Source organism: Eretmochelys imbricata, chromosome 21 (assembly GCF_965152235.1).
Source record: "Eretmochelys imbricata isolate rEreImb1 chromosome 21, rEreImb1.hap1, whole genome shotgun sequence".
Lineage (NCBI taxonomy): Eukaryota > Metazoa > Chordata > Testudines > Cheloniidae > Eretmochelys > Eretmochelys imbricata.
In genome coordinates, this window is record NC_135592.1 from 5,398,080 (window position 1) to 5,519,975 (window position 121,896).

General features: G+C 43.8%; 4 protein-coding genes across 17 annotated transcripts; 1 reads left to right on the forward strand and 3 right to left on the reverse strand.

Moving 5' to 3' along the window:
- Nucleotides 1-8,870: 8,870 nt before the first annotated feature.
- LOC144278262 (complement decay-accelerating factor-like) lies at nt 8,871-19,285 on the reverse strand. Its single transcript, XM_077839506.1, has 8 exons — nt 19,116-19,285; nt 18,335-18,523; nt 16,774-16,965; nt 15,933-16,032; nt 10,874-10,956; nt 9,982-10,176; nt 9,702-9,750; nt 8,871-9,017 (listed from the first exon to the last, which is right to left on the reverse strand). Exons 1-8 carry the CDS (start codon nt 19,183-19,185, stop codon nt 8,984-8,986), a joined length of 912 nt encoding a protein of 303 aa, XP_077695632.1. The 5' UTR covers nt 19,186-19,285; the 3' UTR covers nt 8,871-8,983.
- Nucleotides 19,286-23,402: 4,117 nt separating this feature from the next.
- LOC144278296 (complement receptor type 1-like) lies at nt 23,403-64,318 on the reverse strand. The gene is made up of 20 exons (XM_077839566.1): nt 64,180-64,318; nt 62,759-62,947; nt 62,126-62,225; nt 59,803-59,888; nt 58,543-58,755; nt 56,712-56,988; nt 41,297-41,357; nt 40,733-40,964; nt 38,143-38,331; nt 36,947-37,150; nt 36,605-36,793; nt 35,377-35,580; nt 34,056-34,244; nt 33,430-33,612; nt 31,937-32,116; nt 29,977-30,159; nt 28,862-29,047; nt 27,415-27,594; nt 24,870-25,069; nt 23,403-24,130 (listed from the first exon to the last, which is right to left on the reverse strand). Exons 1-20 carry the CDS (start codon nt 64,265-64,267, stop codon nt 23,975-23,977), a joined length of 3,489 nt encoding a protein of 1,162 aa, XP_077695692.1. The 5' UTR covers nt 64,268-64,318; the 3' UTR covers nt 23,403-23,974.
- A 5,585-nt stretch (nt 64,319-69,903) lies between these two features.
- On the reverse strand, nt 69,904-105,777 carry PFKFB2 (6-phosphofructo-2-kinase/fructose-2,6-biphosphatase 2). Of its 12 annotated transcripts, none has more exons than XM_077839276.1 (17): nt 105,582-105,777; nt 104,796-104,934; nt 102,201-102,326; nt 101,150-101,246; nt 99,546-99,612; nt 99,339-99,413; nt 98,702-98,758; nt 97,542-97,666; nt 96,957-97,164; nt 93,477-93,623; nt 92,415-92,519; nt 91,476-91,605; nt 89,758-89,820; nt 89,079-89,152; nt 85,621-85,815; nt 84,406-84,428; nt 79,476-83,370 (listed from the first exon to the last, which is right to left on the reverse strand). In XM_077839276.1, exons 2-17 carry the CDS (start codon nt 104,890-104,892, stop codon nt 83,313-83,315), a joined length of 1,647 nt encoding a protein of 548 aa, XP_077695402.1. In that variant the 5' UTR covers nt 104,893-104,934; nt 105,582-105,777; the 3' UTR covers nt 79,476-83,312. The 12 variants fall into 12 exon arrangements, 10 of the variants coding, with proteins under 10 accessions (XP_077695409.1, XP_077695405.1, XP_077695407.1 ...); XM_077839275.1 differs by having other exon boundaries at nt 104,796-105,027; XR_013348522.1 differs by lacking the exons at nt 79,476-83,370; nt 84,406-84,428; nt 85,621-85,815; nt 105,582-105,777 and adding exons at nt 69,904-71,040; nt 71,765-71,938; nt 73,198-73,331 and having other exon boundaries at nt 104,796-105,181.
- A 578-nt stretch (nt 105,778-106,355) lies between these two features.
- Nucleotides 106,356-112,276, forward strand: YOD1 (YOD1 deubiquitinase). Of its 3 annotated transcripts, none has more exons than XR_013348523.1 (3): nt 106,356-106,607; nt 107,896-108,677; nt 109,613-112,276. XR_013348523.1 is itself a non-coding variant. In XM_077839286.1 (2 exons), exons 1-2 carry the CDS (start codon nt 106,400-106,402, stop codon nt 108,600-108,602), a joined length of 915 nt encoding a protein of 304 aa, XP_077695412.1. In that variant the 5' UTR covers nt 106,356-106,399; the 3' UTR covers nt 108,603-112,276. The 3 variants fall into 3 exon arrangements, 1 of the variants encoding a protein (XP_077695412.1); XR_013348524.1 differs by having other exon boundaries at nt 107,896-108,673; XM_077839286.1 differs by having other exon boundaries at nt 107,896-112,276.
- The last annotated feature ends 9,620 nt before the right edge of the window (nt 112,277-121,896 follow it).

Here is a 121,896-nt window from a genome sequence, read left to right on the forward strand (position 1 = left end):
ATAGGATGACTATATACAGTAGATCATAACCTTTGCAGAAATATGTTACATGGCATATCTAGCATAAAACGTATTCCAGTTAGGTCATATTTACACTCATAAGCATATTTCTATAAAGCATTACGGGGTGCAACGTTACAGTGGTTATTACACATCAAGGACTATGTCCATTTCATACAAATCACACTGGAACACTTGCACATGTTGATCTGTTGGCTAGAGCCACAAACTAAAGACCAAACCACGTTGGTGCTAATTAACATTTGTGTTAAGTATCAGGGGGTAGCCGTGTTAGTGTGTATCCACAAAAACAACACGGAGTCTGGTGGCATCTTAAAGACTAACAGATTTATTTGGGCATAAGCTTTTGTGGGTAAAAACCCCACTTCTTCAGATGCAACTGAAGAAGTGGGTTTTTACCCACAAAAGCTTATGCCCAAATAAATCTGTTAGTCTTTAAGGTGTCATTTGTGTTAAGGACTCTCAAGGAACTCAGAGAACCAGAGGATTACAGCCTCTGTCTTACGCTTTTAGAGATCCAGATTCAGGATCTAGAGCAAAGTGACTATTAGTGGGTTTCATCTCAGTCCCTATTTATGCAATTCATCAAGTCCCTGGAAAATTCAGCTGGCCTGGCCGTTTCCACACACCAGAGTCTCCAGACTGAAGTAGGCGAGAGCATCACCAGCAAGAATCACTTTTTATTTTGCCTGAGCTGGGGAGTGAAAGGAAGGATTAATTGTGAAGTAGAAGGGCGTAATCTAGATAGAATTAAGGGGAACGGACCGCGCTATGGGGGGTAATGCTGCAGCTCAGGAGTGAAGAGGCTGACAAAGCTGGGTGGAGGAAGCGTGCACTGTGTGTAGGTGTAGCTGCCCCTGCTCTGTGCTATTCTTCCCTCACTTTTACAAGCACTCAACTGACTCGAACAAAAAAAAAAAAAAAAAGAAAAAAGAAATCAAAGCTAGATGTTTACTAGAGCAGGAGCGAAATTCTACAAAGTTTCTCCTGCTGCAAGTTGAAACAGTATTTTGTTATTGTGTGTCAGTGTATGTGCATTTTTCAACACATATATACTTAAAGGCAGCCTTAATACCTTCCAGCACAACAGCTGGATCACACATGTAGATTACCTTTGCCACCAGAGCAAGAGCACCTGCTGAGAGTGTGAATCTCACTGTACTAAAAGTGCCATTTCAAGGCTGAATGAGTCAATTACAAAGAAAACTGTCAGGGGGTTTGGTCTTTAATGTTTCCAGGAACCCACAAAAGCAGCTGAAGAACTGAAGTGCCAACAAACAGCACTGCAGATTTTCTTCCTGGGCTGATGCCTCCCGCTAAAGGGTTTAGCACTGGAGCACAAAAGAACTGACACGAAAGGTATTTGGCGGAGATGTGAACTTTACACAACATTTGTTTCTGTACTTGGATATGGGAAATGGGATGACTTAATTTGGAACGGGAGAGGCAAGATAGCTGTCCAGAAAAGCGTACATTGTGTTGCTTTTGGCAAAAGGTGAAAAGGGGAGGGGAGGGGTGTGACTGTCCCTGCGTAATGTGAAGACGCTGGGAGGAGATAGAATCAAAGTACAGTGCAAAGTGTGTGTCTCAAATTCACCGTTGGGGTAAAACTACTCGATGAACTCAGGTTTATGCCCATTTACACCAGCTGAAAATTTGGCCCTGCGTTCACAATATAAGAGGGTAGGCCCTTATAAGCAGAGTACCGTGCTCTCAGAAGAAAATGCCCACTTTGAATAATTCACCCCATGTCAACTCTAAGTGAGCCCTCAGAACCACCAACAGAACTTGCTTCGCATTAGCGCCTCTCAGAAAGGCTCCCTGGCCCTGCCTTGCCTGGCTGTGTTCTCCAGCACCTCTGTCTGTTCGTCTACTCCAGCCCCACTGCCTTAGGGCTTGGCCTTGCTGGAGTTGCACTGTGAACTGGCTGTTTTCGGCTCTTCCATCGCGCATTCAGACCACAGCAGCACTGATTTGCACATTATCTCCCACCGGGGACTTGGTCAGTTCTAATTCTGGCCTCTGCTGACCTCTGGCCCATTCTCCTTCCTCTTACTGCAGCACCAAAGCAGATATGGCACAGCAAGAGGCATCCTGTCCCCTGACCAGGCTCTTTTCTCACCAAGGGCCCTGGTGAAAGCTCTGCACATGCCTGACTCCAGTCATGTTAGTGCTGAACTTTATGTTGGGGCAAGTCCTGCATATAAAACCTGGCCTCTGGACCCTACTTAAAAGTGGAATTAAGCCCTGTCCACAGAATGAGTTGGACATCCCTGCTGCACCGCCTAGCTTGACTAACGTATTATAGCATCATAGGAATTAGGGCTGGAATTTACCTCAGGAGCTCATGTTCTCCCAAGGAAAGCAAGCTTGTCAATAGAAGTCAGGGTCATACCAAGCATAGTTGTGGACTTAATGAGCTATTATTGACCGCCACTTATGGCTGTAGTGGAACACTTATTTGTTCCCCCGTTAAGCTATAAACTGGCCACGTTTGTCTTTTTACACCTATTGAAAGCAAGCCCATAACTGATGCAACTGAGCACCTCACAAAACAATCTAGAGGAACAGTCTACAGGGCCCCCCAAGAATTTTGCAATTTGTCTTTCTGTAATTAGAGAAATTAGAACTTTGCTTGTCCCCTTCTTTTCCTTATTTTAAGCACAAGCTGGAGTTGGAGTGAGATTGTGTGAGTGACATAGGAAAACAAATCAATGGAGCCTTGCATTTTGTCACGAAGGGAGTCAGGCTCATTGTTCTGGTCAGCGGTGGCCTAGGCCAGTGACTGACTGGGATGCGTTTCCAACTTGCATTAGTCTTGCCCTACCCAGTGAAGGTCTCATTTTGCACAAGGATAGCCACTGCCTGGAGAGGTCATGCAGGCATAATCGAAGAATCGCCTTCCTCTGCAGCCTCTGCTTAGAACAGAAGAGTACTCAAACAGTGTTCTTACACTTCAGTTCCCTGTACAATCATCTTTGCTTAGGCTACCTAGCCTCCTATGAGTCCACCCAAAGTTAACTGTAAAACAGAAGACTTGAGGAAATTAAAAAGAACAGTATCTTTAAAAAACCCTCCCATTGTTAGCCAGGATTTTCCAAACCTAAAACTGGGGTAAATTCACCTGTTTTCTCCAGGTGGAGTCAGGAATCAATGGGGAGACAGCACGTCCCTCTGATAAATGACTGGTACAAAGAGGAGTGATTTCCCCTAATGCTCCTTCTTTATTGAATCTCAAGCACACACTTATGCACAAGAGCAATAGGTTTAGAGCATCCCAAACAGTTACCCAAAGTCTGAAATTGTTTCAAGTGATCAACAGCTTTGCTAACGAGTGGAGGGAGGCAGCTCCTTCCATTCAGCTTCTGGGGAGAAGAGGTCAGTCTCTCTCCCGAGAAAAGCTCCTTTGAACTGCTCCAAAATATATTCTTTTAAAGTTTTATTGCTAACTCCTAGTGACTCCTACTAGTCACCATAGTAACCAGGAGTGGGTCACTAATTCCCCTAGCTTCAGCAAATTGCTCCTTATCCATTATCAGCAAAGCATGTCTAGTCATAATTAAACTTATGTCAGGGGCACTCAAAGCCAAGGTCACCTATCCCCCCACTCCCTTCCATTTTCATGCTCCATTAACTGTTCCATCCTCCCATTTGGATTAGCGAAATTGCAATCATGCAGCTATTTGGCCTAGCCTCTCAGAGCCCTAACAATATGTTATTTGCTTTTCAGCTAACAGGGGCTGGACACAAAACGGTTGCAGTAATGTAGAGTTTCATTCTCCCATAACATCCCTTCTGTCTGATTTTAATCCCACTACGGTTACTTGTAGCCTAAATTACTGAGGATGAAATTAGAGAAGACACTCAAGACATACTTAATTTACTTTGTCACTTTTGTAGGTTCTCCCCTATCACAAGAATCGGAGAAACATTTTGATATATGACAAAGACATTCCAGAGATAATTAGATTGTAAAACCAGAGACCTTGGAAGGGGGACTCCAGAACCCATGTAACTGAAACTACTCTACTTTTCTGCACAGCCCTCCCCCATTGGCTAGATTTAGCCAATTCCCCCCCCCCCCGCCAGGATCCTTAATTTGTCTTGCTCTTACTGAATCTTTCCCTGGCATTGTAGGCAAATAACTACTTTAGCCCCACAGAGATTCACGTGTCGTACAGTGGCTTTCTACAATTAAGGCAATATTGCTTTGAGATGGAGAAAGTGAAATATTAAAAAACTGAAAGCTTAAAAATGTTTTTATTTGCTTACCAAGATAACGGGTATTCTCAATATAGAGCAAAGAAATTAAAGTCAGCTGAAATAGAAAACTCATGAATATCAGTTAACAGATCCCAGGAACAATCCATACATAGGGAAGCATCACTTAGTACCTTAGATTATACCAAATATTTTATTTGGAAGTTAGCAGAAAGAGCACAGCATGGACGAGGCAAGGGAGCTGCTCCCAGATTATCTTACATTGAAGGCAGGCAGGTTTCTCAGGGCTCTTTCATATTTCAGACACAAAGACGATGAGAGAAGTCCTTCACAAAAATTTCATGGGATCATCAGAATATCTGCGGGCACAGTTCTTCTGCAATCTTCAGAGATCTGAAGGGTTCTCTCACACGTGTCTGGGCTCCGCTCTACTAAGCTGTCCCGCCCAGTTTACCAGAAGACGGTGTAGCCCGTTTCGACTTCAAAGTAGAGGTGGAGCAGGCACTTCAAAGAAGCGTTAAATAGATAATATTGGAGTACCGTCACTCACAAATCAAAAGCTTGTACATGTGCGAATAATGGGTCAGATCTACCTTTTCAGGGCATGGCCTGTCATTTATACAGTGTTTATACACCCCCTAGCATAAAAGGACCCAACTGGGTTGTTGCCTTCAGGAGCTACTGCAATTTAAAATGTTAAACAATAATTATCCTTGTGCATTAATCCACAGGACATTAGGTGCTATAGTGGAAAGAGGGAAAGGAAAGAAAGGTCCAGGAATGAGAGATTTGCCGTAAGTGATCCATTTAAAGTGCAAAGGTTTAAGTACGTGTCCAAATTCAGTTGAGATCAATCCACTCGATAATCCACAAGAGCTAAGCATATATCTGAACTCAGCCGTTTCCTAACTATGGGTCATGACCTCAAGTGGGGTCATGCCATCAGCAGTTGGGTCACAATCCCATGTGCAGCGGACACCATTTTGCTTTACAAAATAGCATCCCCTATGTTGTCTGCAATCGCTGGAGCAATCAAGTCTGAAAATGGGGTCATGCAGGCAAAACAGTTTGGGGACCACCAAATTAACTCCGTGCTTTTTCCTTTAACTTCGATTTCTATCAGTTACAAAATTTACTTAACACAAATTTCATGGGGCAGTAAACATGCCTTTTAGTATCAAGGGGAAGCATGACCATGTGACAAATCAGGGTTTTATAATTCAGTGCTAAATGTCTTCATGCTAACAAATCTGCATAACAGGGTGACAACTCCACACATAAAAGAATCTGAATGACACTCAAAGAATGCGTTAGAGATGCATGGTTCGCCCACTATACTACACAAGTGGCAGTGGGTTTAGACCCTTAAAGTCTATAAACCCATGAGCTCTATGTGGCTAGGATCTAACATATGATGCTGCTTCTCTAAGCAGGGCTAAAAATATAAGCCCTCTCTGAAAATCTACTCAAGCCACTCCTAACTTGTTTTGTTTACTCTGGGAATTTACTTTCAGATGTATAAAGAAAGAAAAACAAATTGCTCTTGGGGAACAAATAAAGATCACCCATAACTTTTGTGGAAAATACTGGTGTGAACAAAATCAGCTAGAGGGCTCAACATCCTCCTTTGCATGGAGCAAGATTAAAGAACGTTTTACCTTTTCCCCCCCAGGAAGTTGGGGGGGGGTTGGTATTTCCAGATTGGAATAACCGTTGGGTTAGGCTTTGCAAAGGAGAAACATATCAAATGTATGGTGAGGAATTTACATCAGCATAGCTATGTCTCAGAGGCGTGGATTTCTCACACCCAAGACATGCAGCTCTGCTGACCTAACCCCTGCTGTTGATAGTAGTAGGCTGATGGAAGAATTCTGCTGACCTAGCTACTGCCGCTCGGGGAGCTGGATTACCTATGTGGATGGGAGAACCTCTCTCGTCGGCATAAGTAGTGTCTATGCTAAGTGGTGCACCTGCAGCTCTTCAGCCATGTAGCAGCTTATTTAGTGTAGTCATGCCCTGGTCTGAGATGTGTCTTAGAACTTTAAAGTGTGGAAGAACAAAAATGCAGGCACTAGGAGAGGCAGAATTGCTCCCAAGTTATTTATGGTGGATCAGCTGTTCTATAAAGCTTAAGCTTTCAACAACGTCAGTTTTAAAAAGATATTTATTGAGATGTTTAAGCTAGAAAAAACAATTTCCTCAATTTAGGTGCTTGCCTAGTAATTAATACTTTTCCTGGTGCATTACAGTAAACCAAGAAGCAAATACTAAATGCCAGTCACCTTTGCTTTGAGGGTAGGCCAACTCCAAAGTACATTTGTTTTTTCACTGTACAATAAATGGATGCCTCTTCAATGAAGGACAAAAGAATAGTCACATCTATGTTGCTGCAGAGGGATAGGCAAAGCTTTCTACATTCCTGCCATCTATTCCATTAGGGATAGCAGGAGTCTAAAGTAAAGAGGAATTATGACATTTAATATTAAACAAAAAAGTTTCAGTTAAAAGTTAATTACTTAAAAGGCTTTTTGTTATTTGTCCCAAATTCCAAGAGGGAAGGGTATTTGGCAATTTGTTCATGTAATTACCACTGTATTTTAGAAAGATTTGAGGCATTACCTCTGTCAGATATTGGACACAGTTCTCAAGTTTTGCTCCACCCTTTCCCCAGCACTGCTCATTGCCTCAGACTCCAGCCTGACAGCACAAACCTTGAGAGACTGCCTCAAAGCACAAACCACCCTTACATGAATCACAGGGCAATACAGCTGCTTGACCTGCATCCTTTGGGGACAAGCTCCTCAAGTGTTCCAGCAGCATACAGCTAAGCTGGAACTTTTCCAATAGCACAACTGGTACTAGACCAGACAGCAGGCTGTGGATTTTTACAGATCCTCCCTCCTCAAGAAGGGTCCGAAAGTGGTGTAGTTTTTTGTTTTTTTTTTTTTGGAGGTTTTCAGAAAGCTCACTGGGAACAGAGATTTACCATTTTTTCATTCCAAAGGAACTTGAGATTTTAAGCATGTAGTCAGAGTTAGGGGTAGGAGGGACTTTACCCATAAGGGTTACTAGTCTTTCACTCCTTGAAACAAAACAACCTATGCTACTTCTAACCTCAGCTCCATACCAAAGCCAACATCTCTGGGCACAAGCTCGTTTTAAAGCATTATGAGAGTTTTAGATTGGCAAGCTGAAAGAACCTTATTCCACACAACTTTTGCTTCCAGATACATTTGGTAAGAAATGGTCCAATTAACTTGCACCTGAATGAAGAAGAAGATGATCATGGTTTATCTGGTTCCTTGTCCAATAGTCTAGAAATTTGGACTGCATTTCTGGCCATAAAAGTAACTGTCAACCTATCAGTATTAGCATGACCGGGGAACATTACATAGCAAGAAACAACTCGCGCTACAGCAGTAGGCAAAATCCTTCATCATTTTTCCTTTGATCTCAGTGGAGCTATGACTGTTTACATCAACTCATGATTGGCCCCCAGAAGCTTTGGAATCCCTTTTAGTATCTTTCTTGTTTCTTTCTATAAAGAAGATTCCCTATCATCTGTTTCAACTCGAGTCTCTATTTGTTATAAGATCTAGGCAGTACAAATCCTCCCATCAAGCCAAGATTTTAGCAGCCTAGACTTCAGTGGGCACAAAATCCAAAAACTCTGCACTCAAACCTGGAACAGAGCTGGGTTCTCGTTTGAAGCATGAAAGGCCAGGAATCACAGCCCATCTTTGGTCAAGTTCCGTTTCAAAGTTCTGCCCCTGAGCATTTGGTTTTGTAGCACGAACCTTGAATAGGTTTGAGATTACCCTTTGATACTCAGTTTCCAGAGTCAGCCAGCAGCTTTAAGTCATTCACCACAGCCTGATACTCTCTCTTCCTCACGGATGAAATCCACTCTTGCACCAAATTGGAAATCTGTTATAGCAGCAGCTCTGCCATGCTCCTGTTCTTCTGGATAGCAAAGATCTCTCTAGGATAGAAGGAGATTAATATTAGGCCGTTGCCCCACTGTCCATGGAAAAAGAAACAGGTTTTTATGTGTATTGTATAAGGTTCTCTTGCTTTTGGATACAGTATCAAGAGGATCAGTCAGGCTCTCCTATAAGTCCTCTCATAATGGAGGAAGGAGACATCCAATGAATTGAAAGCAAAACATTTAAAACAAAGATATTTCAAGATGTTAAGATCAACGCAGCCAGGACTGAACTCTGACCCAGCTGTAAACAGAAGACTATACTAACTGCACAAGAATGTCTTGTAGATCAATTGAAACAGAAAAGGAAAGAGGCTCACTTGCACAGAACCCTGGGACTTCCGACCATTTTAAGTTTTGAAAGCACTTGGCGCTGGGTAATACTCCAGAGATTCCCATGTAACTTTGGCTGCAAATAGATCTTTCCTTGGTTCTGACAGAACAATAGTTCTGATTAATGTACAGTGGTACAGCAAATCTGAACAGTGGTGGAGTAATCCAACTACCTAATAATAAAGAAAAAATGTGAGAACTGAAAGCTTTAGCTGTAAGCCTAGGCATGAAAATTCACTTCCTCCCTCTAGTCTGCCAGAACCCAGATTTGGTGACCTTCAAGATATGGTACAAGACTCACCTCGTGTCCTCAGGTCACCTCTGGGAAATGAGGAAGAATGGGAGGAAGTGATGGTGAAACGTGTGTTTTGGAATCGTGATACAGAATACGGTCTGCTTTTTATTTTCTTTTTCTTATGTTGGTCAAGTACCACGTTCTTGGATGCAGTATAAGAACCTGAATAGAATAAAATGGACTAAAGTTGGTATTTTAACCTCTGCCCAGTTTTGATAGGAACAATCACAAATACGTCAAAGATTATGTCTAACCAAAGTACATTATAGGATTTCTAAAAAAGCAAAAATTAATTTTCTAGCAGTTGAAGAGCTACCACCAAATCAGACGTTTGTTTATTCTTGTTCAACTACCGGGGAAATGTTACTCTGTATTTACAGATACAGTTCTGCAGCACGTGTACGATAGCAGCTCTACCGGCTTCAGTGAAGCTCCGATAATTTATACTAGCTAAGAATCTGTTCCAAAGCAAATACCTTCTCTTAAAAACTGTTCTAACCTCTGTCAGTGCACTTCCAGACCTTATATTATTCTGAACCCATTTATCAGTATATTACTGACCTCAGACAGCACCTGTTAAACCCCTCCTATATTCTTCACCCAGCATCTTATGTTCACAAAGCCATACGTTTAGTAAACTACCAGAAAGTACAACTGTAAGGAGTGCTTGGGAGTAAGGGGCAGATAGATAACCAAGTTCTCTCCCAAAATTTTACAGCAGTGTTACCACTAACAGTTTCAAAAATTATACAAGTTAGATCATGGAAATAATCCATGAAAATTTAGTGTACAATGTGAAATTGTGGAAACTACATCTTTAAACAAACCCAAGTTCTTCCAACTCACCTGAGAAAGTACCACTTATTTCCTTTTAATAGGACATGTGCAGTTGTGTCTACAGCAAAAGGAGGGATAAAAAAACATTCAAAGTCTCACATCATTCTTTTATGAACAGCCCCTCAGTGATAATTTCCTAAATATCAGTACATATTAAGATGAAACATTGTTAAGGTCTTTTTAAAAGTTGGCCATGCAACTTATAATTAAGTTATTTTGTGCCTAGCAATAATAGTTTTATCTGGTGCAAAAAAGTAGCAGAGGAAGACACTAAACACACATTACTCACCATTGCATTTAGGAGCAGGTCCACTCCAGATTCCACTTGTTTTATCTTTTGTTGTACAATGAATGGAAGCAGCTCCAATAAGCCGGAACCCACGGTCACATCTGTAAGTTACTGTTGAGTTATAAGCAAAATTTTCTACACCCCTGCCATCGTATGTCCCATTGGCAATGTAAGGAGGGAAAGAACAAGTAATCGCTGCAGGAAAATAGAAGGTCATGAATATGAATGTTTGAGTGTTGTTGTAGCTGTGTTAGTCTTAGGATATGAGAGAGACGAGATGGGTGAGGTAATACTGAGAGCCCTGTGTAGCTTGAAAGCTTATCTTTCACCAACAGAAGTTGGCCCTAAAGAGTTGATCTCACCAACCTGGTCTCATTAATATTAATAAAAGTTTCAGTTAAAAGTGCAAACATTTACTTAACAAAAAGTTTATCTAAGATCCTTAAAAGAAGAAAAATATTTAGCCATTTGAAAATGTAGTTAGTACTGTATTTTAACCAAGTTTGAGAGAGAGAGTTTCCTCCCTCCGATTCGGAAGTCTTCCTTCTTTCAAGCTTTACTCCATCCTCTTCTAAATGTTATCATGCAAACTGGCGCTGGTCCCCATGACATAGGGCCCTGGCAAAAACTCTCTCACCAGAGCATACCCATTCCAAAACATTACTCATAGGAAAGAAGGGTTTCATGACCTTGGGGAACAGTGATAAGGTCTTCAAGTATTCCACAGCTGGAATATTAAAACATTTCTCATAGCAACAGCATGGCTGACAGACCCTCCACATAAGTGTCCAAAACAGGAGAGAGGCAAATGAACTATGAGAGGATTTAGATTGAGTTCTACTCCAAAGAAACCTCAGATTTAGGTGTTTAGGGAAGGTTGGATTTGTCTTACCTTGGCAAGTTGGAAGTTTACTCCATTCAACTTCATCTCCCTTAAGCTCACATTGAATGAAAGGCCGACCAATTAATTTGTACCTAAATAAAAAACACACACACAAAAATGAGTATCAAGTTTCTTACCTAGTTCTTTGATTGCCTGTATAACTGTCTGGCAATTTGGAATATGGATTCTTTCAGCTTACAGGTGGTGACTTATGACCTGGGTGAAGCCTTGTTATGGGTTGAGTTAAAACCTCATTGAGTTGGATGGGTGTCAATGTACCCTTCCATTAATATAATTGTGAGAAGTCCATCACAATGCCCCACCTAAAAACAGAGATAATGTGAACCCACTCAGGAGTTTTGCTCTCTTTGGAGGAATGGTTTTTGCTGAGAGGTTGTTTTTTTTTTTTTTTAAAGGGTATTTGTCAGGGGTCGCAAAGCAGAACAGAATCAGGGAGACTGAGACTATCTGAACAAAGCCAAGCAGAAGCTTGTAAGCACGGTGTGACCTTGAAAGAAACTTAGAGGTTGTGGGTCAAGGGTGCTGGATGAAAAGAAACTTGGGCATGTAAGCTAAAAACACTACTCCTTTGCCTTTGGTTTCTCCTGCATTTGGAGAAGCGGGACTTTCTACATTCCTTGCAAATAAGCAAGGCTGCATCAAAGAAAATACCCGATTCCATCATCAATTTCTACTTCCAACTGGAACATCATCAGGGGCCTGAACTTTGACTAGCCACTTGGTCAAAAATGGGCAACAGACATTGAGTAAGATTGTTCCTGCTGTGAATACCAGCATGACCAAGGCACAAGTAGTAAAAGGCAATTTAAGCAAGCAAATAGGTGGATACAACACACTCTCTGCAAACTTAATGGGTTTATACTGAATCAGACACTTGGGAACAGTCATTAATCCTGTGCACAGCAAAACGGTGGATTCTCTGCCCTCTAATTTGCACATTGTAGCGATCCTTACTTCTTCCATTGCTAGAGAAGGCAGAAAGAGTCCCTAAAACAACCCCAGTTACTCAGTGTGATGAATCCCCAAAGAACTAGTAATTTTAGATACTGTCAGACTGTTCAGAGTGTTTTCACACGTGAAAGGGTTTAGACTTTAGACTGGCCATATTTTAAAGAATCCTTATTGAGGTTACAGGGACAAACCATCCCGATGTGTAGAAAGAATAGTAAATATGGCAGGCAACCAGCTTGGCTTAACAGCGAAATCCTTGCTGATCTTGAACACAAAAAAGAAGCTTACAAGAAGTGGAAGACTGGACAAATGACCAGGGAAGAATATAAAAATATTGATCGGGCATGCAGGAGTGAAATCAGGAAGGCCAAATCACACCTGGAGTTGCAGCTAGCAAGAGATGTCAAGAGTAACAAGAAGGGTTTCTTCAGGTATGTTAGCAAGAAAAAGAAAGTCAAGGAAGGTGTGGGCCCCTTACTGAATGAGGGAGGCAACCTAGTGACAGAGGATGTGGAAAAAGCTAATAATGTACTCAATGCTTTTTTTGCCTCTGTCTTCACGAACAAGGTCAGCTCCCAGACTACTGTACTGGGCAGCACAGCATGGGGAGGAGGTGACCAGCTCTCTGTGGAGAAAGAAGTGGTTCAGGACTATTTAGAAAAGCTGGACGTGCACAAGTCCATGGGGCCGGACGAGTTGCATCCAAGAGTGCTAAAGGTGTTGGCGGATGTGATTGCAGAGCCATTGGCCATGATCTTTGAAAACTCATGGTGATCCGGGGAAGTCCCTGACGACTGGAAAAAGGCTAATGTAGTGCCCATCTTTAAAAAAGGGAAGGAGGAGGATCCTGGGAACTACAGGCCAGTCAGCCTCACCTCAGTCCCTAGAAAAATCTTGGAGCAGGTCCTCAAGGAATCAATTCTGAAGCACTTAGAGGAGAGGAAAGTGATCAGGAACAGTCAGCATGATTCACCAAGGGCAAGTCATGCCTGACTAATCTAATTGCCTTCTATGACGAGATAACTGGTTCTGTGGATGAGGGGAAAGTGGTGGACGTGTTGTTCCTTGATTTTAGCAAAGCTTTTGACACGGTCTCCCACAGTATTCTTGCCAGGAAGTTAAAGAAGTATGGGCTGGATGAATGGACTATAAGGTGGATAGAAAGCTGGCTAGATTGTCGGGCTCAACGGGTAGCGATCAATGGCTCCATGTCTAGTTGGCACCTGGTATCAAGTGGAGTGCCCCAAGGGTTGGTCCTTGGGCCGGTTTTGTTCAATGTCTTCATTAATGATCTGGAGGATGGTGTGTCTTGCACCCTCAGCAAGTTTGCAGATGACACTAAACTGGGAGGAGAGGTAGATACGCTGGAGGGTAGGGATAGGATACAGAGGGACCTAGACAAATTAGAGGATTGGGCCAAAAGAAATCTGATGAGGTTCAACAAAGACAAGTGCGGAGTCCTGCACTTAGGACAGAAGAATCCCTCGCACCGCTACAGACTAGAGACCGAATGGCTCGGCAGCAGTTCTGCGGAAAAGGACCTAGGGGTTACAGTGGACGAGAAGCTGGATATGAGACAACAGTGTGCCCTTGTTGCCAAGAAGGCCAATGGCATTTTGGGATGTATACATAGGGACATTGCCAGCAGATCGAGGGACGTGATCGTTTCCCTCTATTCGACATTGGCGAGGCCTCATCTGGAGTAGTGTGTCCAGTTTTGGGCCCGACACTACAAGAAGGATGTGGAAAAATTGGAAAACGTCCAGCAGAGGGCAACAAAAATGATTAGGGGACTGGAACACATGAGTTATGAGGAGAGGCTGAGGGAACTGGGATTGTTTAGTCTGCAGAAGAGAAGAATGAGGGGGGATTTGATAGCTGCTTTCAACTACCTGAAAGGAGGTTCCAAAGAGGATGGATCTAGACTGTTCTCAGTGGTTGCTGATGACAGAACAAGGAGTAATGGTCTCAAGTTGCAGTGGGGGAGGTTGAGGTTGGATATTAGGAAAAACTTTTTCACTAGGAGGGTGGTGAAACACTGGAATGCGTTACCTAGGGAGGTGGTGGAATCTCCTTCCTTAGGAATTTTTAAGGTCAGGCTTGACAAAGCCCTGGCTGGGATGATTTAGTTGGGGATTGGTCCTGCTTTGAGCAGGAGGTTGGACTAGATGACCTCCTGAGGTCCCTTCCAACCCTGATATTCTAGGACTTGCTTGCTGCAAGCCGACAACTATTCTTGTGGTCCCATCCTGTGGAACTGTTCTGAAATGGAACCACCTGGCATTCTACACCTTTGATAACTGCCTAGTTATCTGGCGTAGTCAAGAATGAAAAACACTGTCCACTCTGACCATACACTTCACTCTGAAAGTTAGTGGTTCAGCCTAAGCATCTCTAGGCCACCTCAGGGGAAGGCAAAGAGGCAGTTTGCCCCAGGCCCCCCATTTAAGAGGCCCCCAAACTGAGGGGTGATGCAACCTCAGCACACCAGGCTGCAATGCAATGACAGAGGGGCAACAGGACCAAAGCTGAGCAGTGCTGTAACCTCATGGGCCAGGTCTCAAAGCCCAGAGCTGGTCCCAGCCTGACAGGACAGGAGCCACGCCAGTGGGCTCACTCCCCCCCCCCCCAGTAATTTATTTTTAGAAGGGTGGGAAGCCTCAGTTCCAGATTTTGCCCCAGGCCTTCCAATGTCTGTGCAGCCCCAGCTACCCCTCCTCTGTCAGCAGCATTCCATTTCCAAGGTTGTGTGACCTTTAAAAGATTCCTGCGTAGAAATTAGTGAACGGGGTATGCGGCCACACAGCCTTCCCGACCGTCTTTCCTCGAGCACTAGGGGAAAAGGCCACATCTACACTACAGGGATTGTAGCAACACAGCTCTGCCTGCAAAACCCTACAGCCGTACATGCAGCCTTCAACATTTTTTCTGTTGCTGTAGAAAACACCTCCCAGAGGGACAGTCCTAGGTTGACTGACACATTCTTCTGTGGATCTAGCTGCATTTACACCAGGGGTTATGTCAGCATAGCTATCATGCTCAGAGGTGTGGATTTTTCACACCCTGACTGCCATACCTATGTCAACCTACACGAAGCATAGACCAGGCCTAACCATGTGTGTTTGGCGGTCGGAGGGGTGTTAAGGTTTTAATAGGAAAGAGACAAAGAACAGTTTTTGGTAGAGTTGTTTTTTATTTTGCAACTAAAGATCTTTTCCAGTTCTCTAAACCCTGATTAAAACCATGCACGGAAAATCTGAACCAAGTTACAGATTGATGGCAAGTGCGGTTCATACATGGGCTCCGTAACTGCAAGGGCAACTGACAGACCAATTTTACTGTGGTAGCTTTTTCAAATAGATACTTGAATACCCACATCTTCTGTGTAGTACTTCCTTTGAAATAAATAGATAAATACTTAGTCATTTTATGCTGACCTATTTGTCTAGACACCTACCATAATTTGGACCCACCTTCTATTATGTGTAAAAGCTTAAAAATATTTGTGCTAATTTTAGTTTGTGATAGAAGTTATACTTAGGCCTGAATCACACCCAGGGCCCATGCTACAAAATTTAGGGCATCCCACAAGTATTTCAACCAGAAAGTGTTCTTCCCACAGAAACCACGCCACTGAGAATCTAACTCCACCTGACACCATTTGCATTCCATGTGGAAAGATTTAAATTCAAGCCCAGCTGCATGTGAACTGGGACATACTGGGCCTGATTTTATACTTGTTATAGACTCTGTGGCACTACATAACCCATCTGGACAGGATCTGGTGTTCACTGACCTACACTGGATGCAAAAAGTAAAGGCACCCCAGCAAACCCCTATTCTCCCTCCTCTACACACAGCTGGGACTTCTTCCCATTTCAGCTTCATCACTCAAGTGGGGAGGGTGGAGACAGACTCCATACTAGCAAACGGTTTGAAAGCTCTACTTCCAAATGAGAACCCACCCCAAGGCTGCAGTTGATAGCACTACCCCCAAGTATGTATTTGAAGTTAAACCATGCATTATTTTGCCGTTAGCCAGCAATTGTACACCAAAGTTCTTGGAATTAACTACGAGAGGCACCTTGACACTCACCCATCTTCACAGAGCAAGTCTATTTTTGCACCAAACAGAAATTCTGTCATATGACCAGCTCTGCCATGGAGTAGTTCTCCTGGATGACCACATGATTTCCCTAATAGAGACCAAGGCTAGGATTAACATTAATTTGTGTTGTCATGATGGAAACAGAAGAGCTAAACAACAACAACATACTTAAGAAGGCTATAGCTGCATGCCCACTCACACCACTTCATATAGTGTCACACCACAGAGGGTCTTTTAGTCAAACCCCCATGGTTAATGGCTGACTTACGTCCCGAAGGTAAAAATACCCCTTCTGTCTTTTTATCCTTATTTCTGCATGCTAAATGCAGAAACTTTTTTTTTCAATCTCTCAGATTTCTTTGTTTCAGTATTTAGCAGCAGTAAGTTCCACGAGTTACCAAGCGTTGTAGAAAAAATACTCCATCCATGTCATCAATTTTAATGAAGACAGACAAGAAACCTCCCAATGGCAGAAATTCCTCCTTCCCCCTACAACAAGTAATTTCCCATGGTTATTCTAGTTGAAACATAGTGCATTAGAAATTTACTTTTCATATGAAATTCAAAGCAGACATACTGTATTCATACAGCCAGCGCTATCCTGGTACTTGATCTTCACCAGTCAGTTTTAAGAACAGCTAAATATTCCATAGAAATACAGCTATTGCAATTTATCCTAAGAAAAAACCTGGCTAAACAGCCCTTCAGACTAAATAACCAATTAAACTAGCAAATTGGGAGCCAGCTGCCTAGTGGGTCCTAATTGTGAGATGTTCTCAGATCAAGTGAGACAGAAAAGTAACAAAAAAAAAAAAAAAAAGATACTCACTTCTACAAAACTCAGGGGCTTCTGACCATGTTAAGTTGTCAAGACAAGTACTAACAAGAAGCATTTCAGTGATGTTCTCATACCCTGGGCGACAAGTATATCTCACAGTGATCCCAACAGGATGGTAATTCTTCCTCTCATCTTCCTTACTTAAGGCAGCAAACTTTAACCTTTTTGGGGCACCACAACTACCTAGCAGTAGAGACAGACATTAGTTCTGAAAGGTTTGGCTATGAAGACAGGTACAGAAACAGTCTGTTGTAACAACAGACCAAAACTCAGCGTTTAGGAAACAAATTACTCCCTTAGCAGCACTTTAGGGAGGTTACTAACAATCACGTTTGGATACCCTTTGTTAAATAGGCCCTATGCTGAATGGGCCCCCAATATAAACTGCAGAATGCATATTAAGATATACTTTTGGTGTTTTTGTTTTATTAGATTCCCAGGTAAAAACTAAGTTTAACTGAATGTCAAGAGTACATATCAGTAATTTAGACTAAATTAAATGAGAGAGAGATTTAATTAGCCCCAAAACAAGTACAGTAAAAGCTGTGTTATCCGGCACTTTACTGACCAGAAAGCTCTATTAACTGGCATTTCTGATATCTCCCAATTCAAATCTTCAATCTAGTAACCCGGACTAGTATACTGGCCCAGGGGATTATGCAATTGCACATTCTGAACTCTACTTTTATGGAAAAGAGACAGAAGACAAATAAGCAAGCGGATATCAGTGATTTATTCAAAAATGCAGCTTCCAAGGTGTGTCATAGGGTCATTACAGATTCAGCCCGATCTCCTACACCTTCTACCTCTACAATGATAATTGATGCTGATAATGACGACCATGAGGCATCACAAGATCCTGACGTGCCTTCTGAATCGTCAAAGATTAAATTATGTTCAGTACAGTTTTCGTGTCAAGTGTATTTTTAATGATCGGGGTGTACACCATGTGCTGCCCGTAGTGATAAGATTACAGGTCAAGTTTTCTATACAGCAGGTTTACACCCAAGTGCTTCAAGAAACCAAAACACTCTGCAGCGCAGGACTACTACTAGATGGGCAAGTACCTGTCTACTATTTTAAACTTCATTCATTTTATTGTATTCTAATTCTTTGAAAATTGATATTCCATTGGTAAGTATAACGCTTAATTAACTGGAGTATCTGATTAACTGGCACCCCCCATTCCCCCAACATGCTGGATGACAAAGCTTTTGCTGTATTATAAATCCAGGAAATTCAGAGTTAAGGTTACTCTTACCACCACCCCAAAAGCATGTCTAAGTACGGAAATGCAGAGTTAGGCCACCCAACCAACCCTAGTAGTGATGCCAAGAAATAAGCATACAACTAGGATTCATGCATTTCAGCGTTTGTAGTCCCAGACTAGATGAAAGACATTAAACTTAATGTAAATGTTTCCCCTTCCCTTTGGGTATCATTACAGGGCAGAGCTAATTTTGACTATACCTACTAAATAGGAAAAGTCTTACCTTTTCATAAGTGAAAGGCAGCCCAAGGAACTTTATTCCAGATAAAATAAAATACTTACGACCACAAAACTCGTTGATGTAGGACCATTGTGAGTTTGAAAGGCACACTACAGTGTCCGACTTTCCAGGGATTTTAAGGAAGCCATCACTGCACCTGTATGTAACTTGTGTGTCAACAGGGAAGCCCTCTGTGCGATTCACATCGGAGGGGACGGCATGATTCAGCTTCGGTGGGGGCCCACAGTCACCTGGGGACAAAACAAAAGCCCACGATAACAGAACCTATTTATTCTAGTAGCTTTGCACACCAGAAGGACCCTGAAGCGCATCAGCGGTGAGAAAAGGGAGCTGCGACAGACCACAGGTGAGCCCATCAGGAAGGTTACTCCGCTTGCCCAGCCCCCTACAGCCCCACCCACCTCAGGGGTTTAACCTGGGAGCTGAAGACAATCAGCACCATCAGTAACAGCCACAAGAGACACAAATCCCTGCCAACCCTCCCACGCGGTTTCCCCATGGAGGGAACCCCGGAGAACGAGGGAACCCCGGGGGCAGGCGGCAGTCCCCGGGCTGAGTGCACCGGGGGAAGGGGCTCGGGGGGACCCAGCGCACGGAGCAGGCAGAGAGGCCCCCCTTGCCTGGAAGGGGCACCCCCCGCCCCGTGACAGGAGGAGCCAACCGAAGGGCCAAAGCGCAGCCCCGGGCCCGGCCCGAGGCAGCCCCTAGCTCATGCCCTGGGAGCCCCCCCGACACCGGGACTATCCGCAGCCCCCGGCCCGGGGAGCCCCGCCCGGCACGGCGCACGGAGATGCTTTGCCCTGCCGACCCCCCGCAACTCACTGCGAGTCCCGGGCAGCAGCAGCAGCAGGAGCCCCAGGGCCAGCGCGGGGCAGGGGAGCCCCGGGGACATGGTGGGGGTCGGCCAGGGAGCTCCGACCCGCAGCCTGCGCCGTGCCCAGCACAAGTGAGGAAGGGGGTGGGGATAGAGGGGGCCCGAACAGCGCCATGAACGGCTGGAGGCGGGGTCAGGAGAGAAGGGGCGGGGCCTGAAGAGCGCTATGAATGGTTGGAGGCGGGGTCAGGGGAGAAGGGGCGGGGCCTGAAGAGCGCTGAGACCGATTGGAGGCGGGGTCAGGAGAGAAGGGCGGGGCTGGCTCAGGCTGAATCCAGTTGGTTACAGCAAACACAGAGAGGAGGCTGGTGTTAATGTCACCGCTAACACAAGCAGCAAAGGAACGGAAATACCAAAACACACACCCTTGGGCTTTATTTTCAAAAGAGCTCAGCACAGTGAATATCGTCGGGAAGACTTGAACATCTGTCCTCACGCTGCAGATTTAGTTTTTCCACTGGAGCATGCAAACATTTGGCAGAGATATGAGAAAATGAAGCTTTATACAATGTGTGTGTGTTACGGGCTCAGAAACTGGATTATCTAATTTAGCAGGGGACAGGGCTGGGCAATGAACATTCATGTTTTGACGCTGTGTTTCCTTTGGCAAAAGTGCAAATTGGCAAAAGAAACAGAGCATTGCAGACTTGGGAGGGGCGAGACAGTTCAATACAATATCTTTTTACAACATGGGAAGGAGGTGTAGTTACAGGCCACCTCACATATGGTGATAGACTGGCAAGCTCATGGGCAGTCTTTTTAAGGTGAGGGAAACACAGACTTAGCAGAGGCGTGCACTTGCCCAGAGCACCTAGAGCAGTAGGTTTCAATCTTTTTTTCATTTGTAGACCCCTAAAAAATTTCAAATTATGGTGTGGACCCCTGTGGAAATTTTGAATGGTGGTGCGGACGCCTTTGGAAATCTATTGTCTGTATATATAGTTGAATTCTGATGACTTAGTTTTCAGTCTGTCTTTTTCCTACAGGAACAGTAGCGGGGGAAGTAGAGCTGTCAGATCCCAGGAATATATGGCTGAGAAGTTCAGGGATGGGTGGGGGCTATTGATTCCAGTATCTCCTGTATCCTTCCGCAACCAGGGTTACAGTTCACCATACAGCAACATGCTTGTACAAACAAAACCAATAGCTGGCGATCCCAGCAGTGGCCAAGCACCGAATGGGCTATGGGGATGGAACTCCATCACACCCCTAAAGCTAGTCATAGAATCATAGAATATCAGGGTTGGAAGGGACCTCAGGAGGTCATCTAGTCCAACCCCCTGCTCAAAGCAGGACCAATCCCCAACTAAATCATCCCAGCCAGGGCTTTGTCAAGCCTGACCTTAAAAACTTCTAAGGAAGGAGATTCTACCACCTCCCTAGGTAACGCATTCCAGTGTTTCACCACCCTCCTAGTGAAAAAGTTTTTCCTAATATCCAACCTCAACCTCCCCCACTGCAACTTGAGACCATTACTCCTTGTCCTGTCATCTTCTACCACTGAGAATAGCCTAGAACCATCCTCTTTGGAATCACCTCTCCGGTAGCTGAAAGCAGCTATCAAATCCCCCCTCATTCTTCTCTTCTGCAGACTAAACAATCCCAGTTCCCTCAGCCTCTCCTCATAACTCATGTGTTCCAGTCCCCTAATCATTTTTGTTGCCCTTCGCTGGACTCTCTCCAATTTTTCCACATCCTTCTTGTAGTATGGGGCCCAAAACTGGACACAGAACTCCAGATGAGGCCTCACCAATGTCGAATAGAGGGGAACGATCACGTCCCTCAATCTGCTGGCAATGCCCCTACGTATACATCCCAAAATGCCATTGGCCTTCTTGGCAACAAGGGCACACTGTTGTCTCATATCCAGCTTCTCGTCCACTGTCACCCCTAGGTCCTTTTCTGCAGAACTGCTGCCTAGCCATTCGGTCCCTAGTCTGTAGCGGTGCATTGGATTTTTCCGTCCTAAGTGCAGGACCCTGCACTTATCCTTGTTGAACCTCATCAGATTTCTTTTGGCCCAATCCTCCAATTTGTCTAGGTCCCTCTGTATCCTATCCCTGCCCTTCAGCGTATCTACCACTCCTCCTAGTTTAGTGTCATCCGCAAATTTGCTGAGGGTGCAATCCACCCCATCCTCCAGATCATTAATGAGGATATTGAACAAAACCAGCCCCAGGACCGACCCCTGGGGCACTCCACTTGATACCGGCTGCCATCTAGACATGGAGCCATTGATCACTACCCCTTGAGCCTGACAATCTAGCCAACTTTCTACCCACCTTATAGTGCATTCATCCAGCCCATACTTCTTTAACTTGCTGACAAGAATACTGTGGGAGACCGTGTCCCTACAGGGCAGGTTTGTGACACATTAGCAGAGAACAGCATGGGGGCGGGGGGGGGGGGGCGTGCAGTGCTGCTACCTGTGCTGTATTGGTGCTGAGGATAAATGAAGAACCTCACTCTCCAGAGCTGTCTGTGCGCATTTCAACAGCAAGGAACAGATCACCCACTTTGCTTTCCTCTCCATCTCTTCTGCTCCAGCCTGCTTCCTAACCATGACCCAATGGCTAGACACCACAATGACAGGAGTCCTATAATTATCAGGACAGATGAATAGAAAAGCTCTCTTTTTACTTATTGCTCAATGGAAGATGGTCTCTAAAAAAATCCAGGTGGCTGCCATTCAGCGTCCTGCATTTGGCCAGTGATGTTAATAATACTAATAAATATTCAAAGCTCTTTACATAAGCATGCACATTTTAAATTTCAGAGCACACACAGTATGTTGCATTCATCAGAGATAACTTTTAGCCCTCTCTTTTCTCACTGATCTTTCACGGCGGAGAGTGCAAGTAGCAAAATTTTTAATAGGAATAAACTCTAGTAATCAACCCCAGCTGTGTTATAGGCTAGAGATTGAATCCCACTGTATAACCGCATTTACTTTTTTAACTTAAGCGGTCTAGAAAATTAGTCTATGGAGCTGTGCACAGTGTAATTGTAACACTGACAGATGCTGGTTGTCAGCAGGCAGGGTTGAACCTAGGACTGCAGGAACTTAGTGCATGAGCCTCTACCACATGGGCTAAAGGCCAACTGGCTGTTAGCTAAGGCTGTAGAGCAGACTCATTTTATCTCTCTCTTTAAGTGGTCTTGGTGCCACGAGATGGGCTAGAACACCACACGCAGGAGGCGTGTGGGTTACATAATGTATTACTCAGCTTGAGCAATGGTGATTAGAGGCCCAGGCTGACTTGGTTCATGCCATCTAAATTGATCACTAGTGAATGGCCTCTAGTGGTCCTTGTCTACAGCGAAAAGCTCAGTTGTATTATGATTCAAGGGTAAAGAGTAAGAGAGAGAAATGCCACAGACTAAGGCAAATTAAATTCAGAGTCCCTTCATGGTGACAGAGACTGGTTTGGGGCAGGGCACTTTTCCAGAGTATAGACAGCTAGCGTCACCCCAAAAGTAGGCTAGACAGCCAGAATTGCACTGATTCAACACAGCCAAGCTGCAGCTTCTAAGGTGAACTTCTGTGGAGCCCCTAGTGCAGAGTTCAGCTGTTTTCTGTCCCTTGTCCTCAACTCAGCCTTCCTGGAAATACAATTTGCTCTACTCTGCGAGAGATCATGCCCCCTTAGAGCTCAGTAGCCCTCAAAGCTACACTTTTGAGGTGGAGGGAACTTCTGGGCCTATATGTTACTTCTCTGCTGCTTTCTTTCAATCGGCTGGCTTTATACAGCCACAGATTCTCAGTGGAAGGGGATGTTGCACTTGTTTTTCTGGCCAACACTGTTCATGACCAAGGGATCCTTTCTACTTGTCCTCTGGGTCAAATTCATCTCTGTTATTTTGGGGATCTGACTCAATCTCACTGGCTCCATAAACAGGAATAAAGATACCAGCCTAACAGTGCTGTAGACCGATGGTTCCTGATATTCCACAGAACAGGTTACAGCACTGTCCGCAGAAAGGCAAGCTGCTGTCTCCTATGCTACTTCCCCAGCATGCTTCAACCATGAGCTCCTCTAGATGTGAGAGGAAAAGCCAGATCTTCTTTGCTTTCTCTGTCCTTGCAGTCCCTGCTGAGACTGGTCACTAGATTGAGACAGTTTTTCACTTCTAAGAAAAGGAGCCTTTAAACACAGTGGGGATTTCTCGGTCTTTAGCCAGTGGGATAAAGTCATTAAAAAAAAAAATCACACAAAAATAATCAAAAGTTATAACAATTGCATTTTATTGCAGGAATAATTTTTATTGCTGGAATGCAGGAATAATTACTTGATCACAAAAGGTATAGGTCAATTTATCGGGCAATGGGAAAATCGCTTAGCAAGCTGTTTCTCTACAGTTAAATTTCTACCATCTACTCTTGAGTGTGATTAGATATAAAAATGCCTCAGGTGATAACACTGGTATCAATCAAAACTAGATCTGGTCAGATTGGGAAGAACGTCTGTTGAGCTGAGTTTAAATCAAGAGGACAGGGAAGATTGCTTTGCTAACCCATAGATTTTCAGTGGTATACAGGGAGTTATGAACATCACTGCCCTTAAGGTTAATGTAAATCAGACAGTAGAATAGCCATACACCCACTGTGAATGTATGTGTTATAATGCATAAAAGCTAAATGTAAGCAGCAATTATGGCAAAGCTGAAGGTTGTTGGTGTAAATTTCCAGCTGCATAGGATCTGAAGCTTGTATGAAAATAAACCTTTAGATCATACAGTTCAATCTAGTTCCTCTACTTGCTTTCACTTTCCTAACACAATTAGGATCACAGATTTCAGCTATTCATTACAATTTTTTAATCTCCCGCTTCAGTTTCTGAATCTCCAGATACAGTTTCTTCAGTTCCAGCAGGGTTCTCAGTTCCGTCAGAGGCACATCACAATGGACAAACTCTTTACTCTCACGTACCCCTGAACATTCTTCAGTATTGCTTTGCTTTTTCTGTGAAACAGAGAAAGAGGGAATGTGATTATGCTGCAGAAGAGAAGGATTTACCTTTGAAGTATGCTTGCTCCTTTTTGGGGTTGAACCCTCAGTCAGTGTGTTACATATATCTGTATCATACTGTCTTTCTGACACAGGCCTGATACTGAAAAGGCCTTCACACCCACAATTCTTATTGATGTCTATAGGGGCTGATAGTTCTAAGCAACTTTGAGACCTTTCTGAACAACTTGCAGAATCAGGCACTTGGATTGTCAACTCCTTGAGCTGGAACCAGGCCTCTATTTGCATTTTCACAGTGCTAAGCACACTGGCAACTACTCATTAAATTTTCTTTATACTGTGCCTAGACCAACAGAAGATATACCATGTCTCACACCCTGGACTGCATTGGAAGCCTCTCTAATTTATAATATGGCCAAGTTTTCATCCTGTGTGATTTTTACCTACCACATTTTTTTTTAAACTGGAATCGGTGCTACAAAAGGAGAAAATCTCCTACTTCAAAGCATGAGAAAGGATGGGATGGAGGAAGGACATGAATTTGCTTTCAGATCAATACATTTTCCCCTTCTATTGTATCAATGGCACATCTCCCTGCTTGGTCCCATTGCTTCATTAAAACAATGAGGACTCAGACTTAAGAAAATCAAAACACTGTTTTGTTATTACTTTTGTTTTACACTAGAAATTGGACTGAGTACTTCAAGAAATCCAGCGGGAGTGTCATACTTACACATTTGGGTAATGCTGTCCAGTTGCCGTTGGCTGAACAAGTGATACTAAAACTGTCTGTTGTAGGCAGGTACCAATCGTCTGAAAAATGGTACCCGGGAGAGCATTTGAAAGGAATGCTTTCATTTACGTTGTACCACATTTTCTCATCTAATGCATTGACCATTCTTCCATTCTGCACATCTGGCTTTGGACACTGCACTGAAAGGAAAAAGCAGAGGAGAAGGCAGAGGAGATGCACTGTGAGTGCTGCTTATTGCCTGTAATGGAAAGAGGCAGCTATACTGAAGACCCCATGCTCTTGGTTTACTTCACTACAGCTGTTTTGGTTTAATCAGAAAAATAAACTACTTGTAACATCACACCCACAGTGACTCGCTGGAAAAAAACAAACATCATGAGTTCAACAAGAAAAGGGTGTGAGTGAAATCCCATCCAGCGCTGTGTATCATGGGCATTTCATGGAATCATGGGCAGCAGAGCACAGGTGCTTTGCTGGTTCGTTTAAGGAAGTTTTATTGGCAGCCTTGGGACAAATGTGAATGTGAAGTTCACTCCCTTGCACACTTGTGGCCTTCTTCTAAATAGCCTCTTTGGTGTACTGCAGAATTAGCTTCCCCCGCACCCTTGCAGTGAGGAACAATTGCAAGTCAGTGGAGTTGCCTTGGATTTATACAGGTGGAACCAAGGGCAGAACTTGGTCCTTAACAGTGTCTTATGCTTCTATTGTGACTTTCATCCTGCAGGATGCCAAAGGCTTTGATTAGATACCACAGTGACTGGCTCCATACAAACCCCTTAGATAACAGTAAGGAACCCCTTCCCCACAACCACCTCTGGAGGAAGGGGGCAGTAAGCATGAAGGGCTATTTGAGGACTGTCTACAGAATGCAGACCTGAATGGAGAACTTGATTCTCATGCACACTAAGGCCTCTGGCAAGAGAGAGGGGCTTAGTGTAAATGAGACTCCGTCCTTAAAGTTTTGTCTGGAAATCAGCCCCCACCACTCCTTCATCTCACATCCAACCTCCACAGAGCAAACTCTACAGAACTGAATGTGTCTACCTCAGAAGGAAGAAAGGCTGAGTCTGCCTTGGTGAGCTTCAAGTCTGTGAATCTGTGGAGCCAGACTTGTAAAACCTGAGGGTTAGCACACTCAGCCATTCCAGCCAAGGAAGTGCTAGTCAATATCAAATTGATTAAGGGGCAGTCAGAAGGTTTGGGGTTTTTTGCAGGCTCAGAAGTCTGTTGTTCATTGGCATTGACTCAGTTGAGTAGTACAGGGTACCACTTTTTCAGATTTTGGTACAAGCAGCCTGGGGTCCTTGATAAGCACCTTTTCTAAACGGGAAAAATCCATCATTAAAGCTGGTCCACTCCTGAAGAAAGCTACTTGGACCTAAACTCTGGGGATGCTTGGTCCTTATCCTATTAAATATATATTCTGCTGATAAATATTTACTTCTTTGGCCTCCCTTCCACAGTATAGCCAGGAAAGTTTTAGCAATGAGTGATTAGTCATAATTAGCATCTTTCTTTGACGTACTTTCCTAATTAATCCTCAAAACACCTCTTCAAGGTAGCTTGGATCCACAATCTCCATTTTTACAGACAGGAAATGGAGGCAGAGAGGAGAAATATCTTGCTCAAGTTGTATGGGGAGACTTTGGCAAACCAGGAAAGTGCCTAAAACCACTATGGCTTATTGCTAAAAGCAGCCAAGTCAGTAGGCTGTAAATTGGCCATTCAGCAGTCTCAGTTTAACCAAGGGGGGTGGGGGTGGGGGTGGGGTTGGGTGCCACAGAGAGGGCAGCTTGACCCCACGTCCTTCCTGATAAGAACTGTGTTCAAGTTGCTGATACATGCATCTTAGAAGAGCAGGATGTGCCCCAGGAATGTCTATTGGGGCCTCAAGGCTGCCAACAGCTGGTTAATCAATAATCAGAAGGAACCTCTTGCTTGACCATTGAAACTGCTTACTTAACAAGTTTGCTTTAAGGGACATGTCATTCTATTACTAATGTATAAATAGGGGGAAAAAGTTTGAGGTAGTGGGACTCTTCAGGACTGGACTCTCTCTCTGGATGCATCTTGTGTTTCCCACTGGCAGACGGACTGCTGCTGTGCCACTCGAGAGCCACACTCAGCTTTGGTAATGATCAAGGGTTGGGGGTGTTTTACTAACCTGTTGCAGACGAGTGTATAGGTGCTTGAGACTAAGTAAAGTTTAGCTGTAAGTGAAAGCACTCTTGTGTTGTCCTGTTTGTGCCAACCATTGATCAGTCGGATGGCCGTGTCTCCCTTGATTTATTTCCTGACACCACCTCGCACAGAGTAAAAGTTACCAAGAGCTTTGGGTTGAAAGAACCCCGGGTAACAAAGTCACACAGGGAGACTCACCTGGGGCAGGAAGAGGGTAAGAACTCAAGGTCCTTGGTTTCCAGTGCTGTGCTCAGACCACCTCTTCCCCTATGGTGCTGTTACTAGGGCTCAGCGTACATGTGCCAGACCAATCACCATACCTCAGTTCATCATTTACACTTACCTGGCTGACAACTTGGCACAGGAGGATTCCAGGTGTTGTCATCCTGACACTGACTCTCTCTACTGCCATGGAGCAGATAGCCTTCCTTGCAGGAGACCCGAACAGTGACACCGTATGTAAACGGTTGCCTTGTCGGAGTCATTCTTCCATTTTCAACCTCTGGCCTCGGACAGCGAACCACTGAGGGAAAACAACAAAATGGTTCATGCTACGTCAGAGACAGGGAACAAATCAAAGCCAATACACTTAAATAGCAGCTGATCTGTTTCCAGGCACACTAAACATGGCGGGTAAAAAAACAAAAAAAACCCAGCTACATAAGAATATCAGATTCTTAACCGTTTAGCAGACCTCTGTGTGGAAAAATGTCTTTATCTCCATGGGCCGGTGCAGCAAGTAGTTACTCACGGCACTGGATTCACAGTGACATTGAGACTATTGTGAGGTGGGAAACTTTATATGGCAGGTTTGGTATGTGGGTGAATGCTTTCAATGCTGTTCTCTTTTCTGCAGGTTCCTATTGCCAAGTCAAGGCACCAGGGTTATTCCATTTTTTTGGAATCAGGCTGTTCCCTCAAACGCTCTCTGATGTTGCATCCAGAGGGACTCATACCTAAAGGGATGATTCCAGGACAGCTGGGTTGGGAACCAGATCCAAGAGATGGGTCAGTGGGGTGGGGGAAATAAGTCACCGGGAGTGAGACTCACGCCTCAGCTGGGACACAGGTCTAATGGCTGGTGGCACTGGCCAGTGAGAAAATCAGTAGGGGGTAATTTTTATATGTTTGAAAACAGGGGTCTGTGGTGGAGGAGGTTCAGTGGTGGTTCCAGGCACCGTAACCCTCCTTAGCTGCTCTCTAGCTCTGCCTGGGGTTAGTATCTCAGAGCCCATTCTCAAATCCCCTGATGCACCTGCCAAGCTGTACATGTTAAGCATCTCCCACATGCAGGGGAATCCTGCTGCTCCCACAGCACTCACTATTCCATGTGGGCTGCAAGAACAGCTGCTCCTGCTGGGATCCTTCACGTGGAAGTTAGAAGATCTACCTGGTTATTTTAACAGCTATAGGATCTATTCAGCTTCGGCAGTTTGCAGCTAATACTGCCGCGGAGCCATCTGCACTCCGGGGTGGGGTTTGCCGCCAGACCGGGAAGGATAATGCACCACCACAAACGAAAAGCCTTAGTTTCCACCCAGGGATCCATACGGATGGGGATACCTTGGGCCAGTGCAGCCTGAGTGCCATAGCCACACCCTCTCTTGGCCTTTCACCACCCACGTCAGCGGTAATCCTGGATTTCAAAGATGATTGTGGGATGGATGAGGAGCGGCAGGCAGCTCTGCTCAGTTTCAGCCCCACTTACAAAAAGTGTTGGGACACTCTGCGTGGGTCTCCGGAAAGTACCCTCTACCTTTTGTAATTTAGAGTCATGTAGAATGACTTACCTTTGCACTGTGGGGCAGGCCCACTCCACATCATATTTACCCCATCAGATGTGCAATAAATGGAGGACTCTCCAATCAGTGACAAACCATCTCCACAGCTATATGTCACTTGTGATTCATAGGGGAAATATTCCTTCATCCCACCATTGTGCAGCCCATTCATGATAGGTGGAGGTCGGCCACAGGCTACAAATGGATAGAAACAATGTAAGGCCTGATGCTCCTCTCATTGACTCAGGCAACAACTAGGGCAGCCCATGAAGTTATAGGGGCATCCAGCACTTGGTATTTAGACCATAGGTAAATTCTCTTTAATGGGGGCTGTTGATGCTCAGCTGCTTGAAAGACCAGTCTGTTGGTCAGACCACCCCCCTATAGTGCTTAATCCTTCCAGAATCTCCTAGGCAAACATCCCAACCCTCCCTGGGTCCCCCAACAAGTGTCTCAGTCCCACTACCCACTGTGGAACCTTCCCACAACATCTCCCGCAGTGTAATAACTATCCCACTGCTGCTGCCCATCCATACCGAATGAAGAGGAGGAATGACTGTAGAAGATGTTATCAGGGGCCTGAGCCAGGACTAATGGGAGGAAATTAAGAAAAGGAAATTTTAGGCTGAACATTAGGCAGTGCTTAATTTGTAATTAAAGAGGTGCTGGGGCTCAAACAATTGTGTTTTTTTTACCTTTCAGAACTGATCCAGCATGCCCAGAGGTGCCGGGGCTCTGAACTGCCAAGCCCTGGCACAAATTAAGCAACGACAGTATGAAAAAAAACTTACTGCAAGTGAGATCTAAGACTCTTCAATAATCTAAGAAAAGGGGTGGGAGTCCCTTCGGCTGACACATTTAACTTTCAGCCAGAAGCAGGCCTGGAGATTAGACTGTAGGGAATACTTACATGTTGATCCCCCTCCCCCAGAATTGGACGAGGTCATCGGATAGAAGACAGATGAAAAAGCCCTTTGGCTATTTATTAATGATCTGTGGGGATCCTTCCAATATATCCTCCTAGAAATTGAGATGTAGGGAGGCAGCCTTCCTGCTGTTGTTACTAAGATCATATGGTGGCATATTTCTTCTTAATGGTAGGTTCTCTTCTCATTTATACTTACTTTTATCACAAAATGGTACTGGAGGGTGCCACATCCCGTCACTTCGGCACACAATCCCCTCACTGCCTCTGAGGATGTAGCCAGGATCACATTGAAACACAATACGGTTGGCATATGTATATTCAGTTTTAACTGGATAGATCTGTTTTCCATTTTCAACCACTGGCTTTGAACAACTTATCTCTGAGGAACACCAACAGAGTTTTAGATGTTTTTGTTCAGAATAAGATAGAAGAAAAAAGTCACGGTAGAGACATTTTCTACAATAGAGACTTTACCAGCAGGGTCTGAACCGTTTGCAAGCATCTGAACACTGACACGAACATCAATTTCCTTAATTTTTGTTTTTAAAGACCCTACTTCCTAAAAGAAGTTTTGTTTCATGGGTGTCACAGTAAAAGGAAGATGGCTAAGAGTGTCTTCTCCAAAAGCTCTGTATAATATCCGAGAAGGACACTGCAGGATGGCGTAGTGTGACAAGGTTTTACTGTTCTGAGTTTGGGACAGTTGAGAGAGACTCATAAGCGGCCCAGCCACACATTGCTCACACATGCCATATTCAGTGCCTAATAGAGCCTTTATACCGCAGCACACTGGCTTGAATTTGGGATATGCCATGTGTTACAGCTAATCATTTACCTGGTGCTCTTTTTATTTTATTTATCTTCCACCTGCAAAACCAGGATCTTAGACCTTGTCTACACTGTGAGAAAAGACCCTTGGTATGGCTATGTCTGGCCTGGGTCAGCTGGGAGGGATAGTTCAGTGGTTTGAGCATTGGCCTGCTAAACCCAGGGTTGTAAGTTCAATCCTTGAGGGGGCCATTTAGGGATTTGGGGCAAAAATTGGGGATTGGTCCTGCTTTGAGCAGGGGGTTGGACTAGATGACCTCCTGAGGTCCCTTCCAACCCTGATATTCTATGACTCAGGCTCATCACTGTGCTTGGGCTGTAAAATTGCATGGCCTGTGGGGCTGTAAAATTGCAGTGCAGACGTTTGGGTCTGGACTGAAGCCTGGCCTTTGAGGCCCTGTGAGGAGGGAGAGACTCAGGGCTTGGGCTCCATCCTGAGCCTCAAAGTCTATCCTGCAATTTTTAGTCCCATAGCCTGGGCCTGAGTCAGCTGACCCAGGCTGAGACTTGGTGCTGTGGGGTTATGTGGGTTTTTTTTTTTTTTAATCACAATGTAGACGTACACTTTTGCAGAACATCTGATCCATGATATTACGGGTAAGTAACCTCAAAATTACCTAAAATAGCTAATGTAACTACATAGATAAGTATGATATCTCAGGACCTGGTAGGTCCTAACAGCAAGTGTTTGTCCCACTAGAAAGGGGGATTCTTGGATTTTTAACGATATATAGCACTCACCGATTTCTAGCCCTGGTAGCTTACCAGACATTCTACTTCAATCCTTTCAGTGGTGCAGAACTGAATTTTTATTATTGCCCATTCTGAGCCTCAAGCCAGCGTAATCCTGAGGGGCTGGAGGGACTTGGAAATGCCATATTTGACGGGGAAGGACATTTGTCACAGTATTGTAAGTTATGTATGTAATACGTGTGTGTGTGTGTGTGTGTGTGAGTGTGTGAGAGAGAGATGTTTGGGGCTGCTTATTGGGATGTTCAAAGTTCTTGGATTAGGGTGAGCAGGCAGCGTACAGCTGAACAGGTCAAAAGTTGTACAATAAATGCAGTTCCTCACATCACACTGGTATCACCATGTCTACGGTACAGACACATTCACACAGCCAATTGCTCAATGTGTGCTGGACCAGATTTTCAGAGATGCTGAGCACCCCACCACTCCAGCTACAGTCAAAGATCTGCAGATGCTCAGCACCTGGGGGCCAACCAGGCCCTAAAGTGTCCCCCTCCCTGCCATAAGCTATTAAATTGCTCTTAAATTTGTATATCAACTAAAGCAAAGAAAATTCAGCCAAAAATTGAGTTACTTACTCTGACATAATTCTGAGACTTTAGGCCATGTAAAATTTGTAAGACAGGTCAAATGAGGAGATACTCCAGGGATGGGTGTGTAACCTGGTCTGCAGGAGTAGGTCACTACGGTACCAACTAGAAACTCTCTGTGATTGCTTCTGTCAGCGTAGGCAAGTGCTGGTGGGTAGGAACATCTCCCTAACAATCCAAAACAAGACAGGGATCTGTAAAAGTCATTTAACCCTGAAACCTATGGAGAATGAAGCATCCTCATAAGAATGTGGCATGTGAGACCCAGCTGTGGAAATCAGTGGCCTACATTCTGCTCACCACTGCACTGAGCACAGTAACTGCAATGATATAAAACAACTAGGGCTGAATTATGGGCTTGGGTACGCGACAATGCACCGTTATGAGGGGACACAAACTGCAATGACTACCTGCTTCACAGGTGACAGTAATAGTAAGCAATGAGAAACATGAATAGCAGTAATCTATGGTGAAGTGGTGTGATGCTAGCCCCTGCATGGAATTAAAAGGAGAACTGCTACATTGTTAAATACATCACCTTGCTTGAAAACATAAGTTTTCCATTATGAAGAAATGGAATAAAGAGTTAGTATCTTTTAGCAAATTTCTATTTGCATAGCACCTTTTCTGAGGAGCTTTATAAACATCGGTGAGTGAATTCTCACCATACCCTTCTAGAGGTAGACACATGAAAATAAGGAATCTCCATCTTCTATACTCTCACAGGGATACTTCAGGTGGCGTGTCTAGCTTTTGTAAAATGAAAGTCACAGGCGCTTTCTTGCTCTCTTGCATGAAAGGTGTTTTCTTTGTCCTCCCCTGAGCTGGGAAATGACTGGCACCAAAACATCCCATGAACAAAAACCCAGAAGTCAAAATACAGCTTTTCCTCTCTGCAGTCCTCCCAGTTTAGTGCCTGCAGATGAAGATTCACTGCCCCAGCATTTGAATTACCTCCCAAACCCAGAGCTGTTTTTATCTGGTGTTAGGGTGACCAGATGTCCCGATTTTATAGGGACAGTCCTGATTTTTGGGTCTTTTTCTTATATAGACTCCTATTACCCCCGACCCCCTGTCCCGATTTTTCACATTTGCTGTCTGGTCACCCTATCTGGTGTTGACTGGCCTCAGACTCTGCTCTCCGCAACGAGCCTCACCTGGTCTTTCAGTATGAAACCCGGGTAATTAGCCCCTGTCTTTTCCCACCAATTGCTTTCCCCTGGGGTCTGAACACTCTGGTGCTCATTTGATTCCCAAAAGAAAGTGAGAAAGGAACTTCAACAGAAAAAGGCTGCAGCCTAGATAGACATAAAGTGGAAGAAAGGAAGCCGGGGAGAAAAAGACAGACCATCTATTACACACCATTCATATCACATTCACTCAGTGATACGACATGCAACATCATGAGGGTTATAGACGACAGAAAGTTGCCCCAATATAGACACCCCACAAAGCATCACAATACTCTGGCACACACTTACCTAGGTCACAAATGGGTTGCTGCGGATACCACTTGCCATCAGCTTGGCATTGAATCCTGTCCGCGCCCCTGAGGAGGTAACCAGGATCACACTGAAACATTACACTGGTTCTGTATGTATAGTTATGTGGGAGTGGAGATTTCTGGCTTCCATGTTGAATATGTGGGACTGGACACTGAGTCTCTGCAAAACACCAAGGTACCGATTAATCCTCCCCACACCTCTGCAAGGCAAATAAGGAAGGAAACTACTTTACAAACAGAGAAACTGAGGCAGAGCAGAAAGAGACGTGCCCAAAAGCCTGAGAGGAAGACAATGGCAGAACCAGGATTAGAACTCAGAGTTCTCCATTGCCCAGCCATGTGGTGGTATTGCACCACCTCTCCATATATTGTAATTATTCAGAATTTGAGCATGTGTGCCAGAGAAGTGGTCATAGCACAGTCTGTCATCTATATACATCCCACTCACAAGATGATACAGGAAAATGTCATCTAATGTCACCTACGCACTGGCTTTCTTTGCTGCAGTTGACAAGGTAGCTTTTGTTACAAGAAAACTCAAGACTGACACTATATGTAAACACAAATATTTTTGTAAAAAAATGATTCAAAAATCTTTTTTACCTTCGCACTGAGGGGTAGGCTCGCTCCAGGTTGGAGTGACCTCATCACCAGCTATACACTGAATGGAGGTTTTTCCAACAAGTGAGAAGCCTCTGTCACATCTGTAAGTTACCAATGATCCAACAACAAAAACTTTCTTGCGCCAGTCACTGTGCTGGCCATGGGAGATGTTCGGAGGTTGGGCACAAACTAGAATTAAAGAGAGAAAAATACATTGTTTACACAGTAGATAAAAATCTCTAAGAAGAAAAGGAGGTGACAGATTCCCAGCATTTCCTGATGCCATTACAGCAAAAAAACAAAAACAAACAGTCTTTCCATAATACATGGAAGAACACCCAAGGTATGTCCAACAACCTGCTATCTCGGTGGTCATCTCTTGCTGTGCATGGCATCAGGACAGCACACACAAAAATGATGAAAAGTTGGTTAAGTATTTATGTGGCCATTTGGCTGCTGTGACAGTCATTCACATGCTCCATGAACAGCACTGAAACACGGATGATGATGATCCAGAGAGATGCTGAATGCCTGCAGCTTCCATTGACTAGAAGGTCAGGCCTTGACGCAGTAAATTGGCCCTGTTACACTTCCACGCCTCCAAATCCAGATCTGAACCTCTTCCAACTGCTCAAAGGTCTCCCAGCTTCCCAATCTTCCTCCAAGCTACCAAACCCTCTGAGTCCCCCAACAAACACCTCAGCCCCACACCCACAACAGAACCTTCCCTGTAGATACACAGAGCCATCCTTATCCCCAGCTGCCCATCTCTTCCAAACTGGCGAAGGGGGAGATTAGTTAGGAGTTACTGAGTTACTGAGGAGTAATATAGTTTTTCTTAAGGGTTGGTTTTAGTCGTTGGAGGTCACCCATGGAATTAATACACATTTTCATTGCATGATGGTAAACTAGTCCCAGGGCTGCTCATGTACATAAACCACAGCTTGGAAAATGCCTTTGAGTGAAGAAAATCATCACAAGGCCTTTGGAAAATAACTGGATGTCTCAAAACTCTTTTCAGGTGCTAAGCATTTTGAGACCTGATCCCCCCCAACAGACACAGAGCTGCAGTTTGCATTTGCATTGTATCCTCCCTTAAGAGGAGAATAGGGGGACAGCATCTTTAATCTGTACCAAGAGCTCCATACAACCCCCAGTAACAAAGGCTGCTATGAGATGCACTGAATCTCAGGGTCCCAGCCTGTAAGCGACTGGGTCATACTCAGGCTGGCCTAGCAGTCACAGCTGGGACTACCCACCAGGGACAGGAGCCACCAGGCCAGAGTTGGAAGAATCTCAGTTCTCCATCATTTATACTGACCTGGTTCGCAAACTGGTATGGCAGGATCCCATTTGCCATCATGATTGCAGCGAATCTGAGCATTTCCATTGATACTGCCTTTGATACCATGCCCAAAATCACATTCAATTGTAACGCTGTCCCCAAATGCATAGGTCTCCTCTCCAGGTCTAGGCATAGGTACCTGTGTTCCATTGTTAACATCTGGAGCTGGACAACGAATTTCTGAGAAACACCAACAACAGCAACAGCGTTAAATCACAGCAAAGACAATTGTGTGGCTGCAGATTCATTTGACCCAGTGGAGCTGAATTCTTTGCAAGCTATAGAAAACTGGCATTTCCTTGACATTGAGCATGTGAAAAGTTGTACAATAAATGCAGTTTATTTATTTTGTTACAAGAAAACTCAAGACTGACACTATATGTAAACACAAATATTTTTGTAGTCATCCTTCCATTTTCAACCACTGAGGGAAAACAGCCAAGATGGTGGTGCTAAGTCTAAGACAGGGAACAACGAAAGCCAAGACATGCAGAGGACAGCTGGATCTATCTTCCAAGCAATCTGAACATTGTGAAAAAACACACAGCCACAAAAGATCACCACATTTTCTTAATCTTGCCGTTGACCTTTGTGTTTAAGGAAAGTTCTTATTTCCACAGGCAGTCGCAACAGATCATTTCTTATTGCACTGGATTCGTGATGAAATTTGACTATTGGCAGGTCTCCTGGGGGAATTATGGGACTGCTGGAGATGGGGCAACGCAGCATTCAATACATGAACACCTTCCATGCTGCCAGCTCCTCGCTGCAGCTTCCTGCTGCGGAGTCAAGACACCGGGGTCATTTCAACTTTTTGGATTCAGACTGTTCCTGCAAACGCACTGCTATCGCAGGACTGCAGGCTTAAGGGGATGCTGCCGGGACAGTTATACTGGGAACCAGTAGCCAGAATAAGGGTCAGGCACAGGTGGTGGAGAAATCAGTGTGAAAGGAGGACAAGCATTAGCTTGGATGTGGGTCAGACAGCAGATCACATATATGGGTGCTGGGTGAGAGAGGAAACTGGCAGTGCGCGTCTCAGGGAGTAGGTTGTTGGGAACATTTAAGGCACTGGAAAGGAGTGGTCAGCAATGGGATGGCAGAGAGTGAATGGGTTATGGGGACACATTGCGCCAAATCATTCAAAAATCTTTTCTGCCCTTTCCCAATACGAGTCATTTTAGTGCAATGCAGAATGAATTACCTTCGCACTGAGGGGTAGGCTCGCTCCAGGTTGTAGTGACCTCATCACCAGCTATACACTGAATGGAGGTTTTTCCAACAAGTGAGAAGCCTCTGTCACATTTGTAAGTTACCGATGATCCAACAACAAAAACTTTCTTGCGCCAGTCACTGTGCTGGCCATGGGAGATGTTCGGAGGTTGGGCACAAACTAGAATTAAAGAGAGAAAAATACATTATTTAAGAGACTGGGTCATATTCAGGCTAGCCTAGCAGTTACAGCTGGGCTGAAGACTGCCCACCAGGGACAGGAGCCACCAGGCCAGAGTTGGAAGAATCACAGTTCTCCACCATTTATACTGACCTGGTTCGCAAACTGGTATGGCAGGATCCCATTTGCCATCATGACTGCAGCGAATCTGAGCATTTCCATTGATACTGCCTTTGATACCATGCCCAAAATCACATTCAATTGTAACGCTGTCCCCAAATGCATAGGTCTCCTCTCCAGGTCTAGGCATAGGTACCTGTGTTCCATTGTTAACATCTGGAGCTGGACAACGAATTTCTGAGAAACACCAACAGCAGCAACAGCGTTAAATCACAGCAAAGACAATTGTGTGGCTGCAGATTCATTTGACCCGGTGGAGCTGAATGCTTTGCAAGCTATAGAAAATTGGCATTTCCTTGACATTGCTGAAGAGGCTTCGGTTTAGAGAAAGTTTTGTCTTCTGGGCAGAAACAGCATGTGGGTTAAGGGATTTCATTTTCACTGTTCTTATGGGCAGCTGTTCTGATTGCAACTGGCAGGGTATTTTTGGCCTTCATCACAGATAGAGTCAGTGAGTAGCACCGGCTGTGTTATGACCATACTGTGTATAAAAAGGCAGGTGATACGGCGTGATCTATCTTGATTGCTATCTACTTTAGGTTCAGATGGAGATGGTCGATGGGGGCAACAGATCTGTCCGTAAGCATAGAAATGTACAGGTGGCAGATTTTAAGAGGCACAACATGGAATTTATAGCCCAGGGGTATATGCAAACTTTAAGCTACCTTTGTACCTTCCCAGTACCGGACTGCTCCACACAGACAGCCCTGGGGACCTGTGCCCAGCTGCCAATGGGTTTGGCTTCAGCTTTACCCAGAATCTCTGCAGTTCTATGTGCTGTGACCTGCCCCAACACACCCCTCCCACTGGCACACTACTTACCCCAACCTTGCTCGAGGCTCCTGGGAAGACAGCCCTATTGTAGTCTTCTGCAGTTCCTGCATGGGTGGAGTCCTCTTCTGGATGGATCCAGGGCATCTAAAGACCTGTTCTGTCACTCTGGACATTTTACTTGGAGTAAAGGGGCCAGACTGGGAGTGAGGATCGCACCTCAAATTGTTAACCATAAACCCCCGGGTTAGCAGGAAGAGAAGACCCTGACTATCCCTCCTTCTCTCTCACCCCCATCGCTACACTTTGAACCACACACAAGCCGACTATAAGCATAATCTCCCTATTGGTGTTAAATTTGCTCAATTAAAACAAAGATAATTTAGCCAAATACTTACTCTGACAAAAGTTCAGAGCTGAAGACCATGTCGAATTTTGAAGACAAGTAACATGCCCTTGCCGTATTCCAGCAATCAGCTCATAACCTGGGCGGCAGCCATATTTAACCACCATCCCGACTGGAATCAATGTGCCAACACTAGTCTTCCGAACAGCATTGGGAATGTCAGGTGGATCAACACAATGACCTACGGGTAAAACATGAAGAATGTAAGGACATCCTTAGCCAGGAAAACCTATTGAGGTGAAATCTCCTCAACAAGAATGTGATGTGAGAGACATAGCTGGGGAAAATCAGAGGTCCATATTCTACTCTCTCTCGCTCAGATCCATGCAATCCCATTACTCAGAATTTAACTCAGTCATTTGCAAGGAAACCGCATAGAAAATACAACAAAAACAAATGGGAATATGGGTGGCAGTCACTATATGATTCTAGCTTGCGTTTGGAATTAGAAAGGGAAATGCAAGGCCCTACACTAAACCTGATAGTGTTTCTGTTTGTCTGTAACATGCAGTGTTGTTGTAGTGGTCATGGTCCCAGGAGATTAGAAAGAGACAAGGTGGGCGAGGGACTAGCTTTTATTGGTGAGAGACACAAGCTTAGAGCTTGCACAGAGCTCTTCTTGGTGTTGGTAACATGATAACTCCTGAACACCACATCCAATCAACTCCACAATTCCCAGGCATCAGTAGGCAGAAGCCTGTTGGTTTTGGTGGAATGTGGACAATCGGAAGAGGGATGGGGAACAAACAGAGCTTCTTGCATCTGATAATTGTCAATAGATCAGAGAACTGGTTGATCTCAGCCATTAACACCGTCTAGCAGAATACCTGCCATTTCAACACCGCCTGTTCTCCCAGTACCATTTAAAATGATGACACCTTGAAGGACTTCTGTCCCAGACAGGAAGAAAAGAAGCAAAAACAGGGTTTGGGGAAAAGATGGTACACACTGAACCCTGGTCCGGAGGGGAGACGGAGCCACACAGAGCCATGGCATGAGGGAGGAGATATCAAGGAGTCTTGGGAAAGGAGCGGAGTGGGAAGGTGGCTCACAGGATCTTGTGGGGGAGAATGGAGGAACGAAAGAAGCCCAGTGGTGCGTGCAATGAGCTCAGCCTACAGACGTAACCAAGTGTCCAAACCTCTAGTTAATTTCAAACTATAGAATGGTTTAAACCGGAATCCCTGTTTTCAGCAGACAAGTCATCATGGGGCTGTCTCAGCCCAGTGAGATTCCGGCTTATACTGCCGTGACAATTTCCTCTTTTTTTAAAAAACAAACCATCAAACTGGTTGCACAACTGCAATCTGTGTTCAGTTCCGTGCACATCCCCACAGGCAAGCCAGAAGCACTGTTCCTGAGCCATCTTGTGTATCTAGCATCAGTCAGGCTGGGCAGACTGCGCACTGCAGATCTCGCATGGAGATTTTCTCAACAAGTCAGTTATGTTAAGTAGCAATTACATTAGCAGTGGTCCTATTCCGGTCACAATCACACTGATCAGGCACCAGGGAAATGCTGGTCACTATTAGAAGTTAGACCCTCTATTCAAACACCACCTGGCACTGACCTGTCATCCACATAGTTCAAATTTGTGAGTGGCTGGCCTGTTAAACCTGGTAACGATCCTTCATTTCGATAACACTGTTATGAAGGAGGTTGGGTGACCCTCGTTGAAGCGATGGGCATGGTAACAGCTGCCCCCCATCCAGGATAAATATCAGACACAGTTAAGCTCCTTTATAGAGTAAGTTGGATAAAACCATAGGAGCCACTGCCCAGACACAGGCTGCAAGCAAGGCTGGTAAGTTTTGTCTGAAGGCTGTGCGCATGTAAGTCCGTGAACAGAAGCACCCAGGAAACAGGCAGAGAGAACTAGCCCAGGCAGCCAGAAGCAGACAAAGAAGGAGCAGGAAAGCCAAGGAGATGGCAAGAAATGCACTGGTAACGGGGCTCAAGAGGAAATGGAGAAAGAGCGAGCTTTTCTATAGTGTGCTGACAGGAACGAGGCTTGGAACTGTGAGCAAAAAACCTGTCTCTGGTGTGATTCCTACTGTTTCGGGGAATCAGGACTCTGGTCTACCTTCTCTGTGAATAAACAGGATTGCACCAGAGAAATACCGAGCTCGATCATCAATTTCTCCTCTTAACAGAAACAGCTTGCAAGACGCTGCGTATTGGCTAACCGCTCAGGGGTAACAGTACTTTCAACCTGTGGCGTCCAAGCATTTACAGTGTGAGCTCAACTTGAAACATGGGAGTTGTCCCATGGACGTCAACACTACCTGTGTGCTTAAAGTTAAGCACGTGCTCAAGAGCTTTGTGGAATGGGGCCTTAAGGAAAGAAAAGCACCACCTCCATTTGGAACTGCAGGAGAACCGTAGCAGGCAGAGCTGGACTTTGGCCAGGAAACAAGAATAGGTGCGGTAAGAATGGCATGGGATCTTCAGTGACCACAAGCGCCCAGGAGCTTGCCAGAGGGAAGCAAAGGGAGAGTCAAGGGGTGAGGGTGAAGGGGAAAGCCAGGAGAGGGGAGAGGGTGGGGATGGGATTGAAGGGAGAGGCTCATCCTCCTACTCACTGAGAGCTCCCCCAGGCAGCAGCATGAGTACCAGGGTCCCCAGGAGCCGCAGGGTCCAGCCAGAGGGAAGTGACATCATAGTGCCAGGTGAGTTCCCAGAGAATAGGGGTGACAGCGCAGTCCGGGCAGGGCTGCAGCCGCTCCTCACCCTGCACACTGTGCAACACAGACCCCAGCCAGGGCCACCCAGAGGCACATGAGGCAAGGGGAAGTGGGAGTCAGTGCTCTGCAGCTTCAGGGGCCCAGGAAGGGGATGGGCAGAGTGCACATACTGCCCAGCCCCCTCTGTAGTGTTGTGCTCATGGCAGACAGTGCACAGGGTAGAGCGGATATAGCTGCAGTTAGTACCATAACAAAAGCAGGCTGTGGTCACCCCCTCAGCATAGGAAACACCTGGGGGGGGACAGCATTTCCTCCCTCTGCCTCCTTCCAAGGGCTGGGCGGCGTCAGAAGAATGAGACATTGAGGGGTATTAATGTTTAGCATCCCCTGCAGGCTGCACACGCTTGTTTTTTCTTTAGAGGATGCTGCTGGAAGGTGTAAAGTTTGCAGAGAGGCACCTACCAGTGCAGCGCTGTACAGCTCAGGTTTCTCAGTGGAAGAGAAATGCAGGATTGTTATTTTTCTGGTCTGGGGACAAACACAAAGTTATTCTGACACAGCAGCACTACGGCACCCTGTCCTGATCAGCACCCCCAAACTGTGCTGATTTCTGAAACACAAGAGGCAGTCCAGTTACCAAAGGATCCTTGCTATTTATCCTGTGGGTCAAATTCATCCCTGCTGTTACTCCATCCGCCTCCGCTAATGTCATTACCCAGGGATGTATCTGACTCAAAGCTGCTCCTGGCTTACAGATGCAAACCGAGCCATGCTTCACTCCTCAGCAGGAAAAGGAGCCTTTAAACCTGCTGGGCACTTTCCTGTCTTACAGCCAAAGGGAGAAAATTATAAAAACAAAGACAATCGGCAGTTTTTACAGTTGCACTTTATTGTAGCCCTGCAGGACAGAAATAATTGCTTGATCACAATGGCGTAGGTTAGAGGACGCCCCTATCATTCATTGGGCAATGGGGAGATGGTTAGTTGGTTGCTGCTCTACAGTTAAATTTTCACCATCGATTCATGGGAGTGTGTGTGAGGATATAGAAATGCTGCAGATGATACCAGCACTGAAGTCAACCAAAAATAGATTTGTTCAGTTTAGGAAGGAAAACTGCTGACTTTTTAAATAAGAGAATAGGGCAGAAAATTGGCTTTTTTATGCTTTACATTTTCACAGTGGGGCAGAGGGATTTGCGAACAGAGTTGCCCTTAAGGTTCATGGCTATCAGGCAGTTAAACAGCCATTCACTACTTTAAACATGTTTGGGTTATAATGCACTTAGGTTAAATATATGCAACAGTTGGGTGATTTCTGAAAGCTCAACGTTGTTGGTGTATTCTGCAGAGGGTCTGAAGCTTGCATCAACTGAAGGTTTACTTTCATACATTTTAATCTAGTTTCTCTCAACTTGCTTTCCCTTTCTGAACTGAAAGGCATCTGAATTCAACCCTTTTACTTATAGCCCTCACAAATATATAAGAGGATGAAATCCCTAGTTTATCAAGTAGGGACTTACATTTGTGAGATTGAAAGGAAAGAGCAAAAAAAACCCAAACCGTAACCACTGGCACACAGCATGAAAAAAATCTGATTCCTGATGCACAGGCTAATCTCTTCCTGGATCACTAGACGTACTAGCAAGTTCTTTGCAAATAGTAACAATCATCATATGTACAAAGAGAAAAGGAGTACTTGTGGCACCTTAGAGGCTAACCAATTTATTTGAGCATGAGCTTTCGTGAGCTACAGCTCACTTCATCGGATGCATACCGTGGAAAGGCAGTTTCCACGGTATGCATCCGATGAAGTGAGCTGTAGCTCACGAAAGCTCATGCTCAAATAAATTGGTTAGTCTCTAAGGTGCCACAAGTACTCCTTTTCTCTTTGCAAAGACAGACTAACACGGCTGTTGCTCTGAAACCTGTCATATGTACAAAGTAATTATACAAACCGCAGCCAAAGGAGACAGTTTGTCACAGAAATGCGTCAGAGATTTCAGCTATTCTTTATATTTTTGTAGGTCCCGCTTAAGTTTCTGAATCTCCAGATACAGTTTCTGCACTTCCAGCAGGAGTTTCAGTTCTGTCAGAGACACATTGCAGTGGAGAAACTTTTTACACTCGCGAACCATGTTGCACTGAGGGGAATCGAGTTGCTTCTTCTGTAAAACAGAAACAGAGGGAATGTGATTACGCTGAAGATAATAAGGACCTATCCTCACAAGCATGCTTGCTCCTTTTTGATCTGAGCCATTATCCAGTGTGTTACATGTGTCTGTCTCAGACATATTATAGGATTCTTAAAGGTGTTGCACATTCTCAGTTAGAGCTGGCCAGAAAATGAAAATTTCATATGAAATATATTGTGCTTTTGAAAACAGTTTCATCCTGAACCGGAACAAAAACAAAAACGACCCTGAAATTTTTCATGGGAAGGGATTTCAAGAAAAATTCTACTTCAAGAGACCCCCAAACAGAAATTTTTTGGCTTCCTGGCTGATCACACCAGCCAGCAGGCAGAGACCCTGGCCGCGCAGACTCCATCCAAGCTCCAGCAGCTAGACAGCCTGGGCACTCAGACTCCTCCTGACTCCAGGGGCCAGGGCAACAGAGCAACTGGGCTCTCTGCCTCTGTGGCCCTGGAGATAGCAGGCGTGGGTGGCAATAGCTGAGAAGCAGAGAGACAGGGCGCTCAGCTTTGGCAGCTGCCTTGGGAAGACTTTGGTCATTTACAATTTCTGCACATACGCACAGTTTATTACATGTGTCCGTCTCATATCTTCTGTGCCTGACTTAGGGTCTGATCCCGATAAATGCCAGCTGAGTGCCCTCAATTCTGATACTGCTAAGCAACGCTGAGGAAGTTCTGAGCAACTTGCAGAATCAGGCATTGGACTGTCAACTCCTGGGACAGGAACCAGACCTCCATTTACACTTGTACAATGTTGAACACACTGGCAGTTGCTCAGTAAAGCAGTCAGTCATGATATTTGCTTTATACTGTGCCCCAGACCAACAGAAGATACATAACGTATCACACCATTGACTGCTTTGAAAACCTCTCTCTCTCTATATATTTCATAATGGGGCATAACATTTTCTTCCTGTTGTGATTTTTAACCACCAGATTTTACCTATTTTATATTATTTTGCGCATGGAGCAGCCACTGCAAAGGAAGAAAACCTTCTCCCTTAAAATACAAGAAAGGGATGGGGTGGGGGAGTGATGGGATGTGTTTGCTTTCAGGTCCACTTATTTTTTCCACTTATGTTGTATCAATGGCAGATCTATCTCCCTCGCCACACAGGTCTCATTATTTTAAAGAAGCAAAGACACATTCAGACAGTGTTTTGTTTTACACTAGAAATTGGACAGGGTGCATCAAGAAATCCAAATGGACTGTGATGCTTACACACACGGGTAACACGGTCCAGGTGCCATTAGCTAAACATGTAACATTCCAAAGGTCTGAAAATCGGTACCCAGGAGAGCATTTGAAAGTAATGCTTTCATTCACGTTGTACCACATTTTTTCATCTAACGCATTGACCATTTCTTCATTTTGCACATCTGGCTTTGGACACTGAACTGAAAGGAAAAGGAAGAAGAGAAGACAGTTCAGTGAGAGGGGGAGATGCACGGTGCATGGTGCTTATTGTCTGTAAATCATGCTCTTAGTTCACTTCATTGCAGCTGTTTTGGTTTTGCAGGGAAATAATCTGCAAGTAACACTAAACCCACAGTGCATCTCTCTCTTCGGAGAAACAAACATCATGAGAACAACAAGAAAACGGTGCGAGTGAAATCCCATCCAGTGCTGTGTATCATGGGCACTTCCTGCAGGCATCGGCAGCTGAAAGCCCCCACATGGAGCAGCAGAGCACAGGTGCTCTGTTGGTTCCTTTAAGGACGTCTTACTGGCAGTCTTGGGACAACTGTGAACGTGCAGTTCACTCCCAGGCACACTTGTGGACTTTTTTAAAACAGCCTCTTTGGTCTATTGCAGAATTACCCTCCTCTGCAGTGAGGGAGAAGTACATGGAAGTCAGTGGAGTTGCCTTGGATTGATACTAGTGGAACCAAGAGCTGAACTTGGTCCTTAACAGCGTCTTACGCTTCTATAGTGACTTTCATCCTGTAGGATGCCAAAGATACCACAGCGACTGGCACACTACGAACACCTTAGACAGAGAAACGTAAGGCCTGATTGCCTTTTGACTTACTCCACTGAGAAGCAGGAGTGGCTTCAGGGAAGTTGGAGAAGTTACAGAAGAGTCCAGCACTTGGACTCAGATTGTCCCCACAAACATACCGAGACCACACACACAGAAGGGAGTCCATATTAAAAGTGCCACCATCAGGACAGCTGGATTGGGAACCACAAACCAAGAGATGGGTCAGTTGAGGGGTGTGTCTGAGGGAGAAATTCAGCAAGGTGGAAATGGGAGGATCAAGCATACGTTAGGGCATAGCTCAGGGCAGATCATATGTATGAGTGCCAGGGCAGAGAGCACACTGGCAGTGGGCATCCCAGCTGGGAGCATTTGGTCTGCTGCAAAGGAGGAATCTGCAGTGAGTTGGCCCCTGGCTCTCCATATTTTCAGTATTGAAGGGCTAAGATGTTAAATAGCCCCCAGGTCATTGCAATGTGCCCTCCACCCTTTTCTAATCTCAGTCATTCTAGTGTGATGAAGAAATGAATCACCTTTGCACTCAGGGGCAGGTGGATCCCAGCGCGGAGTTCCCCCATCACCAGCTATACATTGAATGGAGGATACTCCAACAAGTGACCAACCATCCTTACATACGTAGGTCACATTTGAGCCAACATGGAAAACGTCTTTCCGGCTGCGGTCATCCCGTCCATTAGAGATGCGTGCAGGTGGATCACAAGCTAAAATAAAAAAGGGGAAAATACAGCAGTGATACAGAACGAGCAATCCCCTAAAAGCAGGGAGGCGGCATAAATACTGTGGGGTTTCCCGGCAGTACATTTCCAAAAAAAATGGTGCTTGGAGGGACACCAGTGTCTAATGCCTCTGACAATATGCCAGCACTTTCTGTTAGTTTCTGGCTGTGAGTTAGCACCATACCCATGGCATTGGGAGAGCAAAGATAAAAACAGCAACATGCAAAACACTCTTAAAATGGCTCTTGGACCTGCAAGGGCCCCAGGGATCGTTGTTCACATGCGGATGACACTGAACAACTGCACTGAATGACTGAGAATTACAGCCAGACCCTGAGAAGTACAGAAGGCCTGCAGCTCCCACCAACTTCAACAGTAGCGTCCTCCTGCATGGCTCCCTGAGTCATTAAACTGGCCCTGCTACATAGGCACCCCCAAAATCCAGATCTGATCCCCTTCTATAGACACGGAGTCTGCAATGAGTTGGCCCCTGGCTCTCCATATTTTCAGTATTGAAGGGCTAAGATGTTAAATAGCCCCCAGGTCATTGCAATGTGCCCTCCACCCTTTTCTAATCTCAGTCATTCTAGTGTGATGAAGAAATGAATCACCTTTGCACTCAGGGGCAGGTGGATCCCAGCGCGGAGTTCCCCCATCACCAGCTATACATTGAATGGAGGATACTCCAACAAGTGACCAACCATCCTTACATACGTAGGTCACATTTGAGCCAACATGGAAAACGTCTTTCCGGCTGCGGTCGTCCCGTCCATTAGAGATGCGTGCAGGTGGATCACAAGCTAAAATAAAAAAGGGGAAAATACAGCAGCGATACAGAACGAGCAATCCCCTAAAAGCAGGGAGGCGGCATAAATACTGTGGGGTTTCCCGGCAGTACATTTCCAAAAAAAATGGTGCTTGGAGGGGCACCAGTGTCTAATGCCTCTGACAATCTGCCAGCACTTTGTTAGTTTCTGGCTGTGAGTTAGCATCATACCCATGGCATTGGGAGAGCAAAGATAAAAACAGCAACACGCAAAACACTCTTAAAATGGCTCTTGGATCTGCAAGGGCCCCAGGGATCGTTGTTCACATGCGGATGACACTGAACAACTGCACTGAATGACTGAGAATTACAGCCAGACCCTGAGAAGTACAGAAGGCCTGCAGCTCCCACCAACTTCAACAGTAGCGTCCTCCTGCATGGCTCCCTGAGTCATTAAACTGGCCCTGCTACATAGGCACCCCCAAAATCCAGATCTGATCCCCTTCTATAGACACGGAGTCTGCAATGAGTTGGCCCCTGGCTCTCCATATTTTCAGTATTGAAGGGCTAAGATGTTAAATAGCCCCCAGGTCATTGCAATGTGCCCTCCACCCTTTTCTAATCTCAGTCATTCTAGTGTGATGAAGAAATGAATCACCTTTGCACTCAGGGGCAGGTGGATCCCAGCGCGGAGTTCCCCCATCACCAGCTATACATTGAATGGAGGATACTCCAACAAGTGACCAACCATCCTTACATACGTAGGTCACATTTGAGCCAACATGGAAAACGTCTTTCCAGCTGCGGTCGTCCCGTCCATTAGAGATGCGTGCAGGTGGATCACAAGCTAAAATAAAAAAGGGGAAAATACAGCAGCGATACAGAACGAGCAATCCCCTAAAAGCAGGGAGGCGGCATAAATACTGTGGGGTTTCCCGGCAGTACATTTCCAAAAAAAATGGTGCTTGGAGGGGCACCAGTGTCTAATGCCTCTGACAATCTGCCAGCACTTTCTGTTAGTTTCTGGCTGTGAGTTAGCACCATACCCATGGCATTGGGAGAGCAAAGATAAAAACAGCAACATGCAAAACACTCTTAAAATGGCTCTTGGACCTGCAAGGGCCCCAGGGATCGTTGTTCACATGCGGATGACACTGAACAACTGCACTGAATGACTGAGAATTACAGCCAGACCCTGAGAAGTACAGAAGGCCTGCAGCTCCCACCAACAGTAGCGTCCTCCTGCATGGCTCCCTGAGTCATTAAACTGGCCCTGCTACATAGGCACCCCCAAAATCCAGATCTGATCCCCTTCTATAGACACGGAGTCTGCAATGAGTTGGCCCCTGGCTCTCCATATTTTCAGTATTGAAGGGCTAAGATGTTAAATAGCCCCCAGGTCATTGCAATGTGCCCTCCACCCTTTTCTAATCTCAGTCATTCTAGTGTGATGAAGAAATGAATCACCTTTGCACTCAGGGGCAGGTGGATCCCAGCGCGGAGTTCCCCCATCACCAGCTATACATTGAATGGAGGATACTCCAACAAGTGACCAACCATCCTTACATACATAGGTCACATTTGAGCCAACATGGAAAACGTCTTTCCAGCTGCGGTCGTCCCGTCCATTAGAGATGCGTGCAGGTGGATCACAAGCTAAAATAAAAAAGGGGAAAATACAGCAGCGATACAGAACGAGCAATCCCCTAAAAGCAGGGAGGCGGCATAAATACTGTGGGGTTTCCTGGCAGTACATTTCCAAAAAAAATGGTGCTTGGAGGGGCACCAGTGTCTAATGCCTCTGACAATCTGCCAGCACTTTCTGTTAGTTTCTGGCTGTGAGTTAGCATCATACCCATGGCATTGGGAGAGCAAAGATAAAAACAGCAACACTCAAAACACTCTTAAAATGGCTCTTGGATCTGCAAGGGCCCCAGGGATCGTTGTTCACATGCGGATGACACTGAACAACTGCACTGAATGACTGAGAATTACAGCCAGACCCTGAGAAGTACAGAAGGCCTGCAGCTCCCACCAACTTCAACAGTAGCGTCCTCCTGCATGGCTCCCTGAGTCATTAAACTGGCCCTGCTACATAGGCACCCCCAAAATCCAGATCTGATCCCCTTCTATAGACACGGAGTCTGCAATGAGTTGGCCCCTGGCTCTCCATATTTTCAGTATTGAAGGGCTAAGATGTTAAATAGCCCCCAGGTCATTGCAATGTGCCCTCCACCCTTTTCTAATCTCAGTCATTCTAGTGTGATGAAGAAATGAATCACCTTTGCACTCAGGGGCAGGTGGATCCCAGCGCGGAGTTCCCCCATCACCAGCTATACATTGAATGGAGGATACTCCAACAAGTGACCAACCATCCTTACATACATAGGTCACATTTGAGCCAACATGGAAAACGTCTTTCCAGCTGCGGTCGTCCCGTCCATTAGAGATGCGTGCAGGTGGATCACAAGCTAAAATAAAAAAGGGGAAAATACAGCAGCGATACAGAACGAGCAATCCCCTAAAAGCAGGGAGGCGGCATAAATACTGTGGGGTTTCCTGGCAGTACATTTCCAAAAAAAATGGTGCTTGGAGGGGCACCAGTGTCTAATGCCTCTGACAATCTGCCAGCACTTTCTGTTAGTTTCTGGCTGTGAGCTAGCATCATACCCATGGCATTGGGAGAGCAAAGATAAAAACAGCAACATGCAAAACACTCTTAAAATGGCTCTTGGACCTGCAAGGGCCCCAGGGATCGTTGTTCACATGCGGATGACACTGAACAACTGCACTGAATGACTGAGAATTACAGCCAGACCCTGAGAAGTACAGAAGGCCTGCAGCTCCCACCAACTTCAACAGTAGCGTCCTCCTGCATGGCTCCCTGAGTCATTAAACTGGCCCTGCTACATAGGCACCCCCAAAATCCAGATCTGATCCCCTTCTATAGACACGGAGTCTGCAATGAGTTGGCCCCTGGCTCTCCATATTTTCAGTATTGAAGGGCTAAGATGTTAAATAGCCCCCAGGTCATTGCAATGTGCCCTCCACCCTTTTCTAATCTCAGTCATTCTAGTGTGATGAAGAAATGAATCACCTTTGCACTCAGGGGCAGGTGGATCCCAGCGCGGAGTTCCCCCATCACCAGCTATACATTGAATGGAGGATACTCCAACAAGTGACCAACCATCCTTACATACGTAGGTCACATTTGAGCCAACATGGAAAACGTCTTTCCAGCTGCGGTCGTCCCGTCCATTAGAGATGCGTGCAGGTGGATCACAAGCTAAAATAAAAAAGGGGAAAATACAGCAGCGATACAGAACGAGCAATCCCCTAAAAGCAGGGAGGCGGCATAAATACTGTGGGGTTTCCTGGCAGTACATTTCCAAAAAAAATGGTGCTTGGAGGGGCACCAGTGTCTAATGCCTCTGACAATCTGCCAGCACTTTCTGTTAGTTTCTGGCTGTGAGTTAGCATCATACCCATGGCATTGGGAGAGCAAAGATAAAAACAGCAACATGCAAAACACTCTTAAAATGGCTCTTGGACCTGCAAGGGCCCCAGGGATCGTTGTTCACATGCGGATGACACTGAACAACTGCACTGAATGACTGAGAATTACAGCCAGACCCTGAGAAGTACAGAAGGCCTGCAGCTCCCACCAACTTCAACAGTAGCGTCCTCCTGCATGGCTCCCTGAGTCATTAAACTGGCCCTGCTACATAGGCACCCCCAAAATCCAGATCTGATCCCCTTCTATAGACACGGAGTCTGCAATGAGTTGGCCCCTGGCTCTCCATATTTTCAGTATTGAAGGGCTAAGATGTTAAATAGCCCCCAGGTCATTGCCATGTGCCCTCCACCCTTTTCTAATTTCAGTCATTCTAGTGTGATGAAGAAATGAATCACCTTTGCACTCAGGGGCAGGTGGATCCCAGCGCGGAGTTCCCCCATCACCAGCTATACATTGAATGGAGGATACTCCAACAAGTGACCAACCATCCTTACATACGTAGGTCACACTTGAGCCAACATGGAAAACGTCTTTCCGTCTGCGGATGTCCCATCCATTAGAGATGCGTGCAGGTGGATCACAAGCTATAATAAAAGGGGAAAATACAGCAGCAATACAGAACGAGCAATCCCCTAAAAGCAGGGAGGCAGCATAAATACTGTGGGGTTTCCCGGCAGTACATTTCCAAAAAAAATGGTGCTTGGAGGGGCACCAGTGTCTAATGCCTCTGACAATCTGCCAGCACTTTGTTAGTTTCTGGCTGTGAGCTAGCATCATACCCATGGCATTGGGAGAGCAAAGATTAAAAACAGCAACATGCAAAACTCTCTTAAAATGTCTCTTGGACCTGTAAGGGTCCCAGGGATCGTTGTTCACATGCAGACGACACTGAATAACTGCACTGAATTACTGAGAATTACAGCCAGACCCTGAGAAGTACGGAAGGCCTGCAGCTCCCATCAACTTCAACAGTAGGCTCCTCCTGCATGTCTCCCTGACTCGTTAAACTGGCCCTGCTACATACACACCATCAAATTCCAGATCTGATCCCCTTCTATAGCCACTGAGTTCTGCCAGAAATCCCCTGAACGAGCATGCCAAGCCTCCTCCAAGTTATGAGACTCTTCTGGAGTCCCCCGAGTTCCCCACCCATCCCCACTAGCTATTGAACTTTCTCACCACACCACCCTCCCAGTATAATGAGCCATCTTTTCCCCATATGTCCATCCTTCTTGAACTAGTGAGGAGGAGGAGGACCGCTTCGGGTGAAAGATGGGGATAGAGCTGGTTCTAGCAGGTGATATTTTTTATAGTGGTTAGTTTTAGTCTTCTGACACTGTTCCGGGATCATCACACATTTCAACGGTAGCCAGAGTGACGCATAAAGCAGTCCCAGTACTGCCCATTGAAATAGGCCTAAAGCTCTGAAAATGCTCAACTAATAACTCCAACAACAGATATTACCTCACCCCCTGGGTTTCTCTAATCCCTCATCTGGCTTTTTGAAAATTCATGGATACTTAAAATTCTCTTTTAATGTGCTTAGTGTTTTGAGAACTGACCCAACACTGATGAGGGTGCCAGAAGCATTTGTACCATGCTCCCACTCAATGATTGCGTTGGGGGATGGCAACTTTAATCTGTGATGGGATCTTTATAATGGTCACAGTGAAGTTGGCTGCTAAGGGACGCACAGAATCATTGTATCTTCTGGGCATCCCAGCCATCCTCACCCAACATCATCTACATTTGGGGCAATGTTGTCTGGTCTTTGGACCACTGTGGGAACAAGGCACTGTGGAGGCCTTCTCCCATCATAGCTTCCTTAATCCAGGGCAATCTTTCTGCAGAAGCCTTTTTAACTCAGGACTAGTCCTTAAAGGTACAAAGCATATTTATCTTCAAGAAATCTGAACTGCAAAAGGCATTTATTTGTACGGACATATAGTCCGGGCACTAACTCCAATAAACAGCATTCTTTAAATGCTGGCTAATGAAGAATAGATATAAAGTACTGGGAGACTATGGGGAGACTGAAAATTCTCCCATTCTCTAGATGGGGTAAACACTAACCTGCAGGAAAGGACAAAAGGATCTTCCTCAGGTATAGTTGCTAGTTAAAGGATTGGTATGTAATTTGCTAAGAATGATGCAATGGGAGAGAGCCCATACTTTCTATGTTTGGCAGGCATCCTTTGCTATCAACTGATTTGTACTTTGAAATCCAACAGCAAAGGCAAGCTGCGATAACCTATCAGCCGCATGTGAAGGACCTGAGATGAAGACTTTGCTATGCATATAATTTAGCTACTAAGAAAACAGAAAAATCAGTTGGCAAACAGGTGGCGATGGTATGCCAAAGTAATCATGTCTCCTGTAAAAGTGGGAGATAGAGACGTATTACACAATCTTAGTCCCACAGTAAATGAGAAAATTGCAGAGAGGTGGGAGTCATTAGTCTATATGGTAATTGGAAAGTGAATTACATATCTACAAGGTACAGGCAGAGTTGGGAGAAGGTTCCATCCAATCCTGCACTGAGACATGCTTTGTCCTTGTGGATTCATTTCTGCTTCCAAGGCTATGGAGGTAGAATTGTGGAATACACTCCAGTAATCTGGAAAATGTGATTAAAAAGTAGCTAATGCAAGCGTACAAATTGAAGGAGGAGGTGAATCTTCATATGATTCCATTCTACAATCAAACCAATTCATGTAGTAGGGGAATACTTCTTTCCATGAAGATCAAAGTGAAGAAGCACAAACACCAGGAAATTCACCACATGGAGCTCTCCGCTGGAGCTGGGGTGTATTTGCCTCACTCTATCAACAACATCTGTGAAGTTTTATCAAGGTGCCTAGCAGAACAAGTAAACTAGAAGCCAATCTGCGGACCATGTTCTTCATTTTGCTACTGTCATTAGGGAGTAAAGGCCCACTAAATACTCACTTATTACGTGCATCTTTTGGTACTACTTGAGCATGCTGATAGACACAGAGAAGATAAAATTGCCCGTCATAGATATCACAATGCCAAGACACCAGTCCTTTAGGTAGGGGAGAATGTACCCCACATAGAATCATAGAATTGTAGGACTGGAAGGGACCTTGAGAGGTCATCTAGTCTAGTCCCCCGTACTCATGGCAGGACTAAGTATTAGCTAGACAATCCCTGGGAGGTGTTTGTCTAAACTGCTCTTAAAAATCTCCAATAGAGATTTTACAACCTCCCTAGGCAATTTATTCCAGTGCTTAACCACCCTGACAGTTAGGAAGTTTTTCCTAATGTCATGTCCAACCTAAACCACCCTTGCTGCAATTTAAGCCTATGGCTTCTTGTTCTATCCTCAGAGGTTAACGAGAACAGTTTTTCTCCCTCCTCCTTGTAACAACCTTTCATATACTTGAAAACTTTTATGTCCTCCCTCAAGTCTTCTCTTCTCCAGACTAAACAAACCCAATTTTTTCAATCTTCCCTCGTAAGTCATGTTTTCTAGACCTTTAATCTTTTTTGTTGCTCTTCTCTGGACTTTCTCCAATTTGTCCACATCTTTCCTGAAATGTGGCGCCCAGAACTGGACACAAGACTCCAGCTGATACCTAATCACCGCAGGGTAGAGCGGAAGAAATACTTCCCCCAAGGTTTCACACCCAGCACAATGGGATATTGGATCCTGACTGAGTCCTCTGTGTGCTACCATAATATAAATATAGAAGTACCAGCAATTACACTTTGTGTTAGATGTTCCTTTCAAAATCAGGGATGGGAGGTCACTGTATCAGAGTTCATCATCATTTATACAAACTGGTTTGCAAACTGTAACAACAGCCCCGTAAAATAGAGATGAACCTATCATGTGAGATTCAGTCAGATTAATTTAGAGAACTAAAAACATTCAAAGAAGGATAATGGATGGACACCAAGAAAAAGTGTGTGAAATTGGAACTGGCTAATAGCACTGTGGGGTGATGCTTTCTTTGGGTGGAAGGAAAATAGTGGTACCCTCAAACCACTTTTTGAAATGGGATGGAGTCAACGGGTCACAAAGCCAGTCCAGCTACAGGCACAGGGATCTTGTTTTCTGTGTTCACAGAGGGCTGTGTGTACTTAAGATGACTCAAACGATGGGGTCTGTCACCGTCACTCATACATCTACTCTCCCGGCAGATTTCTTCGGAGGAAGCTCAGCCTACCCACTACAGACCCCAACCTTCATCAGTTCCTTTTCTCCTCTTTTACCAGAGATCTGCTGACACCCCGCAGGGCAAGTACCCTGGAGTGAACTGGGTGTGGGGAGCTGGAATGAACCAAAATCTTACAACACCACTACCACCCCACTAGTAAGCTCATGCAGTGCCATTCACCAACTTTGTTCCTTCTGTGCCGCTAACAACATACATTGACTACCTTTGTGTGTGCTTGCCTCATGATGGAAGAAGGGTAGAGAAAGGGAGCGGAAAGAATGTTTGTGAAATGCCTCTGTGCCAGTATCATTTGGCCTACCTGTCAGTCATTGTAATGACCCTGCATTTCTAACATACTTTTCAACCTGTTACGCCCAGAGCTACTTCATCCACCAGAGAAATGCAGCTATTTCTCCAAGGTCCCAATTCAGTAAAGCACTTAAACATGTGCTTAAAGTTAAGCATGGAAGTGGCTCCACTGAAATCAACACTACGCCTGTGCTTAGAGTTAAGCACGTGCTCAAGGACTTTGTGGAATGAGGGCCTAAGTGACGAAAAACACCACATCCTTTTGAAACTGCAGGAGAAACAGAGGGAGGCAGAGTGCAATGGCAGAGCTGGAATTTGGCCAGGAAACCAGGATCAGTGTTCTAAGAAGGACATAGGATCCTCAGGACCTTTCAAGAGAGGACTGAAGTGGGAGACAGAGGTTCAGGGTGATAGAGGCCGAAGAGGGGAAGCAAGAAGGGACGAGGTGGGGGAGGGAGTGAAGGGAGAGGCCCTCTTTCCCAACTGGGGCCTCCGTGTGCTACCATAATATAAATATATAATTATGCAGCAATTACGTTGTTTGGGAGTAGGTCAGGGATAGCAGGTCACCATGTCAGAGTTCTTCATCATTTATACATACCTGGTTCGCAAATTGGTAATGCAGGATGCCATGCACCATTCTGTTCGCACTTAATCGATCCATAATTGTCCTTGAGGGCGTTACCGGGATTACAAACAATGCTAATCGTGTCCTCATACTCATAGATTGCTTGTGTAGGTCTCGCTCTTCCATTGATAATGTTTGGTTCGGGACATCTAATTTCTGTGAAACACCACCACCACCAGTGTTAAATCAGAGCAAAAACAATTCTGCAGATTCATTTACAAGGAGCAGCTGAACATTTTGCTAGCTACAGAAAGTCAGCATTTCCTTCACATTTTTGAAGAGGCTGGTTTTAGGTGGAAGTTTTATATCATCGACAGACACAGCAAATCATTCCTGCCATGAGTGTTATTGGGCGTGCCTCATCGATTGAGGAGTACCCTTTCCAGTTTTCTTCTGAGTAACTATTTGAATTGAAGTTGGCAGGGTATTTTGGTTTTCAGCAGGCTTCTAAACAACACCGACTGCTGTGTTACAATAAATTTTGTGTAGAATCCACCTTGATTATAATCTGCCTTAGATAATACGGAGATCGTGGGTGGGAGCAACAGATCTGTTCATGAATGTGTAAACAATTAACTCTGACCCTGCTTCCTACTGTTAAAGTAAGAATTCCCAGAAGACAGACAGACACACACTTACTTTGAACCACATATCGACTGTAGAGTATAGCTTCCTAAATTTGTGTTAATTTTGTAGCTCAATTAAAACAAAGAAAGCTAAACCAAAGATTAATATGCTTACTCTGACAAAATTCTTGCTGTTCAGACCATGTAAAATCTTTCTGACAGGTAACATTCGCAGAGGATATTCCAGGGATTAACTCATAACCTCCCACACAGTTATATTTCACTACAGTCCCAGCCGGAAACAAGTTCCTGTTAGAATGATCTCGAAAAGTATTACGAATGTAAGGTGGGTCATCACAACTACCTAAGAGTAAAAATAAAAGTTTGAGGACATACATAACCAGGAAATCTTATTGAGAAATAATTCTTCTCTACAAGAATGTGACATGAAAGACATGTATATTAACAAACAAACAAACCCAAAAACCTAAAACCCTATCACAAAACAAGAAACCCCATGGCACATGCTTCTCTCCCGAGGAGAGGATGAGAGGGAAAAAAAAACAAAACAAAACACACATGCCAGGTGCATAGTTACGTTATTTAATGCAATACTGGAAGGCACTCAGACATTATGGTGATGAGTGCAGTATAAGAACTTATACAATAAATACATAAACAACAATACATCGCTCTTCTTCAGTAGATCTCAAAGCACTTTACAAAGAACGTCAGTATCCTTATTCCCCTTTTACAGGGGAAACTGGGCCACAGAGTGAGGAAGTTACTTGCCCAAGGTCACCCAGCAGGGATAGAACCCAGGTCTCCTGAGTCCCACTTCAGTGCTCTATTCACTCGGCAACACTGCCTGCAATAGAATAAAACTGGAATCCCTGTTTTCAGCATACAAGTCATTTAACCGAAGCGTCATGGAGCTGTGTCAGCACAGTGGCATGCAGGCTTGCACAGCAGTCACTATGTCCTCTCTTAAAACAAAGGGGACATCAAACTGGCTGTCCCTGAAACTTGCGCGAACAAGGGCTGCAGGGTCAGTTTGAAGGAGGTGGTAGTCCCCATATGACACTTACTTCGCTCACAAACTGGTAACTGAGGATCCCATCTACTATTTTCATTGCACTGAAGTATGTCACTGCCTTTGAGGGTGTAGCGGTGTTCACACTCAAACAGAACGGAGGCTCTGTAGGTGTAGACAGGACTATATCCAGTCATCTGTTTTCCATGGTCAACTTTTGGCTGTTCACAGCGAATGACTGCGTAAGAAAAACAGTGTCACCTTGGGAGGTTTACTGTTATATTAAAAATTGGGAAACGAAGTGAAGATACTTCTGAGGAATCAGATCTATTTACCAGGAGGATATGAACAGATTTGAAAGCACATACACATGGCCCTGCAGAGATATCATGACATGTCTGAACACTCCTGCCCCTGTCCCCCCCAGAAACCACCTATTTGAAACATTGTGTTAAGGAAAAGCAGAAAAGTATCAGTGGGTCTGATGCTATGTTCTCAAATTCCTTGGGGCATCAGTTTTGATCAAACCTAGTAGGCAAGTTTTAGTCTTCATCTAGCCTTTTCTTAATTCAAGTAAAGTATCAAACTACACCTGCTGAATTTGTGACCACCTGCAAAGGCAGTTCTGTCCCAGGCAATTGTGGGGATATGGTGTTGGGGGTGGCGGGGGAAGAGAGTGAGAGCACACACAGTGCTTACAGTCTTTGACAAGAGAGGTATTGGGCAGCAGGAGCTGCTGGAACTGCTCCGTCTTGTTGCTTATCATTTGTGGACATTATAAAATCATTTCTCCAGAGATGCAGCTGCGCTTATAGCTGACACAGACACTCAGATCTGGTCTCCTGTGAAGAAGACAGGCAGATATGCTCCTGGTTTACCTGCAGAAACCTCAACAGGAATAATTTCTCAAGTGAGTAAATAATTAGATTTGTTTCCCACATACGTCTTATCAAAAATATGATCAATTTAAAAAAAACACCCATAAAATGGGGTTTTCAGTAAGTTCCATGGCCATTTCAATAACATTTTATATGAGTTTTGGGGGGAAAACATTAAAAACAATGACATGAAAAATAAAACATTTTTAGTAAAGTGGGCAGTTTTTTGCAAAACAATTTGCTTTTTTTCAAAAAAGGACTTTTTTTGACATAAAAATCTTTGCTGAAAAAATTTCAATCAGCTCCAGTATTCTTCTTCAGAGGACTCTTAAGTGAGGACGGAAGCTGAATAAACTCTACTCCTCTCTCCTCCTCCTTCTCCTCTCCTTCCCCACCAAGCTGCAAGCCCTGCTCCATCCTCTCTGTCTTGGCACGGCTTCTCCCTTTGAGAAGCAGAAGACCTTGTCCACCTCTCTCCTCCAGGACAGCGGTCAGTCTCATGTTGCCAGCCTGTCTCCCCCCATGAAGCTTTTCTAGGATTCCATGTCACTTCCTCCTCCCATACGGACACCAACTGCCTCTTTAAGCTTCCTGGCTCCTTGCCTAAGGGAGGGGTTGGAACACAGAACGTGGGCAGACCAAGGAAAGCAGGCAGTTGTTCTTGGTAGGGTGAGGTGGGAACTGAGGACAATCTGGACACAAGAAGTGCAGTTCCCTGCACCCCTTAGTGTCTCTGCAAATCTCAGACTAGGCTCTGTTCTCCAAAGGGTGTTAATAAGAAGATGTGCTGAGGGGTGGGAATAAGAGTCGGAGTCCTGGGGACAATCTGTTAAGCAGTGGCACCGTTACGACTTATGTTGCTAATGTGTACGTGCACACTGCCACCATGTTTTACAGTAATTGGATTCCATCACCTTTGCATTCAGGGGCAGGCCCGCTCCAGTCTCCATTTACATTATCCGTGGACGTACAGTGAATGGAGGGCTCTCCAATAAGTGAGAAAGGAACCTGTCCCCTCTCTATACTGTCACACTGGTAAGTGACAGATGTTCCATAGTTGAATTCCTCCATGGTCGTCCCAGTATGTGTTCCATGATCTATTTCTGGAGGAGGCTGGCAAGGTATCACTGAAGAGGGGGAAAAAAGGAAAGAAGGGAAGCAAGAGAGAATGTAATTTACGTCATATCCAAAGTCTTATAAGAGAAGAAGAGGCTGAAATGCAATGGACTAAAACCTTAGGTGGTTTAAAATCAGTGTAGCACCATTGACACCAAGGGAGTACCGCTGATTCACCAGCAGAGGACTTAGCCTATTGACTACAATGGAGCTATGCCCATTTACACCAGCTGGGGATCTGGCCCTATGGGAGACAAGATTTTTAAGACTAGAAAACGGGGCACTTTTCCTAAGATAGTTATGCAGCCAGGGTGTGGTGGGAGTGGATGCACAGACTCAAGGGTCATGAAAGCCGAAGGAAGGAGGAGAAATCAAATCGAGGTCTTGCCCATTCAAGCGTATTAAAGATTCTATGGCACGTTCTCCAAAGGGAGGAGTTTTTGCTGTCACTTTCCATCCTAGGGATAGCTGCGTATGAGTGACAGGCAAAGTTATCCCTAAATATAAATATATCTGTAAAGTGCTTAGAGATTGTGCTATAAGCATGTTAATACTATATATCTGGTTTCAGAGTAGCAGGCGTGTTAGTCTGTATTCGCAAAAAGAAAAGGCGTACTTGTGGCACCTTAGAGACTAACCAATTCATTTGAGCATAAGCTTCGGTTGCATCCGATGAAGTGAACTGTAGCTCACGAAAGCTTATGCTCAAATAAATTGGTTAGTCTCTAAGGTGCCACAAGTCCTCCTTTCCTTTTTTACTATATAACTGAAGAGCAAGGGTCTGATTCAATTTACTTGGGGATCTGGTCCAAGCTCTGTTAACCAAGAATCTGAGTCTTTTGGGCTTCTATCCCACAAACAAACAGATTCAAAAGCTAACAAGTTTTTCTACAGCATGGTGCAAGAGGAAAACAAAACTGAAGCGTTCAAGAATTTAGCATGCAGTGAAATGATAAATGAGTTGTATTTCAGAATCCATCCAGCAGGAGAAAGTATGCTTTTCATTGTCTAACCCTGATTACACTTTCCCCACAAAGCTATTAAGAGTCTCTAATCACCTTGACAGTATGGAACCTCTTTGTCCCATGTAACTTGTGATCCGTGAAGCACACATTTTCTTTCTGCATCTCCAATTAGTCTGTACCTGAATAAAACAGCAGGGAAGGGAATTTACATGATACAAACTGAGATTGGATGTCTTGCCTAGTCCAGCATCAATAAGGCTTTGATTCTCTTACATCATCATTAGTAGGGTTGGTTAATACATTTTCATCAAAACTATTTTTCAACAGCAAATTGGATTTTCAATTAAATGTTGCTTTTAAAAAAAATTATCTGCTTTCTGCAGACATTTTCCATGTTTCATGGAAAAATAGAATGCCCCCAAACTGAAATATTTTAATCCCAAAATGCTGCCACAGTGCCACATTGGAGCTGTAGCTTGGGTGCCTCATTCTCCTATATAGAGTGGTCTCCCTGGTGAGGCTACATCTCCCATGATTCATCATGGCCTTCACAAGAGGAGGTAGGATCATGGGAATCTGACTGGGCCTAGGACAAACTATTGCCAGGTCCCTAATCAGGTGTAAGGAAACAAAAGGTGTTTTATTTATCTGGTCACCCCCTTCTGGCAGGCCACCATCTGCAGCAGACTTACTCAGCACCAGCAGGTAGGTCACTGGTGATAAATCAGACAGAGTCCTGTGTCATGCCCACTTTCCCTCAGGGAGTCCCTGGCAGGCAGCTGTCTATCAAGCCATTCCTGGCCTTAGCCAGGCCTCTCTGAGTGAGAGCTGGAGGTCTGCTCTCCTTCCCAGTCTGCCCCCAGCTGAGCTGTGTGCTCTACTTTTAACTCCTCCCTCCAAACCTGACACCTGACAGCAGGTGTAGCAGGGTGGGGCTGACTGAGCATACATCAGCTCATTAACCTTTTCCTGGGGTTTGTATGCCCCATCCCAGAGTCCCTTGTTGGTTAGCCTGACATTGATCCCAGGCAAAGTCATGGAATGGCTGACATGGGATGCAATCAGTAAAGAATGAAAGGATAGCAGCTTTCATGGTTTTATGGAAAATAAATTTTATGAAACAAACTTGATATTGTTTTTTTCATTAGATTAGAAGTTTGGTTGATGAAGATAACTCATTGATATAATAGACTTAGACTTCTGTAAGGCACTGGATTTAATACCGCATGCCGTTCTGACTAAAAAACCAGCACTATACCAAAAATATATATATTTATTCATTTATTTTTGGTTGATATATATCAATGTAGCACATATTAAACAGATTAAAACTGGTTTAACTGATATAGCTCAAAAAAGGAGAGTGTATGGGAGTGGGAGAATCCTTAAAGTGGTCTTTTCTACTGGGGTCCCCCAGGAATCTATTCTTGGCCCAGTGCTATTCAATATTTGGATCAGTTATCTGGAAGAAAGTATAAAACCATTGCTATTGAAGTCTGAAGATGACACAGATTGGTGCAATGGTAAATTATGAGAAGGCCAGGTTAGTTTTTTAGAGTTATCTGGATTGCTTGGTAAACTGGGCTCATCTGAACACCACGCATTTTAATACAGCTAAATACAAAGGTATGGGTCTAGGAAAAAAGAATGCAAGTCACCCAAAATGGGGAGCCTGTATCTGGAAAGCAGTGGCTCTGAAAAGGACTTAGGGCTCGTGGCGGATAACCAAGTGAACATGAGCTCCAAGTGAGATGCTGTGGCTAAGAGGGCTAATGCGATACATGGATACACAAGCAGGGGACAACTCAGTGTGAGTTGGGAGGTGGTATTACCTTTATATATAGTAGCCATGAGGCTACCACAAAAATTCTGAATCCAGTTCTGGTGTTCACACTTCAAAAAAAAGATATTGAATTGGGAAGAGTGCAGAAAAAGGCTACAAGAATGACCTGAGGCTGGGGAAATCTGCCTCATTAGGGTGGAGGAAGCTCAATCTATTTTGCTTTTCAAAGAGAAGGTTAAGAGGTGACTTGGTCATGGACGGTCTGGAAGTACCTACACGGCTAGAAGACTGGATAATAGAGGCCTCTTTAATTTAGCAGAAAAAGGCATAGAAAGATCCAATGGCTGGAAGCTGAAACAAGGTAACAATTTGTGCCTTGCATGTAGCCTGAATTTAACAGTGGACGGTATTAACTATTTGAGCAACCTACCTAGGGATGTGGTGAAATCTCCAAATCAAGATTGGAATCCTTTCTAAAAGTATGTTCTAGCTCAAATACAAATATGGGCTTGATCATCAATGGGTGAAACGTTCTGGGCGGTGTTATACAGGAGGTCAGACTAGATAATCATAATGGTCCCTTTGGAAATTAAAAACCTATACATCTATCAGCACAAGCTGCCCATTACTCACCCCTCTTCACAGATGAAGATTACTGTTGCACCAAACATGAGATCTGTTAGAATAACAAGTCTGCCATTTTCTGGCTCTCCGGGGTGAGGGCATGATCTTGCTAGAAAGAAATAAGACTGGAATTATTCTTGATTTGTGTGTCTTGACTCAGTAAAATGTAACCATAAAAGAACCAAAGATTCTGTCTCCATCAAAACTCTACTCACTTTTTGTCAGCTCCGGATACAGAGCCAGACTTAACTTGGAATTTGTGCATGTGTTTGTTTAAATCAAATTCCGTTCCATTACCATGTTTTTGTGCATGTGAATATTTCACTTGTGACAGTTATAACTTCTTCCAGCCTGGAGTAGTCTATTATTTAAGGTTCAAAATCCATTTTTAGCATTGTGTTTTAAAGCTCCAGAGCGGAAGGAAACCTTTGTAGACATCTTTGGAGTTGCCCATGAAGAGCAAGGAGCAGCCAGGTTTCAGATACGAACAGGTAATTTAGTGGTGAAAGCCTTCATATCACATCAGTGAACTTAACCCCCTCCCTCCAGGCATACAGTCCCTCTCATTATGCTCTTTAATCAAAAAGGGCTGATAAAAATCAATTAGTTTAAAAAAGAAAAGTAAAAAAACAAAATACTCACCCTTGCAAAGCTCTCTGGTGTATGACCATTGAGAATATAGCGTGCACAAAAGATATAACTTTCGTTGTATCTTGGTATAACCTGGGCGACAGTTGTATTCCACTTTGCTCCCAACAGCAAACTTACTCTGAGTTCTGTACTCCTCCTTCAGCTCAGCAGAAGTAAAACGTGGTGGCACACCACAATCACCTAGTGACAAAACAGAGGTGTCAAAAATATGGAACTAGGAAAACATGCTATTGTCCAGACCTCATTTACTAAAGTGTTCTTTCTTGGAATAGCAGAAGGGTTGTAAACAAAATACTTGAGCTCTCCCTCCTAACTGACCCCTGCCACTCCACCTGGTTCTCTCAAAGATTTGGCTTAAAATTTTTTTTTGGCATCAAACAAATCTAAGTTCTCCTTGAAGTCAGGAAAACAATCTTCCCATCTGTAAGGGGAGGATAAGGATGCAAGAATTATTTTCTCTGCAGCTTGTTTGGACAGAACATAATATGCCCTTCCCCACCATCGCTGTGATGGTTGCTGCGTCTCCAGCTGTGACACAAAACACTGCAGGCTGGGTCCTAGAAGGCGGATAAGCAGCAGGACCGGAGCTGCTAAGGTAGAACCAAAGCTAGTATCCTTGTACCCAGTTTATTCTACACTTTGAAACCAGGTGGAAAAGGGTAAGTCATTGGAGGTGATGCAGACCTGGTCTATTGGCACCAGCTGATGGACAAAGAGGAAAGGAATGGCCAAAAGGTGTGTGGGGGGAAGGGCTAGAATCAACTCAAAAATAAATTGTTATTGTCCTGCTTAGGTCCTTAAAAGGCGAAGAAAACTTTGTGGCCTACTCTTGCCACCAGTCATCCCCCCAGTTATAAGCACCCATGATGAGGGAGGCCTCAAGAGTCCTGCGATCTTGGATGCAACTCGGAGAAATCCTGAATGTCAAGCCGCCAGCCTGATGTTAAGCACAGATTGTTCATCACCCCAAAATATGCACATTTTTCCAAGCCTCTTACATCTCAAGAACTTGAAGAGGGTCTCGAGTTAACTGTTGTCTTACACCTTGTGCACTCATTTATACCAGTGCAAAGTGGATGTATTGCACTACAATCCTCATTTGGAAGCACTTTACACACACTTTGCACTTATGTAAATGATGCACAAGGTGGTGGGTGTGGAAAAAACATCAAGCCCTAAGGGCATTGGGAAGACAGAGTCTGGTCTCTTGCGAGACTGCTGATAAACTTCTAGTGGAATTTTAGACTGTCCAAGGCCCAGAAGTGCAGAGGCAGCAAGAAAAATGATCTGAGGAAAACAACAAAGTTATATGAACCTCCAAAAAGAGGTTCCTCACACGGAGATTTCACTGGATGGTCAGGCTCGTTCTTATTTTACCCAGATGGATTTGCCGGATACTCATGTTTACTCACTGTGTACAGCAACAACGAATGCAGCAGCAAGTAACAGTGGAATGGTGGCTATGTAAGAACGTGGTTTTCCAGGGCTTAGAGATTCCATCTTTCTTTATGTCACGTTCTCTTCTTGCAGACCTAACAAGGACGTTAGTACATCACTTTCCAGACTAAAGATCTGTAAAAATATGGGGATGGAGGGGAGTAAAGTGTTTCATTTACATTTAGGATGGACATACATTGTAAGCTCCTTGGGGCAGGGACCATCTCTTTGGCCTGTGTTTGTACAGTGGCTAGCCCAGAGGGTCCCACAGTGGCTAGCCCCTAGGGTCCTGGTCCATGACTGTGGCTCCTAGGAGCTCGGTCATACAAGTAATGATAAACAGAATATAATACCTAGCTCCCGCATAGCGCTGTTCATCAGTAGATCTCAAAGCACTTTACAAAAGACGTCAGTGAGCCCTGCCCTCAGCAGGTGTAGACTGGGGTCATTCCATCCATTGGGGTCATTTGAAGCCGGTGGAGCCACCCTGATTTACACCTGCTGAGGGTCTAGCCTAGGCTATTAAAAACAGAAGCAAGGTGGGGAAAGTTGAGAGCCGGGGTGAAGTCAAACATCCCTACAATAAGAAAACAAGGGGTTGACGGCAAGTTTCACATAACTCCTACAGGCTTTAATCAGACACATTTCTTTGCCTTTTTTGAGGTCATGGTTTTTCTTCAAATGAAAAATAAAATCCCAATAAATAGGAAGTTGTTATTTAATTTTTCGATCTACTGAAACCTACCTCACATCTCACTTTCCCAGGGAACATTCACAGCACGGTAAACAGAAATGCCCGAGTCTTGGCACACTTCCGGGTTCAACAACACACCCTGCATTAACCTTGTAAGTTATGTGATTAACATGGCTCGAGCCAACCTCCAATTCTCAAGTCCTAATACTTCTAATAATGGAGGGCAGGGTGGTTTAAAGGAGACAACAGCGGCCTGGGACTCAAGAGATTTGGGTTCTATCCCTGGCTGTGCTACTGGCCTGTTGTGACAAACACAGGCAAGTAACGTCACCACTCCGTGCCTCAGTTTCCCCATCTGTACCCATTCACAGAAACAGTCATGAATAGATAAAGAACAAACCATCAAAGCCATTTGTTTCTGTCAGTTGTGACAGATATTGCAATTACATGAATTATCTTTGGGGACCACATAGTGTTCATTTTATGAATGGGTTGTGCGTCACTCTGGGCCAGGGATTGTCTGCAACTTTGGTGTGGGGGAAGGCGACAACAGCTCCTCCAGGAACCAAAGATAATGTGGGGGGGGGGAGGGTGATTAAGGTGAATCACTCAGGATGCGAACACCTCCCTGGGGAGCTTCATATATAGTAGGTCAAACTGGATATTCCACAGACAAAGAAAGTGGTAAAAAGGCGGAGTTTAAACTAACTCACATGGCCTCCTTTCGATTCAGCAAATGGACACAGGACCCTCTGTCCAAGGGGGGGGCCTCAACCCTTATAAAAGGGTTGGAAGGACTTTAGCTTACCCGGGTCCCACAAGACTGATGGACCTCTGGATACTTTTAGCATACGTATAGGAACTTTTATTTATTTTTGTATGTTTACTCTGTAGTTCTTTTACCCTAAGAATAAACGCATTTGGCTTTGTGATGACTGGTTGGTAGCTAGTACAGTCTGTAGTAGCCCCTGGGAAAAGGCTAATTACAGGAAATCTCTCAAGGTGCAGAGGGACAGCAAGCCTAAACTTCTCGCCAGGAGGGAAAGAGATGCAAGTCTTCACCCAAGAGAGGTGATGGCAGGGAACCTGAAACCGTAAGAGGGTGCTCTCGAGGAAAACCAGGAGAGCGAGAGTCAAAGGGGCAGTTAACTCTGAAACTGCAACACCACAGTGTCTCACCCCTGGATGGGGCCAATGGAGAACTCAAACTAGATGAGCGAGAGCACGAACACTAGCTATGTCTCATTGGGCTCTTATTGGGGATTAATGGAAAGGCTTATGTTAATTTCTACTCCTCTATTAAACAATTAAATTAGCTAGCTACATATAACCATTGTACAACATGTAGCTGATATTTGCAGTAGCAAAATAAGGTAAAACATAACCGAAATAAGGATTCAGAGTTAAGAATGATTGCATTGTTTTATAAGAATGAGACTCACTGGGTCTGTTTGGAAGGTTTATTGTAACTCTTCAGAGCCTTTTTGTCCTTTGCATAAAGTTATTTGACTCCTCAGTTAACAACTGAGCTTTCCGCATGATACAAGGTAACAAATTCACTGCCCAAAGCACAAACCTGTCCCCAAAATATATGCCAACTGCTTATCAGTTTGTCAGGCTCTCTTTAAAACCTTTGTTATTGCCAGGACATTGGCACTTTCCAGCCAGGCAGCCAAATTAATGCCTACAGGGACATAAGTTGATCTGCACTTTCCAGAGAATTTATATAGTCCTCTAAGTCCATTAGAGTAGTCTGACAGAAAAAAAAATTGCTCTATTCGTAAATCTCTATGGAACAAACCCTACCATACATGGGCAGGTAAAGCTCCCAGTGGAGTCAGCACAACTGCTGTGCAATACATTATACCCATATGGACGTACAGCCATGTGAAGAATATGTAAACAGAGTCAACTGGAGTTTTGTACAAGTCAGTAGTGATTGGGGTGAAAATCTCAAAAGTGCCTGAGTCCCATTTTCAAAAGTGCCTGAGGCATTTATGGGCTTGAACCTGCTCCCCTGGAAGTCAATGGCAAAACTCCTATTGATTTTAATGGTTCAGGATCAGACCCTAAGTGCCTGAGTCACTGTTGAAAATGACATTTAGTCCCTTGGGAGCCTTTGAAAAAAACCTTACCCCATGACTGCAAAATGTGTCCCATATAGACAACAGCAAGAGACTCTTGTTAAAGTTATTAGCTTCCAACCAATACTTCTTTTTAAACATCACCTAGAGTCACATTCTCTGTCTCACCCCCTTTCCCCTCCTCCCCGTTTCCTTAAACCTAATACTTCTTGCTGTTGTTCTGCTTTGCTACCCCCCCCCCGCCCCCCGGCTAGGTCTGGCTTTGTTTACTAATATATCCGTGCACGTGGGCATATTTGTTAGAATAGATTATATTGAGGTTTAATAAATGGTTCTGGATTTCCTGCTTTCCCCCCAACTCATTTCCCCTGGGCTTCTCTTAGAGGAATGTTGCTTTAAGTAGCTGGGTTGCAATCACAGTCAACTTACCTGAAGGGTTTGTCAGCAGGCGGCAGAGTGCGCTCACGTCTATTTGGTTACTGAAGGATGAAATGGTATCTCTGACTTTCCCGTCTAGCCTGTCCTGCACCCAAGGATCACCATGCTAAACAAGAAGTTAGCACAATATGCTTACACATACAGAAACGCTGAGATATGGTGAAATTGAGATGAGGTTTCGATCTGGGGGGGGGGGAAAGGGTGGTGCACCAGCTTATCTATAAATGATTAACTCCTCCTCTAAAATGACAAGGAAGCAAATTATTCAAGCTGCAATCAAATGTTAGATAATTCATTTCGCAGGAAGCAGATGTCGAAATTGTTTACTTACTGCGCTAATCTGCCAACTCTTTACTGAAAATGACATGAATAAAGGGTTCTCCGGAATTTGGTTGAATAGTTCATTGTTCCAAGAGCAAAGACTAGTGGACATGCCAGCCGGGATATAACTACTGTACTGCAAAGGACTATCTATTTTGCATTTATGACAGGGATCGTTTCAGTGGAAAACCCACAACAGTTTGTGTATATCATATGAGTAGATGCCTCCTTACCCTGACGGTATTTTATGATGGAGGTTTTTCAATAGTTTCTCCAAGTGTCTCTGACTCATTCAAAAATGATACAGGCTGGAATTTTCAAAGGAGCTCAGGGGAAATGGACCCTCCCTTTGACCCTTCTGAAAATACCAGCCACGCTGCCCAAAATGTCAAATGCTGTACTTTGTCTCCTGAATCAACTGTGTGATGCTGTTGCAAAAAAAAGGCAAACAATGTTTTGGGGTGTATTAACAGGAGTTTGCTATGTAAGACAGAAGAGGGAATTGTTCCACTCTCCTCGGTGCTGGTGAGCACTGCTGCAGCCTCAGCTGGAGTGCTGGGTCCTGTTTTGGGCACCACACTAAGAAAAAAGAAAAGGAGTACTTGTGGCACCTTAGAGACTAACCAATCTAAGGTGCCACAAGTACTCCTTTTCTTTTTGCGAATACAGACTAACACGGCTGCTACTCTGAAACCTGACACTTTAAGAAAGAAGTGAACAAATCAGAAAGAGTCCAGAGGAGAGCAATAAAAAAGAGAGGTTTACAAAACATGAACTATGAGGGAAAGTTGAAAGAATGGGACATGTTTGGAGGAGAGAAGAGATGGCTGGGGGGTGGGGGAGGGCATGAGATCAGTCTTCAAATATGTAAAAGGTTGCTGTAAAGAGGACAATCTATTGTCCACTGAGGGTAGGACAAGAAGAAATTGACTTAGTTTACAGCAACAGAAAGATTAGGTTAGATATTGGAACAGATTACTAAGCGAGGTTGGGGAATCCCTGTCATGGGAGGCTTTTAAGAATTTATTAGGCACACCCCTGTCAGGGATGATTCAGACATACTTAATCCTGCCGCAGCACGGGGGGGTGGGGGGACTAAGTGGCCTTTTAAAGTGCCTTCTAGCCCCCACATTTCTCTGATTCTGGGTCAAATCCCGGAGTCCTGACTTGATTCCGTACTTGGGGCAAATGCTCACTGACGTCCATGGGTGTTTTGACTGAGTAACGTCTTCAGCATTTGGCACTTCTGTGCCTCTTTCTTCCTCCTCAGACTGGTTTCATTTTGGGTATTGTTGAGTTTTTAAATGAGCAGCTTATTTTCTTACCCCTTCAATCCTGGCATCTTAAGACAACATAAGAATTGTCAAAACTGAATAACCAATAGCCCTGGATCCTGTCTCCAGCAAGGAAGCAGTTTATTCAGCCAATGCTAGGTTAACCAGAAGACAATAACCCATCCACAGTGCAATGTTACACCACAGGGGCTGAGGATTCACCTTCTTGGTTGTGTTCTTTGCTTCTGCTGGTCTGGAGAACCTGTTAAAATATGCATGTGCAATGGTCTAGTTATTACTTAGTCCTGTCTTGAGTGCAGGGAACTGGACTAGATGACCTACTGAGAAGCGTAGGACTGGAAGGGACCTATGATTCTATGCTGGTGTCTGCTTGTTCCTTTCACTGCTACTTAAGAAAAGGGTTAGAACACCCAACTACTGTCAGCATTTACACTGCAGGGCTTGGACTGACCGCTAGGTCACCTGGTTCCACACTGGAACTATAGGTCACTGATAATGAAGAGTTATTACCAGAGGATGGCTGTTGGGGAAGCCTGGCTGAATGGAGTTGTGGGTGTCATTCTAGCTCCCAGTGGACCGGGATCACCATTATACAAACAAAATTCGAACTGGTACTAACTGACTCCCCTTTTCCCCCAGTTTGTCAGTCTCAGCCAAGATGTAAAAGACAGAACAGGCCTTGGAGACAGAACAACCCCCCTGCCCCTACAGGTGGTCCTTGCAAAGAAGGGTTGAAGCACCTTGGGGCAGCATTGAAGAAGTTCGCTCTGCAGCTGCCCACGCTGCTCCTACCTTATCTAGTGCCTTTCCCTGGCACCAAATTCACATGAAAATTTAAAAAGGAGACAAACCAAACCAACAAGTGGGGCAAGTCGTTTATTTAGGTCTCTTTTGCATACATCAGTTGATTGCCTTGCCTTCCCTCCAGCTGGAATTTTAGCTTTTCCAAGCGGAGTTTCTCCATTTCCATCACAGATTTAGTTTCAATCTAGTTCATCCCACGACAGGGGCTCTGCCATCTTCCGTACATCCTCGCAGACAGCAGCATACAGGCTTTGACTTCTCCAAGAGACACGCAACAGAAGGCACATCACTAAGCTAGAGAGAACTCAAACTTGATTGTGCTTTTAAATTTGATCGAAGTGCCAAAAAGCCTCGAGCAGGTTTTAACCCATGACCCCTGACTCTAAGCGCATGAGCCTCTATTGCCAAAGTTGAAAGACCAGATCCATTAATCCAGAGAGCATAACAGACCCGTGAGCCTCTACTTGACATCTACCAATGGGGGTGGGGCGTGGACAAAGAACCACATTGTGTTGGTGTAGTACATACTCTCCTGAGCCAGCGAAGTGGCTCCCACGCAGCAGAGGTTCGCAGCAGTTCAAATTCCCATATGGGCCATCACATTACAAGTTGCAGCCTACGTGGGGAATTGAACTACTGTGAACCACTGACCTGTACGGTGCATAAACACAGCAATTTGCTACACCAATGCAATTATGCTGGAGCAAAAGTCCTACTATTCACACAATGCACCAGGGAAAAATAGGGCTTGTACAAGTGCAATTGACCAGGGAGGGTCATGCTGGTGCAAGTTTCATCTCATACCGGTGCAGCACAACTCCACGGGAAGTTTCCATTGGTGTAGCTACCTCGATATAGATCCTTGAATGCAAATAAACCTATTTGCACAGCATCATGCAGTTGATTCAGGGCCTTAAGTCATGCCAATAATGTGGAATTTTCAACCCAAAGTTAAAAAAAAAAACTTTTCTTTTGTTGTTTCCCCTCCGCCCAATCTGGGGTGAGGGAGGTGTGGCAGCATCAGAATTTGCTGCTTATCTCCTCTGCTCTCTTATATGCTTACTAAGCAGTTGATAACTCCAGCAGCACAGACATTGTTGCCTCTTACCACAGCTGTAGAAATAGTCTATGTTATTTTCTCCATTACTAATGCTTCACTTCCTTCTTCTTCATCTGGTTCCGACTCTCTGGAACTCACAGCTGGAAGGACCATGTACAGTGTTGACAGAAATTAAACAATGTTTTAGAAACATGAATTAAGTCTCGCAACACCCCTGTGGCAAATATTCATCGGACCCTTTCACGGAATGGGAGAACTGAAGTGCAGAGAAATGAAGTGACTTGCCCAAAGGCACCCAGTGAGTCTACAGTGGAACTGGGAATAGAAGATTTCAAATCCTCTGATTTAAAAATCTACCCTTTATCTTCCACAAAACTATTCTTCCTCCCATGCAACCTACAGACACAGATACAAAGGAGGCCCAAGTGTATACAGTGTTACAGGTACAACTCAGGTGCTGTGGTGGATTGGGCGTCTGGATCGTGCCTCAGGTGCAGCTTTGGTCACCTCCTCTCAAGAGACACTGAAGAAAGAGGACTGTGCAAGGGTATACAATTGAATAATGGCCTACAGCCATGGTTTCCCAAAGTGACTCTGAATGCCCAACTTGTGAAACGTTAAAAGGGGCCTGGTTTGGTTTGGCTTTTATTCAGAGGGAAGGTGCGCAATATTTTTGGAAAATTAGACTCCTCCAAGACATCTCCAGTTGGACCTCTAAAAACACCAGTCACTATTTAAATTCTTGCCTAGTGATTCTGCTTGGGTAATAAGTGTCACGGGATCAGGCCTAGCCCTTCAAAAGGCTAAACTTACCTGGATGTGACTCTCAAAAAAACAAAGAGGGAGGGAGAGATGGTGAGTTACCTTTACAGATGGGTGGACGTGCATGCCACTCCTGGGAAGACGTACAATAAAGATTTTTTTCTCCAGAAAGACGGTAACCATCGGCACAAGCGTCTGTGACTTGTTTTCCCTCATCAGCTCCCCAACTAGATGCAATGCTGTTGTCAACCTTAGGACTATCTCCGCAACTTTCATCTTAAAAAGAAAAACAAAACCCAGCACAACTGGAACACAATCAGGAAGTTCTCATTCCCCTGTGTGGAGACCGAAGAGATTGTTGGCCAAAAAAAAAAAAAAAAAAATCACTTCCTGCAAGAAGGAACACGCCCCTTTACTGTGCATAGGATCTGTGCTGTAGAAAAGTAATTCTGCAGCGCTGATCAGGTTTATTTCGCAAGTGGGAATAACTCTAGGCTTTGCAGAAGCAGCCACGCCAAAGGACAGGCTGTCAAGGACTTATTGCTGAGGTTAGAATGGCTGCTCACTATATCATGCATATCTAACCACTAGCCCCTGCACTACTATATATAACCCAGTTACACTGCAGAGTGATTGGAGATCTCTCTCGTCTACATAATTGGATTTCTCAACTCGTATACTGGAGCAGTTGGAGCACAGATCTCTGAGCGCAGGGGCTACTAGCCATTTGAGGGTTCTTGTGCATATCAAAACGATGAGCTTAGCTCTGGTTATAGTGAGTTGCACTTTTCTTTCTTTCTTTTTTTTTTTTTAAAAGCCTGCCACCGTGGGAGCGGTTCCTTTATAGTCAGTTAAGTGCTCTTGCAAGGTGGTGGGTTGGGGACTGAACTCCTTTCATTGAAAGAACAGAAAAGGCACAGGCAGCAGCACTGCAGGCTTACCTGACCCTCACTCCTTAGGTGCTGCATCCTAACCGAAAAAGACCTACTCCAAGAGGCAAGATAGGATCTCACTGGCCTCTGTGCTTAGCTACTTCCTGCACCAAAGCCAACCAGAACTCATTATGGTGGTTACTATGGTATGGTCAGCTGTCCACTGAGAACTAGCCAGAGGCAACCAGATCATTTCACTCTGACCAACTATTGGATGGTAACTACTCTGGGACCAGAGCTGGATTTCAACCAACCACCTATACAGGAAAAAGCTCCCTGTCCCATTACAAAATCCCTGCGCCACATTTACACAATCAATTTTTTTTTAGACCTCAAAATAAGAGCTTTGGCGATTGGGAGGTTCAGACTGGGGTTCTTGTTTTTTCTCACTCCTTTGCTCATCATATCCATTGTGCAGGAACATTTAGCAAACAAGACAAAAGACAAAGTTTGTAATAGGGTTTGAAACGTCAAAAAAAGTTAGTAAGTTTGAGCTCCCTGAAAGCTTCTTTACAGAGCCCCTCACTGTCAGTCCCATCTTCTGTATGACAGTTTTCTTCTGCATTTCTGGTATTACTCAGAAAGTAGATTTAATGGACTTACCGAACAGAATAGGAAGCCAGGTGGCCAGAATGAAATGAAAACTTTAGCCATATCTTCATCTTTTAACTCTCTTCTTGTCCCAAAGGCTGGATTCCCAGCGTATCACACAGCAGAAGAAAAAGATCCTGTAAGATCTAGAAACAGGAGACAAAACCAGGAGCAACATTCCAGTGAAAGAAGTAGAGTTTAATAAAAGCTTCCTGGAAATGGGGTATAAAACACAGGTTAACGTATCCTTCTCCCATATCTTCTGAGAAAATCTTCTTACAAATTGCAGTTCATGCTAATTGAGATATTTAGGCACAGAAACAAAGCAAACTAGGAGCAAAAGAGCCCAGTAGCAAATGTTTAAAGAAATCAGAGGGAAAATAATTTTAAGTGGAATTGATTAAATTAGTTACCTGAGCCCAGGTTAAAAAAAAAGCAGTGAGTCTGCGTTAGTTTTCACTTTGTAGAATACCTTTTTGCATATTGGCTTATTTTGCTTAGCAAGTGTGGGCAAGCTCAGAGACTCCACTTTGCACAATAGAGGCATTGACCTCAGTCAATATTTAATCACTTGTTCATTACAGGAATCAGGTTCATGTCAAGCACAAACCACAGGTCTTCCCCTCAATTTTCAGACAGCACAGAAGATAAATAGCTGAAGAATTATTTTGTGCGGCATGTCACCTCTTGGGAGTCTGTCCGACAGACAATAGCCTCTGTGCACCTACTGTAGGGCCCAGTAGCAGGGAATAAGCTAGGTTCCATAAACACCTAGACAAACACATCCCCACTTTGGCAGGCACTGAGCATCATGCAGCTTCCTTAACCCACAGCTCTGCTTCAGGCACTTATACAGCAGCTGGTGTGGGGAGGGTGGGGGGTCAGAGGGAAGGGTAGGAGGCAGGCAAATTGTCCCATTTCTTGTATCAGAGGGGTGGCCGTGTTAGTCTGCATCCACAAAAACAACGAGGAGTCCGGTGGCACCTTAAAGACTAACAGATTTATTTGGACGAAAGCTTTCGTGGGTGAAAACCCCACTTCTTCAGATGCATCTAAAGAAGTGGTTTCAGAGTAGCAGCCATATTAACTCCTTTTCTTTTTCTAAAGAAGTGTGTGTGTGTGTATGTGTGTGGGGAGGGGGTTACCCACGAAAGCTTACGCCCAAATAAATCTGTTAGTCTTCAAGGTGCCACTGGACTCCTCATTAGAGCTCAATGCTTCCCAGCCAGGGAACTAGTGTTTCTCCCTGGCTCTTTACATATTTGTCTGCATTTTGGAGTACCTTTTCTTGGATGTTTATAATGGACTGCTTATTCCAGTCTACAACTTCAAGACCAGTGCACGGCTGCCACCTTGCCATTTCTCTAGGAATTTCACAAGTAAGTCGCTGCAGCCGGGCAGCTACCAGACATCAGGGGACTTAAGAGAGTTCCCTAAAGATCCCCTTTCGCTTTACTTAAGAGTTACTGTGTAGCTAACACCATGAGGCAGGAGGTAAAGTACACCTAGGAGCTGTGCTCTCACTATGCAGGGAGGTAGCGATACATCCTGGGGGTACAATGCCAAGTCACTCCTTCTACCAAATAAGTTCGCCTGTGCAATGCTGCTTAACTTTCTTAACCCTTCCAAATCAAACACAGAATGACATCCACAAACACGCCCACACAGGTCTTCCCAGTCTATCCCACTGCTAGAACAGCTCAGTTGAAAGTTTATGTATTTTTGGTTAATTTTTAAAATGTAAAACACACCTTGATATAAATACTCAAGGTCAGATTTTACAGTTGAAAGAAAAATATTTTTCAAAACCATTATTAGAAAACCCCCACTGACCTTCCCTCCAAGCCAACTATCTACCAGCCCACCAGCACCCTCACTCAGATGCTGGGAGGAAATCTGAGCCTTGGCTTGTGTGTGAAAATTAAATTGACTTGGGTTGTCAAACTAATGGGGAAAGTGAATTTCTGAGTCAAAGAACCCTCCACTGAGAGCTCCTGGCTGCCAGCTGCAGACGTTCAAATCTTCAGACTCACAGTGTTGTTAACTCTCATGATTTTATGTGAGTCTTGTGATACTGGTTGTTTTTCTTAAAGTCCCCTCTCCCGAAATCATGTGATTATATGAGACTCTAGGCTTTCCTAAAAAACAGTTTATAATCCTTTAGTTGTAGAGAAGAGCTTGAAAATGTGAACCCTAAATGCTTGAACACCAGAATGCAAGTAAAAAGATCCCACTGTCAATTATTTTTTAAATTATGATTTTAAGCCAATTATCATTTTTGGGGAATTATTGCACTGAGGGTAAAAGGTGTGGATGCAATAACTACTTAATGTCATTCTCAAACCTTACCAATAATTGATCCACTTTGCATAGACCAGCCTTGTCTCCTTTATACATTTTAACTGTTACTCTCTTAATGGTTTCCACAACCTCTATATATTCACAGACATTATTATGGTGTTATGAAGCCTGCATAGAACATGAACCCCAAACTGTCAATGGAAGCTTTGCCCATTACTGCAAATACTGGAGGGAAAAATCACAGGGGAAACAAGATTTGCTTTTAGAGACCCTGTATTATAAACAAGTATCAGAGGGGTAGCTGTGTTCGTCTGGATCTGTAAAAGTGGCAAAGAGTCCTGTGGCACTTTATAGATGAACAGACGTATTGGAGCATAAGCTTTCTTGGGTGAATACCCACTTCTTCAGATGCATGTAGTGGAAATTTCCAGAGGCAGGTATAAATATGCAAGCAAGAATCAGGCTAGGGATAACGAGGTTAGTTCAATCAGGGAGGATGAGGCGGCCCTCTTCTAGCAGTTGAGGTGTGCACACCAAGGGAGGAGAAACTGCTTTTGTAGTTGGCGAGCCATTCACAGTCTTTGTTTAATACTGAGCTGATGGTGTCAAATTTGCAAATGAACTGAAGCTCAGCAGTTTCTCTTTGAAGTCTGGTCCTGAAGTTTTTTTTGCTGCAGGATGGCTACGTTTAAATCTGCTATTGTGTGTCCAGGGAGGTTGAAGTGTTCTCCTACAGGTTTTTGTATATTGCCATTCCTAATATCTGATTTGTGTCCATTTATCCTTTTACGTAGGGACCGTCCAGTTTGGCCGACGTACACAGCAGAGGGGCATTGCTGGCACATGATGGCGTATATTACATTGGTGGACGTGCAGATGAATGTACCGGTGACGGTGTGACTGATCTGGTTAGGTCCTGTGATGGTGTCGCTGGTGTAGATATGTGGGTAGAGCTGGCATCGAGGTTTGTTGCATGGACTGGTTCCTGAGTTAGAGTTACTATGGTGCGGTGTGTAGTTGCTGGTGAGAATATGCTTCAGGTTGGTGGGTTGTCTGTGGGAGAGGACTGGCCTGCCTCCCAAGGCCTGTGAAAGTGAGGGATCGTTGTCCAGGATGGGTTGTAGATCACTGATGATGCGTTGGAGAGGTTTTAGCTGAGGACTGTATGTGATGGCCAGTGGAGTTCTGTTGGATTCTTTCTTGGGCTTGTCTTGCAACAGGAGGCTTCTGGGTACACGTCTGGCTCTGTTGATCCGTTTCCTTATTTCCTCATGCGGGTATCGTAGTTTTGAGAATGCTTGGTGAAGATCTGGTAGGTGTTGGTCTCTGCTTGAGGGGTTGGAGCAAGCACTGGCATGAAAACGGTGTAACTGCTTTGCTGCTTGTAACTGTTTTCTGACAGGCTTACACTGCAAAATGTAACTTTCACCACTAACAAACTTGTTCCTTAGGAACGTACTGAGGCTAGATTCAGCTCCGTTACATCGATGTGGAGTAACTCAACTGGCTCAACTGACAATGGAGTTACCTCAGATTGACATTGGTGTAACCAGCATGTTATGGTCCCCACTCGGGGTTTGGTTGGTAAGTGTTGCCTAGTGGTCATGGCCACAACCCCGGACTGCCAAGGGGGCTGTGGGGAGGGGAGCCTGGGGCCTCCCACTCTACCGGACTCCAACCCAGGGCCCTTTGGGCTACCAGTAACCTGGCAACCAAGGCTACTTGTAGCTGTCCTCCCTGGACCTCTTCCTCTCGTCTCCTGCTCTGGGGTCAGCTCAGTCCAAGGCCTTTGCCTGGCGGGGAAATCCAAATCAACAGAAACAAGAGAGAATTGCCACTGTCCAAGGCCACTGGATACTTCCCTCTTTGCTTGCCTCTGCGGAGGGTCCTCCCTTCCCTCAAGAAGGGTTCCTTTGGGCAGCTGTGTCAGCACCTTTGGGTTTCCCTCTGTTCTGCTCTGCTGGAGCTATGGGCTGCAGGTCTGCTCACCTTCAGCGCTGCTTGCCAACTGAGCTAATTTGCTGCCTTATAATTCCTCCAGCGAACGGAGCATTTGCTGCAGGTGTGGCTGAGCCCAAAACAAGCCTTTTAAGCCCTTGTTGCTCAGTGTGGGGTTTGTACACCCCATCCAACCAGGCCAGAATAGTTGTGCTTAATCTTTAAGTAGGGCTAAGATTGCGCAACCCCTCCTCATGTTGGAGCACTCACTCATATGAGTAGCACTTAATTAGGAGGTGGAATAGACAACATGAAAAATTATATCACTGGGTTCAACTCTCAGTTAATAATGAGAAAACTCTGAACTTGGCCTGCCTAACTCTGGCACCAGCCAAAATATGTACATCAGTAATGGCTTGAGGCAAGAACGCATTTGTAAGTTTAGCTGTGTCAAGAAGTATTCTTACATCTAAAAGCACATTTTATCACCCATTCTGTTATTCACCTATACCTACGTGCCGAGTATAAGAATGTCATTGTAGAAGACAGCTCAACACAACGTTGCCAGTACTAATATATTTATCAAATTATATATCCCTTTTGCAAGCGGAATTTAAGGTCAAACATTGATATACATTCATTGACAAAGATATCGACTGAACTAAAAGACAGGGGGCCACATTCTGACACATGCTTCTTAGCACATTACTCTGCAAGCAGGGGGACTACTGGCACAGTAAGGGTACCAGACCCAACTTCCTAAAACACCGATCATTAGTATTGATTAAAAAGTTACAATGTCAATACATTAGCAGCAACATTCATACATCCTGGCAGGTAAAAAAAAAAAACCAACCAGTTATCTAACGATGCAACCAAAAGCTCACCCATGATAGAAAAATAATTAACTGCACAATGTTGTGCAAAGTGATTACAGCATATTGTGTGTTGTCAAATGACAATACATTGCTATTTGCCTTTACTTTGCAGTGTTATTTTAATCCTATGAAAGCAAGTAAGCAAATGGTAGATTTGGATGAAAGCTCATGCATTTAGACAGGAAGCGACCATGGATGCAAATGTGCGACAGCCCACAAGTCTCTTCCTCCAACATGCTTTCTCTTCCTCATTTTTGTGACTGGTCTCTAACTCATTAGATAACTTTCATAAATAAAAAACAGGGGACCCTGCTCCCACAGAGGTCAAGGGCAAAACTGCACTTCAGTGAGAGAAGCCTGTAGGGTCAGGCCCATGTCAAATACTAACTTGGAGTGATTGTTTTAATTCAGAAAATGTAAGATTATGTTAGGCATCACACACGTGCACACAGTTACTTCAAAAGGGGCTTGATAAGTTGACTCCAGGAGACTGATTCTAATTCCAGGATGAGATTTGTCGTTTCAAGTGTCCATTAAGTTTTCAGCCACGTTCATGATGAAACCAAGACCTCTACATCGTTAACCCAGACTTCCTCTAGAAACGAGAAATCAAAAAAAGGTACAAATTATAACTCTGCAAAGCTGAAAGGAGATAAGCCACTGAAATCACTCTGGACAATGGTGCAGAGACCACCTAGGACTAAGTATCAAGGGTGATGCTTTCCTCGTATAAAATATAGAGCCATAACACCCCAGCAGTTTTTAAGACCATTCCTACTGATTTCAGAGGGGAGTTTTGCTGGCAGCATATTACCCATGACAACGGAAGGAACCCATTTTCTCTCCTAGGAACAAATATTTTCCACATCACAATCTTGTGCTCATTAATTCTCTCCTTCAGATACATCTCTGTTTCGAACAGTAACATCTCTGCACATGTTCCATAGTGTTCCTCCTCTAAACTTACTAGACGTAATTCTCTTCTGGGCTACGACAGCAGTAATAGAGAGTTGGAGCTTTCAAGTGTTACAGTTAAAGGATTCAGTTTTACTTGGGAAATGATAGAAGTGAACTTTGGGCATATACAGCTCAAGTCTGCACTTACTTGCACTTAGCATCATTCTTTATCACTGTGCAAAGTGGGTATAAATCAGAACATTGGCATTTCACACATGGAGCGTAGAAAAGTTTATTGGAGCATGCAATGAAAAGAAAAAAAAACAATACTGAAGCAGTTGAGTGGTTCAAAGTTACTTAATGTTATTTATCTGATCCACAAGGAAGTTTACAACACAAATATTCAAAAGCAACATTACAATATCTATTTTGCAGGCCCATATTTGCACAAAAAAACCCCCAAAAAACAACCAAGTGAAACACTTCACTGATTTTACAACTATGCTCCTTCCATACAGGAAATGTACTAATGATGTTCTGATGCAGTTTATAAAGAGAATACATTCATGTGAGCAAAACTAGCAGGTAACTTTACAGACACGCAGTTATATAAACTAAAATACAAAGGCCAAGATTTTCAAAAGCGACTAATGTATTTAGCTGCCCAACATGAGTCACTTTAAAGGGGCCTGAATTGCAGAAATTGCAGAGCACCTGCCCTTCAGACATAAGGGGCACTTCTGAAGACTGTGGGCCAATCTTGCAAATCAGTCTGGCATTTTTCTTAGGGTATAATCACCAGTGTTTTGCAGTAAAGAGAAGCGAACTAAGTCATTGATTCAATGACAAAAATCACCAAAACACATTTACTCTTTTAAAAACAAAACATTCAGAAAATCAGACATGACATATTTTTCCATGTGTGATTTACAAACAAATCACATTTGATTAAAAATAAAACTTCCTCCACCCAAAAAATCCCAAACAGAAAAAAACAAGCAACTTTTAATAACGAACCAATGTCAATATAAGATGCTAATATTCTATAAAGAACGTGTCTATAGCAACACATTCACACTGAGTTTTAATGCAAAACAAAACCATTAGGGAAAAAAAAAAGAATGTTCTAGACTAAATTCACGAAGTGTTGGACTAAATTCCATCAGTGTGATTGCACCCCCCTCCAGCAGCTTCTTCATATGGAGACTCAAGCTTAAAGTCAAATTATGGTTAGAAAATAACATTGCTAAAATGGCATTTGGGGGTGGGGGAAGGCGGCAGGTTTATTTCCTCAGGGTACAATTAATTTCTGTGCAAAGTACCAGCACAAAGGCCAGGCATAAGCAGCACGCAGGGCTTGTTTCTCGGTCCAGGGGTGAATTTCACCCTTGTTGATTAGAAATCTTATTTGCTCAATTTACAAGTGAAAAATGACAATTTACCTAGTTGCCAGTGACACAAGCTCCCACCGGGAGACTTGCTGGGACCCTTTTGTCTCTTACCTCATCCCCAGCAATACAGACTCTGCAACTGGACCTGAGCCGGATCATTCTACTGGGGCTTGCTCCTTGTGTCGTGGCAAAACTTTCCTAACTTTAGTGGGAACACGATCAGCCCCACAGTGAGGGGAGGAGAATAAAATCCATCTTGCTTTCCCGTGTGTCCATGTTTGTGTCAGTAAAGTCCACAGATGAAACGTAGAGACTCCCAGGGAGCGAACTAAGGTGGTGCCATTTCTGCATAATTATTTTGCTGACAATACCCAAAACATTCACTCATTCTAGCAACATCCACTGACATTTTGTGCATTATTGCAGCTTTGGTAGAACAGTCACAACATCACTATCATTTAAATAAAACTTTTCTGTATCTGTTATTTAAAATGTATGTTAAGATAGAGAGAATAAAAGACAAAACAAGGCACGTTACCCTGAAACCCATAACAATCATTTATCCTAAGGAATGTATGCCTATAAAATGCTGGTTACAAACAGGGAGGCTATGTAATCACAGTAAAAGTGCTAAGGAGATTCACTTTAATTACAAAGTGCAATTAAATTCAAAATCCTATTGTTAGAAGATGAGTTACAAACAGCTCCTGTGTATATCACTGTGCGGCAACTATAAGTTCTCATTGTGCCTGTAGATGCGTATTCATAACTTCTGCAGACATTCAATGGAAGTTGTTTGATTCTGAATGGACGTTTTGCTTGTCTTGATTCAACACAAAGTACAGCCCTCCCTGCTTGAAAGAGGTGTTTAAGTGACATCGGAAAACAGCAAGACCCAAGCCTGACTGTAGCGTTCCTTCTTTTGGTACCGTCTTTGAGAATGAAATATGAACGGAGTCTCTTTTATGAAACCTTAATTTTCCATTCTAACTATGTGTGTTAGATGTCTGGAAAATAATTGAACCAGCAGCCATTTTCCCTTCCATCTACAGAATACAGTTCTACATAGAGAGAGAATTGGCATAAGATTCAGAAGTGCAAAGTGTAAGTTAAGGCAGCTCAGCAAAAGACAATTTAAAAAGGAGTTTCAATACAGCTCTAAAATTAAACTGTCAAATAGGACAAGGCATCTAACTTCAGTGTCACAGGGGAAAAAAAAATGCATTTCTCTCCCATTTTTTTTTTCCTGCCAACAAAACTGAAAGACAAGTGCATTACCTATAAAAATGGAAAAGGCCACAGGATCTCTGTTCCTCAGAGCATAAAGTTGTCAGTATCAAGAAGTATTTGCAACTCTGTTGAATTGCAAACAAATTTCTATAGGGTTAAATTCTGTCTTGGATACCCTTCAGTGTGTGGGAGAGAGTGCATTAGGGTCCATGTACTGTAATAACTGGAACACCCAAGAGGAATAGTCTGGAAGAGTGGACTTTGTGTATCCCTCTTCATGGGGTATTTCTTGGCCACTGGATCCATGAAATGAAAAAAAAAAGACAAAAAACCCCCAAAAACTGACGTGTTTTAACAAAGTTAAAAAGAGAATAACTGACCATCACGGTCATCTTGACAGTTTGACATGCAATACCAGATTGAGAGGATCCCCATGAGAAAGCCTTGGAAACCAGAGGTTTTTAAAAAACTGTTTCAAGATCAGTTTTCTAATTGTAAACCAACAGTGAAAACGAGCTCCTTTATAATCCACGACAATGATATTTGGCACTTACATAGCACCTTTCATAGGATGATTTCAAAGCGCTTTATAAACATGGGCACTTTCCCCAGATTGGAAACCAAGGTGTAGGGAGATTAAGTGACGTGCTCAATACCATAAAATTAGTCAATATGGAACCCATGGAATGGAACCCATAACTTTCGACTCCCAGACCCCAATTCTAAAACATGCCTCTGGCTGCCAAGGTGGTCAACAAGGAGAGGGAGCTTTTTCGAAGGCCTTGTTCTAATGCAAACATTTTTCAGCTTCTTTTGAGAATATTCCCTTAAAGCAAAGTCACTTATTCAATGTAGCAACAATAACACTGTTGAGTATAGAAGCGTGTTCCAGGCACTGTCAAAAATCACTGCAGAGAGAGAAAGATTTCATGCCAAATGGCTACAGCTGGGCATAAAACAACTTCCTCTCCATATCCACGTGGCGGCATGCAACCACAGTGGGTGAAGCTCTCTAGGCAAAGAGTATTCAACAGCTGGCAAATAAGTAATACCACAGGCATTTAAATGGAGTCGCCACAAATGCATAGGGGAAAATGATACCACTCCCCAGAGGAGAAAGCAAAAATGCTGTGATAACATTAAAACACACCCATACAAACCCAAAGAGACACCTACTAAGAACCACAACAAACTTAAATAAAACCAAATCTCACATTGCACAGTCCATTTCACAAATAAGGTCAATAAAATGCAACATCAAACTTATAGAAGTCAATTTCACAGGTAAGATATAAACTGAAACAGCAGGTGCATCAAGAGATATTTGTATTAACATTTGCAGTGACATTCGCTCAGGCATTCAAAGCAGGGACAAGAAAGGGCCTCGTGGTCAGCAAGGTTGGTTCTGAGCAACATAGGCACAAAGGGAAGCACGGATCATTTCCTGGCCATTCTGTACAGTGTGATACTAAAGGCTTCTTGCTTGACAGCCTCACTTGGTGGCTGAGACAGAAACCAAGGACTCACAGGTGATGTTGTTTGCTGGCTCCCTGGAGAGAAGGGATAATAGACTATTTATGTCCTTTCTCACTGGATGTGAGAAAGAGAGATGCTACAGTATCCTTCAGCCCCATCCAATTCACCCTTCCAGTAGGATTATGTTAGTGAAGATTAATAATTATACTTAACACTAACATAGCACTCTTCACTGTCTAAGCACTTTACAAAGTTCACAATCCTGTGAGGGACCAAGCTTCTCCTGTAAGGTGGGAAATTAATTCAACCACTCACTTGAAGTCAATGGATGTTGAGGGTTTTCAGCACCATTTGGGACTAGGCTATAATTAAATAACCATCACAAAAACTCTGAGAGATAATACTTGCCTATCATATATGGGAGACTGAGGCAGACAGGGTAAGAGACTTGCCCAAGGCCTCAGAGAGTTGGTGTCCCAGCAGGAATTAAAACTCGAGAAGTTCCTGGCTCAGGCTACTAGACTTCTGGCAGAAATTTATTAAAGTCTTCATGTAAATGGTTCTGAAGTCCTGCTGACTAGCGCTACATCATGCCATCCACCCTTGTGCGTAACTCGCCCTTTATTCTTCTTGGTAGGGAATTCCTAACACGGATCAACAAGACTACAGCTACTAGCATCTTGTGCTGTAGACAGACACCTCGGGCCAAAATCTCCCCTGGTGTAATTCCACTGAATTATTTCTATGGGGTTACACCCAGAACGTATTTGGGGCTTGATAAACTATTCATCTATCCCAGTAATCTTGCTGATCTGGGGTGAAATTCACCCCTCTGCAGATGGCCAGCATGAAGCCTATGCACCATTAAATTCAATTTCAACCTTCACGCTGGCCTCTGCAGATGATGAATTTCACCAATGATAAATAGATTCTCCACCAACAATGGCCTCTCTTTGATTTACTGGACTATTATGTGACAAATTATTTCCTTCTGCCCCAAGCATTCATTGTCCCCGCAAATGATTGCCATGCAATTATAATTAAGAGAATTGCTACTTACTAAACAAACCCAGAGAGAATGCATACAAGCTATGTTCAGTGATACTCACAAGCAAGCACTTCCCATTTGAAGCTGCAAAGAAAAAACAAACAGCACAGGATAGCTCATACTGCATTTTAACAAAGACTAAAAAGTAATAATATAAAAGCTGAGCAGCAAATGAGGAAAAATTGAAACAACCCCCAGAACTGCATGTGAAGCAGGGACCACTGCAGGCTTGTATAAGAAACAACTAACTCATACAAGCCATGGAAACTGCATCCTAAAGTACCAATGAAGTCCGGCCAGTCAATCAGCTTGTCGGCTGAACGTTCATTTAAATGGCTCTGTCCAATCCAATGTATTCCATATTGATGAGCTGCAACGTTAATGTCAGTACAGGGAGAAATGGTTTTTAAATACTAAGTTGAAAGGGATGTTTTCAGGTTTTTAAACACACTCTGTCTAGCTCAGACTTTCGAAAAAGTGACTAGACATTTTGGGTGTCTCCATTTTCATCAAGGGCCCTCTGAAAATCAGGCTCCTTTATAGTGTCTTAAAATTGGGTATCTCAAATCTGTCACTTTTGAAAATTTAGACCTGTGTTTTACTATTACCACGGTAGAATTATTAGAACTGAACTGGAGCCCAAATTGTCACCTTCCCGCTATTTTTTGCTTGTGGAAATCAGCGAAGAAACACCAGTGTGAAAGCAGAGATACTGGTGAATCAGGACCTCAGCTTTAAAAGTGCTACTTACAATTCAGTATTTATGCATGTGAAGTGCAAAAACTAAGCATCCAGCTTGGAACAACAAAAACAGACTAATTAATTTCAATTTACGAAGAGGAAGAATTACTCTTCCCCGCAACGAGATCATGCATACAGAGCTGCTGCTCAATTTCACTGGGATCAGAGGATCACTTTGTTGCATATACCTTATGACATTCGGGCAAGCAGAGAGTTCCTTAAAAATTAACCTGTCTGTCTGGAAAGGGGAATCGTATTTTAAAACAGACAAACCAGGAACTCATTGTTATTCAATGGCATTCACTCTGCAGGGAGCAGGGCATTTTATGCCTACAAGATTGCAGTTGTACCCCAATTTGCTGACTCTTAAGTAGTTTGTAATCTGAAGCTATTTTAAAGCACGGATGGTGATAAGGCATCTAAACGTCAAGATATTTCATTTGTGCGTCGCACAGGACCATTGGAAAACATGAGTAACTGTTTGGCCATTAGTTCTGCGTCTGACCGGGGGAGAGGGGTAAGGTAGAGGAGTTACCACTTGAAGACTGACTTGTAGTTTCTGCTGATCAGCCCCATCTCGAGCCTCTGGGAATAGCAGAGACCCCATTGGGTTGAGAGGCCTGCTCCCAACACTGTAATTTCGTGTGCGCTTTATTGTGTCCGGACTGGCCAGAGGCGTAAAGCTGTTTCTTCTCATCCTTACAGGGGTTTGGCTCTTTGGAAGGCTGTTCTGATTGAAAATGGAGGATAATACAAGGAATGAAAAGCAGAACCACAATCTGAAATCAAAGTTCATACCAAGATATTCCTGATGCCAGAGACACTTTCCACTTGCCATAACCAGAAGCCTAATCCTGATTCTGCTCTGCAAGCAGGCCTTCCATTCAAACCAATTGAGGTCTAATGCAAAGCCCATGGAAGTCAGTGGAACAATTCCTCTGTGCAGAGGACCAGCACAAACTTTATGCACCACTGAAGTCCTATTTTGAGAATTCACATGGTGTATGGGTGTCGTGCTAGCCCTCTGCATAGGAGTACATTTAAACTTCTGGGTGGCTACAGATTCAGGTCCCTCAACTATAAAATTTCACCTGTTACCATCTTCAAAATTATCCATTTCTAAACATTCCTTTTACTTTAGCCCCACTGCACACAGAACAGTTGAGATACTCCTTTAGTCCAGTAGCTACTGCTAAAATGCTCTCGTCACTGCACCGTAACAGATTTATGTCCCTTATCTCTGTGGGTTCAAGATTTTTTTTTAAACAGGATGCAGATAAAAAAAATTGTACTGATAGTAAAATTTCCCCAAGCGCTTGGATTTATTTTCAGAGCTGCTGTATCTTGCCACGAAAGCAAAGAATCAAACAGTAACAGTTCCTACTGTTTTCACGGAGGCAGTGCAGAGTATCACACAGGAACAATGGAGCAGCGCCAGCATAATCGGAGTGTAAATTATAACACCCCAAAATTGAACTCGCCACTGAAATTTCGCTGAATCTCCTCAAAGTGGCCATTCCAATGCAGGTGTTGCCTTTCAAGACACCTTCAAAACTTTTTGCCCCGTCTACAACTTCCAAATTTGTCAATTTATGATTGTCTTGTCATCCTGTAGCTCAATAAAAAGACAATTTAGATGCCACAAAAAGTTCAACCAGATTAGAAATAGGTATTAATGACAATCATCTTCACAGCACTTTACATACGCTTTGCGGAGCACAGAGAGGCGAAGGCCCAAGTTTTCAAAAGCATGTCTAAATGTAATGGAATCACTTCCGATTTACACCAGTCCAACCAAGCCGGATTTGGCAGCTGGCCTTTAACTCTGAGTGCTGCAGTTTTTGAGTGCTCAATGTGAACACGTAGAGCTGGATTGTCAAAAGATGGCGAACACCTGGACCCTAGCACTTGCAAATGATCAGCACCTCTGACCTATCAGGCCCCGCGTCAGCGTGTAAAGGTGGACACTCAATAACTGAAGCAACCTTTGAAAACGTCGCCGTAAGGCCTCAATCCGGCAGACACTTTAAGCATGTTTTTAAGTGCTCTGCTGAACAAGGGTAGGATGCTGAATGTGGGCCTTGTGGTGTGCTCACGTAACCCGTGGAAGGGGGCTTACGTGGGATAGTGGGGCTCGTGCTAGCACTCTAAAAATAGCTGTGTAGACAGCGTTTTGGAGTTATGGCTCAGGCTGCAGCTTGGGCTCCGAAGCCTAGGGAAGGGGTGGGGACAGCAGCCGAGTCCATTACACATTCATTGCTATTCTAACATCTGCATTTCAGTAGAGGTGCACCCGCCCACACCAGGGCTGAATTTGGCTCTCACATTGCCACTATCTTCTGTTCCCTAACATCCTGATGGCTAAGGTCCGTGTTCATATCCACTTTCTAGTCATAAGGGGTCATTCCTCACTATCTGTGCCTAAGATTCTGTGTCATAATGTCCTTATTTGCACAGAATACATAGATGTGTCTTTACTAAATTTAAGAGTATCAATATGAGGAGACCAGGGTCCAAAAAACCTCTCTAGTTGCCTCAAATAACTACATATACCTGGATCATTAGCTGAATCAATAGCAATAGAACAAATGCACTGATGATGGTGCCTTGAAGGTTTAGCCTTCCAGGCAGACCGCGGTTACAGCAGTGACCTTGACCTTTCCACAGCTTTTTAGATCTTGTGAACCAGAGTTAAAGCCAACCGAGAAGTTTATTTATGGCTTTTGTCCAATGCTGTTTTTAACTTTAGAAAAATGAGAGGTTTCAGAGTAGCAGCCATGTTAGTCTGTATTCGCAAAAAGAAAAGGAGTACTTGTGGCACCTTAGAGACTAACAAATTTATTTGAGCATAAGCTTTTGTGAGCTACAACTCACTTCATCGGATGCATTCCATGGAAAATACAGTGGGGAGATTTATGTACATCGAGAACATGAAACAATGGGTGTTACCATACACACTGTAAGAGAGTGATCACTTAAGGTGAACTATTACCAGCAGGAGAGTGGGGCGGGGGGCGGGGGGAACCTTTTGTAGTGATAATCAAGGTGGGCCATTTCCAGCAGTTGACAAGAACGTCTGAGGAACAGTGGGGGGTGGGAGAAAATAAACACGGGGAAATAGTTTTACTTTGTGTAAAGACCCATCCACTCCCAGTCTCTATTCAAGCCTAAGTTAATTGTATCCAGTTTGCAAATTAATTCCAATTCAGCAGTCTCTCATTGGAGTCTGTTTTTGAAGTTTTTTTGTTGAAGAATTGAAATTTTTAGGTCTGTAATCGAGTGACCAAAAGAGACTGAAGTGTTCTCCAACTTGTTTTTGAATGTTATAATTCTTGACGTCTGATTTGTGTCCATTTATTCTTTTACGTAGAGACAGTCCGGTTTGGCCAATGTACATGGCAGAGGGGCATTGCTGGCACATGATGGCATATATCACATTGGTAGATGTGCAGGTGAACGAGCCTCTGATAGTGTGGCTGATGTGATTAGGCCCTATGATGGTGTCCCCTGAATAGATATGTGGACACAGTTGCCAAATGGCTTTGTTGCAAGGATAGGTTCTTAGAGCAAGCTCACATTAAAGAATTATAGAATGAGCATCATAGCAACAACAATGGAGAAATGCATCATTACACATTGGGATGATCACCCTGAAGCTTAAAAAGACTGTATTGATAAACTTTGCATTACAGTTTTCCTAATATGGTTATTGAAACAGTTTTTAAAATAAATTATCTCCCATTCATGTTTGGAAACAACAAACTAAATATCTGGAAAATTTTATACCTCCAATAGTTCTTCTCAAAGAAGTTAATTATCCTTATAGGGGCAATACTTCAAAAGCAGTTTTTATAATGGCTGAAATGGATGGAAGATTTCTAGCAGGCACTCCACAGTGACTGTTCAGATTTGCAATATTATCTTTCATGCAGGCTCAAGTTGTGTAATTTGCCAACCATGAATCAAGGGCCGGGATTTTCAGTAAAGACTTACAGTACTCCCAGAAGGCTTGTCTCGATGGGTATTCACTGCTTCAACATTCAAGGTGATTGTTTCCACTTTACAGCCTTCACCAAATGAAAAGAGAAACTTCAAAAGAGGAACTAGATTTTCTTTTAAAATCAATTATTCTCAGTTAAATTACTGGCAACTGGACTCAGTTGTTTGCAGAGACAATAAATAATTCAGTTTCTTCTTTTGTAAAGAACTTGTACGTATACAGGACTTTAGATTTAATATTAATCATGGATTCTACATGAGTGTTTGATATGCAACATTTTAATTACTTTCTCCTGTAGCTTTTGCTGCAGAAGTGCAGCTAGTAAACAAGGGCAGCCTTCACACAAAGATACATGCGGTATGGATTACACTTATTGACATGAAAACTAGTTCGAGTTCAGTTCATTCCGAGGTACAAGTTCAAGTCTGGAGGGAAAAAGTGGTTTCCTGGTCAATAAATATAATCCAGAGATAATGGGTCTCTTTTAGAAGAAACTGGTTGTTACTCATTTTATAGATATATTCTATAAAAAATATAATGTTCTCTCTCATTTTGCCTCCCCCTTATTTTCTTTTAACTTTTACAATAAATGTAGCACTCAATTTTGCATATGTATTTTGATATCAAATTGCCCAGCCAATTCAGCTAAGTGAGAAAAAGGAAAATATTTACCGTAAGCAACTGGTGTGAGCTTGAATATGGTGTGAAGGGGGCACTTCAGATATGGCAACTCATCTAAAACCAGACAAGGAGAAGTTAAACACTGCATGCATGGGCACAGTTTGGAACTATGCAGGAATTTTGTGGTTCCTCAGTTTGGCCTGGATCTTGCAAGGACTTATACACCTGCTTAACTTTAAGCCCATGAGGAGCTCCATAGGGTTCAAGAGGATGGCTCACGTGTTTAAAGTTAAAATGTGTGGGTAAGTGTTTGCAGGATCAGGGCCTTTGTTTTCTGAAAAGCAGATGTAGAAGGTAATCACCCCATAATATATTTGACATCCCCTTATCTCTTCTGGAGTCTACTGCTGCAGTCCTGAGGGACACCCTAGGATCAGCTTTGTGCACTTCCCTCCTGCTTCAACTCTTCCCCTCCCTGAATCACCAAGTCACAGGTCCGTCCAATCATTCCATCTAAGGGCACATTACTGCTGCTACTCAGTCTGCCAGGAGAGTTCCTCCCACCACAAGTTCTGATCACACTGCCTTCACAAGCGTCAGTCCCTGCCTGCCAGCTTTAAGACCAAGAGACCAGGAGCTGAACCTAACAGCTGAAATACCAGCTCCACTGAAATCAACGGGAGTTTTACCACTGACTTCAGTGGGGCCGGGATTCCTCCCAAGGTCCCTCCTGCATGGCCAGCAACACAGTCCTAACAGACAGGCTTGTACTTAGATAGGGATTTTTTCCTTTTGTTCCTCACCTGCCATCCAGTGAAAATAGCTTTCAATAGCAGATACAGACATCCCCGAAAACAGAGGCGTATAGCAAAAACCCTTAGACCCACCCACTTAGGGTATGTTTACACTGCAATTAAAAACCTGCAGCTGACCTCTGCCAGCTGACATGGGCTCACAGGGCTCCGGCTAAGGGGCTGTTTCACTGCGGTGTAGATGTTTGAGCTCGGGCTGCAATGTCTGCACCACAGTTGAAGAGTCTCTTAGCCCGAGCCTTGCGAGTCCGAGTCAACTGGCATGGGCCAGTTGTGGGTGTCTAACTGCTGTGTAGACATAGCTTCTTGCAGCCACAGAGCTCTAAGGGTGTCTGCCTGGGAAAATCTTAAAGATCGTGGCAAACACTTCAGAAATTTAAGAGTTCACCTCTGTGTCCTCGGCCATAATTTCCCTTCTCTGTGCCATCTAACCTCACTGCTGTCCAGAAATTGGCTGGGTGATGCTTTCTCTGTAAGTACTTACCTGACCCTCATTGCCACTCTACCTGAGCATCTCACAATCATGAATGGATTTTACCCTCCTCGCCCCCGTCAGGTAAAGTGGTATCACCCCCATTTCCAGATGGGAAACTGAAGCACGGGGTCAATTAAGTGACTTGCCCAATGTCCTAGAAGTGTCTGTGGCAGAGACAGGAACTGAAACCCACATCTCTCAAGTCCCAATAACAGGGCCTATCCAGACGAACCTTCCTAAACTCTCACACCCGAAGTGGCTGCATTTCAGTGGCACTGCAAGGAGAACTGTTTGTGAAGCACTTACAGATACTCCGGGCTAAAAGAGGCTTGAGAAGTGTACAGTATGATCTTACTGACATTTTTTTCCCTCAAGAAGTTCTGTTTTTGCAAAAATTAAATGAATAATGCAAGCCTCCCTTCCAGAAGCTCTGTGATGGAATCAGCAACCCCCACCCCAACACAGTGAATTTACTTTCATACCTGCGCTCTTGTCAAGGAAGTAGGCCAATAGGCACCGCATAACAGCCTGGTGGGCAATAACCAGAACACTGCCCTGACGCTCTAGCTCCATAATCACAGCCTCCAAACGCTGGACCAAGTCTTGGTACGACTAGAAATCAAGGGAAAGATTCAACAGCACAAAGATGTTTAGGGGTTTCACAAGTGTGCAGAGATACCAGAACCAAGAACAGGGCTTAAAATTGCTTCACATGAATCAAAACACAGGTTAAAAAAAATCTTAAAATATGGAAGATATAGAAGAACTGATAGCACAGGGGGAAAAAAAGCTAGATACATTTTTGGATTAGTAACTGGCCCCTAAATTTGTGGGGATAGTCAGATTTCTAGCAACATTTTCAACAGATGTAAATAAAAATAAAAATAAATAATAAATTAAATAAAATAATCATGTCTATGGCTCTCTCCCTGCAATCAGCTCCACACAGAAGGACCCCTATTTCTGCCCACAGTCCCAAGGAAATAATACAATAGCCCGAATACATTTTACAAATATGATCAAGTGGTATCACTTGCATGGCACTATAAAGGAGACAGACAGACAATCTAGTCACTGATCAGTAACCCACTGTATTACAACAAAATTTGGGATACTACCATTAGGTCTATTGCCACTTGCCACATAAATCTAATTTCATTTTATTTTTTCCCTTCTTTCCTATCTACACATACTCAGCTACATTGACAGGTTTCAGAGTAGCAGCCGTGTTAGTCTGTATTCGCAAAAGGAAAAGGAGACTAACTAATTTATTTGAGCATAAGCTTTCGTGAGCATCAGCTCACTTCCGATGAAGGGAGCTGTAGCTCACGAAAGCTTATGCTCAAATAAATTGGTTAGTCTCTAAGGTGCCACAAGTACTCCTTTTCTTTCAGCTACATTATTATTTTAAACCTGCTCACCTCTCCTCCAGGATAACGATAAAGATATTTATCTTGATCCCTCAGCACAAACTCATCTGGGTACTGAGTTTCAATTTCTTCATATGTCATCTCTTCACACACTCCCTGGTGGAAGAGGAGTTTGTTACAAGGAAATTCATTTCAATAGATTTACGCAGGGGGGAGTGGGGGGAGGATTGAACACAGAAGATTCTGTGCCTATGTAGCGAGTGTTTTACATTTCGTAAGAGACAGGAGTAATTCTAATGCAGCACTTTACACCCGAGAACCATGGAGCGGGCTTACAAACATTAACTCCTTAAGCCTCCCACCCCTCCTGAAAGGTAGGCAAGCATTAACATCCTCATTATGCAGATGCAGGCAGGCTAGCTCAGTTGGATGAATATGAGACTCAAACTCTGCACTGGGGACTGAGCCCCTCATTGGAAACGAGTTTCCTGAGGGAGGTTTTTTGACCTGTGTTATGGGGAATAGCAGACCAGGTGATCACAATGGTCCCTTCTGGCTTTGGAATCTATGAATGCAACAGAAATGACCTCAGCAGAGAAGCAAAAGTTCCCTCACAAATAACTGCAATGTGTTTTCTAGTTTGAATTTTAAACCCAAACCTTTATGTTCTATGGCTGTGGTTTTGGTTTGTTGGTTTTTAAATCTGCAAATAATGAAAACAGGTTTGTATTTCCATGTTATTATCTTTACAGCTTATTTGCATGAAAGAATTACAGTGGGAACCACTGAAAGCCCAACATATGCTCGTTGTTGCAGGTTGTTGCAGGTACCTGGGACCTTGAATGAGGAGTTTTCAATGGTATCTGCTGTAAAGAGCACTGGGATACTTAGACAGGTAAAAACTCCATAGACATCTTCAATTTTACACCAACCAGTCCTATAACTCACAGGAGGTGAGGGGTGCAATATAAATGGATAGTGTTGTGAAGCATAATTAATGCTCAGAAAGTGTTTAGATGGGAGGGGAACGACATTATTTCATGTTCACTATTCTTATTTACAACCCCCAAAAGTTCAGTGTATAGCTTTGGACCATTTCCCCACTGTACTCACAGCATCAATCTCATTCAGAATCTTCCACTGCTCATAGGGGACCCCCAAGGACTCGGCTGTCTGGATGGTTCTCTTCAGCTGGCTCGTCCAAACCTTCAAATCCACAATCTCCTGCTCGGCAATGAATTTTTTAAGGGCTTGAGCGAACTAGAGAAATTGAAGCAGGTTGGGAGATGATAAAAGTAACCATTGTGAATTCACTCTTCATTGTGAAAGAACATGCTAATCTTCTCACCAGACTGGCATTAACTGATGCCATCCAAAGCCAATTTCTGCCACTCTGGGTCTAGAGTGAATATGTTCTCAGTTGTGAGCTGTACAGATGTCAAACATGCCTTAAATACATACTGGCACTAAGTTACCATAGCTCCCTCGCGGGCCCCTTTTAATCCGGAAGCTAAACATGGCAACTAGAATTACAACTAATCGCTGCATACACACTCCCAACTTTAGCTTCCTCTCAGGACTAAAGACAATGGGGATCAATCTGCACATCCAAATGTGCGGGACATCTTGTCTGGGAAACATCAGTTAAGCTAGAGCTGAAGTACACACTCCCCAGGAAAGGAAAGCTCCCGTGCTTGTTAAGGAGTCTTCCAGCTATTGTCAGACTCTCACACCAAAGACGCCCATAATTTGCTTGTGGATGAGACTTCCATCTCTCTTGGTCTAGCTAAAGAGAGCAAGACAAGAATAACTGCTTGTTTTCCTGTGCAGAGTACTCTACTGTTTTCTATCAAGAACCAGAGCTGCGTGTAGAAACTGAGTTACACCGGTTCAGAAAGCTTGCTAGGCGACCTATAGAAACATGAAGAACATATATAGGTCAAGCTTCCTGATACCCCAAGAAATTCAAACCAACTGTCTTTATCCCAAATTAGAAACTGTACATTTATCTGCTTTATGAATTAAAGGTACCATCTCTCTACATCTGATTTCCCTGTCTGTCTTTTCAAAATAAATGTTTCTTGTTCCACAACAAGCCCTGAAAGATGTGAAATAAAAGGTATTGGATACAATCAAAGAATGTATGGACTAAGTCCACTAAATTTAGAGGAGCTGTAAAGCGATTTTGTTCGCTTTCTTTCTAAATTAATGCTGAATTAAGTGGTACGAACTGTATGGCACGACAAGGAAAAAGAACATTGAAAGATATAGGCAGTGTTGTTGGTCCCAGGATATTAGACAGACAAGATGGGCGAGGGAATATCTTTTATTGGATCAATTTCTGTTGGAGAGAGAGACAAGCTTTTGAGCTACTGGCCAGGACCTGAAGAAGTCCTGTGTAAGCTCAACTCGTCTCTCTCACCCACCTTGTCCCACTGAAAGATACAAGCAGCTAACCAAGGCAAAACTTTGAAACTGAGCAGAGATTCCAATTCACAGTATAGATAATACAGCAAAAAAAACAGATATAAAATCTTTGAAATTAATGAAACATTACATTCTTCTAAGAACTGAAGAAATTTGTTATACACCAGCGCCATCTGCTGGATATCAATGGAAACAATGGAGAACGAGAGCTGAAAGCCATAGGACAAGTGGTCAGTAGAAACCACAGCGTTTCTCGAATGCAGCCACCAGGGGCTTTTCTTATGCCACAACCTCCTGGGCAGTGACTGGAGGGGGACGGGAGGGACGGCGGGAGGGGGGGGCGCGCACCAGCAGGGGGTGGGCCTTGCCTCCCTCAGAATCCACAAACGCCAGAGGAGCAGGCAGCCAGTGAGTTCCTCACCTTCTTGGGCGAGGTGAAGCTCGGATTTCAGGCCTCAGCCCTGGAGTCGTAGATGGCAGACTCCGGTCGTGGGGCTTCAGACTCTGACCCTGGACCTCGGCTGCAGGTGCAAGTCCTCAGCTCACCCTCCCCGCCCACATCTAGGGTTGCCAACTTTCTAGTCACACAAAATCGAACACCCTAGCCCCACCCTTACCTGAGGCCCTACCCCTTCCGCAAGCCCCCACCGCCCACTCACTACATTCCCCCTCCCTCAGTGGCTCGCTCTCACCCACCCTCACTCATTTTCACTGGGCTGGGGATGCTGGAGGGGGTGAGAGCTCTAACTGGGGCTGCGGGGTGGGCTAGAAATGAGTGATTCGGAGTGCGGGAGGGGGCTGCGGGTTGAGGCAGGTGGTTGGAGTGTGGGAGGGGGTGAGGGCTCTGGGCTGGGGGACTCTCTTTCTTCACAACTCCTCTGGCATTGACCCTTTCCCCAGGGCTAGCATCCCAGGGCTTATTGTCCCCCGCCCCAGTTTCCTCCTCCCTACTTCTCTGCTTCCAACAAGTGACTGCAAGCTCCCACCTACAAATATAAACTTCCTTTCTTTAGATTCCCTACCCAGCTTCTCCCCCAGCTAGGCTTCATCAGCCATTGGGCCTTATCAGTCCCTGGCTCTCCTCCAGGTGTAGCCTATAAGGTTAACTGGCCTATTTTACCTGTTCAGACATTGTGTGGGGGTGGACAGCCTGTCACACTGCCAAGTAACCAAACTGTGGATTTTAACTAAGTAATGCTATATACATGTTTCTCCTTTGTAAATCCAAGCACACTCGCCTCGGAACGTCAAAAAAAAAAGAAATGTAAGCAATTGCTTTTGATGTTTCAAACTAGTCTCTATCAAACAAAAACGCAAGAAATAGCAAGGACCAAATTCATGAGAGAGAGTACCCTAAGACAAGTGCATCCTTATTCTTCGACAGAATTACTTGAAGGGTGATAAATGCATTAGAGATACTAAAGAACTGGTAACTAATGACAACAGGTAAATATAATAAGATTTAGGGTGATTTGTTTTGTTCCTTGGAATAGTTGCTGGATCCCAACAGAAGACTGCATGTGTATTTTGAGTTCAGAAGATTTGTTGCGTCTTCACTTGATCAATCACTGTTGTTTATATACCAATGAGGTTCTAGGTGAATTAATAAACTGCTGATTGGTTAAGAACAACAAAATGTCCTGATCTCAGAAACACTGTCTAAGATAAAAGTAGACTTGAAAAGAACCTAGTATTAAAATTAGTAAACTAGTACTCCTTGGATTCAGTAAAGAGGGGTTATCCTAATTAAACTGCATCCCAACATTGGCAGGAACATTTATCATATTGGCAAACCTAGTTTATTACATTTCAGCTTTACAATCTAACTGGCACCTTAGCAAATCCAAAAAATGTTCACCCATTCTTGTTTGCGCAGTAAAGAATGAGTCCCTTGCAGAACGAACACCCCTCATCGGCAGGAAGCATTGCTTCAAGGGAGCAGGGAGAGTGACTGCTCAAGGTGCATGGGGGGACTTCAACCCCAGGCCGAAGAGAAATCGCACACCCTTGACAGTCAGATTCAGGCCAATTTCTCTGCCGGCATAAATGAGCAAAACTGTTGAACTGAGCCCATTTACACCAGCAGTCAATCTGACCCAAATCCAGGTTCCTATTATACTGACACACTTTAAAAGGATCTCAATCCTGACACTGCCAAGAACATACCTGCTTCCCACGGGGTGACAGGCCAGAATCCCCACCGATCTTGCCAACAAGGTTAAATTCGCTCTCACCATGTCGGCAAAGGTAGATGGTGCGCGGCTGGACGTGAATGTTCATTAGGTAATAGACGATTTTACTCTGGATGTAATCCCGGACACGGTTTACCAGGAACCGCTGTCCCACATTGATCACTTTAATGAAGGAAAGGTCTCTACGGTCAACACAAAACAAGCACGCTCGTCAGCATCTTTAAAGCAAAACGTATGTGCGTGTATTCTTGTAATACTGATAGTGCTGCTACCACTTGGCACTGAGGTGCCTTAGAAAACTCTTAGAGAGAGAGGACAGACTATTACAATGTAGCGTAGTTTTCTGTTTTATACACTAGAGAGAAATCCTTGTGACTCATGTTGGACATAATCCTGCACGACTCACACAAGAAAATCTCCCACACTGCAAAGTCAATGAGAGTTTCGCCAGCATAGGGACTGCAGCATGTTAGGTTAGGAAACAAAACTGGCAAAAGAAAGCAGCCCACGTGTCTGTTTCCACAGCATATCCAGTAAGCAACATGCTGCTAAATCTTACTTGTCATAATTATCTGGATCAAGGGGCTGATATGTGACTTTATAGCACTCTATCCTCTTCAGGAAATCATCCATCACGTTCTCTCTATTTCTCTCTGGGTAGTCAGGGCTGGAGACCTTCACTTCCTGAATGAGAGAGAGAGATTTTATAAAAGTTAGGCAAACTTTGTATAAATCAGAATAAGTAAGATTATTCTTCAATTTTCAAACAAACACTGTTTACATTTCCCCTTCCCATCTGCCCTGTGAAGAATCTGCTCCAGGAAAGGAAAAAGAACAATTCCAAATGTCACAGGGTAGCATTTGGCCTGGAGACAGAGACAGATGGCTTGACTTTTGCCTTTCCACACAAACCACTTACTCCATATTGTCCCATGAAAATAAAATCAAGCTTTGAGATAAAATGCTTCATGGCTATAGTTTGGTTTCCAAGTTCCCACAAAAATAACCCATCTGTCTTGGTTGCCATGCATCTGCAAATATTAACCACTTATTTCAGAACTGAAACATAAGAACAAGGCTATCAGAACTGCATATAGTATTGCAAAGGGCACCCCACCCCATGCGGTTTATACAGGGGTGGGACAGCACCAGAATAAGAACGGCAGAGTTACACTTATTAGAAGCAGTTCAGTTTTGATCTCTTTCTGCCTGTTGAGATAAAGCCCAGTTTTTCTGATCCTGGCATAAACTGCACTAAAGAAAGGTAAGAGAATATTGGGTGAGTTTAACATCAGATGCCCTTCGTGACTGCAGAAAGGAAAATCAGAATGAAAGTTAGACCTCAGTCTTTGAGCCAGACTCTGATCTCTCTTAAAACAGCATAAATCTAGAGTGACTCATTTTACTCCAACTGGGTTTTTCTGAATTTACACTGGTGTAACCTAGATTAACACCTAGCCCAAACAGACACCTCAGTACGACTTCACAGAATCACCTACCCACAGGCAGGTACAACAGAATGAGGGAGAGTAAAAGCCTTTAAACCCAGAATCCCCTGAGTTCTGTGGATTAGATTTAACTTTACTGCAAGGCTCTCTAATAATAATGAATCTCGGCTGTTACTGTGAGCCACTGTAATAGTCTGTGACCTTCCCTGACAAACACAAGTCTTTTACAGAAGGATGCTACAGACTGAGCCTATGAACATTTAGCACCCACCAGGATATTGGCAGCAATGACTTCTGGATCATCACAGACAGACTCCACAAAAAACACCTAGAGAGGAGGCAATGAAGCATGTTTAGTAGAATTAAGAGCCTCTAGAGTAATGTAAATAGGCCATATTCATTTCCAGTATAGCCACAAATGAAGTCAGCAGAGCTACCCAAGGGACAGATTTAGCCAGATATGCTTTGTGAGAAACTAACCTTGCCCCTCACAGTGGGTTCCTGTTATCTGTCTATTTAGGAATGTGTGCCACACTCAACCTCACGATCTCTGGGCTCCAGAGCGATAAGGGCTGAATATTTTGTTTGGGATATCCCAACAGCCAATTCACTAAAACAGGTACTTCCCAAATCAGACATACACATAGAAGGGTGCTGATTCTCCCCTACCTTGCACCTTAAATATTCATTGGCACCGAAGCAGAGAGGATGAAAAACAACACCAGAACAGCATTTCAAACCAGCTTTGCAGAGGTGGAAATGAAAACACAAGCCATGAAACTACAGCGGCACTGTACAAAGATAAGGGACCAAATCTGCTATCTGATGCACTGATGCTAATGGCAATGGGATACACCCAAGGGAGGCATTCAGTCCTACAGTTCTTATTCCAGATCAATCAAAGTCACCTTATAAGCATTCTCTTTAGCAAAATTTAAGATCAAGTCCCTCCTCTCTCGAGTCGTGTTGGTCGCATCGAACACCTAACAGAAAAAAAAAATCCCAACAACATTAGCTACAATTTTTAAAGCTGCCAGAAGGGTTTGGATGAAAATCTCAGGCACTGATTTAATACTCTTTTGATTTAAACTCGGTATAATCAAGTGTTATCTTACAGCTATCTGCCCGCACTCCTCCGTGACATAAGCTTTCACATCTTCCAGAGCCACCAAGGCACACTGTCTGTAAGGAGAGAAATTGGCATCATTGCAGACAGTGCAAAGTGTTCAGATTCCAAGCCTCATGAACCACGGCTCCAAAGCTCACAGTGGGATAAATTACAGAACCAACCCTGTTTAAATCCCTTTTCCACCTCCATGCCTCCGCTGAGCTCAGGAGTCTGTTGCCATCTCTCTTTAAAAGGAACAAATGAGTCCCTGTGGAGTCCTACTCTTTGGGGACAGGTGCACTGCCCACCAGGGAAGATAGAACCTGGGAGCCAAAGCTGCATCTAGGTCTCCCAACTGGTCACTAAATGGGACAATAAGGACTTTTTAATCCAACTGCTTCTTACTTGTATTACATGCCTCTCTTATCATCTGAGTTTTGTCCCATTCTGCTTCCCTGGAAGTAAATGACAAAATTCCCACTTACTTCAATGGGAGCAGGTTTAGACCCTTTATTAGATTTATCGTTTTAGCAACATTTGATATCTCTCCCCAGGACGTCTCCTGTCGTTAAACAACCACTACTGTACGCCTGGGGGGAAATCCTGCCCTCCACCCCATGAAAGTCAATGTGAGTTTTGCCATGGACTTCACCAGAGCAAGGATTTCACCCTTGGCATTCATCTATAAGGATAAACTTTCCTTAAAAGAACATAGCTATGATCCAGTCAGAGCACGGCAGCTTGTAAACATGCCCATACAAGGACCAAAGGACACTTTTTTGGAGGGATAGTTATACCTCTGCCAACTTGCTAAAGAGGATCTGAAGACCCTTTCACGAGCAGGAGGCCTCATGCCCACCCTGAAGAACCACCTTCTAGGGCAGCTGTTTTAATGGCATACACTGAATAACCAACAAAGCACACAGAGTGTTGTCGTCCTGCCCCCGCCCTGATGTGCTTGGAAATTTCCCCCTGCACTGTCTGCAAAATTAAATTACCGGATAGGGTTAATTTACTTTTCTCCCTATATAATTCCAGGAATCCATTTAAAGATGTTCTTGGAATTTCTATTACCCCTAAACCTGTATAGTGACAGCTGTACTGACAACTGGACAAGAGTCAACTGCCTTTTTTTCCCTCCTTCTCAAAGTGCCAGCAACCAGGAGAATGGAGGTGGGAATATGAGGATTTAATGAAAAAAAATTTTTTTTTGAAAGCACTAGTTTACACAAAATTAAATTCTATCACATGCTCCCAAAGCAGTTTTTAAAACTTGTAAAATAATCTGGAATTTCCTCAGGTAGAGCAAAGTATTAATCCACTCCACAAAACATTCACTGCAGGCCCAAATCTGCTATCTTTATTCACACAGTGTAATCCTTTACTCTGTGAGTAGTCTCCATTGAAATCAATGGGAGTACTGATGCAATAAAGTCCTTCTCATCCTAAGCAATGGTGGCAGAATTTAGCCCCATATTTGTCTACTGATATTAAATGTTACTTCCTACAATCAGAGGTATAGTCTGAAACCAGCTGCACAGACTTTAGAATGAGATATGAACTTTTTCCTCTACTATTCATGTTGGGTTGCACCCTCTGACACAGACTTACTTCCGAATCTTCATGGCTTCTTTGTTATCATGCCTGAAAAAATCATAGGACTTGTATGACTGCACTGCTTCACGACGATACGCTCCTAGATTAAACACTTCACAAAAACAAAAAGACATGTGATTTGCAGCATTTCACAAATACATGTTACCTGGCTGTAAGTCAAGAGGAGAATCACATCCTTATCTTGATTAATACAGCAATTTATGAGCTATTCCTCCAGCTAAAATCTTCCAGCAATTTTACCTCAAATTAACTTTTGCGAACACCATGAAAATTCCTTATGATTGAAATCTGAAACGCTTAAACTGCACCATAGAATTTCAGAATCTCTGATTTTCTTTGTGTACTTTTTCCCAGATCTCCTCAAAATAATCCACATTTGTGATAACTATCTTCCTAGTTATCAGTGTATTCATGTGCAATCCCTATTCCTATTAAGCAGGATTACATGCACTCACTGAAAGGAAAAGAGACCCAAGTCAAGTAGAAGGGGCTTTATAATATCTCATGCACTTTGTTAAAGAAGAATTTAGTTCACACAAAAGATACCAAATTGGCAGCCCTGGAAACCAAACGCCTCTGAGTGAAATTCACCCCCGTGCAGAGGGCCAGCACAAGGGTCTATAAAGCACAAAAGACCTACTTTGAGGACTTAAGTAATGCACAGGTTTTGCGCTGGCCCTCGGCACAGGGATGATGTTCCCTCTCTAAGCACAGAATAGATACAGCTTGAGTAACACTAGTGAAAGCTTCCCTGACATACTGACCCTTGCCAATCTGCCTGGAGAAACCACCTCTAAGGGGTCAAGTGGAATTCAGTTGCTATGGATAATTGAATCTTTGGGCTCTTTGTTAGCACTGCCAATAAGGTTTTATGCTGTAGACTCTTGTTCACCTGGGAAAACACTGAAGCTATCATAAAGTAGCTATCAAGTTCTGACAACTCTCAGTGACTGTAAACCTGGGCTGGATTAAAACAAATGTCTCATTGCCAGCTCCGTGACCCATCCATCACTTTCTGCTACCATGTACAAAAATCCATACTGACCTTTCGTAGGCACGCCAATCCAGTTGAGGTAGCGTGTTAATTTCTTGGACATATAAGTCTTGCCCCGGGCAGGAAGGCCAATCATTACAATCAAAGTAGGGGAGTTGGTCATATAAGAAGCCCATGCTGCAAAGAAGAGGAGGTGAAATCATTAAATTAATTAAAACAGCTTAGAACAAAAACCAAGTCTGAAGCCAAATTCACCTCTGGCGTAACTCACTGCCTCTGCTCATCTACCAGCCGCACAAAAGGTTACTTACTGTATGAAACACACAGTGGATTCATTATCATGCCCTTCCATCCAATTAAATGTTAATAGCAATCACTGGACCACAGCATGGCTGTCTCAGGTGTCAGCTAATGAAGTAGGTTAATGACTGATCAGCCACCGGGAACAGGGAAAATAACGTGTGACTGAAGTGTCAGCCAAAATACGTCAGTCAGAGTTAAAAATATTTAACTATTAAGCAGTAACTGTCAAGGACATAGGAAAAATTCTTTAATGAAAGAGATCATATTTCTCTACTGATAGCAGACAGGAAGCTAATTTCCTTCCCTAACATACTCAACAAATGATCTGAGAAACTAAATTAGTAACGTTTAGCCTGTTGCTGAGAAGCAGGATTTTTTGACTATTTGTTTTTGCATAAAAGCTTTTTAAAACAAGTCATGTAATTTCCCAAAAGCAACAGAATAATTAATTAATCCACTAATTAAGTAAAACTTTCAATTTTATAGAACTACATGAAAGACACTGATTATAGACAGGGATATGGTAGCATGTGTTGCCATAATTAAACTGGTCAGAGCAAGTGAATATAAACTGAATGGACAAGATAGGATTTCAAGTCTTTTCCATAACTAAATGGCCTGATGAGATGGTTTTGCCACACAAGATAAAATGCAAATCTAACTGCAATACTGACTGAGCTTTGCCAGCTTGTAAATTTAGTCAGTTTCAAAGACTCTGTTAAAGGTATATCTGTGCACGACACTTGACCCTAAGCTCCCATGCCAATTTTTTGTAGTTTTATAGCCATATTTGTCTATTATTAGTACAGTTATTCTTTCACTTGTTGCTGTGCACAAAACAACAGGGAAACTGACTTTGGGGAAGCCATCTGTACCAAGTGCTTTTCATATGCACAAAATAAGCAAATGGGAAAAAATAAATATTCCCCCCCCCCCCCCCCAGTCTCTTTTAGTCATAGTCATTTTAAGGATTACTTGCAACAATTATAGGTAAAACATTGTCAAACACAAGCACAACCTTTAAATTGATGATGTTCCTTTAAATAGCTTTAAAAAGAATCTGGAGGAAGAGGTAAACATTTAAATTCCCAGAGTGACCTAGACTGGGAGGTTTTGAAACATCAGTAAACACACTGTGTTATGGGACCCAAAATGGTTGGATATATAAGCAGGAAATAACAAAATGGGTGTAATCTGTATAAGTGCAACTTGTACATGTGGAGAAAAAGTAATCCCTAATAAAGATATTCAATGGGAGTGAAAATCAATGGGGGAGAGATACTTGGAAAGCAGTAAAAATCAAAACAGATCTCTGGTGATTATGCAGCCCTCAATCATAGTATTGTGTGTGTGCGCGTCCTTCCTACTGAGCAAATACCTTTGGGATTCTTTGCTGAAATCTGTTCCTGGCCTATGACAACAGAAGACTGGAAGGGCTAGGTTAAAAGAGTTAAATGGAGATTGGTAGACACTAGGTTTGGCATCAGCTCAACATATCACAGATGTAACATGCCCAGATCACTGCCTGATGAAGCACATTAGATGGAAATATGGAACGTTTCATGGTGGGCTATTTTAAACCACCGTTCAGTACAGTTGTGCTACTTGTTGCCTAGTACATGTGGGCAGCTTTCAGGAACAGAGATTACATTAGAACTCCAATCTACATTAAAACAGATTTCCTTTTTAAACAGCTAAATTTAAAGTGAATAATGTTTTGCAAGGTAAACATTCGTCCAAAAGAGCAAAACATGCAACAAACATAACTGGATAGAAGTGATACAAACAAGAATTGTAAACAGTTATAAGCCCGTGAAGTACTACTTTAGGAGCCGACATGGAATTATTTCTGGAGATCTCGGTTCCAAGTGGACATCATAAAAACACGTTACGGTTGAGCAGCCCTCCAAATCAGAGCTGAAGCCCTTTGAGGAGGTTGCATGGGGGAAGCCAGCACTGCCACTGTTGTAATGAGGGTTGCATGAGGGATGCAATTCAGCTATGGAGTCAGAAAAAGTAAAATCATTCAAGACGTTTATGTTAAAGACTTAAAAACAAAAGTGGTGCATGTTAGAAGGATTTTAAAAACAAAACAAAAGAAAGCTCCTGCACTCACATGCAGCTCATTTCAGGATTCTGGATAGGCCTAAATTCATTCCTGGCGTAATGCCACCGAAGTCTATAGAGCTGCACTAAGGATGAAATTGTATTTGTCTTTACTACTGCACTGAGCTAGAAGCAATAAAACACAACTGACTGACTACCTCTTTTTATAAAAGAGGTAAAAGAAATTAATTACTAGACGCAAGATCTACTTTCCTCAAGACTGTCACAAATACTCACAGCACTTTTTTTCTGAGACTCGCATATTTGAAGTTTTGTTTTCCTGGCTGCTGCTGCTGTTGTTCTGCTCTGGAACTAATGCTCTATGTCCTGACATTGCTGCTAATCACACACTGGGTCAGTGTCGGACCTTCAGGCTCTTGGAAAAGAAAAGAAGAACCAAGAAACAAATCCTTATGAAATCCGGTAGGCAGGATACAAGAAGACGCATAGCAGCTTATCTGGGCCGTTCCTGGTGGGAGGGAAAGGAAGCCATAGAACAGTCTCAGCGCAGTCGTCCAAGGTCAACAGCGGCTCGTAACATATATAGTTGATACAAGATAACGCAAAGCACAGAAAAATGAAGCACAGGAGGAAAAAAACACACCCCTCGGCTGGGACATTAATGCATCATCGCAGCCCGGGAACAGAAGGGGAGGACCTAGGGAGCGCACCTACTTTTGCCCCTTGTGCGTCAGTCATTACAAATATAAAGGAACAGCCTTCCCCCAACCTCCCAAAGTCATTATGCAGCTGCCTAGGCACTGCGTTAGGGGGCCAGTCCCCGAGATGCCCCGGCTGGGAAATAATCCCCGCTGGCTTGACCGCATCCTCTGAACAGGGGGCAGGTCTCCTAGCCAGGCACTCGCAAGCCCCGCTCCAGGATTTCTGCCCTTCACCGGGTGCCGCCCTGCAGCAGAGCCCCCCAGACACACCCGCTTGCAGCGCGGGGGAAACTGAGGCGCAACCCGCCCCCCGCGCCTTCTTCAGCCCGAGCCCGGGACCGGGTTCCGCGCTGAGACTTACCGGCAAGGGGCGGGAAGCCAGCCGGCGGCGGCACCTGCCAAGCGCGGCGAGCCTCCAGGACCGGCCAGGAGCCTCCCGCAGCCGCAGGGGCCGGGACGCAGCGGGCGGCTCGCGCCACCCCGCACTGCAGCAGGAGCCCGCGCGCCGGCCGCGCGCCGCCCAGGTGACTCCGCCAGCCGGCGGACCGCGAACGAGAGGCAAACGGCATGCTAATGAGGCGCCCACGTCACCACGACGCCGCGCGGCAGCCCTGCTGGGCAAGGACGCGCAGGGGGGAGACCCGCGGCACCAAGGGCGCGAGGGGGGGAGGGGGGGCAAATGAACACGAACAGTTGGACTAGGCCTAGACCTGCAAACGGCCCAGCGGCAGAGGGTGCAAATGAGATGCAGATGGGCCCGCAGACACACAGCATGTAAATGAGCTCAGCCCGCTCCCCTGTTTTGCGGCGAACGGCGACGGAAGACAAGAGCAGGTACTTCTGGTATGCAAATAAGATGCAACGATGCAAACGAGGTGAGGCCGGAGCCCACCCGCTGCTCGTCCACCTTGACCGCTGGGAGGCAGAGCGCGGTCACGTGTCCCCCTCGCCCGTGAGGTTCCTCGTGGGCGTGTGACGGCAGAAAGGGCGTCTCGCGCGTTCCGCCCCAAGCTGCGGATTGGCTGCGCCGCGGGCGCGCCCGCAGGTTGCGGGAGGGGCCGGGCGCCGGGCGCGCAGCCAATAGCGAGCCAGGGCGGAAGCGTCGCGAGACGTGGCTGGGCAGCCGTCCCGGCCATTTTGCTCGGGCCGCAGAGCCGGGAGGCCGCGGCCTGAAGGAGGATGCTGCGGCTGCGCTGCAAGGCCCGGAGCGGCTCCCACCCGCTGCCCGGCCTCACGGCGCATTCCCGCCTCCGGGAGCTGCAGGCCGCCCTGGCCGCCCTCACCGGGGTGCCCGCCCCGGCCCAGCGCCTCCTGCTCGGCTTCCCCCCGCGGAGCCTGGACCTGAGCGACGGGGAGCGGCGGCTGGGGGAGCTCGGCATCCACTCAGGTGAGGGCGTGGGGACTGCCGCTTCCCTGGCGGGCGGGGCCGGGGGGCTGCCGCTGCCCGGGCTCAGGTGACAGGCCTGAGCCTGGGGGGCTCCTGGGCGCCCCCATCGTGGGCGGGGCAGCTCGCCGGCGCGGGGGCCAGGCTGCGGGGCAGCGCCTCCTCTCCTCTCTCCTCCCTCGGGCGCGGGGTGGGTGGTGGGAGTGGTCCCTAAAGGCCGAAGCCAGCTTTCGCGGGGGTGAGTCCCAAAGTGCAGGGAGGGTGCTGTGTGCCCCGCCGGGCACAGCTGGTCTGAGGAGGGGGTCCTTGGCCTGTGTCTGCTCTTTCTGCCTCTTGAGCCCTCGAGGACAAGATGGGTGGAGGGGAGAGGATTGTGCATAGAAGTATGTGGTTTTTGACACTCGAATTCTAGAATGGATGTTGTCGAGACTGTAGGGTTAAAAGTATGTTCAGGTTGCCCCTCTGAACTCCTCTGATCATGCTCATGACTCCCTGAAATTGCTATGGCTTAGTATGCATTTCCTTTGCGTGGCTTATTTCATTTCCTTTGCAAATATTAAAACCTTATGAGCCTGCTTCAACACAGTGTAAAGAACATATAGCAAAAGCCGTGGGCCTCTCTGGTGTAAAAGGCAATAGATGTTTAAAGACAACATTAATTTTCTACAGCATACAGTGGTGTTCCACAGCTGAAGACAGGAAGAGCAAAAGAATGCCATACCGAACTGAAACTGCATTTCAGCAGATTATAATTACCTTACCTGAAACTTGGTTGAGACATTGGGGCTACCACCCTTTAATAAAAAATTGATTGCAAAATAGTGCTGTCGGTGACTGTTGAACCTGTTTATCAGCATCTGTAAATGTAAACATCTTCTATTTCACTGTCTCTAAAGTAGGTTTTCAAGAGACCCTAAAATGAAAGGGATTGAGTATCACTCATCTTCCAGATTTAGACGGTAAACTTGAAAACATTAACCGCTGTGCTAATTTGGAGACTCCAGTACAAACCCTGTGTCTTTATCTGAACCAGCAATATACAGTGATATCCCAAACCTACCATTATCTTGTGCATCATGCTGTGGCTTCTTATGTAATTTATTTAATCTGTAATGCTTTCTATTATGGTGATCTGATTCTGTCAGAGAACTGAGGCATGATATACTGGAGACTTTAAATGATTTGCTTCTCTGTATTTGCAGTTTTTCCTTTCTATTTGTAGTGCACTTTGAATCAACACTGCATTTCATCTTCCTAGTCCTCACAATTCTTGATTCTTTATTTTTGACAGGTGATACTCTAATAGTTGAAGAGGACATGACCAAACCCAAGACTGAGTCACCTGTAGTTGCAAAAAGGAGTGTCTCTACTTTGGTCAGGGAAGCACTGCCTGTACTTGCAAGGAGGGTTGTTCCAGCAGATAACTCCTGTCTCTTCACAAGCATATTCTATGTGGTAGAGGGAGGCATTTATGATCCAGCATGTGCTCCGGAGATGCGCAGTCTTATAGCCCAGATAGTGGCAAGTGATCCAGAGTCCTATTGTGAGGCAGTACTAGGGAAAACCAATGAAGAGTATTGTGAGTGGATCAGAAGAGACGATACGTGGGGAGGAGCCATCGAAGTATCCATTCTGTCTAAGTTTTATCAGTGTGAAATCTGTGTAGTTGATACACAGACAGTCAGAATTGACCGTTTTGGGGAAGATGCTGGCTATGCTAGGCGGGTCCTTCTGATTTATGATGGGATTCATTATGATCCACTTGAACGTAAAATCCCTGACTCAGACATCCCTCCCCTGACCATTTTCTCAACAAATGATGATGTTGTTCTTGCACAAGCATTGGAATTAGCAGATGAAGCCAGACGAAAGAGGCAGTTTACGGATGTAAATCGCTTTACACTAAGATGCATGGTGTGCCAGAAGGGTCTAACTGGACAAGTGGAAGCCAGAGAACATGCCAAGGAGACTGGGCATGCGAACTTTGGAGAAGTGTGACATCTACATGAGGATGGTTACATCTACTACCTCACTGCTCCAGAATAAGATTCTGGGTTTTCAGATAAGCTGTATGTAAGCATAAAAAACTCCCTCCACAAAGCTTGAAAAGCCCTCTTAACTTAATGATTGAGACGCACAGGTTTGTTATGGTTAGTGTGCAGGTTTACAGATGGTGTCACTACTGCATACCTCTCTTCCCAACTAGTTTGAAATAGGTAACTTGCATGCTGATTTTTAAAGTAACTGGCAGCTGTTTGTTGTATGTTAGCAGCTAAAAGTCCTGACTCCTGAAGAACCTTATTTTCTGATGGAGAAGCTGCTGTGTGACATGGCTGGACATACACACAATACTGTACCTAGAGTTAAAATAGACTTAGAGTAACACAGTTGAAATCTAAACTCTGAATTATTGGGTTTAGTTATCTTTCAATACTTCTAAACTGGTCTTACAGTTTAGCATATTCATGAGCCTATCAGCATTTTGTATGATGAGTTACATAGTAACTCTTATACATTTAGGCGATTTTTGCAGCAGAGATGCCTACAGTGCATACTTCATATAGAAAAGGTAACACCAAAGTTGCCCTGCTGCTTTAGGTCAGAATGAACAAAAGTAGAATGTACAGTCTGATAGTGGCTGTACTGAAAGCTTTTTTAAAATTAATGAGTAGAGTTAAATACCCAATAAACTTAATATTTTTCCATAGATATTACTTGAAATGTAGTTTAGTTGCTTGAAAATTAACTGTCAACCCCTCTGTTTACACTGCATCCGGATGTTGACATGTTTCTTGAAATACTTGGATCCTCAGTAACAATATGATCTCAATTCCAGCAAGAAGGAATTACAGTAGTTCAGATTCAAATTACAGATCGTATTGGTTAAACATTAAAATCTAGTTTTGCTAAAATGTGGCTGATCTTGTGCCCACGGAAAGTGTTAAGCTGTACCAGGCTCCAAATATTGTGTTAGCACTTTTTAATCTTTGGTTCTCATTTTTTTACAGGTCAAAGGCTTGTTCTTTTTTCAGAAGGTCAGAGCATTTATCCAAAAGGGAAAAACTTGAAGTTTCTTCGTTTGCATTCTGCCAATGCCCGTTAGCTTGCTTGATTTCTCTCCAGTGATTAAGTAGCAAGACCTCTATTCTAATAAGGAATGGAGCAGTTTTTCATAACAAAATAAGCTAGGTAAAATGCTTTACTTCTGAAATGACAAAAGCAGGGATGTCAAAACTGGTACAATAAAGAAATCTCACCTTATGGGGGATTGTGAGGCTTAATGTAGCGTGCTTTGAGATCTAAATTAAAGATGCAGTAGATGTGCATATTACTGAAATTATTTTTTAGAATGCCTCAATGTGTATGTTAAGGCATGTAAACTCTTTTAGCCATGTTTCCTTACTTTGTTTGGGTCTGAAATACCTGCTGAATGTTTGTGCAAATGGGGAACAAAGATACAGATCTTCATAATGAAGTAGTAGTGTGTCAGGTTCGGGAATGGAAACTTCTAGTTATTCAAAGACAAACACCAGTTACTAAGGCTATCCTAGCTAAAACCCTGATTCAGGAAAGCCCCCTTAAGCACCTGCTTAAGTAATTTTCTGAATTGGAGCCCTCACGCATATCTAAGCGTAGGGATTATTCTGTGGACCCTCAGTGGAACTAGGAATGTGCTCATAGTTACATGTGCATAGGTGTCTTGCTGGATTAAGGCCTAAACAAAGTAGTATATAAATAGTATAATTACCAAGAGTATAATGGACCAGAATTTTTACTTGGTATTAATTACATTGCACTCATGAGTTTGTTACAGAAATCAAGTTAGCTGCCAGTGTTAAGCCCACTTAGCTTTTAGTCTTGTTTTAAACTGTTTTTAATGCTTGACTGGAAGCAGATGCTTAAAGCTAATGTAATGAGACAGTAGTTCAACAGAACATGAAAGATACTGGATTATAAATACTTGAGATGGAATTTGGGTTAGTAACTACATCAAGGGACTGTCACTCCTACATTATATTCCCAACTGTGTCAGTGAATGGGTGACACACCCTGGACAAATTGCTACACCTCAGTCTGTATATTCATCTATAAAATGGGTATAATATCTACCTCACGGAGGTATTGAGGCTAATGGATTGATGTTTGTAAAGTGCTTGGATGAAAGATGCTACGTAAGTGCAAAGTACTATTGTGTGCCATGTCAGTAAACTGGTTTTTGGCTTTTGCAAAATCCTTTAGTTTTGTGCTCTGGAATCTGCAATATAAGACTTCATAAATCTTTGCATACGTTGTAACAGAGTCCAAACTTTTATCTACAATGGATCTCTGAAGTGGATAGCATGGTCACAAGTGTTTGCCCTGTTCTAATACCTAAAAAAAAAAAAGTCTGCTTTATTTAATTGAATCTCTGCTATATTGTGTTTAATGCAAGTGTCGTTCTCATTGCTTGAATGTGTTTTTAGTTACTTAGAAAATCAGATGGATTTCAGTCTGAAATCGCCACTGAACTGCTGTAATACACTAAAAATATCTGAACAAGTAACAATTAACTTAGAAAAATTAAGATGTTGAATTTTAACAAAGAGCAGAGTCATTTACAGAATCTAAACTGAGAGCTGGAAAGTGGTCAGTTACCTTCCTCCCAAGCAGAAAATCTAAATTTTCCTGGGGGGGTAAACTAAAATATATATATTTGAAAAAGCAACTTCACTTGTTTTCTCTTATGGTAAGATCTTATAAATTTGTGCTAGCTTCATTATAGCTGATTCTACTAGCATCTGTGTGCCCTTTTTACAGTAGAGACATGGAAATATGAGTGATTTCCTTATCTCAGGGGAATCAACCTGTGACTCTTTCAACACCTCTCTTAATTGAGTTGTACTGAAGCATTACTACTTTTAGCTCCAAGATACTAATTGTGGACACTTTATAAACTTAGTTGTTCAAGACAGCATGGAACTGAAGCTCAGGTAATGCATTTGGCGATGAAGCTTGTCATCTGTCCATAATGACCCCAAAATACCATCAGATGTGGACTGATGTCCTTACAACTTCCCCAAAATATTATTAGCACTAATTTCCATGTGTTTCAATGGAATTGAACTAATTTCAATGTTTCAGCTGAGACTAGGGATTGAATGGGCCATGGAGACTGAACTTCCTACCCCAGAGGAAGATTCCTTTGTCAAGGTTGAACATTAGTATCCTTTTGAAGCTGGCCTGTGTGGGACTACTTCTCTGATTAAATTATAGAACTTCAGCTTCCAAGTTGCCAGTCCGGCCCTTTTCACCAGCACTCAATTCCTTTTCCTGAAGAAGGGAGGAAAGAAGCTTAACCTACTCTAATCATGTGGCCTTTCACAAACATTTTATATTGCATGAAGAAACGCACATCTCATGATTTTCACAGCACTTTAAAAGCTTGTCAAAGTTTACATGTTTAGCAGTGTTTTGCAGGGACCTAGCCTGAAGTAGGTGTGGTGTTGCAGTAAAATAACTGACAGTGAACAATTTCTAAAAATCTTGATACTAAAAGCATACCTATGTATTCCAGTGACATAACATCCTGTTTTATCATTAGCACAGGTTATTTTTAAGTATCTTTCTTTCAATGTGCCCTATATTGCAAAACTCATTATTGCACCAATAAAAATGTGATTTATGCATGCGTATTTTTGATGTAGTGTTCATTTGTGGCTCAGGTCTTGGGGTTTAGTTATAGTGGTGGAAAAACCTGAATAAGTGAATGGAGCATGAATTAGTCTTCACAAGCCACTAACACACACCTGGCCCCTTACAGTTAGCTAGTTCCAAAGGCAAATAAGTGCTTGTAATATAGCTTTTCTGTAGAATTCATGGACAAGTAGAGTTTTGAGACAGTCAAAACACTATTGCATTCTTGTAAGATCCATTGAAGTGTGACATTCAACAATGTAAAATTGTTTCTCAGTGTATGAAAAATAAATCACTTCTAAATGGAAGTGCATTTAATATAGTCTCAGCCAGGGGTTTGGAAGAGCAATTAGATTAACTTTTGAAACTTGGACTCTATAAATACTGCATGATATCTTTTGTAATGTAAATGGAAAATGCATCGAATTCACTAAGGAGCACTTTCTATGAAGCATTTTTCAACAGCACTAGATTTACGTAAATTCATTCTGTAAAACATTTTCCAAGCTTCCACCTTCAGATCCCCTTCTTATAAAACTCACTGGATCTGCAAAGGCTCTCACCCTCAAGAAAGGTGTGCAAACCTAAGAGGTGACTCCCATATGTTTCTCAGATTAGCTAGGCACATGAAAGAAGTTCCCAAGTATGGGGTTATTACCTGTTTCAGTAGGTATTTGCTGACTAGAGGCCTGCTGTGTAGAATTAAAAGGCATTAGAAATGGACTAGAAGCCCTTTATCCTGCTTTTGAGACACTCCATCTAAGAAATGGGACAGCCCATCTTCCCTGCTAACACCTTATCCTCTCTGCCTTGGGTTAAGAAATGGATGATTAAAATTACTGTGGACAAAAAAAAAAGGTACAGGAGTTGTTACAGTGTAGCTTTGTTGTTACCCACCTCTATTAACATGTACTTTTTTTAAGCACTTCAGTTCAAAAAGCACTTTTTGACTAAATGAAGTGACTTTGCACAATCTTTAGTGTGCTAGTTACAAAGTGTTAGCTTTGATACTTTAAAAGGAGTTTGTTTTGGACAAGAATCTAAAGACCTGGCAGAGTCTTCTCTTGTGCATAAGGCTGAGAAACGGATGCGTGCAAAAACCATGGGGTGATGTCATACCTTCAGTGAAGGCAATGCAAGTTTTGTCTTTGACTTTAATGGAGGTGTTTCACCTCCGGTTGCTATATTGTGCCGTGGTAAATGCTGCAGACAAAGTTGTCTGAAGCATACTGTGCATGCATGAAGCACTACACCACACGAGTTTCAGTCATATACGAAAGGACAAAACTGTATAATTGTTTCCCACTCTTGATTGCAAGAGATTTAATATATCGTAGTTAAATTTAAAAAATAGAATACTTCTTACCAGCCCGATTAGACAATGTAACCTTTAGCAAATTCAGACTACTACTGAAAGGCACATGGGATGTAGTTAAGGTAGAAGGGCACAGTTGTCAGAAGCTAAAGAGAGGAAAGCTGTCCCAGATGGCAAGAGACAGAAAAGGAGGCTTTTGGTGTCACAAAATATCGTGTTAGTAACTTGAGTCTACTATGCACACAAGTTCACATCAGAATCCTGTCATTACTTGTGGCATATTTGGCCAATCGTATTTTCCAGCGTTTTCATTCAGTATGCCATTCCTGTGAGGACTATACAAAAGGCAACTTGTACATCTGAAGCCTTTTGAATTTGCCATTTTGAACATTGCATTATTTTACTTTTAAATCTGTATGATGCTGTATATTCACGTTGTTTATAGTGGGAAAAATAAAATGAACAATGTGTTGGGTAAACCATTTGTCTTCTGCATAAGATTTTCACTGGTTGCTTGGTGTACAAAAACAATGGTATAACTGTAGAACTCTTACATGGGTTTTTGTACAATGAGGTCTATTTTCTAAAGCATCAGCATACTTGGTCAATTTCATGCACTCAATTATTTCTCATTTCTTAACACCAGAGGGCGGTGTTAACGCATCTTCCTATTCAATTTGTAAATTTTATGCATATGAATGATGAATAGTCTGTGCTCAGTCTATCTGAACTAATAAATTTGCAAGATTATTTACCCCAACTGAGTACTGTAGTTTGACAAGTAAAAATCCCATCTTCTCCACCCAATCAGGATCTGAATGACAAGTACTAGGAAAAAGAAAAGGAGTACTTGTGGCACCTTAGAGACTAACCAATTTATTTGAGCATGAGCTTTCGTGGGCTACAGCTCACTTCATTGGATGCATTCAGTGGAAAATACAGTGGGGAGATTTATATAAACAGAGATCATACTCACTGTAAGGAGAGCGATCACTTAAGATGAACGAATACCAGCAGGGGAAGGAGGGGAGTTACTAAATTTTGAACTGCATCTGTATTAGGGCACCTATTCTCCCCTTGGTAAACAGATAGTTTAACACTAATGAGCATCCAGAACTACATATGTTCTTACATGGCCTTGTCTTCAGTAGGAGAAAAGGTATGTGTAACCCATGTTAAACTAACCACATATTACGAAGCTTGTGAAGACAAGGCAGTTGCAGTTTTAACTCATTTCAGCTGGCTTTGGTAAACCCTCTATGGGAATCTGTCCCGTGCCAGGGGGTTTTGTAAGCAGCCTTCTTTTCCTTGCAGCAGAAATCAGTTAAGTGCTGTCCTTCATGTGTTGAAAGTGAAATTTGCACTAAAACCCATTAAAGAGTCTGGTACTATATTTCTCTAGTTGACTGCCTACATTGTCCTGAAAATGAAGTACATACACAAAATGGTATGTGTGGGGCAGAGTGATATGCTCGTGATGATCAAAACATTTCCTCACACGTTACTATATTTTTGCAGCAAGGATTGTATTGCCTATCAAAATTAAGTCCATGTTGACTGAACATCCTAAGCAGTTAGCTGCCCCACAAAACGTTGGGAACTAGCTTCTATTTCTAGCATAATTGTCATTCCGTGACTTACTTAAATGTTTGTTTTCAGAAACGCACTTCTAGTTTTGTACAATGTATTACTAAAAGCTGCATTGCCCTTTTAACAGGACATAACTTGAAAATTGTAGCTACACCTTAAATGTAAGCAATCTGTCATCCTTTCAGTTTTAAATGAGATTGGGCCTCCAGTTTTCACTATTACCTTCCTGTTCTGGCTTGGACTGAGTGAAGTAAAACAACAGTGGAGGGGTGGGGAAATCACTGCGTTTTTACTCTGATTCCAAGCACCATGAAGCTATTTGTAATGAATGACTGGCAACCAAGTAGTTGTTAAACTTACATCTTCCCAGCTTGACAATCGCTGCAGTGTCCTTTGTACTACAGGAAAATAAGAGGGGGAAGAGATCGTACTGTAACTTTGTGCTGGAAGTCAACCCTTGAGTTCTAACTGTATCTCTAATTCTCACTACTTCTGACCATGGGCAAATCACTTAAGTTCTCTGCCTCATTTTATTCCTTCTGTAAAATGGGGGAACTTAACTATCTCACAGCCATGTTAAGGTTCAGTAGCATAACATATTTTGAAAATGTGAAGTGCTATATAAATGCTATCTGTTAATTAGCATTTTGCCTAATTAATTGGTTTGTTGGTACTGAACTGTATTCAGTTCACAGGAGAAAAGTGGAAATAGCACTACATGTAGGTGACTAGCCCAGCCTGGTAAGATATCTTATTGACGAGGTTTCAGATGAATTATTTGTATTAACAGGGTGAGGTACACTGAACCTGTTAACATGTCCAAAGTCCTTTTGTGTTGGGAGCGGGGTGTTTGCCTATGTCATTGTGTGTGCTTCATACTGTATGTATAAAATTAGGCACAGCTTTCGATTGCCCCTGCCTGTATTGTTGGAGGAAGGACATGAAAAACAACTCAGGTTCTCACTAATGCTCATGGATAGGGTCTTTAGTTTCTGTGCAGTCAAAAAGGGTCTTTTTTTAGGCCTACTCCTTAGGGGTGCTGCGCACTTGATACTTTAGCGGGAGGTAAGAGTGCTAGGCCCCTTGCAGATCAGGACCTAAATTAATAGATGCTATGATGTGTTTAATTCACACAGAGGGTATCAGGCTGCGAGGGTTCTATTTTCAAGGAGCGAGAACTATTTTGAGTCCTTATGCTATCAACACCTCTACTGATTTAGTAGGACACATGGCTCGGAATATCTACAAAAGAAAATTCTATTTGCACTTGCAATGGGTAAATACGTTTTTCTGATTACTTAACTTGCCTGCTTCAAGAGGAAAAATAGGCAAGAACCAGCCAGAAGCTTGTCATAGAGCAAATCACCTAAACGGAATGTACTTTAACTGGTTGAGCCACAAATTTGACTGTATTTTGGGCGTGCATATCAAGTGTTAAAATAGGTCACATTTTTATTCAAAGGTAATTAATATCAAATATATTTATAGATTTAGTACAGTCAATGTTTGTGCCCCTTCCCCAAAAGGAACCTTTTTGTTAATTATTAAGCAAGGAGAATGTGCAGCTTGTGGAAAGCTGTTGTGTATTCTATTTTATTACCAAACCCACAATAATTGGAAGGAAAATATCAAAACAAAGAGGAATTGTAAGCAGTTTGTTTTTCTAAATGCTATTTTGCTCACTACTGAAAGGTAAAATTATTTAAAAAAATTTTTTTTCCTCCAAAATGTAAGAGAAATTCCATAAACCACCTTCTAATTAAGGGGATTAGGAAGAAACTGTACTTAGGGGCAGGTTATTCCATGATTGTCCACTACAGAGTTTTTTGCATCTTCCTCTAAAGCATCTGGTGATGGCCGCTCTTGGAAACAGCAAACTGCACTAAATGATCCACTTATCCAGGCTGGCAATCCCTATTTCTCTAACTAGAAAGTGACTATAAACAAGAGGGACATAAATCTAATTAATTCATTAGTGAAATGCAAATAACTGAAATTTTAAAATATAATTTGCTATATGATATTAGAACTAGAGTGAAGGGATTTTTTTAAATAAATGACTTTAAAGCAAGTATGATATTGCAGGTGGAACACCTGTAGATGTCAGTGGAAGTTTCATGACTACAGGATTGGACCACAATTAATTTGTGTCCTTTGGCTGTATAGTGTATATGGAAAAGTGTGGCCTTCATGTGCCTGTGTATGGAACAACACTGCTGCAGACTATACGAATCCTGCATGTGCATAATGTATATTTACAGCTGTGTAGCATACCACCAAGCACATGTGCGCCTGAATTTACAAGAAGAATGTTTATGCAGGAACATTAAATGTTACATAATAGTAATTGTAAGAAAAATATCAGCTCTTTGCTACAATCTTCTGCTCAAGGTGAGGCAAGATACTGTTTACAGCAAAATAAAATAAGCAGCTCAGGATATTTTGAACATAGACATATTGCTCTTAGTTTTAGGGGAAGAGAGAAATGGTAACATGTATAAACATTTCCAAAAGCACGCAGTGTTGGCCTAACTCTGCTCCCAGTGAAGGCAATGGCAGTTTTACCATTTATTTCAATCGGAGCTGTGTTAGGTCAATGCTGAGTGCTTTTCAAAATCCCACCCCGTACTTTTAAAATTATATTAACTTTCAAGACCATGTTTATTAGCTGAGCAATTGGCAGCTAGATGGGCAAAAGCTTAGCTTTCTTACGTACAACCAACATTACAACGCTTTCCTCTACAGATCATCTTTAAAGAACATGGATGCATAAAACACCAATTATTATATACCAGAGAAAGAACATAAATGTCAAATCCACTCAATTATACAGGCAACTCTGACATCCAGCCTGATTCTCTTCCCAGAGATAACCACATGGATCTCTCAACTGGTTTTAATGCTGAAATGGCATTAATTCCTCCAGGTAACTCTCTGCAACTGCCCCTGGGGTCTCAGCCACGTGGCAGCAAGCTGTATCCACTGTGTTAGTGTAGAGGGGTTTCCCTTCTTTTTGAATCCATGGCTTTAGGAGACTGCTCCCCTTCTTTGCTCTCTGATCCCCAGACCCTCTCCCATTTGAGTGGGAGGATGATCTAGAAATGCTGAGAGGTGAATCTCGCTGCTGCTCTGGTCTAGCCTCCCCTTTGCCTTAGTGTTTTCTACATGGCTCTGTATGGCTAAATAACCTTTCCACCTCACTATTCAGGGTAGTGCTAAGGGAATACATGTTGGCATAAGAGCAGCTCCTTTATTTGATAACTGAAGCTCGTATCCCTGAGTAAGCCTGTCAGCCAGTGGATTTGAGTGATGGGAGTTTGCTGCTGGGGGTTATGCTTGGATTTTTTTGGTGGCTGGATGTGGCAAACCTCCTTGAGCAGATATGAGCTGTCTTGGTGAGTGGAGCATTAGAAATGAGCCCCACACTGCTCGCCCACCAGAAGGGGTGTAACTTTAATAGTAGCCGCAGATGCATGAGAGGAAAGTGATCAGGAACAGCCAGCATGGATTCACCAAGGGAAGGTCATGCCTGACTAATCTAATCGCCTTTTATCATGAGATTACTGGTTCTGTGGATGAAGGGAAAGCAGTGGATGTATTGTTTCTTGACTTTAGCAAAGCTTTTGACACGGTCTCCCACAGTATTCTTGTCAGCAAGTTAAGGAAGTATGGGCTGGATGAATGCACTATAAGGTGGGTAGAAAGCTGGCTAGATTGTCGGGCTCAACGGGTAGTGATCAATGGCTCCATGTCTAGTTGGCAGCCGGTATCAAGTGGAGTGCCCCAAGGGTCGGTCCTGGGGCCGGTTTTGTTCAATATCTTCATAAATGATCTGGAGGATGGTGTGGATTGCACTCTCAGCAAATTTGCGGATGATACTAAACTGGGAGGAGTGGTAGATACACCGGAGGGCAGGGATAGGATACAGAAGGACCTAGACAAATTGGAGGATTGGGCCAAAAGAAATCTGATGAGGTTCAATAAGGATAAGTGCAGGGTCCTGCACTTAGGATGGAAGAATCCAATGCACCGCTACAGACTAGGGACCGAATGGCTAGGCAGCAGTTCTGCGGAAAAGGACCTAGGGGTGACAGTGGACGAGAAGCTGGATATGAGTCAGCAGTGTGCCCTTGTTGCCAAGAAGGCCAATGGCATTTTGGGATGTATAAGTAGGGGCATAGCGAGCAGATCGAGGGACGTGATCGTTCCCCTCTATTCGACATTGGTGAGGCCTCATCTGGAGTACTGTGTCCAGTTTTGGGCCCCACACTACAAGAAGGATGTGGATAAATTGGAGAGAGTCCAGCGAAGGGCAACAAAAATGATTAGGGGTCTAGAACACATGACTTATGAGGAGAGGCTGAGGGAACTGGGATTGTTTAGTCTACAGAAGAGAAGAATGAGGGGGGATTTGATAGCTGTTTTCAACTACCTGAAAGGGGGTTCCAAAGAGGATGGCTCTAGACTGTTCTCAATGGTAGCAGATGACAGAACGAGGAGTAATGGTCTCAAGTTGCAGTGGGGGAGGTTTAGATTGGATATTAGGAAAAACTTTTTCACTAAGAGGGTGGTGAAACACTGGAATGCGTTACCTAGGGAGGTGGTAGAATCTCCTTCCTTAGAGGTTTTTAAGGTCAGGCTTGACAAAGCCCTGGCTGGGATGATTTAACTGGGAACTGGTCCTGCTTCGAGCAGGGGGTTGGACTAGATGACCTTCAGGGGTCCCTTCCAACCCTGATATTCTATGATTCTATGCTAAAATCAGGGAAGCAGAAAGGGACAAATCATTTCTTATTCTTTTAACAGCTCCTACTGCACAGCATAGAGCCAGCTGAATGATTCAAGGGATACCTCAGTCTGAAAATAATGTCTGGACTCTCTCTTTGCCTAATGGAGACAGACTGCAGAGGTGACATGTTTGTTCATGGGGTGGAGGGGGGGAGATGCTACCAAAGGAGATGCCTTATCACTTCAGATGACAAGTGGCTTTGAATGAGAAGTGGAAGGTGTTTGGGCAGGAGAGGGAGTGAAACCCTGGGATGTAGAGAAAGTATCATGGGCGGAGGGAGCCAGGAGGATTGAGCTTTGCACAGGACCCATGGCTCAACATTCAAACCTCCCACTGAAGAGGCTGCAATGAGACAGAGGTGAATCCTTAGTTTTGAGAAGAAGAGGGTCTGAACCGGAAAATGTTCCATGCACTGAATTCCTGCTGACCAGCCCCACACGGTGAGGAGGGTTGGTAATTCAGCTCCATGGGGGCAAACCAAACACAAGCCATTGTGTAAAAAAGGAATAGATCTAATGAGCTTAAATTTAAAAAACTTATGCTAATGGAGGAGCTAGGTTAATTATGTTAAATCAGCCAGCCATATAGAAACTGCTCCCCCTCCTCACTTACAGAATTCTTGCAGTGTCTTTAGTGGTGGAACACTCATAACTAGCTTTGTTATCTTTCCAAGAAGTGTTCTGGGATCTATTCACAGGTGCAAGCAGGATTTCCACCCCTTGTAAAATGGGTAATTCCAGCATACAGTTTATTGTGCACTTTCCTGGTCTCCAGCATGTTAAAAATCTAGTTTCCTCCCTTCTAAGGCTGCTTCATTAATGTTTCACTGAATTCAGTTAATGGTTAAGAAAATATTTCTGTGCTCATCACCATCTGCGATTGCTGCAAGAGTGCTTTAATGGCATTTGTAAATAGGGTTTTTTTGCCTTTTGCAATATGTAGAAAGTGCTAATGAAAACGGCAGAATCATGATGGGAGGTGTGTGCGCTCACACACTTACTCTGCTTCCTCTCCTGCAAAACACAACACAGCCACTCTCAGTATGCACTGTGCCAAGGCTAACCCAGGAATTCCCACTGGGCCAAGGTCCCCTTTGATGTAACTGTTGCAAGTTACACTCAGGGGAGTTTTGTCAATGAATGGTTTGCACTGAGTCTGCAAGCCCTTATGCACGTGAGTAGCTGTTACTCACAGCAATGACACCACTGAGGTCAGGGCTACTTACATGAGCAAGAGTTGGCAGAATCAGACCCTCGGGCTCTAATCCTGTTCCTGCTGCAGTCACTGGGAGTTGAAGGCACACGGCAGGGTCAATACACAAGGTCAAATTAAAGTCACTGATTTCAGTGGCATTACCAGCTTGAGTTGTTTGACTCCAGCAGCAGCTGTTACAGCAGTTTGAGAGGAAGGTGCTATTGTCTAAGAGCAATCAGTTGCTTATATGGCTGAGGGAAAGTTTCCCCTGCTTGAGTACTGGCGAGGTTCACAAAACAGCCAGGAAGCAGGAACACATATTGCATTAACTCATTGCTGTGGATGCTAGGTTTGCTACAAAGACGGTTAATGGAGGTGCAGATTATTAGGATATCTCTAGGGGTGGTCCAGTCTGGGAAGCCTTTAGTGATACATAGAGACAAGCTTGTTTCACTAGCAATCCACACTTTTATAGCTGAGAAAAAAAAATCATCCTATTAAAGCTCTTCTGCACTGAATGTAAAAGCTAAGCTACTTAACCACAAAAGAGAATAAACTTGCTGAGAACTAATATATTCACTGCCACACACCACTAAACACCTCACAAGAGAGCTAATTACTATGTACACATGCATTTTGGTCAAGGCTACGAGTTTGACTCCTCCAAACGTCACTAACTATGCAGAAAAACACGATGCCAGGTTAAGGTGTCTCCTGTGAGACCTATTTAA

What these genes read in the sequence shown, in the direction of transcription:
- LOC144278262 (XM_077839506.1), bottom strand. Translation starts at nt 19,185, where the DNA reads ATGTCCCCGGGGCTCCCCTGCCCCGCGCTGGCCCTGGGGCTCCTGCTG. An exon ending in GACTTGCTCTGTGAAGATGG is followed by an intron (nt 10,957 to 15,932) that starts GTGAGTGTCAAG and finishes TTTTTTATTTAG; the next exon opens with GTACAAATTAATTGGTCGGC. An exon ending in TAAACTTCCAACTTGCCAAG is followed by an intron (nt 10,177 to 10,873) that starts GTAAGACAAATC and finishes ATTTTCCTGCAG; the next exon opens with CGATTACTTGTTCTTTCCCT.
- LOC144278296 (XM_077839566.1), bottom strand. Translation starts at nt 64,267, where the DNA reads ATGGAATCTCTAAGCCCTGGAAAACCACGTTCTTACATAGCCACCATT. An exon ending in AGCTGTACAGCGCTGCACTG is followed by an intron (nt 40,965 to 41,296) that starts GTAGGTGCCTCT and finishes GGGCCCCTGAAG; the next exon opens with CTGCAGAGCACTGACTCCCA. An exon ending in CATACCAGTTTGCGAACCAG is followed by an intron (nt 36,794 to 36,946) that starts GTCAGTATAAAT and finishes CTTTAATTCTAG; the next exon opens with TTTGTGCCCAACCTCCGAAC.
- PFKFB2 (XM_077839276.1), bottom strand. Translation starts at nt 104,892, where the DNA reads ATGTCAGGACATAGAGCATTAGTTCCAGAGCAGAACAACAGCAGCAGC. An exon ending in TCATTGCTGCCAATATCCTG is followed by an intron (nt 97,667 to 98,701) that starts GTGGGTGCTAAA and finishes TCTCTCATTCAG; the next exon opens with GAAGTGAAGGTCTCCAGCCC. An exon ending in GCTCACACCAGTTGCTTACG is followed by an intron (nt 89,153 to 89,757) that starts GTAAATATTTTC and finishes CATTTGGTGAAG; the next exon opens with GCTGTAAAGTGGAAACAATC.
- YOD1 (XM_077839286.1), top strand. Translation starts at nt 106,400, where the DNA reads ATGCTGCGGCTGCGCTGCAAGGCCCGGAGCGGCTCCCACCCGCTGCCC. An exon ending in GGAGCTCGGCATCCACTCAG is followed by an intron (nt 106,608 to 107,895) that starts GTGAGGGCGTGG and finishes TATTTTTGACAG; the next exon opens with GTGATACTCTAATAGTTGAA.